At 37.3% G+C, this 144179-nt stretch overlaps 6 protein-coding genes, 1 long non-coding RNA gene and 2 pseudogenes across 33 annotated transcripts in view; 6 read left to right on the top strand and 3 right to left on the bottom strand.

Annotated features, from left to right (window-relative positions):
* Positions 1 to 4467, bottom strand: part of LOC104591960 (peroxidase 41-like) — a 4536-nt gene extending 69 nt beyond the window's left edge. Inside the window, exons 1-3 of the mRNA XM_010251119.3 lie at positions 4145 to 4467; positions 3807 to 4001; positions 1 to 546 (exon numbers count right to left, since the gene is read on the bottom strand). The exon at positions 1 to 546 is cut by the window's left edge and continues 69 nt beyond it. Coding sequence (XP_010249421.1) covers positions 1 to 546; positions 3807 to 4001; positions 4145 to 4390 — 987 coding nt within the window. The 5' untranslated portion in view covers positions 4391 to 4467. The remainder of the gene's footprint in view (positions 547 to 3806; positions 4002 to 4144) is intronic.
* A 9028-nt stretch (positions 4468 to 13495) lies between these two features.
* On the top strand, positions 13496 to 20066 carry LOC104591943 (5'-3' exonuclease family protein). 3 transcript variants are annotated; one of them, XM_010251111.3, is made up of 12 exons: positions 13496 to 13712; positions 13824 to 13860; positions 13966 to 14140; positions 14300 to 14378; positions 15681 to 15725; positions 15805 to 15954; positions 16089 to 16203; positions 17203 to 17303; positions 18671 to 18768; positions 18859 to 18951; positions 19154 to 19365; positions 19547 to 20066. In XM_010251111.3, the coding sequence occupies exons 1-12, from the start codon at positions 13635 to 13637 to the stop codon at positions 19954 to 19956; spliced, it is 1593 nt and encodes a 530-aa protein (XP_010249413.1). In that variant the 5' UTR covers positions 13496 to 13634; the 3' UTR covers positions 19957 to 20066. The 3 variants fall into 3 exon arrangements, with proteins under 3 accessions (XP_010249413.1, XP_010249407.1, XP_088755784.1); XM_010251105.3 differs by having other exon boundaries at positions 19544 to 20066; XM_088899658.1 differs by having other exon boundaries at positions 13966 to 14144; positions 14304 to 14378; positions 19544 to 20066.
* A 19956-nt stretch (positions 20067 to 40022) lies between these two features.
* Positions 40023 to 77875, top strand: LOC104591935 (myosin-1-like). The gene is made up of 23 exons (XM_010251094.3): positions 40023 to 41674; positions 50154 to 50258; positions 50336 to 50479; positions 50583 to 50733; positions 50936 to 50963; positions 59792 to 59957; positions 60100 to 60163; positions 60282 to 60295; positions 60384 to 60468; positions 60741 to 60844; positions 60950 to 61088; positions 61985 to 62103; positions 62547 to 62699; positions 62781 to 62870; positions 63108 to 63185; positions 68596 to 68754; positions 70797 to 71003; positions 72856 to 73061; positions 73179 to 73314; positions 73942 to 74071; positions 74196 to 74342; positions 75834 to 75913; positions 76925 to 77875. The coding sequence occupies exons 1-23, from the start codon at positions 41024 to 41026 to the stop codon at positions 77609 to 77611; spliced, it is 3843 nt and encodes a 1280-aa protein (XP_010249396.1). The 5' UTR covers positions 40023 to 41023; the 3' UTR covers positions 77612 to 77875.
* Positions 77876 to 83645: 5770 nt separating this feature from the next.
* Positions 83646 to 93597, top strand: ABCI14 (trigalactosyldiacylglycerol 1). Of its 10 annotated transcripts, none has more exons than XM_088901143.1 (3): positions 83646 to 84010; positions 92056 to 92160; positions 92251 to 93597. In XM_088901143.1, exons 2-3 carry the CDS (start codon positions 92120 to 92122, stop codon positions 93257 to 93259), a joined length of 1050 nt encoding a protein of 349 aa, XP_088757269.1. In that variant the 5' UTR covers positions 83646 to 84010; positions 92056 to 92119; the 3' UTR covers positions 93260 to 93597. The 10 variants fall into 10 exon arrangements, with proteins under 10 accessions (XP_088757269.1, XP_088757270.1, XP_088757274.1 ...); XM_088901144.1 differs by having other exon boundaries at positions 92053 to 92160; XM_088901148.1 differs by having other exon boundaries at positions 83687 to 84010; positions 92056 to 92103.
* A 1627-nt stretch (positions 93598 to 95224) lies between these two features.
* On the top strand, positions 95225 to 96391 carry LOC104591888 (PRA1 family protein B3 pseudogene; annotated as a pseudogene).
* Positions 96392 to 108355: 11964 nt separating this feature from the next.
* Positions 108356 to 120058, top strand: LOC104591854 (putative pentatricopeptide repeat-containing protein At3g01580). 15 transcript variants are annotated; one of them, XR_016084259.1, is made up of 4 exons: positions 108357 to 109306; positions 112047 to 114264; positions 116578 to 116704; positions 117207 to 120058. XR_016084259.1 is itself a non-coding variant. In XM_088901634.1 (3 exons), exon 2 carries the CDS (start codon positions 112127 to 112129, stop codon positions 114257 to 114259), a length of 2133 nt encoding a protein of 710 aa, XP_088757760.1. In that variant the 5' UTR covers positions 108357 to 109306; positions 112047 to 112126; the 3' UTR covers positions 114260 to 114264; positions 116595 to 120058. The 15 variants fall into 15 exon arrangements, 3 of the variants coding, with proteins under 3 accessions (XP_088757760.1, XP_088757759.1, XP_088757758.1); XR_016084258.1 differs by having other exon boundaries at positions 108357 to 109375; XR_016084262.1 differs by lacking the exon at positions 112047 to 114264 and having other exon boundaries at positions 108356 to 109306.
* A 2063-nt stretch (positions 120059 to 122121) lies between these two features.
* LOC104591846 (acetylornithine aminotransferase, mitochondrial-like) lies at positions 122122 to 132064 on the bottom strand. The gene is made up of 3 exons (XM_010250911.3): positions 131247 to 132064; positions 124262 to 124696; positions 122122 to 122789 (listed from the first exon to the last, which is right to left on the bottom strand). The coding sequence occupies exons 1-3, from the start codon at positions 131679 to 131681 to the stop codon at positions 122259 to 122261; spliced, it is 1401 nt and encodes a 466-aa protein (XP_010249213.1). The 5' UTR covers positions 131682 to 132064; the 3' UTR covers positions 122122 to 122258.
* A 120-nt stretch (positions 132065 to 132184) lies between these two features.
* LOC104591839 (pentatricopeptide repeat-containing protein At2g29760, chloroplastic pseudogene) lies at positions 132185 to 136246 on the bottom strand (annotated as a pseudogene). The gene is made up of 2 exons (XR_016083890.1): positions 134055 to 136246; positions 132185 to 133947 (listed from the first exon to the last, which is right to left on the bottom strand). The product of XR_016083890.1 is annotated as a pentatricopeptide repeat-containing protein At2g29760, chloroplastic pseudogene (transcript).
* A 1538-nt stretch (positions 136247 to 137784) lies between these two features.
* On the top strand, positions 137785 to 138669 carry LOC148801101 (uncharacterized). The gene is made up of 2 exons (XR_016083790.1): positions 137785 to 137904; positions 138164 to 138669. It is a non-coding gene; the product is annotated as an uncharacterized LOC148801101 (long non-coding RNA).
* The last annotated feature ends 5510 nt before the right edge of the window (positions 138670 to 144179 follow it).

The following is a 144179-nucleotide window of genomic DNA, read 5'->3' as shown; positions in this document are numbered from 1 at the left end:
CTCCCCATCATTACCAGTCTTCACCCCAATATTCCCCAACTTGATCATGGCTGATACAAAATGATCAAAGAAGCCCTGTTGATCCTTCGCCATTAAGCTCACATAAGATCGAGTCTGCGGGTCTGCGTAGAGCTTCTGATCAGTTGCCAACAAGCCTAAGCCCTTCTGAAGATTCTGGTAGTAAGCATTGTCAAATGTGTAAGGAGTGGTTACATCATTGAAGGCCACAACTGTTGGATCGAAGTTCTTCTCAGGGCATGGGCTTCTCAGGCTCTCGGCATAGCTCTGATCCATGGTTGGGTCTATATCAAATGTCTTGTTGTAGGCATAGATTCTGGGCATGAACTCCTTGCAGTGAGCAAAACCTATTGTGTGGCCTCCAGACAAGGCTACCATGTCCAGGGCAGTCAGGCCTTTAGACTTGAAGAGAGAGATTAGTTGGGGGACGGTTTGGTTCACTTCAGGAATGTTTCCAGCCACTCTAGAGGCCTCAGAAATAAGCCCATCTCTTCTCCCCTTCTGCACTTCCCATCTCGGCCCACCTACCTGAGACAGTTGCATCAAAAGTTTGATTTCAGCCTGAAAAAAGTAATGCTTACAAGAAAAGAAATTATAAATCAGAACTGAGCTTTTAGGGTGGCGTTTGGTATCGTGGTGTTATATAGCCGTTTCGTGGAGATGAAAGCACTACAAACATTTATTTTATCAAAATAAAGTCCTATTTGGTTGGGTTGATTCAAGTACAATCATTTATACTGTTCTTTACCTTATTATAGAACACCATTTAGACGTTCCTTCTTATAAGGGTATTATGTCCTATGTGGTGCCTAGTGGAACTTATCTGTATTAAAAATTAAGCCCCGTTTGTTTTATAGAAATAGGGGTTTGGAATCAGAATCAGAATGGGCTATTCCGATTCCAGCTGTTTGGTTGGATGGAATCGGAATCCCATTCCCATTCCTACTGGAATGGCCATTCCCTGCCCCTCTCTTAGAAATTAAATCCCATTCCTACTTATTTCAATTCACACTCCTATTCCTATCTGAATCAGACAGATTATAGGAATAGACCATTCCGATTCCATTTCCGATTTCAAAAGATTTCAATTGCAATTCTGACTGCAGATCAAATGGACCCTTAATAAACAATTTTAACATTATACTTCATGTCCAAATCAAGCATAAATGTAACACCTCCCGAATGCAGGCAAACCCATTTCAGGCCCATTCAATTAGGCATGTAAAACAGTCACGGCCGGTCCATTGACTATATCTAGACCTACTTTCCGTGTTTGCACCGACCCTAAAATTTGTTCAATGGCAGAGAAGGACGCTACAGTGGCTTGGCCTACTAGCAGTATATCATGTATGGAATTATAAGGATTACTGACTTTTGAATTGGTTCGACTCTGGAATCTGGAGTCTAGACTGACTGCTGCTGTACTGCCCATGGCTCACTGGAAAATTTTTTCATATGAAAATGTAAATTCTGATTTGGCCCAAAAATGATCACTTTAATCCAGTCCAGATTTCCTACTCATTTTTTTTATCCATTCTCTATCTGCCGTGAATTGCAGTTACACATCTTTCAATATGAATTGTAGCCACACATCTCTCAATGTGAATTGCAGTTACACATCTCTCCACATAATAGAGATGTGGATCTGGGCAACGTTTTTGAACCACCATTGACCCGGATGGTCGGACTGTTCAGCCCGAGAATCGTATAAACAACTGGTTCCGTTTTACCCAAAACCTGAAATTTGGTAAAAAATCATTGAAAAAGTCAACAAACCGTTGATCTGGGCGATTAAACCATCGACATGTTCAATGGTTTTTTACCGTTTTTTATTTTTTAATTTTACTATCAGAATGGACCATCCATTCGAACCGAACAATTGAACCATTGACCGAAAACCAATTCCCAGAACGGTTATGTTTCTGAGTAGTTTTTTAAAACGTTGGATCTGGATATTTCTGTCAGGGCCAGGCTTTATCGGAACGACTGTGACTGTCCAACACTAAGATTAAACAAATCAACCCATCAAGCCCGTTTAACAGGTAACCGGATCATCTGGGCTTAGCACATTTTAGTGGCCCAATTCAGATTTGAATGAAAGAGCCTAATTTCCATCCAATACAATTAGAATCTGCCAGACTGCAACTTCATGACGAAGCCCTCCCCGAGTCCCTGACAGAAGAACTTCAAAGGTCGATTTGGGTCAAAAACCAACTGATGAAATGACAGGCAAATGGCCAAATTTCGGTGTTGGGGAATCTTTGGGCCCAATTCCATGAACTTGTTAAAAGATTGATTGGGCCTTTCGGAATCCGGAGGGGACCCAGTATGAGAACTATCACAACTTTCAAGGAGTAATCATGGGCCAGGCCGGGTCGGGCTTTGGACCTGATAAGGGCTATAGCCTAGGCCCTGGCCCCCTGGGCTAGTTTTTTTGTATAAAGTCTTTTATATGAAATATTTTATATTATTTATCATATAATGTGTGTAAATTTATTTTATACATTATATATTATATAATATGCATTATAAGTATCATAATATAATATTTATATATAAATTTAAAATATAGCATATAATATGTATAAATTTATATATAAATAACATATATGTGTGGGCCGGGCCTGAACACAAAATCTAGGCCCACGGTTTCTAATTCTATGGTTGGTTAGTTTGCTTTTTTTTTTTTTTTATAAATCTCATTATGTCACAATACTGCATTCCTGATCGTAAGAGAAGAGGAGGTTAAATAAAATAATGAAGGACAAATTCTGGAAGAAAAGAAATGAAGGCTAAATGATGCTCCTTCAGAACTTTCAGTACCTGATGTGAATAGCATCAAATCATGTGGAAAGAAAAGAGGGGCCTGTTTTGTTTAAATCTTTAGGCTGTGTTTGGTTTTGATTGAAATGAGAGAGAAAAAGATTTGAAGGAAAGTTCATTGAGTTTTGTGAACCTCTACATTCTTTTCTCTCTCTCTCAAAAAAAAAAAAAAATCTCTCCTATGTTTTACCAACCCAAACATAACCTTAAAGTCAACTCATGTTTCTAATACCAAAATGAAACTGGTGGGACTAGCAGTTTAAGAGTCCAAATTGGTGGTCTGGGTCTGTAAGTTGGACTATGATGCCAAAAAGATGTGATACTAGAAAACGTACAACTGTAATTTGATTAAAAAAACGGCAGGAAATAGTGGATTATCGACCAAATTTTCTATTGGTTATTTGGTTTGATGAATAATAGAATGTGTAGGGGGCGTTTTCATTCTCGTTATCCATCAAATTGCAGAATCAGCACTGCTTTCCAAATTCTCCCCATCAATCAAAACACACTAAAAGGCTATGTTTGGGTTGAAGGAAGATAAAAGAGAAACAGAAATTTAGAGGCAACTTCTTCAGAAATTTTGTGAACATCCTTATCAAACACAGCCTAAGAGAATTGGGAGGTTGGCTATTTACTTAATTTTATTTTGGGTTCAAACACATCCAACGATCCAACACTGTGACTGAATTACAAAGGATGTTGTGCTGTACTGCTGGATCCACCCTCCATTAGTGACCTTACCAACAACAAATTAAGGTGGAGGGTGATCAAGCTGCAATTAATGGTACCCCACTTCACATTTCAACCGTTCGATTGGTATCAGTAGGGATTAAATATTAATGCCAACCACATAGTGCTATCAGGAATATTAATTATATATACCATATATATATGTGTTCAAGCATGCAGATGCAGATGCAGTAGTGGGATATAATAATATAGGTAAAAAAAGTTTTCTTGGTTACCAAGTAAACCAGGTCTCGCGTAGCAATGGCCATGACATCTGCGCAGGAGACCACGCCAGGACACTGCAACTCCAGAGCTCTCTTTGCTCTGAAGAACACGTCGAAGCCATCTCCGGGCAATGACAGGTTTATCTCTGCATCTCTCTCTGCCTTGTGCGTCTCGTTTGATGCTACCAACACTGATGCATCGCATCCCTACGTTACAAACATATGAGAATCAATGAATCATCATCATGCATGAATGTAGTCATGTAGATTGAGAAAGAGAGAGAGAGAGAGAGAGAGAAAGAGATTGGAGGATGTGGAGGAGATCTGTATCTCTCTGATCAAGTCTCAACCTCGACGAAGCAGTCATGGAAGAAGAGGCGGAGAGCGCCGGCCGCAGTGGTGGAGGCTTCAAGAAGCTTCTGAGAGACCACATTGTGAATGATTTGCTCCACCTTTGGGCAACTAGAGTTGTAGTAGTCATAGCTCAGACTCTGAGTTGATGCTCCTGATGATGTGATTAAAAGAGCCAAAAAGACCAAGGTGGTGATGGAGCAGAGATGAAGAGCAGATGATGAGCTGCTATGCTGCTTGGCCATTGAGAAGAAATGAATGAGAAAAGTTAGATAGCTAGAGGCCTTTCTTTAAGTCTCCTCTTATTGCTTCTCTTGACATCTTCCAAGCTTTTCTTTCTCTCCCTGACAATGCGTACCTATCTACTTTAACTATTTTGAGGTCAGAGACATGAAGCAAAGGGAGGTAGACAGAAAGACTAGATGCATGGGACAAAAGGAAAAGCCAAGAAGTTTGATTGTCATGAAGAAAAGAGGTATAAAAGAGCCAATCGAGTGAGGTTTTTTTACCCAAGTTACCAACCCTTCAGGCTTAAAAAACAAACACCATTGATAGGAGGTCTCCTGATATAATTTTTCTTGTAAATTTTTTATATTTTATATCTTAAAGGGTAAATTATTTCATAGATAGATAGTATATAAGATCATTTTGGTTAACAAAATAAAAAAGAAAACTTGTTTTATAGTATATAAGATCAAATTCAGGCAATTGATGCTAACAAGGGTTTCTTTTACTTGACTCACCAGGCCTTATTTGTCAGTTTGAGCTCAAAAAGGGTTTGTGATCAAGTGGGTCGTCAAAGGAAAGCTCAAAAAGAGAGGTGGTGGTGGGCATTGTGGTATAGCTGGCCATATGTTATTATAAGTATATCCGTGGCCATCTAGGAAACCCCACAAAAGAAACCTGGGTGGCTGGGTCCCATAAGACTATATATGTATGTTCTTAATGGAAAGATGGTATAAGGAACATGTTTCAGACTTAGAAAGTAGGGTTCATTGTTCTTGACTACTTGAAGCTAGGCTTTTTGGGGTGACTTGGATTCTGAAGATGGGTGTGGACAAGTCACAAGTGTGTTGTTCACATGTGAGATGGTAAAAAGCTAAAGGGGAGAGCGGGGCTTGTCTTCTAGTGAAACCTTCTCTCTCTCTCTGGGTTCAAGAGAAATTTCTTGCCAGTGCTCTTTTACTGTATTGAAATGTGATCCATAACACAAATGACAATCAATCATGAATCACATATCTCTCTCTCTCAGGCTGTGTTTGATTTGAAATAAAAAAAAAAGGTAGGGAAAGGTAGGACATTTCCAAGGTTTCTCTACACCTTTCAAACCAAACACACCCTAAATGTTTACTAAGTTAAAATTCAATATAGGATTATGACATGTGGCAAAAGGAAGGAGGTAAAAAATGTCCCATGAAACCATGCATGTATGATGATCTTTCAAACAGATTGATATATAGATGAACAAATGTGGCTGGCCTTGCACTTAGAAAAAGAAGGAATATTACGTTAAAATCAAAATAGTATGTATGTATATAGATATGTATGTGGAGTGGTATAGGTCCCCTATTCTGAACTCTTAAGTAATCATGTTGTTTCCTGATCCAAGTTAGAAAGTTAATTCAAATCCTTTAACTGATTAAATCTGATTCTAGTTTCTTGACTGAAATGAAAATCTCATTATAAAGGCTTTCAAGATGTTACATACATTGGTAATGAGCTATTGTTCTTCTAGATGAAGTGGGTTTGTTGATTACAAATCAAACTTAATAATTTAGGTGATCTTTAGTACAGTGATTATTTATACTTGAAATGCTGGTACATCAAAGTGCATTTTGAGTTTAAATGTGATTTTTTTTTTATTTGGTTGAGACTATTTTGAATTAAAATAGCAACACCTTTCCTCAATAACATAAATCGGGGCTGTTTGTTTGAAGAAATAGCCCAATGACCTGGCTCTTAAGTGCTGTTCGACATGGAAGTGTGGAACAAAATGGATATACCACATCAAATACCCATAAGCTCTACCTCTAAAACAAAAGATCTTCTTTCAGGGGTTTTTACCGTTCAGTCCACCTCTGAAACCCTAGTTCCACCGTACGGTTGGGGGTAGGTGACAGCTCGGAATTGATATTAATTCACGAGCGGGCATGGGTGTTATAGGTGAAGCTGTTTATAAATTTGAATTGTTGTAGATCTACAATTCAAATTTAAATTCTGGAGTAGAGTGCAGGCTAAAAACCCCTTTTTTTAATGTTTCTAGAACCATTTGATCTCCATCTAGATGTTAATCTACGTATAATAATGAGCCAATCATCAAAAAAAAGTTATTCTATTATTATTTCTTCAGGAGACCATTGGATGAGAGATTAGTATTGTATGGTGGTACCACATTAAATATAAACATTTTGATTGTGTTTGGTACCATTGCTATTGGTTCACTAAATATTTAGGTCTAGAAAATGGAGTGAAATATGAATTGTCATGACACACAATGGGAAACATTTGGGTTGATATCAATACAAATTGTTGTTTTTCCTAAAATGCATGTCAAGCATTTCAACTCTAAACAACAATGATCCATCATCCACACACATTTTATTTTATTTTTTCAGTTGAAATGACTTCTTTATGTGATGTACGTTTTGAACCAGTTTCTATTGATCAACCCCAAAGTTTCATGAAGTAATGCAATCGTATCAAGCACAACCTTCATTTAAAAGTCTCAGGTAACAATTAATGCCAATACCAAATATATACTGTTCAAAACACTTGTTCAACACTTAATTGGCTTAAGTACCAATTAAACAAGTTACATGTCAAAACATTTATCTTCACGTTTGACATGAAATGTTATTGCCTCTCTAAATATTTGAGCCAAAAGTGGCAGCAATGATACTAAATACAACCTTAGGCCATGTTTTTTTTTTTTTTTGGTATTAATCACTGTTTGACACTCCCATAAGGATAGTTACTCTTTTTTAAGTGAAGAGAACATCACATCAACAGTTCTTTTCTTAGAGAGATTATAATAGTGGGATTTGAAACTGCACCACTACTGGAACAATTCATCCAGATCTAGCACACCGACTGGGCTACCCCTCTATTGGTACTTAAGGCCATGTTTGGTCACTTCTTTGGGCCTCATTCTTTTAATTCTTTCAATTCTTGTTAATTCTGGGCAAGAATGAGCAAGAATAGCATAAGAGTGTTTGGTCGCCACATTCTTTATATAATAAAAAATCAGCCCCATAGCACAAAATATGAGGTAGCATGCAGCATGAAAAATAATCATGCCCCATCTTCCTCATTTTCATTTTTTGAAGAGACTCTGCCTACAAAACTGTTACTGCCATAAATGTTTAATAACGGACTACCATGGAAGCTCACATTGAACGCTGGCCATCCACCAGTAAACATCTATGTCAACAGTTTAGGAGACACCGGCTGGCGGTTTATGAATATTGGCACCTTATTTTTTTAAAAGAATGAAAATGAGCAACATATGGCACTTATCAATCTGAAAATAAATCATTTTTAGGGAGAAAAAGTGTTTGGTTCATAGCAGTATTTTCCCATTCTACCTATTTTTACCCATTCTTATTCATTTTACAATTTCATCTTATGTAAGAATAAGAAAGAATGAGAATTGAATCAAACATGACCTAATGTCCATAAAATACTCCACAAAAGACTTGAAGACTATTACTTGGATAGTTGATCCCGAACAACCAATTGATGAAATAGACCTCAACCAACTAGCAACCAATTGATGAAATAGACCTCAACCAACAACCGAACAAAGTCAGAGATGATGAGAATGGAAGATGTTCAATGGGTAGGGAGCAGTTGAATAATTGATGCCACATTGAATTATTGTCATGTGTTTTAATTTGCTTTGCAGCATAAGATCATATGATGGTGTAGTAGAAACATTGACTTACATTAGAACACTATGACATAGTAGTTAAGTTCTTGTGATCAGATCAGACAATGGCGGGGTGTCACGGTCTGGCACAGGCTTAGCCTTGCATATGCTTGGCGGGCTTACGTTAAGGGACACCATTGTCATTTTTGTCTGTAAGATTTTTGGAAGAATTGATGTCATCTTCAAACAGACCTCCAAAAGCTTAATGTACTCTTTGAGGAGGAGTGGTCGACCTCCTTGGTTGCCTAACCTTGGCACTCCTAGACCAATATCCCTTGCGAGACGGCCCTAGTTAACGGCTAGCATGGCTACCAGGGTTCCTCATGGGCATACACATGCTCATGGGGACAGTGCATGGATTGGCACTGCGCCACCGACACTCAAGGGAGGCTTGGCATGCGGGCCTGGCCTAAGCATGACCCTTCACCATGCCAGCCCCTTACCTAAGCTAAATGAGCTATCCCGTTGCCCATAGCGCACGGGTGTGTTCCGGCCCAGTGGTTGCCTATCATCATTGGCACACAGGTGCCCACATCATCGACATACAGGAGACCCTTCACATTGGCGCCAAGTCGCCTCACATCAAGGTCGTCTCCCTTTAGCACGTAAGTGGTGCCTCCCTTGGACCAAAAGGAGCCAACACAGTGCCCCGACCATGCGAACTGAGGTCATGATCCAGTACTACTAAACTTGGTGGAGCCATCACACCGGGCAACTCCTAGCCCTAAGCACACAAAAGGCTTATCCTGACTTGCCTTGGCCTAGACGCCACACGGGTTTCTTCCGCTGCAAATCTACCCCCGTGATAGTTGGTATCAGAGCGAGCTAGCTAAGTGTTGTCGCAGTTGGTATCAGAGCAAATCAGCATAGAGCTAGTTGAAGCGGTAATCCCGACAAGCAGCACATCGTGGGGTGCGGTCCCTGGGCACTTCCACTCGGGTGCAAAGCAAGCATACACATCAGGCCTAGCAAGAGGCCATTCATCTTGTCCCAATTCTAATGACACCAAAACAGCGCCATTGCGGGGGCAGACGCATGAGCCATTACATGGAAGGAATATTGTGGCAATTTGAGTGGGGGAGTGCCATGCTTCCTCACGGACATCAGTTGTTGTTCATTTTGGTGAGGTGTGGGTGGTGTGCCTACATCTTGGTTTCATGACGGATGGGCCATTGTTCCGTAGCTTGTCTAAGGCACTAATAAGGCGGGGACAACAGTCCAAAATTGGTTTGTATCGACGGTTGGTCAAGGAATATCACTAAGGTGGCAGTTTTGCATCATGGGTCATCGGTGGAAGCCACAATATTGGAATGATAGGAATGTGGGTACACTGGCCGTTGGAGCATGGCGGCCCTACACCAGCAATGCATCGGAGGACATGCTTAGTTCAACACACACAGGTGGAACACTTACAACAACAATCACAAATCACAAGGCGAGTGCATGTTCGGAAACATTGTGGGTAAAAGTTGCCACACTCGTGTTCAATGCAGTCAGATCTCTTTGAGGCATCAACACATTGGGGCCCCCTCGGAGCGAAGATATAGCCCGAACCGGCGAGGTGAAGTGTAGTTTCAAGGGCCAAAAGAGCATAAGCCATGGCTAGGTTTGAGTAACCCGCACACGGCGAGGTGAAGTTCGCGGGCCAGCATGGTGAAAGGGTACCCAGCACACACCGCCAACAGTAGGAGTAGACCTATTACATCATGTTCGGTAGCACCACCAAAAAGCTACCACGAAGACGGTCTAGCGTTGAGGTAAAGATGATACATGGGGCAGACCTTTGCAAAGCGCACACATCCAAATTTCTTCGATGGCCCTTCTCGCACTTTTTAACAGCATAACCATCGCATGGTTTGAGTAACCTCAACACAGGGGGTGAAGTCTAGGCAAGTTGGCATAGTGAAATGGTTCCGTCCCCATAAATGGACACCAACATAGGCGAGACCCGGGTTGGCTAGGCGAGCCCAGGAACTGGCACACAAGTGGATGGCGCGGAACATAGACCCCCATTCACAGAAGGACCATTGTTGAGGACGACAATGGGTTGAGTGGGGGAGGCTGTCACGGTTTGACACAGGCTTAGCCTTGCATACAATTGGCAAGCTTACGTTAAGGGACACCATTGTCATTTTTGCCTATAAGATTTTTGGGAGAATTGATGTCATCTTCAGGCAGACCTCCAAAAGCTTAATGTACTCTTTGAGGAGGGGTGGTTGACCTCCTTGGGTGCCTAACCTTGGCACTCCTAGACCAACATCCCTTGCGGAAAGGCCCTGGTTAACGACCAGCTTGGCTACCAGGGTTCCTCATGGGCGCATACATGCTCATGGGGACAGTGCATGGACTGGCACTGCGCCACCGACACTCAGGGGAGACTTGGCATGCGGGCCTGGCCTAAGCATGACCCTTCACCACGCCAGCCCATTGCCTAAGCTGAATGAGCTATCCTGTTGCCCATAGCGCACGAGTGTGTTCCGGCCGAGTGGTTGCCTATCATCATTGGCACATAGGTGCCCACATCATCGGCATACAGGAGACCCTTCACATCAGTGCCAAGTCGCCTCACATCATGGTCGTCCCCCTTTACCACATAAGCGGCGCCTCCCGTGGATCGAAAGGAGCCAACATAGTGCCCTGGCCATGCGAACCGAGGTCATGATCCAATGCTACTGAACTTGGTGGAGCCATCACACTGGGCAACTCGCAGCCCTAATTACATATAAGGCTTGTCCTGGCCTGCCTTGGCCTGGATGCTACACGGGTTCTACCCCCGTGACAGGGGGCAGGTAGCTAGCCAAGCAAGGAGGCAACCATTTTGCTTAGACACACTAGTAAGCACATAGGTAGGGTCGTTCTAGATGTTATTCAAAATCATTTTCCCCTTGTTTGCAGCACAAATTTTGCACTTAATTCAGTTTTACATCCGGTTTGGTTACTACTTTTTTGTTTCATTTGCAATTACTTGGAGGGCAAAATTTACACCACAATCATCTGACCTCAATTCTCTCTCATATTAAGTGAGAATCACGTCATCTTTTTTACCTCACTCCCAAACAAATAATATAAATTGAAGCAAATAAGTTTATACCGAGTTACATTCGGTCTATTTATACTCTCGTGCATTTGTACGAGTTTGGATTTCCTTCACTTGGTTACGTATGTGCTAGGGTGCACCGTGCACTCCCAAATAAATTGAGACACGTTAGACTTTGTATCACATGTGTGAATCATTTAAACGGACCATTTGCATTACATGTGCCAAATTTGGTGTTTTATGCATCGATGAACCATTTCCCCCAATGGTTACTGATGTGTATCTTATGTGGTGTTTATCTGTCATCACATACATGAAAAACGGTGATGAAAATCACCTTACCAAACAACATAGTATTACTCACTGCCTACGTGGCAGAAGTGGGTTTTTTTTTTCGTGAAAAACGGGTCTTGGAAGCATGGGCGTTTTTTCTTGAAAATTGGTCCCAAAAAACGCCCACGCTTCCAAACACCATGTAAGTCAAGGTTCAATGTTTCTTATTCCACAAATGAGAACAGAAGCAACAAACCAGCAAATCTTGTTATTTTGATGACTTTAGTGCATGGTTTTCAAAACCAGACTGGACCGGATGGTCGGACTGGAAAAATCGGGAACCTACCACCTGATCGGTTCCATTTTCCCCCAAAAACCATTGATTTTGGTCAACAAACCACTGAACCGGATGGTTAACCGATCAAACCGTTTGAACTGTTCGAACGGTTTTGACCATTTTTCAAATTTTTAATTTTTTTTTGTCAGAATGGGCCGGCTGTTTAGGTTGAATGGTCGGATAGTTCAAACCGGTAATCGAACCCCTGACCGGTTCGGTTTTAAAAACCGCTCTAGTGTATGCTATATCCAATTGATTGAGGTAAAGATTCAAAAGTCTTGAAGTTGAGATAAGTTCAAGAACAGAGATAATAAACACAAATTACTCCATAAAAAGGAAGAAATTTCTGAATCCAGTTCAAAATGAGTTGCAAAGCAGAGTACTCAAGTGAAGAAATGATGGGCACCTCAAAGTGACTTCCACTCTTATTTGGTCTGTAATCATTTGTTAATGCATCCACACCAGGCTAGAGGCGGTTTGGTTTGCAACAGTTTTCTTTGTATTCATCAGTCAAGCCTTATATGTAGAGTACATATGTGTTTACGCCGTACATATTTACATTTGTACTGTTTCCTTTCCCGTCAAACCAAACATAGCACAATTCTCTACTAGAACAAATCAGCAACCGTTAGGCTCAGTTTGAAAGGATATATACAAATATGAACGAGTGCAAAACCTCGTATTTTGTATAATTTTATATGTATTTTGCATTGTACACATTTATATTTATACTCATTTCAAATCAAATTGAGCTTTAATTTGAACATCATTTTCATGCTTTCATTGACATGATTTAAGATTTTGTTATAATTTGAAGTTTTGGTCAATGTTTTTGAACCTCTGTTGACTCAGATGATTGAACCGTTTGGCTTGAAAATCATTCAAGCAACCAGTTTTGTTTTGCCCCAAACCCGGTTTTTGGTAAATGAGACGTTCATTTGAACCAAACGGTTGAACCATCGACCCAGGGAATTGGTGTCCATAATGGTTCCAATTCTGGGTCAGTTTTTAAAACATTGGTTTTGGTTTAAATTCATTTTCATGCCTTGATTGGCTTTATTTAAGATTTTGTTATAATTCGAAGTTTTGGTTTAGATTTGGACCAACTCGAGTTGGGCCTAGGCCAGAAATATGAGTTTAGGCTGGAACCTAGATACCTTGGATTAAGCTTAGGGTTGTCAATGGGTTGAGCCTGAACCGATTGGGCCGGTTCTGGTTCCAGGAATATGAACTGATGGGTCGGTTCTGAGTCCTAATATAGGGTTCCAATTACTATTGATTTGGAACTGGTTCCACCTAGTCCTGAACTGATTAAGACCCGACCCAATATATATAATATTTAATATAAGCATTTATTTTTATTTATTATAATTGGGTTAGTTGGATCAAACCCCTATTGCCTATTGGGTCCAGATCTGGATCTGATTCCTCAACATTTCATATTGGGTAGGTCCGGTTCCAGCTCTTTCGACCTAAACCCGACCCGTTTCAGTCCGAATTAAGCTCAGTCACAGACCCGGACCGAACCCAAAACTTGAGTTCAGACCTCGAGACCCGAATTCGTTCAGTCTCTCCAAGGGGGATGCGCCCCTCGTATCAATCAACTGTTTTCCAGTTGGACCCACCATTGTTAGCTGTTAGCTCCCCATAAAATCACACAATACTGAAAATGGCGGGAACTCCTTCCATTGGTTGAATCTCAAATAATTTTAGCGGGAAAGCCTGTAAAAAAAATTGAAAGAACGTTAAACATGAATTTGATTTGTTTTGTTCCTGCCCTCCTGGGTTTGACTACCCAGTTATTTCCTCGTTTCGCCATTTTCTCCGCTTAACCTTCTCCATTCCCCAACCCAGAAAAATAAAGTTAAAGAAAAAATAGGGAAAAAAAATAATATCTACAGAAGTGGGAAAGAAATGGGAATCCAAAATCTCCTCAGGTTCATGAAACCATACATCAAGCCTGTTCACATAAAAAAATATGCCGGCAAGCGTGTAAAATTTCTTAATCATGGAGCAGTTTATTTATTTTTTATTCTTCGTCTTTTGGTTTCAGTTTTTTTCTCCAAACATTTGCTTCTGCTCACCGTTTCCCTCTTGATACAGGTTGGAATTGATGCATATTCATGGCTTCACAAGGGCGGTGAGATCCTTATACCTTCGAATCACTACATTTTATATTTTTTTTTCTGATTTTTTTCAATGTTTTTTTTTAATGAATTTTAAAGAACCCAGAAAATATTTGCAGCTTATTCGTGCAGTATGGAGCTCTGTCTCGATTCCAAGAGCAACAGGAAATCTCTTTACCTGCACTACTTCATGCATCGAATCAATCTACTACGCCACTATAAGATCACACCCGTTGTTGTCTTTGACGGTGGAAACGTCCCGTGTAAAGCGGCCACCGAGGATGAACGTCACAGGCAAGTCCCTTCAACTTTTTTCCTTAATTTTTGAATCGGTTCCTCATTATTTTTTAGCTTAAAGAAATCGAGCACTTTTCTGACTATGACTTGATTTTTGAACTCCGTCTATCTATGCATTGAATACATTGATTTATCGAGTTGATATTATTGCTCTAGGAAGAGAGAAGCTAATCTTGCCTTGGCAAGGCAAAAACTTGATGAAGGTGATTACAAGGCTGCCACTGAATTTTTCCAGGTATTAAATTTCTTCGATTCTCTCTCTCTCTCTCTCTTTTGGGGGGGGGGGGTAGGGTGAGGAAAGAGATTAAGAGTGATAACCTGGGAAAGGATTATCAAGTAAATTTTTTATGATGGGTCCAAGTATGTAAGTTGCCTCTATTTATTCTCAGAGTTTCTCTGGCATTTGGTCAGCTAATGGATTGACTTTGAGAGGTATTTGAAGAGGAATTGAAAAAAAAAAAGGCCTCGGAAGGGATCTTATTTTGTAATTATTCCCAAGACGTGTTTGTGAAAACTAAAGATGCTTGAAGCAAAGAATAATGATATTTGTGCTCATCGAATGATCAACTTATTTAAACAATGGCATTGCTATTTTAGTGACAATCATTGCAGGAAACCTGTTAAATGTGTTTGTTCCTAATGTTATTAGACACTGGCAAATGGTTGAATTATTACATTTCCCAATTAGATTTTCTTTATTGTAGTGACCAAAATATGCACATTAGCCAGCAATTAAAGTGCTATTTATATTTTGCTTGGAGCTGCTTTGGCAATGTAAACCATTCTCTCTCTTCAGTAAAGTAACGATATGGTCTTAAGTGGTTTTGTAGATTTAATGAATCTATCATCAACACCATTAATTTCCCGTGTGGCAACCTTTTCTGTAGAATCTGCACCACTTCTATCATAACATTCTTTTTTCTTTTCAGTAACTGTTCTTCATATGAATATGATCTCAACATTCAGATTGATTGGTAAAATTCTGTTATCTGGTATAACTTAGCTTTAGTTTCTGTTTCTTCCTCCTTAAGTCTGCCTATTGCATTGGTTGCTTGGTACAAATTGACAAGTTTCAAAGCTCTTAGTCATGATATTTAGGTCATTGTTATCACATCATAATTTCTTTTGAGTCCTTCTGAATCCGGTGGTATTTCCTTTTGATGTAATGTTCTACACTACCATAAGTTGCTTTTGAAGAGGAAAAGCAAAATGCGGTCAAGGAAAACTCCAACTGGAATAAAATAAATCACAATATGAAATTTGTGCAACCCATGACATCCTCCAGAATAATGCAATTGAGCTTTGGGAAAGAAACGAGGGCAGAATACAAAATTCACTTAAGAAGCCATATATGGGCACTACTTTTCTGCCCGTTAATCTCTCCACATACTAACAATATTGCTGGACTGAGTTTTCAATGGAGCTATTACATTCGTTGTTGGAAGTTTTTGTGTCTGCTGTTTATTGATGTCTTCAAGATATTGTATGACTTGATAATCAATTTTTATGTTTTTTTTTTTTAATTTTTCCACTGTAGAGAGCAGTGAGCATCACCCCGCTGATGGCATATCAATTGATTCAAGTATGTTCCTTCACTAAATCATTAATCCACCAGATGCTGATTCTGGCACTTAGAATTTTATCAAGTAGCAAATTTTCAGGTTCTGAGGTCGGAAAACATTGAGTTCGTAGTTGCTCCTTATGAGGCTGATGCACAACTGGCATATCTCTCAAGCCTTGGAGAAGAACAAGGGGGTATTGCAGCTGTGATTACTGAGGATAGTGATCTGATGGCCTATGGTTGTAAAGCTGTAAGATGTTCTACAAAACCTTGAAATTGACAGGAGGAGGTCTACTACTGTCTCCTGGTGATTCCATTGTCTCTACTTCCTACTTGATATTGAAGACAATGCTGTCTTGATTTGTTTGTATCTATGGTGGACAGGTTATCTTTAAGATGGACCGATATGGAAATGGTGAAGAAATCGTGCTAGACAGCATTTTCAATTCTGTGGCTGGTGCATATTCCTTCACGAATTTTGATAAGGATTTGTTCACAGGTGACTTCAGAGTTGGCATTTTAGCCATTTATGCTTGTACTACACTTTTCTTGTTCATTGGTGTTGTGATCTATGCCACAATGAAAAATAGGACCTCCAGGGGTTTAGTGCTTGCTTACCTGTCCACACGAGTGGAAGGGAAGATAAATTTTCAAAATTAGTGTTTTGTCATTGATGTTAGTAGGGAGGCTGCAGCTACTCTCAGTTGGATTACAAAGGAACATAATGTTATTGCTGATCCTCCCTATGCTGCAAAGCTTCTTTTACCTATTAATGAAATATGCTTTTATTTTTGTGGAAAATTTCCAGCCTCTGTTGACACTTCAACTGATCTAGAAAAATTTTTATCATTGTAAAATGTCTTCACTTCTTAGATGGAAACCAAAGAAAACATCCTACCAGAGGATTCCATCATGCCCCTTATTGCATTCTAATAACTCAATCAAAAAGAGGGATCTTGAAAGTTGTTCAATCCCAGCCTATGAATTAGAGTGCAAGATACTTACTAAAGGAACTTCCAAAACCATCTTTTGTATGACCCTTGGGATTACATGGAATATAGTCTTTTTATTTTTTGGATTTCCCCTGAAATTATTCAAGAATCAGTGAGATAAGGAGCGAAATTGCCATTCCCTTGAGAAACCTGAGGGGTATGTAAGACCTCTTTGGGCTTTTGAGCTTGGAGCCTTGGACATTAGACATGGTGATCCAATTTCCATCAGGAAGAAATAGTAATTTATGAATTTTCTTGAGATGAGTTAGCTTTTTCTAGACATTGCTATTAACTAATAGAACATTCATGTTATTGGTTTAGTGTAGGTTTCCGTTTCATGTATATCTACCTATTATCCTACTTTGTTTTCAAGTTCATCTATATATACACAAATATATTGGAAAATAACTTTTATCCATTTTTATTTGTTTAAATTATCTCACAGATTCAAGTTTTGTTATTATTTCCCATTGACCTAACTTTTTGCATACTTAGCATTGTAACAGGAATGTGTGTCTTATCCGGCTGTGATTTCCTCCCATCTTTACCTGGAATTGGGATCAAGCGAGCTTATTCCTTGGTTTCCAAGTATAAGAGTTTAGACAGGGTAAGCCTAACCTCTTTGATTTTAAGCATGCTGGTGGAATATATTTCTAATTTCTGAAGGACCCTTTAAAAAAAAGTGGATGGATAGGACTGAGATAATGTTAATTCCTTCTAAATATTCTTCAAGTGCTACATCTGGAGGTTTTACTGCATTTAACTACATAATGGGATGCAAGATGGACATGAAAAATTTCATGCACAATAAAGATAATGGCATTTCCTAGGATGATGGAACTACACTCTTGTCAATTAACTCATGAGAGAAGCCATTTTGTGCAAAAGTAAACTGAAGGTTAGGTCCATATCCAGTACACCCCTCCCAAGATCCCAGGTAACTGGGACCAACATTAGGTAATGGCATTTTAGTTTGTGAAACAGGGATGCTTGTGATCTCTTTGTTTCTCTTATTTATCCATGGTCTAATCATTAACATCTTAGTCTCAAGTTTCTTAAAGTACTGCAAACATATTGAGGGCTTCATTGCTGATAAAAAACATATTTAGGACTACATCCATTTCAAACTGGTTTTTAACTTGTGGTTTTACTTGATCATTAGGTCTAAAATTCTCATGAAAAACATTTGAGGTAAGGTTTTTACTTTTTGCTTATTTCAGATGAGGTCTTGAACATACATTTTTGTGTGTAACCGAAGTTTATATTCTAATAATGTGTATGACCCTAGTGGCATAAACCTTCTAAAATATTTAACTAGTTAGAGCAGTGGTAAAACTGCAATCGAGAAAGAAATGTATATTGCTTTTTTCTTTGAAAATGCCCTACAGTTTTAACTTTTAACAACTGATGAATGACAATAGAGAAATAATTGTATATTGCAATTTCACTAAGTGCATATTTTATATTCTTTTCTTTCATAAATCAGTATATTATTACCAAAAAAATCTGTACCATATACAACTGAACTGGTGTTAATTTGTAGTGTATGTCATGTTATATCAGTAAGATTTTTAGAGGGTATCCATGTGAGATAAATACCATAAAGAAGCATCAGTTCTGCTACTTGACCACTCTTATTCCTTGACTGCTCTTTATCTAGAACCAGGAAATCCCTGGACCTTTTTCGGTTTCTCCTTGTTCTGGATGTAGTCTCATCAAAGAAGTGTTCAAGGGATATAGCAGCCCTTTGAGCTGTTCTTATATAAAAAGTACAGAATATCATTATTTGGCTATCAAAGCAGATTCCTTGATTAATATGGTTAGCTTCTTTTTCTGTGCCTATTATGTAAATGCTTTGGTGTGGCCTCTTTGATCCATAAATGTATCCCAGTTACAGAAGATGGATATTTATCATTTTGTTTTTGATAGGTAGATATTTATCATATTTTCCTGTATATGATGCCCTATAAACAGGTCCTCTCCGTGCTTAAGTTTGAGAAGGGCAACCAAATGCCTGAAGATTACTTTAAGTCTTTTAAAGAAGCAGTTGCAGTCTTTCGGCATGCTAGAATGTATGTTAAAGTTCAATTTAGCAGTTGATCTATTAGTTCTTATTGCTTCCCCTAATGAATGCAATTGACTTGTCACTCTTTTTTATATAGATATGATGCTGGCTCAAAGATGATCAAACCAATGAAACCTCTGCCCATAAAACTATTGGAATATCTGGATGGGGAGATGGATTTTCTGGGACAGTATCCTTTTTTTTTTAGTTTATTTTAGGACAGTTTATCTTTATCTTTTTTTGGTTTCTCAATGTATAGGACTACTTTATTTAGGGAGAAGAAAGATTATTTCATTTTAACTAGAAAGAAGTGAAGATGTTGATTATGTTTTGGTGATAATAGAATTCCTACTGGTGTAGAAAAAATCTTTCCTTCATCAATTATTAAAAAGAGAAATCCCTCCATCAATTGCAACTGCTATTGCAGAAGGCCACCTGAATCCAATTACCATGCAAGCCTTCGACCACTGTCCAAATGCTGAAAGTCTTCTGGATCCAATCATCATTCAAACTTCTGATCGATGCTTGGGAGATGAGGACCAGGTTTTATCCAAACAAGAGAGCTGCTTCACTGTATTTTCTTGTAAAACCCCCAAGATCACAGGCAAGACTTTAAATCATATAGCCCATGAGAAAAGGATTTTGCTAATTCTTACCAGGAAACACAAGCACAACATGTTATTAACACAAGTTTTTGTCTAGTTGCTTGTGCATGGTTTCTGTATGCTTTTATCAGTCAACTGACTTGTCCAATGTCATTGTCCTTTTGGTGTTGTGAGCAGCAGAAGATTGTAAGCCAACTTTGGATGAAAGTAAGTACCAAAATGAAGCTGTTGCACTTCAGAAGTTAATTGCACCTCCAAAATTTGATAAAAAACATGATGAAATAGAAGAGAAAAGTGAGTTTCCTGACAACAATCCATTCAAGAGAAGAAAACTTGATAATGTTGATGATGATCAGTTGTCTCAAAGTCAGAGTGCTTCTGCTGAAGTATCAGAAGTGACATCTGTTGAGGAACCAGATGAAATCTTGTGCACAACGCCAGAATCTCAGGAGAGTGTACATTCCATGCCTATTAAGGTCATCCTTAAAAAGGAGACGGGGAGAACTAAGAAGATATTCAAAAGTAAGACTAGTTGCAAGAGTTCAGAAAACAGTCAAAGCAGCATTCTTAATTTCTTTATGCGTATTTGATATTTTCCTTTTCATAAATTGCTCCCTTTAATTCATGAGGGCATGCAACTTGCCTTGTTAAATTATCAATTCGTTTTAAAGTTCAAAATTTTCACTTTTCTTTTGTTATAGCATCCAATTGAAAATTTCATTGAAGCCCATAAATGGAAAGTGAATGCATTTCAATGATTAGATACTTTTCTCTATAGAATGTGGCTCATGAAAGCTTCCAAATGGAGCCAAGGTCTCTGTTTGGCTAAATTTAGAAAACCTATCAATGTTTTTCAATGTAAATTGTTTTTCTTATGAGTTCTAAAAATAAAACAAACCAGCTGGTTTGAAAACAAATTGGTTCATAAAACAAAAACATGGAAAATATGTTATTGATTATGTGTTTGTTTTGTTTCCAAAACTGAAAGCCGAAACCATGTTCTTGAATATCTAATTTGAAAAACATGTTTTCATCTAATCATCTCCCATCATCTTTTAATAAATCGTATAATATTTGTAATCCAAAATTTGCTTTTTTGTTTTAAAAACCATCATTTTGATGATTTACAATAGATCTGTTCACAGGCCTGGCCCAGCCCGATCTGGAGAGATATATTATAATATATTAATTATATACTATTACTGTTATGTTATTTATTATATGTATTATATTTTTATTATATATAAGATTATTGGGCTGGGTTTATTTGGGAAAGCGTGAGCCAGTAGGCTTAAAGCTTTATCCAAGCCCAATAAAGAATGGGCCTGGCTGGGCCAGCCCGTTGGGCTACCCCACCCATGAACAGTCTAGTTTCAACAACATAATTCGATTTTGAAACAAACCCACTTCTTTTTGCTTTTCAAAACAAAAACTTTGTATAATATTGAATTAATTTAAATTTATTTATTTATAATATTTTCTCAAAAAATACTTATAAAATGGAATTGCTTTACCATTTAGTGTCGGGTCAGTGGTATAACTGTTTGGGTCAAGCAGGTCCACTTGTGACTTCATTAATTGAACAATAAAAATATAGAAAAATATGTATAAATACAAAAAATGTAGAAAATGCAAAAAATCGGGCACTTTTCTAATGTTATATTTAGGGCTGAGCAAAAAAAATAAAAAACCAAACCAAAAATCAGTTAACCAAACTGGTCGGTTCAGTTTCGGTTTGGTGTTTTTAAAAATCCAAAGGTACTGGTTTGGTTTTGGTTAACCAATTTAAAAATTGGTGGCTAACCAGATCGACTGGTATACAAGTTTTTCTATATATTTATGTATATTTTATATATTATAAATTAATAAATACACATTATATATATTTATAATATATTATTTATTATTTAAAATATAATATTTTATATATATTTATAATTTTTTTACATGTTTATATATTTTGTAATAAATATTATAAGGTAACAAACCGAAAAACCGACAAACTGAACTGGTCAACTGGTAAACCGACTGGTTTTGGTTCGGTTCCAATTACCGGTTTTCCAAAAACTGGTACTACCGGTTTGGTTAAAAAAAGGCCCACGGTTTGGGTAATACCCCTAGTTATATTCATCGTATTAAATAAAAAAAAGTTTGATAAATAAAAAAAAAACTGTTAATGATGAAAATGGCCAAAACACATGAAAAAAAATGACTAACTTATTGTGCCCTGTTGGCTCGGTCAAACAGTTTGATTCGACCAATTAAATCACAAGGTCGTCGACCCAAACCGGGTTTTTTTTTCCAGGTAAAAAGTTCAGGGGTGGAATGGACCCAGAAATATGGCCGAGTGATGATGGGTTGACAAATTGAAAAATACTGTTTGCTATTGTACTCATCTGTATCGGACTGATACAAAGGGTGATGGGGGATTGGACCCGATACATCAAGATTGAATGTGTACCGTGTCCAGCCCAAAAGGCAGATGTGGTGTTGGCCTGTATCGTTTGTATTTTACCAATCTTTTGAACCTTCATTGTCAAAAACTTTTGTTGGGTACTTGGGTTGAGCCTGCCCAACTGGATTATTGACAATTTGACAGTGACCTTCTAATGTGGGCTTGGGCTGGAATTGTATATGCCCAGATGCTTAACCTTAGACTTTGTGGCTGATCATGGCCTCAAATTAATGAGTTCAAATTAAACCCATCCAAGTCCAGTATTGAGTTTCAGCTCTTTCATAGCATCTGAAATAGGATGCATGACCTAAAGAGAAGCCCAAATCTGGGTTTAGGGCTGCAAGTGGATCGCATCGAATCAGATATAGGTAGATCCAAATTTGATTCATTTATTTGAATTTGAACCAGATCGTCGGATTCCAATATGATCCAAAATTGAATTCAGATTACAATAAGATATTGAATGATGTTGTTAATACATTATTAAACTAAAAAAAGGTCAAAATATCATATGTTATTAATAAAATGAACTATAAATGACTTTGATATTATATTTCATGAACAAAATGAATAAAAAATAACATTTATGAAACTTGGATCTATGACAATTAATCACCCTTAATGGGATTGAATTCAAACAAACAGATACCATTTGCAGCCCAATCCGTTCTTAGATTCATCCCAATTCCACATATTTCATCTTTGAGGAATTTTGAAATGCTTTAGAACATGGAAGCAGAATAGGAGGCTTCAAATCTCCTATTTTCCAGATGGTGGAAATGATGTGGTTTGAATAGTTCTGGAATGGGTATATTTTCATTCTGGTTTTTGTTCCCTCACATCACTGATCCAAAGCTTCCAAAGCTAATAATTGATCTCATTAGAAACCTTTTCTTTTTTTCCTTTTCCAAAGAACATACTAGAAATCTCTTTTTCTCATTCTTGTTGAACAAAATGGCAACCTAGAAACCATAAGGCCTTGCACATGGTTGAGGCAAAAAAGGGTGGATAGTATGGAATAACAAAGTAGCAATAGATGTCAAGTCGGAGCAATCAAACCCATTCTGTTTACATACTTTAAGAACTGAGATGTGTGTGAGTCAGAAGCAGTGGGTCCTAATGGTTTGCCATTTTCTAAATCTTCCACATGAAAAGCTGCTGGACCATACAAGCTCAGTGTGCCTTTACAAAAAGCTTGGGAAATGGGAGAGTGGGATTGTTCAGATCCTCAGACAGGTTTCACACAGAAGCATTAATCACTTTCTCATATGAAAGTTAAAGGCTTAAAGATTGGAAGTCACTTTCAAGAATTTGGAAGAGGAAGGCTACACTCTTACAGCCCTCTTATTATTTTACCTTGTGAAATTGGGTTCTTTTCAGGAGAAGGCATTGAAAGAGCTGGGTGGTCCACTTCTCCTCTTTTTTCCTCCCTTTTTCCGACTTCCTCATTTTCTCAATTGGATAACACACATGGGCAGTTAGTTACAGCTCCTCTTGTACCTATCCATGCCACACATCAAATGAACTTTTTGGGTCACATGTAATGTCATAAATAAGTCTCAACTTGGTTACAGAGAGAGAGAGAAAGATGTCAGTATGGTAATGGGCCTCCAGACCCATTTATGGGTCCTAAATCCCACTTTGTGGAAGTCTAGAAGCAACTTTTTCGGGTCATTTCAGCCTGAGCCCAACCCTAACTTGATTGGGGTCAGACCAAACCAGACAGGATTAGCCTACTAACAGGACCCATTGCAGTCCATAATTGGATAGTGAAGAAGCAAGCAGCCCATGCACATGCAAGGCTGTACTAGTCTTCAGAGTTGGGTGTTGTGGACCCAATTCCTATAATATTTTAAAGTATGATCCAAGTGTACTAGCGTGATGAGATTAGGAAAAAGTATTAATTAATGGTCTTTGGAAATGATCAAGAGTATAGAAGAACATTAATAATAAATAAATATCCATAGCTGAGTTATCTTGATCATTAGATTAACTGGTCAAACCAACATCAATCTGACCTCAAAACCCATTAAAAGAAAATATTATATTGTCATGTTCAAAAAAAGAAATCTCAAAACCCAGGCAATGTTTGTTTTCATTGTCTGTCTCTGTGTCTGTTTGAATGTTTCTCTCATTTATTTTTGTTGCAGGAGATTTACAGGGGAACTTGTGTTTAATATTCAAATAAAATATTGCACTATATGATTAACCCAACAACTGTATGGGCTTTGTTGCATAACACTAACCAAGGAAATATTCCACCGTTTCATCTTGTCTCTGTAACTCATGCCAACCTATTTACCTGTACTACCATCTTAAGGAAAGCAGATTTTCTGGGATGGTTCCTTAGTTCCTCTGACCTTCTGTGACCAAATACTCTTTTATGTTTCATAATGCCTATTGGCTAATATTTATTTAGAGAACAGATCTGCAGAGGAAGTGTTGATTAGACTTTTGAATCCATGCCACATGATAAATAAACCCTTTTTTTTTCCTATTTAAATTGACTCTAAGGCTTTTCAATGGCTAAAACTTCTTGGGTAAAGCTGGAATAAATGGTGTCATTCATATAGGATTGACATTGACTGAGGGAAGTGGGAACCAAAAGTGAATTTGTTTTTCTTTTTTTTTTTTCCTAAGATGGCAGTACAGGTGTGAGGGGTATGAAAAATATATTGTTTGTCATTCATATAGAATAAATATTTGTTTTTCTTTTCTGTTTTTTTTTTTTTCCTTGGGCTTGTTTTCATGCAATGATGCAGGCGTGGAAAATTAAGTTTTGGCCGTAAAGGGGATGATATATTACTGAAATTTTGTAAACTTTGAGAACTTTTCCTTACAGCTGAAGTGGCTGAACTGAAAAGCTTATTTAATGGCTGAACCTGGAATATTTTTTTTATTTAATTGTTTTATCCAGTAGAACACAAAGCAATCAGCAATTTCATTTGTAATCAAATGGCCCCTAAACAGACCACCCCCTTCTGCTAGTGTTGTATCCTCATCATTCTTAATTAATACAAGACATCTTTCATCACTTCATGCTACAAGGCAGATCGGATGTCCTTATCTTATGTAGTAAATTAAATAATTTGTGGTCCAACTCATATTCCATTCAGTTCACACTGTAGATATCCAATCCTCTTAATTATCCTCTAAAGAATGAAAATCAAAAGAAAAGAAATAAGGGTTTGAGCACATGAGACCAACATCTTCAACTGCCTCATCAATTATTTTTATCACTATTATTGCTTTCATCATATTGCAATTTTATAATTCTATAGAGAGAGATAAAGATGGCCAAAGGCTAGAGTGGCGATCAACATCACACATTATCTTTTAGTAATAGAAATAATTTGAGATTTCAGTCGAATTGAGGTGGGAGAAGGGGAGCAAATAGGAAAAATAATGAACTTTAGGTTGTGTTTGGTTTGATAGAAAAATAAAGTTGAGGAAAAGTTCTCAGCTATTCAAGTCAAGTCGAGTATTGGGCTACTCGAGTTCGATTTGACTTAAAAGCAAGATTTTAAAAATTGACCCGGAATTGAAACTGTTCTGTCCATTAGTTTATGGGTTGATGGTTCAACCATTCAGTTCGAACAGGAGGCCTATTCTAACGAAAAAAATAAAAAAATAATAATAATTAAAATATAAAACGACCAAAACCATTGAATGGGTTGACATTTCGACTGCTTAGGTTAGCGGGTTGTTGACCAATTCAATGGTTTTTAGCCATGGACCGGGTTTTGAGTAAAATGGAACCGGTTGCCTAAATGGTTCCCAGGCCGAACATTCTTACCGTTTTGGTCAACGACGGTTCAAAAACATTGTTCAAAAGTTTGATGCTTGAAGTTCAATTTGAGCTCAATCGAGTTTCAAGTTTCTTACTCAAACTCAGCTTGATTGTAAATAAATTAATATAAAATTTTAATAACTATTTATATTAATAAAAATATATTAAAATTAATATTTTATTATATACTTGATTAGGCTTGTGAGTCGCTCAAGCCATGTATTATGAAGCTTGAGCTCAATTCAACTACTTTCTTAACTCAAACTCAATTAATTTATTAATTGATTAATAACCAATTAATAATATAGCTTAAAATTTTATTAAGCCATATTTATTAATAACCAAGTGGTGGTCCCACAAAAGGGGAAATGGATCTTTACCTCCAATCCTTCATGCCTTCATTTATTTAAAACGCAATTTCATTTGTGCTGAGTGTAAAAGTATGGGAGTGCAATTTCTACTTTACATTTGATTTAGGTTTTATTTTATTAGTGAAATAAAATCTGAAGCAAGTAAACTGGTAAAGTAAAGCCATAAGATAAAAGTGAACCAAAATCTGCACTGTTCTCATCCGCACTCTCATGCATTCGTACCAAGTGCAAATGATATTGCACTGCAAACAGCTAAAACCTTTTCTAGTCCATTTTTGGGTGTTCTAACGTCCAATCAACCATGTTCTGATGTGAAATAATTTAAAATATATATATTAAATCGTCTTTTTTTTTTCTTATTTGTTATTTATTTAAGCGATTTCAACAATTGAGCTAGATGGCTGAACTGTTCAACTTCAACCCGTGACCCAGTAATCAAAACGGTTCTACGTCCCATCCTTGTCTAGCAGCATGATTGGTGAAAACCACCATAGCACCATTTACCCAAATCTGCATTGTGTGCAACAATTGGATTTGAGATGAATAACATTAGATACGTTAATGGGTCGGGAAAAATGGTAAACTCCGTCTTGACCGGACCTATGGATCGGTGGCTTAGATCGGGTTTGGGTGTAATGAACCCGGCCCGTTCAACAAATCAGACGGCTCTGGATTCCAACTTTCTATAATTCTATTAACCTTAGCCGCCGTGGGACCCACCCCACTGGATGGGGGAAATTGTACGTGTGGTGGGGCATTGCCACATGCACTTAGCTACACCCTTTACATCTGTCTAACGTTCAATCACTGGGTCATAGATAGCCATGCCTCGGATGATGCATCCCCACCTATAGACCAATCTGAGAAGCTGCGATCAATGGGGCCGAGTTATGGTACCATGTCGTTTTGACTTTGGGTTTAATATTCCCTTCTCTTGGATTTATCCCACAAGATGCCTGTCCTTCATTGACAAAATAACACTCCAAAAATTTCCTCCCTTTGTTTGCATTCCCATATTTCAATACACCACTAAATAATAATAATAATATTGTTCATGATTCTTATATTAAAGATAAATAATTGAGGCATCATAGATTTATTATCTTTTCAACAACCTAAAGACTTAGCTTCAAATCTTTTTACTTATAGTTAATATTAATTTTTTCAAGTTGTGGGTGAATTAGACAATTAAATTAATGTTAACACAAATTTTTAAGTATGTTTCAGCTCAAATCACTTCTAGTAAAAAAAAAAAAAATCATTGGCTTGATCAATAATCAGATAATTACAAGTTGAACCACTGACCCATTGGATCAAGTCAATCAATCATGGACAAAATATTACTTTTCTCTTATTATTGTTATTGTTGTTGTGTTTTAGCTATTTCCATCATTAATAGTAGTAATAATTCTCATTTTTATAGATAAATTTTGTCTAATATGACAATTACATAATACATGCTCATTTTTTTATAAACTTTATAATATTCTCTATTTTTTTTTATTATTATTTAATGTAGGCTTTTAAGAGAACGTTAACTTGTTCAAGGCTATCCTTATAGAATAGGATAAATTCTATGCTTTTCAACTCTGAACTAACCTTGCTAATAATAAGACCAAATAGTTAAGGTCCTGTTTGGTTTATCAGAATAGGGGTCTAGAATTGGAATCGTAATCGAAATGGTCCAACTGTTTGGTTGGGTAGATTTGGAATCCCATTCCCATTCCTAGCGGAATGGCACTCCCTCATTCCATTGGGAATAAAATCCCATTCTAACTAACTTCAATTCCCATTCCGATTCTTGTTTGAACCAGATTATGGGAATAAATTATTCTGATTCTGATTCCGATTTTAATTTCAATTCCAATTCCCATTCCGATTCAGATTAGGAAACCTAAGATCAAACCCGCATAGCTATAGGCTCTCTATGATAAGGTTAGTGAACTTCACATGCACCCTGCACTGTCCCCACCCCTTGACCCCCCTACAATGTAATGCATAATACCAAAAAAAAAAAAAACATCTTAATTAAGCTTCGCTTGTACTTTCTCCGATCACACAAGTATGACCGGTGTTCTATTACACATGTGTTGTCTCATATACATGAGTCTTTACACTAGTAAACATATTGGGTGTACAGATATATATACAAAAATTTTGACTTGGGTAATCAAATGCATAATACCATAAAACTCAGTTTGGAAGGAGTGCAAATGCAAATATGTAGGATACAAATACATACAAAATAATAGAAAATATAAGATTTTACACTATCTATTTGTATTTTTACTTCTTCCAAATTGAGCCTAAAGAACATAAGTTAATATCTCATGATTAGAGTTGGGAAATACAAAAGCTGCTCCCACAACTCATGGAATATACTACCAAGTACCAATACCACTTTGTTAAACTAAAACATTGCTTTGATAATGATCCCTAAGGGTGCTACAATAATGAATTTCAATTGGTAATGGTGAAGTTTGTGCATAAATTAAAGTTAGAAAAGTGAAATCTCATTGCTCATACGTTTTTTTAGCATTACATAGTACAAGTTAGAAGGGATTCAGGGGCGAGACAAAGCAAGGTGCATGTGAGATCCATTGGTTCAGCTCAAAAAGCAAAAACTCTTCGTACATAGCATTCATCCACAAATTGGGAATAGGGGTGCCAATGGTATTTGAAAAATCGATTTTGAATTCGAGATTTGATATAATCAAATCGAATTCAGATAATTCGAATATCTAATCAGTTGAATTCGGATATGACCTTATTCGATTTGATAAATATTTGAATCCGATCCATTATTTAATTCTTATATATAATATATAAAATATTAAAATATTTTATATATAATAATTAAATTATAGAAATATTTTATATATTTATATAAATAAAATATTTATTTTATATATTTATTAATTACCTAAACTAATTAATTGGTCAAATTTTAATAAAATATAATATTCAAGTATTTAATCGAATTCAAATTCAAATATTAATTTTCAATATCCGTCGATATTGAATCGAATTCAGATATTGCCTGATTCGATTCAAAATCAATTCATTTACACCCCTAATTGGGAATATCTCTCTACATGTATGTTATATTTATGGGGAGACGTTCCCAATGTCTGGATAGTTGTGCTTTTAGGGTATGTTTGATTTGCTTGAAATTGAAATCGAAATCAAAATCAAAATCTTTCAGAGTTTGAATCAGAATCGGAATGATCTATTTCCATAATCTATTTGGTTCATATAGGATTCAGAATGGAAATAGAAATAAGCTGGAATGAGATTTCATTCCCAAGGGAGAGGGGATGAATGACTGTTCCCTCAAATGGGGGAATGCAATTTCACCAGGAATAAGAATGAGATTTCAATTCCACCCAATCAAATAGTTGAAATTGAAATGCAGAATATCACTCCAGATCCCTATTCCCATGAATGAAACAGGCCCTTAGAATTGCAGAATTTTTGCTTGTAGGGGATCCCATCGCCCATTGGCTATGCAATTTTACATGTTTGACCTGGCACTTCCATTTTTGGAGTGACACCCAGTGACCATATCAACTATATTTTGTCAGTGACAAGATAATCATACATTCATACTGTCATACATAGCTCCTTTTTTAATCTTTAAAATTTATAAATGATATGAATTGATGTCCCACAAGGGAGATGTTCCCCATGTGAGGCTGTAGTGCCATAGTGGCATGTGGCATGTGGCATGTGGGTATGGAATGTGTGAAGGTTTGTGGGTAGGAAATCCAAGATCTAGATTGAGTTAATTTTACATGTAAATTATATTATAGCTCTGTTCAATATTCATAAAAGAAATGTAGTTGGTAAATGTAATCAGGTTTTATTGGTTTAGTTCAGATTATCCATGCAAATTAATTAATCATCGGTTTGGTACCGGTTCTGAAATGAAAGGTCCTATAGGGTCTGGTTTGATGCTGAGTGTTTACATTTTTGTAGTTGGTTGGGGTCCTTGGGGACGAGTCTACCATGTTCAGAACCAAACCCAACCCCTTGACACAGCTCTATGAATAAGTCACCTGGTTTAATCATCCTAATTCATTAGTTATTGACCAAATCAATGATTTTTTGTAATATGATGTGTTAAAGGTTGACCGGAGCCAAACTTGTGACAGGATCATTGGGGCACTAGTTTGATAGGATGGATCAATAAAGAATCGAAAACAATGAAAAAGAAAAAACCCTGCTTGTAATGAACTGGGTTCATTTGAAAATCATTGAATATGAACCACAACTCTAAACTCCAAGCATGGTTCTACCAATACACGTGAAACCCAAAAATACAAGAAAAACGGCCTAAGCAAGAATCTATAAAAGAGCTATTAGCTATGAAATAAAATTTGCAATTTTCTGGATTCATGGGATTTATTTATTTATTTAAGTTAAGATATTTCGTTGATATTGTAAAACATGGATTCAGACCTGTAATAAAGAAAAGAAAAGAAGTGGAGAAGAGAAAGGAGAGGAGATGGTGAGAGAATCCAAAAAATTGTGGGGTTGGGGTCAAGAATGGGGATTGCTTTGACAGAACAGGGACGAGGATGAGGATTAATGCTTAATAGGGATCCCCCCAACCGGGGTCGGGGTCAGGGATGGGGAATGAATTTTCCATCGGGGATTGGGGATTAGTTTTAAAATCGGGGTTTGGGATGACTGGATGGGGAATATGATCCTTGCCCCAAACCAAGGATTAACTTTATGAGCTAAGCTCAAGTTTGGATTTTGCCAAAACTTGAATGGGTTTGACCTGAAGCCCAACCAGTGAACAGGTCTACCCCCCCTCAAGTTGGGTTACAAATGTCAATCAATCCTGCCAACTTGTTACATAACTCATTATGAAATAAGGCATTCACGCCCTTGGTATAAATAATGTAAACTCCCCTATAAAATGCTTGTCCATTTCAATGGGCTTTATCCCATCATGTAAGATAAAATTTGCATGTAGCTATAAATGTAGCTGATTCGTCACAATAGAAAGATATGGGACCATCCGCACTAAATCCCAGATACCCCAATAAACTCTTAATCGAGAACACCTTAACAATATGAGTCATGGCATGATAGACCTACCACTACAAATTATTTATTGTTTTTCCATGTCACCAAAAAGTTATTACCCCCAATAGAAGTGCAATAATTTAAGTTCTATGCTCATTTGATGAACTAGCCCAATCAGCACCACTATAAATTTCAACTCTCATGTGGTCATGTTTGAAGAGAAAAATACTTTTCATGAATGTTTCTTCAATTATCTAAGAACCATTTCTGCAAATAGGAGATGGGTCTTTTCAAAAAGAATGCACATATTGATTTAAAACACACCTATAGCATAGGCAATATGCTTCAAGCCTCCAACATATTGATCATATTCATTATGCAATGTTTTCAAAATCAGACTAGATTGGACCGTAAGATCGGAAAAACTGGGAACCCGTTATCTGATTGGTTCTGTTTAACCCCAAAACTGTTTTTTGGCCAAAAACCATTGATTTAGTCATTCAGACGGTTAGACTGTCAAACCGTTTGACCCAAAAACAGTTTTTGGTTGTTTATTGGGTTTTTTTATTTTTCAATTTTTATCAGAGTTGGTTGTCCGTTCGGACCGTTTGACCTGGGAGCCAAACCCCAGAAGAGTTCCCTGTCTGGTTTGGTTTTAAAAACCTTGTCATTATGTGCCAAGCACTTGGTTTTTAAAACTGGCCCGGAGATTAAACCGGTTGGGGATCCAGTTACCAGGTCAAACGGTCCAAATCAACGATTTGAAGAGAAAATCCGGTTTTGGGAGAAAACGGAACCGGTCACTTGACCAATTTCCGGTTTTTCTGGTCTGACCGTCCGGTCCGATTTTGAAAACGATGGTAAAAAAAAAAAAAAGAAAAAAAGCAATGGAATTAAACACATCCATTGATTGTTCTAGGTTCAAATCGGTGGATTCCAGCGAGAGGCAAGAATTAATAGGCAAAACATAAAAGTTAGAAAATAAATTCCAACGATAATAATCCTCATTCATTAGCTCTATTTAGACTAAAAAATCTCGAAGCGGAAAGGTTTGAAATCCATCAAATTGGAGAATACATCTGGCCGTATAACAAACTGGGAACAAGATATGAAAGAAAAACAATTACTAGAGTTAACAAGAATTCAAAAAGACTTCTGTAGTCTGTAGCCAATTTTTCTAGAACACAAGAATTTTGTAGAGACGATCTTTGTTTTTGTAGGTAGAGAGAGAGAGAAAGTAGAGTAGGACGATTATTGCTTTGCCTTCACAGGTTCCGACAACCTTGGCATTGCAGGGACTGATATTGGACCAAGGTGAACAAGATTAGGTGGTTGTCAGTGGCGAGGCTAGCGTCCGCATAATTCGGATCTGCTCCCCACGAAGCTCCCCTCACGTCGATCTCATTATACGTTTTGGTCGTATGCATCTCTGTGTTTGTAAATTTTTATTCATAGGGAAATGTTTCTGAGTCTCTGACGCAAGGCCAAAACGTGGTGTTAGGTCGGTATGAGGTGCGTTCTGTGAGAAATAAATCTGAACTGGCGTCCGTGACACAAAGCCACCAATGGCACCAATAATGTGCACTCGAGCTATCAAGCTGGAAACCATGAGTCAATGTTGGACATTGGCCATTTTTTTTCTATAATCCATTGTGGTAAAGCCTTACAACCATTTCTGTTGGGGATTCGTGGCCATTTGTAGTACATGGATTTTTATATGATTAAAATATTGCCATTGGGTAATTTGGCCATTAGTGGTCCCACCTATCTTGGTATTATGGAGAGAATAAAAGGCTTGTTAGTTGAAACCTTTAGGCTCAGTTGGGAAGGAGTATAAAGATAAATATGTAGAGTGCAAAATCTTGTATTTTGTATATATTTGCATGGTATTAGGGGTGTAAATGGATCGGATTCGAATCTGATTAAAAAATTCGATAACTGAATTTGATTAATTAATTATTTTAGGTAATTAATAAATATATAAATTTTTTATATAATTTAATTATTATATATAAATTATATAAAATATTTTAAAAAATTATATATTATATATAAGAATTAAATAATCAATTGAATTCGGATATTTATCGAATTGAATCAAGTCATATCCAAATTCAAATCCGATTAGCTATTCGGTATGAATAGGATATCCGAATTCGATCAATTAGATATTCGAATTATCTGAATTCAATTCGATTATGTTGAATCTCGAATTTAAAATCGGATTTTCAAATACCGTTGACACCCCTACATGATGCATATTTGTATTTGTATTCTTTCCAAACTAAGCTTTAGGCACAAATATTTACTTGAATTAGTTATAAGAGCAAATATTTAGGAGTTGGTTATTGTTCAAGAGTCTATTTAAATTATAATTCTCGTCTTAAATAAATTATCATGAAACTTATCCCTTAGCATTGAGATTTTTATGTACACATGCCATTTTCCGTAATGAAAATGTAGTAAATTGACATACCCAGCTTGGTGTGTGTGTGTGGTGGGTGGGGGGTGTTGAAGTCTTCTCTACTAAAAAGAAGATAAAAAAAAAATGCTTCACCTCTTAGGCCTTGTTCTTTTTTTTCTTCTTTTGGTCATTTATTGTATTCTTTTATTTCTTATGTAAGTCGGACAATAACCATTTTATCCTTAAAAAAAGAGAGAATTTGAATGACAATATTATCCTATCATGTGCTAGTAACATTAACTCTAGGTGGGATATTTATTTATCCACCCGGGAGATAGATAGGTGATACCTAAGGAAAGTGACTTTTCTATGAGTCCTGCAAAAATTTACGAAAAGAAGATGGAAAAATTGGTCGATGGGAACCACAATCCCATTCATCGACTTTTCCCTCCATAAAATATTTAGGAAGTGAAAATATTAAATTAATTTTTCTCAAATTTCAATGTATTTTTTCCAATTAAATTATTTTTCTCAATTTTCTTTGATTTCTTACAATAAAAAGATTCTTTATTAAATTTTACATTTCTATCCTCACTTTATTATTGGTAGTATCCATATACACTTCCTACAAACACATTATCATGAGTGTGGGTAAAATAATAGTTGCAACCAATACTCTTTTAGTTAAAATGACAAATAAAGACATGATTAGCTTTTAGATTAAAAATTAAAAACTTTTATTAAGTGAAGAAACATTCAATGCTGTGTTGCAAATTTATAATAAGGATACCTGATTACAAGATTCACCAACTTTATCTAACTCGAGTTAAGGATTTAACTTAATATGTCTTGTCCATTGTTGGATAGGCCATAGTCGGTAGGGCAGCAAACAATATTCAATTGTCTATATTTGAATTCAAACTCAAGGGTGACAAAAAATTTGAGCCATTTTATAATTCGATTGAACATAGATGCACCCCTATCAAATTTGATATAATCCAATTCAATTCAATTTAAATATATATTGTCATGGGCATTTAAACTTATGTTGTATCTATTAATTAAGTTAGTTTGAATATTATTTTTTTAACTAAATTGTCTTAGGTTCAAGTTTCATACAAAGTAATTTTCAATTTATATTGTTCATGATTCATTTGTTTGTGTCATGACCCCTATAACTTGGTAGTGTATCTTATCGTCCATAATTCACCTTTCGTCAACATTTTCATTAGATCACGGTTAGTGACCATTAATAGAAGTTGTTCATATAAATATTTAAGTATTTTACCTGATCAAATTATTTTAAATGATCAGCCAAAATTATTAAATATTTTTATGATAAAATTACCCTGATTGCTCATATATAAGAATTATGTATATATATTTTAAATATATGTGGATTGGGTCAAGCCTAGGCCCAACTCTAAAATTTGCAAGCCTAGTATGGGCCTAGGTCTGGGCCCAAATCAAGGGTAAGTCTATAATAACAAATATTTAATAAGCTTGATTATCCATTTAAGGGTAGTCTTTTTTGGTAATCATTTAAGGGTAGTTTGGTAATGTAAAATATTTAAATGCGTCTATAGACAAATTTTATTAATGGTCACTAAGGGTGAGAAGATGAGTTTGGACAATAAAACTCTATTACTCTAGAGATTTTGAAAAGTCATGATAAATTTAAGAGAAAAGTGAAAAAGTTCCAATGAATTTTAAATAAGATCCTTTTAGATATTTTTAATTTTATTTATTTATAAAAAAATATAATACAAAAAATGCTTTGACCAATCACAAGTTCTATAAATTGTGATGAAAACCCACATGATTAGTTACTATTTCTATAAGTTTTTTTTTAGTATCAATCGTGGAGTTCGACTTCAATCCAGACACGATTTGTCTAGGCAACGTTCGCGCATTCGGAGGACGCAACCATGTGTCCTTCGAATTGTGTGAGGTGCTGAAGCGTGTGAAAAGGCTTCAACCCCGTTAGTGGTGTCTGTCGTTAGTCTGGGTTAACCTGGACGCAAGTTCGGCTCCTCTCCTCTCCTCTCCTCTCCTATTGCAGATTCACGCTTTCTCCCCTCCGCTAGGCGGCAACTGCAAAACCATCACCGTCGGTAACAAACAATCATCAAGCGGCGGATCAACCTCTGGTAGAAATTAATCTATCAGTTTGTAAAATTACCAATAAATGATCATATCAGATTGGATACAACAATACATTACCAAGAAGAGAACCCCCAACATGCGACCTGCTTTGAGGACTTTGCCAATCTCTTACCTTTTGTGTCTTTATAAAACTCCATCAAGGGCTTTGATATATCCTTGGTGTGACCTGTAACAAATTTCTAAAGGAATTGGGCCTCGAGCATTCCCATTGCTCTCAACATAGCCCTTTAATCTGCTGAGGCAAACCCATTGGACCTTGTCAATGGAGAGGTTGAGCACCAAAGGAGAGTGACATATTAGACTCATTGTTTCATCTCTTGGGGGGGCGTTTTTTTTTCGGATTCTGAGAGGGGGGAAAGTTGGTCAATGGGATTTTGATTCCCATTGACCAAGAATCCCATGTTCTTTTTTCAGATTTATGTGGGGACCAAGAAAAGTTTATTTTCCTGAGTATCACTTACTCTCCTAGGTGGGTAAATAACTTTCCCACCTAAGGGAAAAGTTGACAAACTTGAAAGAAACAAAAATGCCCTTTTTAATAATGGATTTTTATGGCTAAAATGGTCATTGCCTTATTCACATGAGAAATAAAAGAACATGGGTAAATGCGCTTACTCGGGTAGGTAACACTTACCCGGATAAGTGCATTTACCCAAGTAAGTAACTTGTCGAAAAGAGAACGAGGCCTTGATGAAAAACCATAGTTCTCAAGGTTACCCATCTTTTCTCAGGTGGTCTCCACGCGTGATACAACAATGAGGGTGAGCACCTACTTGTACATCTTGGATTCCTTGGAGAGCCCAGTTTTGCAAATGTTTTCCAACTTCTCATCATCGAGCAAGGTCCCATAAATTAAGGTAGGACGAGACATGAGCAAATAAATCCAAGTCCTACTTGGTAATACCCATGGATTCATACAGGGAAATGCAACTTATCAACTTATCGTGCAAATTGTCGTTGAGAAGGGATGCAAAGAAGACAATACCCGAGGTTCTTCTTTCATCGCCGGTGATGGTTGTGCAATCGCCACCACTGGGTGGATGGCTGCCATCCAAAACCATTAGGGTTAGTTTTCATGGAAGAAAAAGAGATGCAAGGAAGATGAAATGGAAAAAACACAATACTTGAGGTTGATCCAGTACCAGTGATGATTGTTTGTTGCCGGCGGTGATGATTTTGTAGTCGCTGCCGGGCGGAGAGGAGAGAGCGTAAGTCTGTGAAGGAGAGGAGAGGAGAGGAGCTGAACTCATGTCTAGGTTAACCTAGACTAACGGTAGACACCACTAACGGAGTTGAAGCCTTTTCGCACGTTTCAGCACCTCACACGATTTAGAGGACATGTGGCGCGTCCTCCGAATGCGCGAATGTTGCCTGCACAAATTGTGCCTGGACTTTAAATTAATTATTGATTATCATAGTAATTTAATAAATATATAATTAGTGATTATAATTAATAATTATTGTTACTATAAGTATTGTTAGTAACTAGATATTTACTTTAATTTTACTTTAAATTTACTTTAAATTAAAATTATAAATATTGTTATTAAAAAATACTGTTAATAAATTTAGTAACCCAATTTTAATAATTACTGATTATTACAGTAATTTAATAAATATATAATTAGTTATCATAATTAATAATTAATGTTATTATAAATATTGTTAATAAATAGATATTTACTTTAAATTAAAATTATAAATACTGTTATTAATAAGTACTATTAATAAATGTAGTAATTATTGTTATATTCAAAATAGTTAAAAATGTTATTAAAAGTATTGTTATTGATTATTTAATAAATATTATAATTACTGACTATTACCAATAAATACTGTTAATTTAATTTAATTTTGGCAATTATTAATTTAATGAATATTGTTAATAAATCCTATTCATAAATTTAATAATTAAAACTATCATTAATGATTATTTAATTAAATAGTATAATTATTTACTATTATTGATAAATGTTGTTAATAATGTTCAACCGACTCGACCGTTTAGTTCGAATGGATGGCTCATTTTGACAACAAAAATTACAAGCAAAAAATTATAAAACCATTATGGCCACCAGTTTTCGGGTCGACAGTTCGATCATCCAGTTCGAATGGATGGTCCATTCCAACAACAAAAATTATAGGCAAAAAATTGAGCTTTTGAGGTCTATTAAGTAGTATCATATGTGTTATATCATTTGAGTGTGTGACTCATACGACCCGAAAACGGAACCGTTTTGGCCACCGATTTTTGGATCGACGGTTCTGCCATTCGGTTTGAACGGACGACCCGTTATGATAACAAAAAATTATAAGCAAAAATTGATGGAACTGTTTTGGCCACCAGTTTTCAGGTCAGCGGTTCGAATGGACAGTTCGTTTTGACAACAAAAATTACAAGCAAAAAATTGAGTGTGTGAGGTCCATTGAGTAGTATCATACATGTTACGCCATTCGAGCGTGTGACTCGTACGACCAAAAAATGGAACCGTTCTGGCCACTGGTTTTCGGGTCGACGATTCGATCGTCCGATTCGAACGGGTGACCCATTTTGACAACAAAAATAAAAAAAAAAAATCCAAAAACCATTGAGCAGGTCAATGGGTTAACGATTCGACCACTCAGGTCAATGGGTCGTTGACTAATTCAATGGTTTTTTGCCAGTGACTATGATTGGGGTAAAACAAAACTGGTTTCCTGGACAGCTTCCAATTAAAAAAAAACGGACAACCCATTATGATAACAAAAATTACATGCAAAAAATTGAGTGTGTGAGGTCCATTAAGCATTACCATACATGTTATGTCATTCGAGTGTGTGACTTATACAACCTGAAAATATAATCATTTTGTCTACCGATTTTTGGGTCAACGGTTCAACTGTTCAATTCGAATGCATGGCCTGTTCTGATAATAAAAATTAAAAAATAAAAAAATAACCAAAAACCATTAAACGGGTCAACGGTTCAACTGCCCGGGTCAATGGGTCGTTGACTGATTCAACGATTTTTGGCTACGGACCAAGATTAGGATAAAACGGAACCAATTGCCTAAATGGCTAATTAAAAAAATAAAAAACAGTAAAAAACCCTTGAACAAGTCAACGAATCAATAATTTGATTGCTTAGATCAATAAATTATTAACCCATTCAACGATTTTTGGCCAAAAACCAAGTCAATGTGTCGACAGATCGAGAGTTCCATTCTAACCCCTGGGAAGCAGGACCCATCCGCTAGTAACATACGATTTGAATACCCTTTTGCAATCCGAATTCAATTCCTGTCGCATATAAATCCAATCCAATGGATAACATACGATTTGAATTCGAATGTAAAACGAATCAAATTTGAATGTACCCGTATCCAATTCATTTCTATGGATTTTGACATTGCCGCCGATTCGAATTGGGATCTGCTACGGAACATTTCTCGTGAATAATAACGTATAAATACGGGAGATGTTCCTAATGGATAGTTGGATGTGCCGGTGTAAGGAGCAGATCCAGTCTCCGCCGATTCCGCCTCTAACGGCTCCAAAGAGCAAAGGAGGGAAAGCCGGAAAAGTGTGAATGTGATTGGCTGAGCCGAGCTAAGTCTGGTGACAGCCGATTCGAAACGGCTAGGAAACGACAATTCAAAAAGCGAAGACAGACAAGTCTCAGACCCTTTATGCCGACTTTCCACAAAGCGTATAGCGTGGCGTAATGGCGTCAGAACAGTTACTCGTGTCCGTCATCAACAGTCCATCCCGTCCTGATCCAACGCTCCAAGTTTAAAACGGGTCCCGCGATTAACTCCCTCCTGTTTCTCTCTCTCTCTCTCCTTCTCATCATGTCAAACCCAATATAATCATCATTATATTCTTAAATGACAAACATACCCCCGTCATCATTTTTTTCCGAAATAACTTCCGTAATTTCCAAATCCCATAATTACTCACTATCGTCACTAAATAAAAAAAATAAATAAAATACTCCTAGTAACCTTTTACCTATTTTATTATCTTCTATTTTTTTTTTACCATATTTTTCTTTTCAGGAAATGAAGATTTCCGATGAAAACTTGAAGAAAATTTAATTTTTAGAAAATAATTATTACCAAAAATCTAGAAAAATTTATTGACAAAATATTCATGACAATGGCTTACCAGACTCAAAATATTTATTAGTTAAAATTGTCTTATTTACTAAAATTCTGCAAGTGATTCAGTTGAATCATCAGTTCAGCTATTTCAGCGGTTACTAGAGCCTCTCAACCTCAAGGGGGACTAGAATGCCTTTGCCATTTTAGAAGAAAGAAGAGGGCTTTATCGTCATTTTGTTTAATTTTGAAATTCCATTTGGATGTTTTAAAAGAAATAAAAACCTGGAACTCGGATGACGGAATTCTTTTACCGGTGCGTGAATAAAAGAATAAAAAAGAAAAGCAAAAGCTGCTTCGCTCCACACGCTTTGGATTTTTCCATACGAAGAGGAGCGAAGATCGAGTCGCAGAATAAATAAATTAATTCTGTCTGAATGAATCACTGGAAAAATTCCGGGTTTACTAACCGATATCGACTATTTCAATCCTCGGAATCTCTCAACGATTTTCGTGAATTTGAGTTGTGGGTGTAGAGATTCCTCTGGTTATTCTCGAGTTCCTGGTGCAGAAGCTAGTCGCCCGGAGTTCCGAGTTGCTTTGCTCAGAATTTGCATTCATTTTTAGTTGAGCTTCGAGGTTCTTGAGTTCTTTCTTTGCTGAAGGTTCTGGTTCATTTTCTTAGTTCGTTTTTGAATTTGCTGAAGGTTCTGTACGATTCTAGATCGAGTTATAGAAGTAGATCTGTAGAGGGTTACTAGATTTTCAAGTGTTCTTTTGTGGTTGAAATCGGTTTGGGGGAGAACATTACCAAAAGGTGTTGAAGCATACTCTGGAGTTGACGATCAGTTGGGGTTTCAAAGAAGTTGTTGAACCTTCAGAGGACTTGTTGGAGATTTCACTTTATCTGTCGTGTGAAGCAGTTTCAGATGAAAGAGCTGAAGTTCTGGTCCAATCTCCAGTAAAGCTGTCGAGGTGGTTTTCCAGGTAGAGAAGGTGCAAGTACGAAGTTTGGTGTTCTGAGTTTGGATTGATTTAGTATATTTTGTTCATTTTTTCCCCAGAGAGAAGGTAAAACTGGAGTGGAAGCAGTCTGGGCGAGATTTTTGGTACTTTCATTCATTTGGGTTACTATCGTCGATTGTTTTGAATTGGTACGGTGTATGTGTCTGTCTGTTTGGAACTTGTTGTTGGTGATTCTGGAGTTGAAGAGTACTACGCTCTGTTTCTAACACTAGGGTCCCCGCCATTTTGTCGAACAGATAGGTTACGGTGGGACATTGAAGGTTCCTTTTGAGGAAAAAGAAGGGGACCCTTTTCTCCTTTTCCTCCCTCATTGATCTTTATCTGATCTGATGGAGCGTAATTCACCAAGACTGCGGAGCTCTTCTGAGAGGCATTCACCTAGGTTGCGAAGCTCTTATGAGAGGCATTCGCCTGGGTTGCGAAACTCTGCTGAGAAATCTGTACCCCGGAGCTCCTTGGAGAAATTGGGATCAAAAAGTTCTTCTGAGAAGTCGGGATCGCGGAGCTCTTCTGAGAAGATGCCGAGAAAGCCGGTGCCGAGAGCTCGGGTTTCACCGCCTACACTAAAGTCAATTAGATCATTGCCTATTGACTATAGGTTCACGGGTTCACCTGTATCTCCTTCCACTGAAGATCTTGATGATGATAGTGAGGGCATTGATAATGGAGTTCCTTCTTGTATTCCTGAAAATGATGGTCCTGATGCGGCTAGCGGAGCCACTGAAAATGGGATTTCTCCTGGTGCTCTTGAGAATGAAGTTTCAGTTGGTGAAGTTGTTGAAGATCTTCAGGATACTGTTGATAATATGGTGGAGCAAACTGTTGATGACTCTCCTTATGGCAGGAAGACCATTTTGTTGGAAGAAAGGCCACCAGAAGGTGACGAGTGCATGGATTCTATGACTTCTCCTTTGCCTACGAAATCTCCATCTGGTATTGAATCCAGATGGAGTGACACTAGCTTTTACGCTGCAAAGAAGGTATATCATATATGTGGTTCCTTATGCCACTTTTATTTTTCTGGAGTATGGATCAATATATAGGTGTACTCTTAGTTCATTTCCTTTTCCAAGTGAATTCAAGTAATATCCCTGACCAATGTTGAATGTGAACTTTTAATTATTTACTGGAGGCAATTGTTTCTACCGTTATTCTATTCCCTTTTACCTCGCGAATTTGCAGCAAAAGCTCAAAACTTCTTTTCTTAAATTTGATTGATTATCACACACACACACACACACACACACATACACACACACACACACACACACACACACACACATATATATATATATATTCTGGTTTTGTTGCACACTGTTTGCTGAGTAGACATCTGAAATTTAATATCTCCAGGAACTCCTAAAGTGCAAGATATGCAAGAAAATAACATGTTCCTCTTATAGCTACTACTTACTAATGAACTCTAAAGACAAAATGTTTTCCTTGTTGCTGGAACTCGCATAATCATAAAAGCCACATGTACAAAGGATGCAATAATTTCTTCATATGCATTGTTTCTCTTACTTTTTCAAGAAATACAAGAAGATATTACCAGAACATAGTAGACCTATATTTCAAATTTCACCAATGAATCTACTTTAATAGAGGAAGCTAGTAAACTGCCACTACTGTACTGCAAATATGAAGCCATCAATGCATGTCTAAACCGATTAGATTAAGTCAATTTGGAATTTATGACTTATGTTACAAAGTGACAGTTTTACTGACTGGGTTGCTTAACAGTTGGCCATCTGGATACTATCCTAGAGGATGGCAATCTATGGCTAGTTTTTTCCCATAGACAATGTGCAACCTAACTATGGGAGAGTGGTTTGATTAAGCTCAACTTTGATGGATGCTCTTTGAGTAATCCAGGCCCATCGGATGTCGGGGGTACTCAAAGAGGACCTGATTGTGAGCTGATTCTAAGATTTTCAGTACTGATTGATGAATACAACACAATACAGGCAGAATTATATGTTCTTCAAGGTTTAAAGCTCGGTTTTGCTTTAGGCTTGGAAAGGGTGAAAGTAGAAGGAGATTTTTTTGATCAATAACAATAATATTTATATTAAAGATTTAAAAGAAAGATACGGAAGTAGAAGGATATTTCCAAGCTATTATTGGATGGATGCTCTCAATTGAAGATGGTCCTTGGATTCTAAGGACCTGATTTGAGAAGCTTGATCTTTGCCATCCTCTTTGAACAGTTTGCTCAAACAGGTTCCAAGATCAGTAAGCTCCCTTGCCGATGGGTTATCTGGGGAAGGCGTGGTGGGGAGGGCAAATTTATTTTTCAAAGGTTTCAGGTGGTATTATATTTGTAATAGTTGTATGTTTTAGAATGAGTACGACCCCTGCTAACACCATTTTTGGTTCTCTGTGTCTGTTTTATTTATTTATTTACTTTTTTTTTTGGGGGGGGGGGTAGTTCCTCCTCATTATTATTTTCCCCAAATGTCATCTTCTTGATCTGATGTCAATGAAAAAGTCAGGCATATGCTACATGGTTTTCCAAGAATATGGGGAAATGTGGAGAGATGATTAGCATGTATTACTTCTTGTGCTGGAAACTAGTCAAGCACTTTCAGGATAGATCTGGACAGGGAGTAAATAAAAGAGACTAGTAATGCCTTTGGATGAGAGCTTGGTGCAGTTAACAAAGAAATGTTGTATTATAATAGTTTTGCAATATACATTTACCTCTATCAATTTCTTTAGGCATGAAGAAAAGCAAAAATTGGGGGGGGGGAGGGAAGATAGATTGCCTATTGCTCTCAATAAAGATTGAGCCAACATTAGTATCCTTTGAGGATATTTATCCGTACTTGAATTGCCATCAAATGTCTCAAATCTGTTTCTGCATCTTTGACTGAGTATGTAGTGTTAAAAAACTTCTTTGTGTGGCCCACAAAAAAAGGTAGAACAATTTGGAGATGTATAAGAGCAGCTGCTTTGTGGACAATTTGGGAAGAAAGAAATGTGAGGCTATTCCAAGAGAGGAAAGAAGCATTCAGGCTGTACTGGGCAAGCCACTGGTTGAGAACTCTGGACTCCTTTCACACCTTTTCTTTTGACAATATTTGGAGGAACTGGATAGTTGTGGCTAACAGTCATACCAAGAAGGACAGGATATCAGCAGTGTTGGTGCCTCCTTCTGAAGGTTGGGTAAAGCTGAATTTTGGTAGTAGTCAAGGCAACCCAGGTCCTTTTGGGATAGGAAGTGTGTTGAGAGATAAGGACAACAACATTTTAGCCTTGTTCTCAGGCGCCCTGGGTATAGGAGACTCTAATAGAGCTGACTTGTTAGTGGCTGTACAAGGTATTCAGATTGCAGACCAACTAGGAGTTCAGAATCTGGTAAATGAAGGAAACTCCAAAGTTGTTGTGAGATGGTTGAAAAACCCAGGTTCAGTTATATGGTGCTACAGGGACCTTTTGAGAAAAGTTAATTGGTTTTCAAGGATTAGAAATCTGCTGAATTAAAAAATATGAACAGAAAAAGTAGTTTCTTGAAGAGAGAAGGAGAAGAAGAGAAGAGATCTTGAGAAGAAAAGAGAGCAATAATCTGGCTGCCCCCTTCACTTATTATTTATACTAAAAATATAAGAGCAGTACAAAGACAACTGTGCCCTTATAGGGTGGCATAACATAAAACAACATATATAAGACTCAAAAACATAATAAAATTTGGACTCACATAACTATTGTGGCCCCCACCTCCTATCTAACAACTAACATAAAACATCTACTCATAAAACAACACAAAACTGATTAATCTTCAACACTCCCCCTCAAGTTGGGAGTAAATGCCACACATTTCCAACTTGTGTAGATCATGTTCAAGCTTGTTCTTTGCCACCTCTTTAGTGAGAACATCAGCCAATTGCAACTCTTATGAAGTGTCTATCAATTTCAATGTGTTTTGTCCCGTCATGCTGAATTGGATTGTGAGCAATATTGATTGCAGCCTGGTTGTCACAATACAACATCATAGGTTCCTCTGCTTTTACTCCAATCTCACTCAAAAGAGATCTAACCCAAAGAAGTTCTAAGACATCATGAGCCACGGATCTATACTCAGCCTCTGCACTTGACCTTGCCACAACCGCTTGCTTCTTACTTTTCCATGAGATCAAGTTTCCACCTAGAAAGGTACACACTCCTGATGTAGACCTCCTGTCATCTAAGCACCTTGCCCAGTTTGCATCTGTATAGGATTCTTTTTTTTTTTTTTGGAAAATGGTAAATTATTTTATTCATCTTAAAGAGGAAAGATACAACAAGACCCAGACCACTATATCTGCCTAGGCACAATACAGATTACAAGTACATCCAAGACTTGGAACATAATAGAAAGGTTACATTCTGGTTTTTAAATTCCTCATTCACTGACACCCAAGAACATAGCTTCCCCATGGTTCTCTGCACAATTTCATTTGGGTTTTTAAACTTATGCAAAAGATTTTGTTATTCCTTTCAGTCCAAATGGACCAATGCACAGTTGTCGGGATGGAACTCCAAACAATCTTTCCTTTCACTGATTTTGGCATGGTCCAGCTAATCTCCAAAGCCTTTAGGAAATGCCCCCAGATCAAAGAGGATACCGGGCAATGGATGCACAAGTGATCTGTAGTTTCCTCACTCTTTCCACACAAACCACAAGAGAGGTCCAGGATCTGAATACCTCGTCTCTCCACATTAATCTTAGTTAGACATTTATCAAGGGACATAGTCCAAACCAGAAAACTAATCTTGGAGGGAACAGTTGGATTCCATATCTGTCTATCAGGGTAATTCTCATGATTTGAGAAAAGAAGGCCTCTGATAGGGTGCTTTTTCAGATATGCAAGTATTCTCTCAATAGCTTCCTAGTGCTAAACTTGAGGTGCATGCATGTGTTGACTAACAACACTGACAACATAGGAAATATTTGGTCGTGTCATACACAAATATAGTAGTCGGCCCACCATTCTTTGATATCTCCCCACATCTTTTACCAGCTCACCATCCACAACATTAATTCTATAATTTGGATCAATAGGAGTGTCTTCTAGTTTGGTCCCCAGCTTCCCAGTTTCCCGCAGTAGGTCAAGTACATACTTTCTCCGAGAGATGAAGATCCCATGCTTGGATCTTACAACTTCAATCCCTAGGAAGTGTTTGAGCTCATCAAGATCTTTGATCTCAAATTCTTGTTGCAACAATTTTTTGAGATCATCAATCTCCTCTACATCATTTTCTGTTACCACAATATCATCCACATACACAATCAGAATTGACACCAAAGCATCTCTCCTCTTTACAAAGAGGATGTGATCAGACTGGGTTTGAGTGTACCCAAAACGTGTAAGTGCCCCTCTGAACTTGTCAAACCAAGCCCTAGGTGACTGTTTCAGGCCATACAATGATTTTTTGAGTTTGCACACCTTTCCTTTACCAACATTTTCATAAAAACATGCCGGAATGTTCATATATACCTCATCCTGTAAATCACCATTGAGGAAAGCATTTTTAACATCAAGCTGAACAAGGGCCATGAATAGGTGGCTGCCAGAGATAAAAGAATATGAACTGAACTCATCTTAGCTACCGGTGCAAAGGTTTCCAGATAATCAACACCATAGGTCTGAGTATACCCTTTTGCTACCAACCTTGCCTTGTACCTCTTTACTTTGCCATCGGCCCTGTACTTTACAGTGAATACCCATCTACATCCGACTGTCTCCTTGTCTGGAGGGAGATAAACTATTTCCCAAGTTTGGTTTTTAACCAAGGCTTCTATCTCTTCTTGCATGGTGCTTTGATGGCATCTAGTTCCTGATCAGCGGTTTGTTTTTACTGAGTAGTCTTGTTTTTGGCTGTTTAGTGCAAATTCAATGTCTGTATATGGTGGTTCCTCTTAGAACTCTATTATTGGTTCAATCTCTTACAAAATCACAATAAAGAGGTTATATGCTAGACAAAATTTTATGAATGAACAAAGCAATACATACAACTCAAATTTAGATGACACTAGTTTGTAAAATGTTGGTTATTGAAAAGATACTCTCGTCACTTCTCATCCCATTTGATTATAGCCTTTTTTCCCCATTTTAATCTTTTCTTGGAAAGTCATGATCATCACCATCCAAGCCTTATCCCAATGATTTAAATTATTGGCACTTAAATCATTTGTTACTACTTCTACTTATGTCCTTTTAGTTTTGCCCCTTGCACTTCTAGCCCCTTCAACTGTAACAAACCACTTCTTCTTACTGGTGTTGTTGACGGTCTTCTTTCTCTCATTTTATCACTTATTGGAGCCAAGGATCAAAGTATCGGTATCGGGTATCGTATCGGACAACTTGGATACGGATACAGATACAAATACACTTAGGAAATGCATGGATACAAATGAAAAATATAGAAACGTTTGGATACGCTAGGAAAATGCACAGAAATTCCATAAATATATTAATAATATTAAGTTTAATGCCAAAATAATTAATAGGAGCTTTGTATTTTAATGGTATATATGAAGAAATATATTACAACTAATATAGCGAGATGCATAGATATTATGCAATTTTATTTATAGTGCATCAATCAAGATTCTAAGACATATCATATAGATTCATAGAAATTAATACATGCATAAAGCCATTATTATTTTATTTTCTATTAAAGTCCAATGCACAAAACATATACAACTATTCTATTTGAATTACTATATCAATATTTCTATTTTACTATTTTTATTTTTTAACATTAACAAAAAATCAATTCTCAAATAAATTTGTTATTATAAAAAATAAATGTTATTTTCATTTTTAAAAAATAAATATATTATTATAAAATGTAAAGTAAAGTATTATTAATAATTTATAAAAGTATATAATATTAACTTAAAATATATCAAATCTATTGAAATTTTAAAGATATATATCATATGAAAATTCATAAATTTTAATTACTAAAATAGTTATTCCATTATTAATATTTTATTTTATAAAATCTCTAAAATGCAAAATTATTTTATTTTTATATAAACGTAGATTAGTGGAATTGACCAATTCAATTTATGTTATATTCTCAAATATTTTGTAAATAATATTTTTATTTATTTTTAAATAGTAGACATTATTATTTAATGCAAATTAAAATATTAATTAATAATTTATAAAAAATTGAATATACATATAATGTGCAAATTTATAAATTTTAAGTATTAAAATAATTATTCTATTAATAATAATTTTATTTGTATAAATTTCTTGAAATTAAAAATCAATTTTTGGTATATGTAGATTTGATAAATTATTTATTCCATTGTTCATAAAATTCTAATTTTAAAAATTATTCTTTTTAATTTATAGTTGGAGTTGTTGAATATTAATATATATTATTTATTTGGGTTGTATGTAGACTACTAGACTTTAATGTAATAAAAGTTAATGTATTTCTTGTTATTATCAAAAAGTGGTAAGTGGCTTGGTGGTTGAAGAGACATGCTCTTGGTCGTTGTGTAACTTTGGTTCAGTGGTCGAATCATGCCAGCCTCAAATTTTTAAGTGAGACGCGAAGGCATGGACGCGGACGCACGATACGTTGTCGTATCGGTGCGTATTGGGTTGTATCGCTCGATACTATACGATATGCGTCGATACACTAGCATATCACACCGATAGGCATGACTGGCAGGATAAGTATCCAGTCGTGACGTATCGTGTGCCGGGCAGGTCTGATACCGATACGATACGCCCCCTATCGGGCGTATCGAATCGATATTTTAACCCTTGATTGGAGCTACTCCTAAGTTTCTACAAATGACTTTATTTCTGATCCTATTCTTTCTAGTTTTTCTGCTCATCCATCTGAGCATATGCATTTTTGCCACAATCATTTTTTGGACATGTTGTTTCTTACTGCCCAACACTCTTCTCCAGACAACATAGCCGATCCTATCCTTTCTACTTCTACCCATATTTTCTTGGAAAGTACTTACCATAATTCAGTGTATTTAAGGTTTCCAGGTGACACCTAGGTGTCTTGGCTTGGCAAAGTGAGTTTCAGATCTCACAAATGACAAAAGTAAATATTATAAATAAACACATATTTTACAATGTATATACATGACTCTCGACAATTATTATGTTACATGTTAATTATAAACTACTAAACCATAAAATAAATCGGTAGTAAAATTCAATGATAGCTTACAGCATAAAATTTTCAAGTAATCTCCTTGGTTCTGCATGAAGTACATGTGTCATGGGAGGGGTAGACTCACATAGGGGTTAAGAGTCCTAATTTTTTTTCTTCACATGCAGTTATAAAAAGGCCATTACCTAATGTTGGTCCCAGCTATCTGGGGTCTTGGGAGGGGTAGACTCGATACAGTCCTAACCTTTGACATTTTTACACAAAGTGGTTGCGCTCAGACTCGAACCTGCGTTCTCACATTTTATTTTTTTTAACCAAACTGTTTTTTTTTTATCAGTAAAAGTGAGAACCTGCGTTCTCACATTTGTCAATTTGAGATTGTTATAATGACCCAAAGTTGTTACACACACTCACATCAATAATAACTTGCCACACTAAGTTATTTGTATCTATACCACCCACTTGGTCTTTTAGTGCCTAGGCAGTTGCTTAGTCAATGCCTAGTTGATGCTTTGACTACACCACTAAAATTAAATAAAACTTAGCAAAATTTTCAAATGCACACCTCATTCAGGTGTCTATTTAATGTTTAAATACGAGTTACAATTTTGAAAACATAAATGAAATAGATGTAAGGGAAGGGACAGACAGCTCTAAATATTTTATGGTGTTCTGCAGAAACATTTTGTAATGTATTGTTATTTTTCATAATTAATAAAAATGGGAAGTTACCGATCAAAAAAAAGATGGTTTAGATGGATCTTCATATCCTGGTTGGCTGTAGATGTTTTGGGTTACTTGCGTTGTTTGCCTTACCTGATCCTGATGTCCTTATATTCACTCATGGTTCTTAATATACAGTTATACACTTGTACTAGGTTCTGGGCATGACATCTTATATATTGCTTAATCTACCAAAAACTATAATCTTGCTTTCATACTTGCCACCTGCAGATCCAGAATTCATTAAAAGAATAATTTACCACATACTTAATGCAAAATCTGCCATTCTTATTCATGGCTTCCATTTCTAGGTTAGCTTATAGCCTTATACTGATTTGAATAAAGTGAGCATTTCTATGTTAAAAAAATTGAAACAAAAAAAATTATGTAGGTTCACACAATCCTCATATCACATCCATCTGTTGATGCCTTTTGCAATTACTATCATGAAGAGTTAGGGCATAATTTCTTTTTTAAGAATTCTAACATATATTGTAGGATGGTCTTTCCAAAAATGATGACATTAATTGTCTTAATCGGCATACTCTCTATTGATTAGTGATACCTACATGTTGAAGTTTATTGTTTCAGAAGAAGCTGCGATCTTGGTGTCAGCTTCCAAATGGTGACTGGGCATTGGGGAAGATAGTGTCAACTTCAGGAGCTGAGACTGTTATTGTGCTTCCTGAAGCAAAAGTAAGCAACAACACTACTGTTCTATTCAAGTGTATCTATCACTGTATTCATCAATCTTGTTTTCCCCTTCTCTGCAGGTTGTGAAGGTGAATGCAGAAAATCTATTACCTGCAAATCCTGATATCCTTGATGGTGTAGATGACCTGATGCAGCTTAGCTATTTAAATGAGCCATCAGTATTGTACAATCTTCAATATAGATACACTCAAGATATGATATATGTGAGTGTTTAATTTATTGTTGGATTTTCACTTAATTGCTGCTAAATGCCTCACCTATCTAAACTCTAAAGTCCATGTGGTATCATATCTATGTATTTTGTAGACAAAAGCAGGACCGGTATTGGTTGCCATCAATCCCTTTAAGGAAGTCCCCTTGTATGGAAATGATTATATTGAAGCATATAAGCATAAATCCATGGAGAACCCACATGTGTATGCCATTGCAGATACAGCCATCAAGGAAATGATACGAGGTTGTTTATCTTCTATACAACTTCTTTACGTTGATTTTTCAGTACCTACACTGCTAAGAGTAATTTTCTCCCTTCTAAATGACGCATGGAAGGGCAGGGATGTCTGGTAAAATGCTATAGATTTGCTTACTTTATTACTTTTGGAGATTGTTTCTGCTCTCATGGGTTCCTATTTTTTTTATTCTTTTTATTTCTATTGCAGATGAAGTAAATCAATCTATAATTATAAGGTTAGTAGTGATTTCTTTCCTCATGTTCATTTTCATATTTCTTTTCATTATGGAGGTGATTGGTAAAGCCACCGGTGATTATAATGTTAATTCTAACTTGTTAGTCTCATGAGACTTATATAAGTAAATACAAACTTTTTAAACATTAATTCTAAGCATCTACTATGTTAAAAGCCTTTGTCTGATGTGTTCATGCTTTGGGCATCATGTGGTTTGTTTACTGAACATGTTTTTTATTTCTTTAGAGGCTAAGATCATGTTTTTTCTTTCCTCTTTCCTCTTATTCTCTATCTTATTTTGTGTATAAAATTTACTTGTTTGAGATGACCGAAAATGATGAGATCTTAATACTTCAGTTGGTGAAACTACCTAGTGGTCAAGCTTCTCTAATAGATAGAGCACCTTTTTGATGCGGTTGTGAAAAGGGAAACACACAAAAGAAGTCAAGTTTCTCCATATTTCTATACCAGTGGAACTATTGTAATTTTTTAGTGATTCTACTTTTGGTCAAGTTGAGTTTTTTGAAAGCTATACTCTGGTTTGTTGGTGTTGTAAGTGTTAATAGAGGGAGGGAAAGAGTGAGGTGTCCCTTGTCCCTGCTTAACAGGGTCAAGGCGTGTGATATAAAATGGGATAGACAATAGTGTCCCTTGTTAAATAAGTACAAAGACCAAAATTCCCCAAACATGTTGTAAATCAGTTTTTCCTTTCTCCTCCTCTCTTCCTTCTTCACAAGATGGTAAACATGTTGTAAATCAGGGTGCTCATCTTTCCCTAGGATTTAAGAATGTATGCCCCCATAGATAGGATCTAGGCAAGCTGGAAATTTAAAAGCTCTACCTTCTTCAACTTGCTTTTCATGCTTCTTGATGAAGGGTAATTTGGCCCGACCTAGTAATAGGGGGACACGTGGACACGACCTAAACTAGCAGGCCGACAGCTCACTCTGACACGCCAAGTCCGCGACGGATCGAGCTCGGATAACCGGACCACCTCGGGACAAGTCTACCTCGGGACAAGGTTACATCAGGACCACCTCGGTTCCAAGGCACTTCGGCATTCATATCAGGTCGGATCTAATGAGCACGAGCTCAGGCAATGCTGACCAACCACTGCATGGCAACCCCGGAGATCTCATCACCATACTTCGCATCTTACGGTATCATGCCTTGTAACGGCTATATTAGCTCACCCACTCCCCGATTTAGGCGGAAATGGGCAACCTTACCGGTTGGTGGCGTTATCCCCACCTAACACGGAAACGAATCCCATATAAAGACTGCACCTACTCCACCAAACCCGCGAGGACTCCAATATATAAAGACCTCACCCCCCAGGGGCGAAGGTATGCGTAATCTCTGCTCTCTAGCTCTCTCATAATCTGATATCATCTTCAAGCTCACTACTAAGTGCTAACTTAACCATCGGAGTGACCTCGCCGGGTAAGCCACCCCGAGTTCTCTGATTCATCTCTTGCAGGTTCCTCAGTTCCCGTTGTTGCTGGTAGCCAGATCACCTCCAGCTGGGAGCAGCCGGATTGTGCTACATCATTTGGCGTCGTCTGTGGGAATTCGCTACTAAAAGCCTTTGCCTCCATTTCAAAAATCTCAAGCTCAGAATCAAATCCATGGCTTCCTCCAGCAACGCCGGACAAAACAACGAAGCGAACGTCTCCGGGGGGCAACCTCAGTTCCTGTCTGTCTGCATAGGTCAGTTCACCATACCGCTCTCCGCGGGTGGGATCCCAACACTGACTGTGCCTCAAGCAACTGTGCCCGTGAACGCCCCACTTCCCCCTGTAGTGGGTGCGACTCTTGCTGAACCAGCTGTGGTTCCCCTTGGAGTCGGACAGAGCCACTGGAGAGGTTTGGTGGCTAAGGCCCTACCTAGGATAACTTCTGATCACTACCCTATAGAAGTAGGACAAGAACCTCTTGGTAATGGACCTAGACCATTCAGGTTTGAAAATATGTGGTTGACACACCCAGACTTCTTGCCTAAGGTTAAGGAATGGTGGAGTGAAGAGATGAGAGAAGTGAAATGGGATGGGGTTAGATTCCACAAAAAATTAAAAATGTTGAGAGGAAAAATAAAAGAATGGAATAAGGATCAATTTGGAAGAGTGGAGGAGGTAAAAGCTAGATTATTGGTTCAGATTGAGGAGTTAGGTGCAAAAGAATCCCAAGGGATGATGGATGAGCAAGACAGAGAAATGAGGAGGAAACTGAAAAAGGAGTTAGAGGAGACTTTGTTGAGGGAGGAGATCTCTTGGAGACAAAAATCCAGACATAAGTGGATCAAGGAAGGGGATGAGAATACCAAATTCTTTCATGCTTTGGCTAATGGGAGAAGGAAGAAAAATTTGATACTAAAGCTTGAGGTTGATGGTGTGGAGATAACCTCTCAAGAGAAGATTTCTAGTAGGATTGTGGATCACTTCAAATCCATCTTTCAAAGACCCTTAGAGAATCGGTTAATAGTAGGGGAGGAGAATTGGCCAACTTTGAACCAAACTAATAAGGGATGGCTGGAAAGAATGATTGAGGAAGAGGAAATTAAACAAGCTGTTTTTTCTATGGATAGGGCTAAGGCACCGGGTCCTGACGGATTTACAATGGCATTTTATCAGGATTGTTGGGACATAGTCAAAGAAGACTTGATTGGAGTATTTAAAGAATTTGAGGATAAACATTTTGTGATCCCTGGAATCAATGCCACCTTTATAGCCTTAATTCCCAAAAAGAAAGATGCCAGACACCCCAAAGATTTTCAGCCACCTGTAAGATTCTGGCAAATGTGCTCTCTAGGAGGATCAAAGCAGTTCTCCCCTCTCTCATTAGCCAAGCACAAGGAGCCTTTATACAGGATAGACAAAATTACAAATCAGATCCTTATTGCAAACAAGAGTGTGGAAGAGATAAGGAGATCGGGCAGGAAAGGATTTGTTTGCAAACTGGACTTGGAGAAAGCCTATGACTTAGTGGATTGGAGTTTCTTGCTGGAGATGTCAAATGGACGTGGATTTGGGGATAAATGGTGTAATTGGATAAGAGGATGCTTAAACTCTTGTCGTTATTCAGTGTTGGTGAATGGGGTGGTTAAGGACTTTTTTCTAGCCAATATAGGCTAAGACAAGGGGATCCACTCTCCCCTTTCCTCTTTACACTTGTTGCTGATGTCTTTAGTAGGATGATCTCCAAAGCAGATGAGGAGGGCCAAATAAAGGGATGGAGAATAGGGAGCAGAGGCATTCCAGTAACTCACCTTTAGTTTGCTGATGATATTGTTATTTTCTGTGAAGGGAATGAGTTGAGCAAAGTGGAGAACCTTAAGATTTTAATAAGTACTTTTGAGAGGGTCTCCAACTTGAAGGTAAATTTTGATAAAAGTTGTGGCTGGAGTAAACTTGGAGAATAGGGAGATTGAATCCATTGCAGAATGCTTAGGTTGCAATATTTCTTCTTGGCCTTTGACATACTTAGGGCTACCCTTAGGAGCCAACCCTAAAGAAAGTAGTTTCTGGGCCCCTATTGTGGAGAAATTTGATAAGTGCTTGGCGGCTTGGAAAAAGAATTACATTTCAATAGGGGGTAGGCTGACTTTAATTAAGGCTACACTTGCCAACCTTCCAACCTACTTTCTTTCAGTGTTCAGGATTCCTCCAAGGGAGGCTAAGAAACTGGAGAAGAGAATGAGGGACTTTCTATGGGAACCAGGAGAGGTGAAATAGGATCACTTGATCAGATGGGAGATAGTTAACAAACCAAAGGAAGAAGGGGATTTAGGGATAGGGAACATAGTGTTGAAGAATGTAGCCCTTCTAGGGAAGTGGCTATGGAGATGGCCGAGAGAGAGAGAGAGAGAGAGAGAGAGAGAGAGAGAGAGAGAGAGAGAGATTATGGCATGAGGTGGTGGCAAGCATTCATGGTTGTGTAGGAAATGGTTGGGATTCCGGGATATCTCGCCGAACTACCCTTACTACACCTTGGAAGGCTATACATGGTATTCTCCCTCGCTTCCTCAGATTCATCAAGTATGATTATTGTTCTGGTAATGCTATTCTGTTTTGGGAGGATATTTGGGTGGGTACTCAACCCCTCAAAGATCGTTTCCCCTCGCTCTATTCCCTTTTCCTTCACAAACATGAGCCAATTGCAACTTTTCTCCCGAGCCCGTTAAACCCCTTATCTTTAAACTGGGACTTTGGGTTTCGTAGAGGGTTAAGGGATGGTGAGTCGAGTTGTGTTATTGAGCTAATTCATTTACTAGAATCCGTTTGCTTGGACCCCACTTCTTCTGATCAAAGAGTTTGGACTCCTCTTCCAAAAGGTACTTTTACTTGCTCTTCTTTTCTAAAATCCCTCAGTTCTAACCCCATTTCCCAAGGATTCCCTGTCAAAGAAATTTGGGCGCGACCTATTCCCCCAAAAATTGTTGTATTCTTCTGGGAAGTCTTCTATGGGAAAATCAATACTTTGGAAAACTTACAGAAAAAGAGACCCCCTCTTTGTCTTTCCCCAAATTGGTGTTCCTTGTGTAAGGCCGAGAATGAGGACTGTTTCCATTTGTTGATCTCCTGTTCCTTTGCTACAGCTATATGGAGGTGGAGCCTTTGTTTATTTGGAGGTAGGTGGTCTATGCCTTCTGATTTAAGCTTGTTATTCAACCCATCTGTCTTTGTTTGGCACAATAGAAGAGGTAAGGTCATGTGAAAATGTGTCAGGGCAGCCACTCTGTGGACTCTTTGGGAGGAAAGGAATGCAAGAATTTTCTTAGAGAAGGAAAGAGGGTTAGATGAAATGAAGGATTGTATCCTAACAAGAGCAATCCATTGGCTGAAAACTGTGGATATCTTTGATGACTTGTGGAGGAATTGGCTAGTAATAGCTAACACTTCAAGAAAGAAGGATAGAATTCTGTTAGAATGGGTTCCGCCTTTGGAAGGTGTCATCAAGCTGAACTTTGATGGAAGTAGCCAAGGCAACCCCGGGCCTTCAGGTATAGGGGGTATCCTGAGAAATAAGGACAGCAACATAATTTCCCTATTCTCAGGACCGGTGGGAGTGGGGGATTCCACAAGGGCAGAAATCCTTGTTGCAGTACAAGGAATTCAGATCGCCAACCAGATTGGGGTGGAGAATCTCCTAGTTGAAGGGGACTCTCAGGTGGTAACAAGGTGGCTCCTAAACTTGGATACCACCATTTGGGGCTACAAAGATCTCATAAAAAAAGTAAAGTGGTTAACCAACAATATGAGAGTTGAGGTAAAATGGGTTAGTAGGTCTGCTAATTCTTTGGCTGATGCTTTAGCCAAATGGGGGGTTTCTAGGGAAGATCTTTTTTGTGCTTCTTTGTAAGTTGTTATTAATTTGAAAATCTGTACTTAACTAGCCCGGAGAGGTTGCAACTCGTGCCTTTCCTTGTGGACTTTGTACTATTGTCTATTGCTGATTAATAAAATTATTTCAATTATAAAAAAAAAATGTTAAAAGAATAGGAGATAGGATAATTTTAAGGGTAAATTACAAAAACCCCCATACTATGGGATCTGTGACAATTGCCCCCTGAACTTTCATTTGCAACAAAGACCCCCCTGAACTTTCACTTTGCAACAAATACCCCCTCCGTTAGAGTTCGATCAGTTAACTTCCAAAAAGATTCTCATTCTGCTGTTTAATTTTTTTTAAGTCCCAAATTACCCTTTTCTTATTTATTTGAATGGTTTATGATTCAATTATTTTTCTAAATATAATACTGAAGTCTTCTTGGTTGCTTTAATAGATCCTTGCTGTGTTCTGGCTGGATTCAATATTCAAATGAAATGGTAGAAGTTTCTTTATGATAGATATAAATTTAAAGTTTCATTTGGTTTTTCTTAATTTATTAAAGAAAGGAGTGAATAATTTTTATATTTTAAGATGAAGAGAGACATTCATGTCAGTGAAATGAAACAAGAATTTAAAGAACTTTGTTTTTCTAATGAATTCTGCCATTTGACTTAATGGCTAGGGGGTATTTGTTGCAAAGTGAAAGTTCAGGAGGGTCTTTGTTGCAAATGAAAGTTCAGGAGGGTAGTTGTCATTGACCCCATAGTATAGGGTGGTCTTTGTCGCAAATGAAAGTTCAAGGGGGTAATTGCCACTGACCCCATAGTATAGGGTGGTCTTTGTCGCAAATGAAAGTTCGAGGGGGTAATTGCCACTGGCTCCATAGTATAGGGGTCTTTGTAATTTACCCTAATTTTAATTAGACTTGTTCTAGGTGAAGAAATCATTAACATAATTAGTGCTTATGCACCTCAAGTTGATTTAGAAGAAAACTTTGAAAGAAAATTTTGGAAAAACTTAGAAAGATTAATCCAAGAAATTCTAAATGAAAAAGGAGATTTTTATAAGAGGCTTAAATGGGAGTGTGGGAAAAAATGCAGGATATGATATGATGCATGAAAGATTTGGGTTTGGGGAGAGGAATGAAATAGGAGATACAATCTTAGAATTTGCAATAGCTTAGGATATGTCAATTCTAAACACATGTTTCAAAATGAAGGATGAATTTAATATTTAAAAGTGGCTCGAATATAAGTCAAATAGATTTGTTTCCTTACTAGGACAACAAAATGAATGATTTGTAGGATTGTGAAGTCATTCCAGGCGAAAGCTTAACTGTACAACATAGATTAGTGATAGTATAGGAAGCGATTTAAACTATGTTAGGTGCACTAAAAGAGGAAGATCAAAGAGTCTTGGTAAAAGATGAGGGAATCAAGGAAATATGGAAAAACTATTTTGAAAAATTATTAAATTAACAACATGGATATACCATATGAGTGAGGATATCTAGATGTCTATACATTTATACCTTATCTTCAATGTAACATGTATAGGTGTCTCAATTATAGATTGTTGTAATATAACACATCTATTATTTTCTTTACTGTTTACCAAAACGTAGGCCTGTGACATGGATACATTATATGAGTGAGGATGTCCTGGTGAATAATATCATACTTGGGGCTTATTACCAGTTAGAAGCTCAAAGACCCTATTCCATTCAACCAACTTCTAAAGGATTGTTGCATTCCTTGGACTTTCCTACTCGATAGTCTCCAAATGATCAATCTCCTACCGCAATGACTTCTATGTAGAAAAGTAAATTTTCAAAGCCTTCTCCCTCTGTTTTAAATTATTAATTTCACTACAGAGTTGATAGTCTCTAGCAACATCTAAAGCTTGGGACAAGTCTTTAACACACAGGAGGTGGTGGTGAGATGGTTAAGGGAAGAGAACACTGGTATGCAGAACTACAGCAATGAAAGGAAAAAAAATTAAATGGCTGGCTAAGGACATTGAGATAAAATACAGTTGGGTGAAGAGATCTGCTAACTCATTTGCTGATGGGTTAGCCAAGTAAGGGGTGAATAGGGATTTTTTGTTTCCGGCTCATTTCTAATTCTGTTTTCTTTTGTTATTTGCTTGTGGGGGGATATCAACTACGCTTTCACCATATAGTGTTTTGCACCCATTTTGCACGGTGACAATTTGAGGCATTTCGCTCAGTGGCCAACCTTGTCACGTATCCTAATTTATCACAACCAGCAATGGCTATATGTTAGATTGAGCCCATTCCAATTTCCAAATAAATGGCCCCATCTTGCTTTATAGTGGTTATCTGCACATTTAAGGTATCCCCAACACCACTTGTAGTAAACCTTGTCTCAAGACCCATTTTAACATCACTCCTAGAAGTGCCCTGAAATCAATACGATACTTTTAAATATCAAGTCAAGAGTAGAGGTGATTCAGCAAAAAAGGGCACAAACAGGGGTAGAATTCACTCCTGGCACTGTAGGAGAAAAGGGAGAAATAGGGGCTACTAACACCAGGACCATAGAACCTTCCAGCATCAAAATCACTTATAAAGCCCCAATAAGTCTACCAACACTTAACTGCTACCTTCAAACCTACTAAAGAACGCCAACTTAAATTGAAATCTCTGGCTTGCTTGACTTATTGGATGAATATTAAAGACTCCTCTTGGGCAGGAATAGACAGATTTTCAGCATCGAAATCACGTATCTTATAAAGCCCCAATAAATCTTCTGACACTTAAGCATGACCTTCAAACCTGCTAAAGAATGCTAACTTAAATTGAAATCTGTCTTTCTTGACTTTTTGGATGAATATTGAAGACTCTCTTCTTGGGCAGGAATAGACACAAATTTTCACGAAGCGCCCTAAAAAAATCTAGGAAACTCAAGGAATATGATCTACATTATAAAATCTCCATGCAATTTGTTGATCCTACAACTGCATGGTTTTCAACCTTGGAGTTGACTGCTCTGGTACCAACTTGTTATTCTTGGATTAATTCAGTTTATTAATCTGAAAATGTTTGTGTGTGAAACTGTGAATGTGGAGAAGAATAGGGAAACATGAGAGAAGGAAGAAAGAAAATTTGGAGAGAGTAGTGGGCTACAGCCCCTTCTCCACTATATATTCAACATACACATGAGAAAATGACAAATCTGCCCCTGATCGTTCACATCAAACAAATAAGAATAAAAACAGAACTTTTAAAATCAAGTAATATTTTGATATTACTAAAGAATTTGCACATTTATGCTCTTGGAGTCCTTACTCAGTTTTGTTCACTACAAGATGTTTAAGATCCAATTTTTTGAGGTACTGACTCTAAATAAATTTATACACTCAGGTAAAATCCAGAATGTTTGTCCAGTTACCACTGATATAATGGCTTGTTTCTTTGGGCGCTTTCCTTAACATATATCTGAATGCATTGATGAAATTCCTGTTAATCTGTTTCTCCAGTGGTGAAAGTGGAGCTGGGAAAACTGAAACAGCAAAGATAGCAATGCAATATTTAGCTGCACTTGGAGGGGGTAGTGGTATAGAATATGAAATATTGAAGACTAATCCCATATTGGAAGCCTTTGGTAATGCAAAAACATCAAGAAATGACAACTCAAGTCGTTTTGTAAGCTATCTATTCTTTTCCGCGGACTCAAAAGTGTGCCTTGTATTGAGTCTGTTGACTATTTTGCTCAAGATTAAATGTAGTAATTTCTCTTTGAAATTGTAGTCTATAAATGCTACTTTTTTTTGACTCAATGGTGCAGGGTAAGCTGATTGAAATTCACTTCAGTGAAACTGGGAAAATTTCTGGTGCCAAAATTCAAACTTGTAAGAAACCTTCTTTCTACCTTGAGTTGATGTTACTTTTCCTGCGTACCAAAGTTGATACTAACTTTAACGTTCTCTTTGTTTTTCTCCTGCCAACTTGGTTCTTAATGAAATTAAGTTTTACTTGAAAAGGTATTTCCTTTTGAACATTGTTCTAGCACTTCTCTGTCGCCTGGGATTACTGTACCATCATTAATTGAATTTCCTGTCTTATGATCAGTCAAGAGTGGTGCAGTGTGCAGAGGGAGAAAGATCATATCATATATTTTATCAGCTCTGTGCTGGAGCTCCTCCAGCACTTAGAGGTATCATATGCGTTCTATATTGTTCTATGACTTTAACATTGCAATCATTTTCTTTCACTGCCTAAAATTGGGATATATTGATGGTTGCAATGTAGGTCAACTCTCTTTGCCCTCCTAGATAATGGTGTTCCACTATTCTATATGATTTATTGGCTTGTTGGATGTTCTAGAACTAGAACTAAGTTTTGAAACCCTTGTGAGTAAATTTTATGTCTTACTTGCTGATTGCATTGACTATCTTTGCCTATTGCTTTTTTTGCTCTTTGTCATAGAGAAACTACATCTGAAGAATGCAAATGAGTATAAATATTTGAGACAGAGCAATTGCTTTTCTATTGCTGGGATTGATGACGCTGAACGTTTTCGCATTGTTATGGTATTTCAACTTATGCCTGCATTACTAGAGATTAAAATTCCTAAATCAGCAGTTCTAGTTTAGTCCTTGTGTTCCATTATCTTTCTAACTTCAGTGTTTTTGCAGGAAGCTCTTAATGTTGTTCACATTAGCAAAGAGGATCAAGATAGTGTATTTGCAATGCTTGCTGCTGTTTTGTGGTTGGGTAATATCTCTTTTACTGTAATCGACAATGAAAACCACGTTGAAGCTGTTGTAGATGAAGGTAAAAATCTTCTTGAACTATGAGCAAGTTCCAATTCCAGAAGTTATTTTTTATTTTGCTAGGCAAACGTGTTGGGTTTGGGAGGGGGAGGGTGAAGGCGTTCTAGTAAGGGACTGAAATTGCGTATTGAGGGAAAACTGGCTTGGAGAATGTTGTAAGGTGGGGTTGCGGTAGAAAAAAGAAATACATTAAGGTTGTTGCAGACCATCTAAGAAACCTGAGTACGCATTGATAAGAACATTTAGGTCTCTTTTATTACAAGGTGCACTAATGCTAGGAATAATTTCTCCCAGATTTTCTTAATGAATATTTTATGGCACCATCTGCCTTTATAATGTATTGCATTCAAGTGCTTAATTTTACCAAGATAATCGACAGCTTGTTATACCCTTTCCTTCCTCAAAAAGACCATAGAGTATATTGGGTTGCTTTGGAATCTTGTTGGTCCCAGGAAATCTTTGTTTAGATTGTTGCATTTCTGTATAGTCTTGAGATAGCTTCTTCCTTTTCTCCCACTTGGACTTTCTTATTCCTGTCATTGTTGACTTGTAAGAGTTAACAATATCTTAGTTTCTAGACATGCATCATATGGACATCTTTAACTCTTTTGTGCATATCGGCTTATTCCAAATATCACAATTCAACATGTGAGTATGTGACTGACATGTGATATAATAAAGTGTCTGGCATACTCAAAAAATTGAGGGTGCTAATTATGAAGGCATCACATTTTTTTTTTCGATCAGTGGCACACTACATGTTGACTACTTAGTGAATACAGCAACTAAGATCATCTGATCATGTTCATGTTTCCAATATATCATTTCTGACATGTTAGTTCCATGATATTTACTTGCTTATTAACATTTTTTTTTGACGTGGCATTTTATTTTCAGGTCTAAATATTGTTGCCAAATTGATTGGATGCAATGTGGGGGAATTAAAGCTGGCTTTGTCAACTCGCAAAATGAGAGTTGGCAATGATAATATTGTCCAAAAGCTTACATTATCTCAGGTAACAGAAATTCTATGGAGATTTATTTGACCTGTTTTCCACACAATAAACAGTCTAGCTATGGTGGAACTAAATATGAACTGGGCAAGGGATTGGACCTTCTATTCAGTTAATCACTTCATAGGAAACCATTTGTTATAACTCAAGTAGCTTCTTGTGTTCTGTTAATCCATACTAGAGAACTCTTTCTCCTGGATGCTTATCATATTTAATTTGGTAATAAAATAAAGTTTATTAAAATAAAAAGGAAGAAATACAAGGAAGGTGTCCAGAGATCACCCAAGAGAAAACAAAAAACACAAACTTCAATTTTTTGGTTTGAAACTTGGAGTAGACTGTCACCTTTATGCATATGCATCATATCTTCTGATAGACAGACTGTGCTTGTACTTTTTCACTGTATGGCAATCATAATTTTTTTCTAACCAGTTCTTGTGCTTTAGGCAATTGACACCAGAGATGCATTGGCTAAATCACTCTATGCTTGTCTTTTTGACTGGGTGGTTGAACAAATAAACAAATCCCTGGAAGTAGGCAAGCGACGTACAGGAAGATCCATCAGCATTCTTGATATCTATGGCTTTGAATCTTTTGATGTATGTTCATACTTATCTTTCTTTCATTTTGAACATGTACTTGTTCAAATTAACTTTTCCGTTTTCCCCTTTTCTTTGCAGAGAAATAGTTTTGAGCAGTTCTGCATAAATTATGCAAATGAGAGATTGCAGCAGCACTTCAATCGCCATTTATTCAAGTTGGAGCAGGAGGTAGGAAGTATGACTCTTTGTTTTGTGTTAAATGGATATAGAATCTAGTTATCGAAATTTGTTTTTCTGTATATATAGATTTACTTCAAAGGATTTCTAAAAGAAACTAGTTTCTGACTTTTATTGATGTCACAATGCTCTTACACCACAAGATGCTTTCTCATTCAAGAAATTATGACTTCAGTGCTGGAACATATAAAATCAGCATCTGTAAAACCTACATAAATTTGCTTTCAGGAATACATCCAAGATGGAATTGACTGGACAAAAGTTGATTTTGAAGACAATCAAGATTGTTTAAATCTTTTTGAGAAGGTGAGTTGCTCATTACTATTTCCTTGTACTATTAAATGATTATTTTATTTATTGATATGTAACTGTGATGGGAGGAAATTTCTTAAAATATGCTATTAGTTAGACCGACAAATATTATCTCATTTATCATTAATGGCATGAAGGAATGTTATATTCTGTTGTTATCATGGAAGATGGAACACCTTAGCAAGAAAAGCGTGCCATTTTTTGCTTCAAGTGTGCAAGAGAGAAGGCAATATCATTGCATACTATCTACTTTTTGGCTGTTAACACACATATGGCAGCAATGGTGTAGGTAACTGAATTCATTTATTAGGAGTTGTGTTGCTGGAGATGCATAATATTGTCAGATTTTCTATGCTTCCCATGAATATTAGAGAAAATTGATTTAGCACAACAAAATGGTGAGGCCCTATGTGGTATTTTGTTAGTTTATTTAGTTCTCTACCTGTTGAAAGTTTCCAATTTGTCCATGGAGATGGAGTGCTGCCAAAGTGTGTTGGTGCATGAAGATCCAAGCTGATCTTTGAGTCTAACATTTCTGTGCACAAGAGATAAAAGGAAAAAAAAAGGTTAGTTTGAAGCTTGGGAAAGAAGGGTGAACTGTATTGATGGAAGGGCAATTGCCTGGTTGAAATGTTTCTTAGACGGATCATGATATGTGGCTAAAAGGTGTAAAAGGAGGTACAAGTTGAGAACTGACAGGAGGCACTTCATGGTGGAACTGAAAGAAGACAAAGAAGGAAGGTTCATTGAGATTTCAGAATATTTTGAAGCACGGAAAGTACAGAAAATATGCATACCAGATGGAAGATCCTCTGTGGGATGGAAACTAATGACACAACTCCTATAGTAGTTCATTGTGGAAAAAAAAACTTTGGGGAATGGAAGGAAGTTTTGAACTTAAACAGCAAAAGTGATGAGGAAGAGACTAGAAGTTTGGAAGGAAAACTAAGTCACTGACAAGTGGAGTAAATCAGTGGAAACACAGCACCTCCATCAATTTGAACAATACGTTTGTTATGCCTACCAATGTCTGACCTCGCAGCTGGGATGAAGTGCTACCTGTGATAGTCTATAATATGAAATAATTTTCTGGTGCTACTAGCAAATCCTTCCTATCCACCAAAGCACTACTCTCCCTGGTCACAGTGATTGACAAAGTTGCTGAGATTGCAATACCATCTTCATGGGAAGTAGAATATTAACCATATCAAAGCAGAAGCTAATATAACTGGCAGATGGAGGTGGAGGATATAGGGATCTGTGGCCTCCCCTTTAATCCGTGAAAACCAAAGGTATTCGAGGAGATAGGTGACTACTGTGGTGGTTTATGCAGTGCATGACCGAACTTGGTGGGTGCTAAATTTCTAGCATCCAAGTGGCTGGGGGAGCAATAGGTGTGATTCCAAGAGTGTTAGACATTCATTTCAATGGAATGATTGGCAAAGTGTGGATCACTTCCTCAGCTGAAGCAAGGCTGCAACACAAGGAGCTCCAGGGGAGGGACAATAAGCTGGTGGGTAGGACATGTTTCATCATGGAAATGGATAATCAGTAGCTGAGTGGAAGTGAGCTACAAAGGCTACATTGAAGGGCTATGATCTACCTGAAGACATGTTTCATCATGGAAATAGATAATCAGTAGCTGAGTGGAAGTGAGCTACAAAGGCTACATTGAAGGGCTATGATCTACTGAAGCTGATGTCTTGTTTTTTGGATAAGTGGTGAGGGAATCTGGACTGATGAACTGTGAAAATCAAAATCAGGTTTCTTCAGGCAGATTTAGCTCAAACGTTTGTTCCACCTTCTACATTAGGTTATGTCCATGGGGGTGTTGGGGGAACGTATTTTGACGTTTCCCCCAACAGGCTGGCACTTCCACTTTGGTTGTCTTATGTGGTGCCTAGTGGCATTTATGTTTTTAAACTACAATAAACAATTGCACATTGTTCTATGTGCCAAAACACCTCACTTTCCTGATTTACAATGCTACAATTCAGGTACAAGTTACCAAACATCTGCATACTGACACAAAGGGGACGTGAAAATGGTAGTATGGTATGAGCCAGATTTGAGGACTATAATGATATTCGATTCAATGAGGATTTGCTAGTAATGAAGAAATAGGATGGAAGGAGAAATAAAAAATGAATGAGAACAACACAACCAAGACTGGACAAACAATAAACCTGCAACAGAAGTGGATCCTGTCTTGGGATAGAATAGAAATTAAAGTTTTTGCCACAGCTTCTTTAAGATTTTGTCAGCCTGAGATTTGGGCATTATCAAGAACTGTATGGTTCCTCTCTATTTATATTATCCCAAAAGATAGCTGCTGGGATCAAATGCCAAGCTAGCTTTCCCTTCTTTCTGAGTTCATTGATGTGCTCATGTGTCAACTATCAAGTGTCTCCAACATGGATTTAGGAAACACCTAGCATATGGTAAGGGATTGGATGAAGTATGCCCGCATTATAGCACTGAATGGGCAATAAATAAAGAGGTGATTTGTTGTTTCAAGGTTCTCATTGCAGAAAATGAAGCCTGAAGTTAAATGGGAAGTTTTCAGCTCATAAGTTTGCATTACACTGGTTAGTTTAAAGAAGATAATAGAGAAGGTTAGATCTTGAAGGCATGGTAGTAATGGATTGCAGGTGGAATCTGGAAAGCAGACAGGGTTGAGGTGGAAGCCACCATTTGAATGACGGAAGGAAAAGTGATCTTCCCCAAGTGACGATATCTTCTTGGAATTGGAGGAATCAGATGTATAGGTATGAAAGAAGTTTCTTTGTAGATTCCTTTTGGCGAGATTTAGGAGTTTTATAGGAGATTACATGGGACTGGAGGAATGGGCAAATGACGTATGGAGAATCACGAGGGAGTGAGGATTAAAAAACTGATCCAATACTTATTTCTTTTCATTGTTCCATTGAAATTGGAGGCGGGGAAGATCTTGAATTGCAGTCCATGTTTATCATCATCCTTGATTGAGGAAGAGGGATAAAACCTTTGTAATTGGTTCCTAGATAAAGAGTCAATATAGGAGTCTAAAAACTACTGATAAAAATAGAGACGTCTCAAAAATAGTTTTTGTAGTAGCTCAATATCTTGTTAAAAATTATCCCCATCTTTTAAGCCTTGTCCCAACCATGTGTGGTCGGCTACATGAAGCTTGTTTCACCATCCTGTTCTGTTTGGTGCCATATTTATGGGCACTTGTATCTTGTTAAAAATAAGTTCAGGAATTTATTGTTTTGATTGGTAAGTTGAGGAAATTGCTTGAGTAGGGTGTGGGGATGTCAACTTTATTTAGATATTGGTTTGTATAGTTCATTATTTCAAAATGCAGAAGACTATAAGTCTAATAGGGAGCACTTATAAAATTTTGGCTAAGGTTTTGGCAAGAAGACTAAGAGAAGTCCTAGAAGACCTAATCTCGCTAAATCAATTTGCTTTTGTAAAAAGGAGACAATCATTTTTGCCTAGCTAGATCTCTAACACGCCCAGTAGTTTACAAGTGGAGACAGAGTCCAACCTCAAATTCAATGGGAGATCTATAGGCAACCTTTAGGAGGAAGGAATGATGAGAGTGTTTACTGGGTCTTTAGTGGACCCATAGGGGTAGGGCTGCAAATGAATTGGATCGAATTTGGATAGGCCCTGATTCGGTCTTGCATGATCCAATTTTATTCAATTGCATTTATATATGAAAGTATATAATAATTTATGTATTTATTTATTTACCCTTGGTGAAACTTAAATGGCAGAAGCTCTTTGGAAGAATTTTTGTTGTATATGGGGGTATATGCCTTATAGTTAACCTAAAACACAAAGAAACAAGAAAACATTAATGACCCATTGTCTTGTCATTTCAATGACTGTTTGAACGAAGAGGCAAAAACTAAAACCCTATTGACCTAATCTTTTTGCATATCAGCTAAGAGGGTGTAGTCCATTGCCCATTAAAGCAGGCTTTCAATGGCTTGAAGGGGCTTTCATCATTTGCACAAAGTTGATTGTTGAGGACAAAATATTTTTACTATTTGTTAAGGGTCAATCGTCATCATCACTGATTTTAATGAGTGAGAAGGCTTGAGTGGCTGTTAACTTTGATCTTTTGTATCACCTATTCACCTGTGTCTTGTCTTCAATCTCCTCAATTGATCATTCATCGCACAGTCTGGTCATGGAATAGGTATTTCAATGCAGAAGGCACTACTGTGGAAATAAACAAGGACAGGGAATTTCTAAATTTGATGCTATTGGACAACAGTGTTTATGTTTGAGAACAAAACCTTTATAGAATTTACAAATGCATTGGTTTTTGTCAAGACAATGAAACGATGGTATGTAGATCGAGAAATGGTGGAACAACGACAACTTTGGGTTGGGCTATTGGCTTTGGGGTTCTTTGTTTCTTTATTTTTGATGTGTAGACTAAGTGGCCAATGATCTACTTTTACATTTGCAATTACCTTTTGATCTTTGGACAACAATGCAAGTGCTCATGTTCTTTCTAGTTTGTTCTACTGTTCAAGTAACACCATAATTACCCAATCGCCACAACCGAATTGAATCGAATTTGAATCTGATATCTGTTAATATGATCAAATCGAATTTGAATAGGGAATGCTAAATATTTGTTGGATTCAAATTGAATTTGGATTATTGGATGTGGGTTTTTTCTTATCAAATCTAATTGGTTATACCCTTATCTGAATTTGATTTGATCCATTTGCAGCCCTACATAGGGGTGTAGCAGACTCAACAAAGGATAAGGTCTTTGCAGTGCTAATGGGGAATAGAATTGCTAGACAATTAGGTTTGTCCTCCCTCACCATCAAAGGAGTACTAGGCGAATATCATCAACTGGTTAGGGAAGCAGGTGAACAGGTCATGGAGGGTGACCCATTACTTATCGAAAGCCAAGGACATGGAGTCTCTTTTGCATACTATAGTTAGGTGGATCCCCAGGGAGTTGAACCATGTTGGCTGATGGTTTAGCCAAGTCAGGGGTCCAAAGGAGTACTTGTACAGTGACAGTATATTGCCAATATAATTTTTTTGTGGGGTCTTTTTTGTGTCATCCCCTCATGTACATAAGTGACTTTGCATTGTATCTAATTTGTTTTTTCCTTTTTAATTATCTTTTGTTATGGCTTCCAATATGATCTTAATAAAAACATAGTATAAAGTTTTCCTCCAATAAAACCACAAAAAAAAACATTAAACTTATTTATTTTGAAGTGAAATGAAAATAATAAACTTATGCTTTCACTTTGTGGCATGCTAATCCATCTGAAGCTTTTCTATTAAATTCTTAGTTTTTTTCCCTGTTAAATGATTAGTTAATTTCATTATTTATGATTCATTGCATTTAACATTCATTCCCTGAATTTTCATGCAGAAACCATTGGGATTATTGTCTCTGTTGGACGAGGAGTCAACTTTTCCAAATGGAACTGACTTGACATTTGCCAACAAACTTAAGCAGCATCTGAATTCTAATTCTTGTTTCAGAGGAGAACGAGGCAGAGCTTTCAGTGTCCTTCATTATGCAGGGGAGGTTGTCATCTGATCCATAATAGACTCTTTCATTATGGGGAAACCTAAGTTTTACGTTAGGTGGACAATAAGACATATATAGAAGGCATAAGGCAATGTCATATTGCATGGGTTAGGATAAATATTCCACCTAAGGGAATATCAATCGAATGGATTGTGTTGGATTGGATCAATGAACGTCATGCTGGGTATGGTTGTGAAGTAATCAATTGGGCAATGACAGGTCAAACCTAGAACTGGTAAATAAACCAGCCGACAAAAAAATAGGTGAATCAGCCAGATTGTACTGTACCAAGTAAGATCACCATATAGGTTAAATAATGCTTAACAAAGGAATGAACCTTTTATTAATCCTTTGATTGATTTCCAGTATGCCAAACAAGAGGAAAAAATATGCCATGCTTTAGGAACTCAGTATTGCCTCCCTAGTGCCACCATCTGATAGATTCTTCTTGGATTTAGGAACTACCTTCAGTGGATGGCCACCTTATATTAAATTCAATCTGATGAAGGATAAGTTTAGAGAATTCAATAGTATGCTATTACTGGAAAATTTGGGCTTCAAGCAACTGACAATCTAGAATTCTGTAGGTAAAATTTTGGAACCAATGGTGACTATGTCTTAACCATTTAAAGTATCATTAATAATATTACTTGTGCTTTTTGTGCTGTATGTTAAGACTAATCCTTCTATAGTTTGAGAGAGAAAGGGACACTTGAACACTTTTTTTGATGTAAACATATATTTTTCAATACAAAATTATGTGAATTGGATTACTTTCTTGGTTTTATCTTGTTGTGTTTGCTTCTTTAAAGTTTGGCATTTGATATGGGTTTGTCAGGACTATATTCACACAGCCGCATCTTGCTTCCATGCGTGACTGCCAAGCATGCTGAAATCTTGGTGGTAGAACTTGGAAGGTTTAGACTGAAAAAATATGAATAAAAGGGAAGAACACAGAAAAGATAAAAGGCAGAAAAGAAGAAAAAAGTGGGTTGGCTAAAGAACAGAATGGAAGGATAATGGAAATACAGATTTTTCATGAGGGAGGTATGCAATTAGCTTATGGGAAGGTGGCCAGATGTCAGTGGATTCATGGATTTTAGTTGTACTCTGGATTTCTGATTCGTATAAAACAGAGTATGTGATAAAGGGGTGTCAACAGAATACCCTAAAGGGATACTTAATACATTGTACATCTCATTTTTTCACTATATGTTAATAAACTCTTACTGTTATCCATCAAACAAGAAAAAGAAAAGAGACAGTATGTGACTTTCTGATTTGTATAAACAGAGTATGTGAGAAATGGGTGTTGACAGTAGAATACCCTAAAGGGATACTGAATACATTGTACATCTCATTTTTTTTTCACTATATGTTAATAAACTCTTACAGTTTTCCATCAAAGAAAAAGCAAAAAAAGAAAAGAGACAGTTTGCGACTTTCTTATTTGTTTAAACAGAGTATGTGAGAAAGGGGTGTTGACAGTTAGAATACTCTATAGGGATACTAAATACATTGTGAGTTGAGAGGAAAACAGTAAATTGGCTTGTTGAGAGGAGAGTGTACTTTATGTATTTAGGCAGCAGGGTAGAAGAGGGATTTCCGATCGATAAATAAGGATGATCCTTCCAGTTTTTTACATAAACAGGGGTATTTATGTAAGTGATGTTCTTGTGATAACAAAAGGCCAACTGCTTTAGGGGAGATTATGTTCTCTAAGTCTCTCCTAAGCACATCAGACACTCTCTTTGCCAATCTCAGTTCTTTCTCTCCTTTTTTATTTTTTCCTTCTTTCTCTTGCTGTTCTGACCTTGTTGCAGCATACTTACAGGGCTCATGCCCATTCTTCTTAATGGACCTTTAAACTTCCAAATAATGGAAAATACTAACATACCATTTACATTTAAACTTCCAAATTACTACTGTGATCATCTACTTTCTACCTGATGGATATTTTAGAGTTTCTCCTTTTATTTTGTTTGCTTTCCTGGGTGCCTGAATGTTAAAACCTAATAATTTAATTCTTACCTACTCAGGTTACATATGACACTAGCGGGTTTTTGGAGAAAAACAGGGATCTGTTACATTTAGATTCTATTCAGCTTCTGTCTTCTTGCACATGCCGACTCCCCCAGATATTTGCTTCCAATATGCTTATTCAATCTGAGAAGCCAGTGGTGGGTCCTTTGTACAAATCAGGGGGAGCAGATTCCCAAAAGCTGAGCGTTGCGACAAAGTTCAAGGTAATATAATTGAAGTTGTTATCTCAAATTCACCCATATTATCACTATAAATATAATTTCAAATATTATAAATATGGTTCTGTTTCTTTCTTTTTTTTTTCTTCCATTTTTTATTGTGTAGTTCAGCAAATATGACAAGATATTAAAGGCGACAAAGGATTAGCCAAATACTATGGCTGTTCAGCAGGCTGTGGAACCAATAATTATTTTCCATGCCAGTAATAAAATACATGGGACCCACACCTCTCACAGTGGGGCCCATGAATTTATTACTGGCATGGAATATTATCATTGGTTCCGCATCCCACTGAACAGCCATCACATTTAGCTAATTCAAATTAATTAAGGGCTGGAAGGCTTTTGACAGAATTCTCCTTATCAGGACAAAGCAGGCAATCTAGAAATGTTGATACCTTTCAGCTGGGACAATGAAAACCTTGCTGGAAAGCACCCTTTCCCATTAACCTATCTATTATTTAATCCCTATTCCCTGTACCAGCAGCTGTTGCAGACAAACTGAAAAAAATCCAAAGGGACTTCCTGTGGAGAGGGTAGAGAGGAAGAGATAAGATACATCTAGTTCAATGGGACCAAGTGTGCAGACTTGAACAAGCAGGGGGTTTTGGTGTAAAGAAGTTGAAGGAGATGAATATTACCCTGATTGCTGAATGGTTTTAGCGGTTAGCATACAGCCACACCTCCTTTGGAGGCAAATTATCCTAGAAAATTTTGGTGCAAGGAAACATCATAATAAATTTCTTTCAGGTAATTATCTGAAGGTGGGAAATGGTCAAAGAGTCAGTTTTTGGAAGGACATGTGGTGTGTGGAAAGGGTTTTGATGAAGAGTTTTCCTTATTTCTGTTGGCTGAAAATAGGAATGCTAGAGTGACTGAAATGAATGTTTCTCAGGATGGAGTGGTGTCATGGCACCTTGCTTTACGAAGAAACCTTGATGACTGGGGAACCGATGAGTTGGTTGCCTACTTAATTTGCTGAATGGGAATATCCCCAGACCAGACCAGGCAGATGCTAGATGCTGGAGCTGGGAAAATTCAGAGAGCTTCACTATAAAATCCTTTTGCAAACAGCTTTGTCCCAGAATTCAAACTTCCCCCCCACAAAGAGGTCTGGTCCTCAGATACCTTCAAAATTAGCTTTTTAATGTGGTCTGTGGTATTTGGACAGATGTCTTACAAGGAAATAACCTCCTTAGAAAAGGATTAAACATTCAATCTGATTCCTGTGTGCTGTGTGAAGCTAGAAGAGAAACCACTTCTCACCTATTCCTGCATTGTCCCTTGGTAAGAGACATTTATATCATTTTTGTAGGCTGTTCGACCTATCCTAGATCCTGCATTTCCCCTCTTTAGTAATAAGAGATAGACCAACTAATTTACCCTTAGATTTGACAATGAAGAGGCATAGCTCCCCCTGTCTACTAAAATAAAAGGAATCAAACTAATAAGAAAATGTAAGCTGGAACATCTGACTACTCTTAGCTAAGCTAATAAACTTTGCAGCTTCAGATTGCCACTATCAATTATGTCACATGGTTAATGAACCTCACATGCACCCTGTTCTGTCTCCACCATTTTGTAAGACTCAGATTGGTTGGATTGTGAAAACTGGGAAACAGTGGTCTTTCCAGGTCCCAGTTAAATGACGGTTTTCATGAGTTGAATGGGCTAGGCACCCAGTTAACCGGAAAAACCATGACCTGTGGAGCATTCTTGTTTTTAGTCCAGTCCAAGTCTTACAACATTGGTCCACACCCCATCCCTATAATGTGTAATATGTAATACCAAAAAAATGTTGTCACATGGTCATGATTGATCTTTCATTTTCATCTAGGGTCAACTTTTTCAACTGATGAAACGGTTGGAGAATACAACACCACACTTCATACGCTGTATCAAGCCCAACAACTTGCAACGCCCTGGAATATATGATCAAGGACTTGTGTTGCAGCAGTTAAGATGTTGTGGAGTCCTAGAGGTGGTTCGAATATCAAGATCTGGTTATCCTACCAGGATGTCTCACCAAAAGTTTGCAAGAAGGTACAGTTACATACATACAATATATACATACACAGACATATAGCTTTAAGATGGAGGTATTCCATAGTTTTGCATCTGTTTTTCAATCGCTTTCCCCTCTCTTGTTATCTGTATTAGGTATGGTTTTCTTCTTTTGGAGAGTGTTGCTTCACAAGATCCACTCAGTGTTTCAGTTGCAATTCTTCACCAGTTCAATATTCTTCCTGAGATGTATCAAGTTGGCTATACAAAGTTGTTTTTCCGAACTGGCCAGGTAGCTTATTGTTCTTTACTAGGGTTTTCTGTATAAATAAATTTTTAATTTGAAGATTCACAGCTTTAGCTTCTCTATCTTGGAGTTTCCTTCCCTGACAGGACCCATGAAAAACTTCACCTTCTTGTGATGAGTTGTTTCTTTCTTCCTTTTCTTTTGTCCCATTTTCTGCAGCTTTTTGTCAGCTTATTTTTAGACTTCCCTGATCTGGAATGAGAATAACCCTAAATTTTCATGTCTCTATAGCAGCTAACTCATGCATAACATCTTTTTTAAGATGGTCTTATAAATTTTGATCGGTGGTTCTATTTTCATACTTTGGAATTCATGTGTTTGGATCACAGAATATCATATTCCTTTTTCTTGTTCACTCTCTAATCCTAACATTGTTTAGTTAAGGACAACTCAATCCATTGTGATCCAGAGCCTATTATACTAGTGATTATTCAACTTTCTTTTGAACTAAAACTCATACTTTCATTAGTTTGATTGGCTTCCCCAAGATTCACATTCCTTCTCCCTATAGAAGCCCTTGTGGCCAGAACTGCAGAAGATGTAAAGACGTAGTGAAGTTTTTCTAATCAGAAAAATTCTGACCAAACATTTTGCAAATATTGCAATCAATAGATTGGTGTGCTCGAGGATACAAGAAATCGTACTCTCCATGGCATTTTACGAGTTCAGAGCTGCTTCAGAGGTCACAAAGCTCGCTGTTATCTCAAGGAGCTTAGGAGAGGAATTGTCATGCTGCAGTCATGTATTGTCTTTTTCAACTTTTATTATTTTGATTAGGTCAATTGAACGGTATAGTAATGGCAAAATGGTGCTTAGGGTTCTCTATTATCATTTGGGCAATTAATATCATCACTATATCCTTGCAGTTGTCCGTGGAGAGAAAACCAGAAAGGAATATGCAGTCTTTGTACAAAATCATAGAGCTGCTGTAGTCATACAAAAACAGATAAAAGGCAGGATTGCTAGGAAAAAATTTATCAATGTTCGTTGTGCATCAATATTGATACAGTCAGGTAAGACTTTAATTTACCTTTTGCCCGAAGATCTCTGACTGGACTTGCCAATTATTCTCAAGTGCATTATGATGGCCAACCATGGCGTTGTATTCTACTGGAACATAAACCATTACTTTATACACATAATGGTCTCAAACCATTATTTCAACCATTATTACTAATTAATAACATTTTAACTTGGTTTTCTTTTTTCAGATCAAATATGTCTCATTTTAATTATAGTTTTGAAATGCATATAGGTTTGTTAAACTCCAAGGGGTGGGATTCAGATTGATCATGTAACGAGATGATGTCTGTTTCAGGATTGAATTAGATAAAGATCACGCCAGCCCAACTCCTGTTAACAACCTAAAGCTGACATGCTTAGTTCAATGTATCAAATTTACTGCCTACCAAGCCACCTGGATATTTTTTTATCAACTTATGAATTAAAAATTGATAAACCATGAATCTTCAATTTAGAATATGGCAATTGCATCGAATGTGGTCAGACTTGGATCAGGCTGGACAGTTGGACCACAAGAACCGGGAACTGGTCAGAATACTCCATTTACTTGTGTTGATGTGTCACCCTCTAATATTTATTGTTTTACTCTTATTTTGATGTAAAAGAGCTTTAAAAGTTAATCAAGAACCATTTCCACTTTTTTTTTTTAAATTTCATGACTTCATTTGAATGGTCAAACTGGACAGTTGAACTGTTTGATCCATGGCCCAGCCACCCAAAATGTTCTCTATCAAGTATGGCAACATTGATTGCATCACTGAATGAGCTGCCTCATATTCATGGTAAACAAGACATAACTAATATTACAAAAAATTGAATATGTCAATCAAGCCTAAAATAGCAGAATAAATTTCTCCACTAAAATCTAAATTAAAAACAAAGCAAGGCTCTTGATATTCAAATCAAATTGCAAACATTGATAGCTTACTTTATCCTCATCCAAGTCATCTTTACCATAGTTGCAACCGGTGGTGCATCTTCTTCATTTTCTGAGATTGATGCAAAAGTATTTCCGTCTTCCGCTTTTTTCTTGAAGGATTTTTTCATTCATCATCTTTAACTAGGTGATGTTTCTCAAATGAGACACTATTACATATGACTTACCCACAATTTTGTATCCACATTGATTCTATTTTCGGGATGAAGTTCCAATGTTCCAGACAATGTTCCAACATTGCATCTTATCCATCAATCATTTTTCAACAAAAATAAGAAAAATTTGACAGAAAGCACCACCACTGTAACATGGGTTGCAATAATTTTTCTGGTGAATAAAAAAAGACAGCACCATTGGCCTCTTTATCATTATTACTTCTAAATGTTGAGTGTTTTCCTTTGATGCCATACAGTGCTGCAAGAATTATGTATCAGGTCCAGCTCCAGAAAAGCAAGACATTTTCTGTTTATTACATGTTTGTGATAGTGTGTTTCAGGGATCATGTCAAGTTCTATTCATGATTCATATTAAACATGTTTTGCAGTTATTCGTGGCTGGCTAGTTAGAAGGTGTTCGGGAGATGTGGGTTTGCTGAACACAACCCAGAAGTTTGAAGGCACAAAGGTATTTCTTGATGCTCATATTTTAATCATCTGCAATATACTGCACTAAATTTTACTTTACTAAATTTTGATTGTTCCATGAATTTCTGAGTCATATCCATGTTTTCTATTTCTAATTCCACTTCAGAAGTGCCATTATATTATCAGTTCATCATCATTATGTGTGTTTGTGCTGTTTTTTAAATGTTCAAGTTGTTTGTTTCAGCATATACATCATGCATGGTACTACTTTTCTGCAAATTGGTTTTTATATAACGCGTAGATGATGCACTATATGTTACTTTGTACATGTCAACCCTTTGACTTTGCCTGAACAATTAAGAGAACTCTGTGCAAGCTCTGAATGGCTTTTAGCTGTATGACCAAGTAATTGGTCAGAAGGAAAATTATTCATTCTCCCTTGGGTAAAAAAGTATGCACTCAAGGTTTTAGAATCAATCTTCCATGTGTTAATAAGCTAGAAATCTCATTTATCAAAAGAAAAAAAAAAGGTAGAAATCTTTATCGACATCTCATCTGGTTTTTGGATCATTTGCTCTCTAATTTTACATTCCTGAGGAACCGTATGGCAAGGTTCTAAATATCGATATGCCCGATACGACGGTAGGGGCATATCGGTACTTTTTTTAATTTTTTTTTCCAAAACCGGTTTAGGGGGGCTGGTTTAAGGCTCCTCCACCCCATGAACTGGTCAGAACCCTGATACACCCCTACACCCTCTGTAGGGGCGTATCGGGATACGTAACAATTTTTTGAACCTTGCCCTATGGGTTAGGTGTAAGAGCCATCCAATTGAGTTGAATGTTGGCCTAAGGCCAGGGTCAGCATGAGACTGCATAAAACCCTGAGCTGATCCTTGAGGTTGGGTATAGGATTTTTTGGGTCCAAGCCAAATTTATCTTGCACTTCATAGGATATTTTGTTGTCATCTAGTCTTTGCTCTATGCCTTCTTTTGCACGTTTTAGTGTTTTTCACATTCATGATTCTAAGCTAGCTCAAATTCCTTAGCAGGGCTCTGAACCAGAGCAGATACTTGTCAAGGCATCAGTCCTTGCAGAGTTACAACGCAGAGTTCTGAAGGCAGAGGCTGCTTTTCGTGAAAAAGAAGAGGAAAATGACATTCTCCATCAGCGGCTCCAGCAGTATGAGAGCAGGTGGTCTGAGTATGAGCTCAAAATGAAATCCATGGAAGAGGTGTGGCAAAAGCAGATGAGATCCCTACAATCCAGCCTGTCCGTTGCAAGGAAGAGCCTTGCAGTTGATGATACTGAGAGAAGTTCTGGTTCGTCAGTCACTGTGGCTCATGACAGAGCATACAGCTGGGATCTCGGAAGCAACAGTAACAAGGGCAGGGAGAACAGTGGGTTGAGACTTGGGTCCCGATTCTTGGAAAGAGAGATGAGTGCAGGTCTGAGTGTAATAAGCCGATTGGCAGAAGAATTTGAACAACGAAGCCAGGTATTTGGTGATGATGCTAAGTTTTTGGTGGAGGTGAAATCAGGGCAGGCTGAGGCAAGTTTAAATCCAGACCAGGAACTGAGAAGGCTGAAGCAGATATTTGAAGCTTGGAAGAAGGATTATGGGGCAAGATTGCGGGAGACAAAGGTGATCCTGCACAAACTTGGAAGTGAGGAAGGAAACAACGAGAAGGCTAAGAAGAAATGGTGGGGAAGGAGGAACAGCTCGAGGATAATGTAGTTCATAACCTTGCTTTATTGCTATCTTTATTTAATTGTTCGTTCAGCTTTTGTTTTTTTGTTGTTGCAATCTAGCCAATTTGTTTATGTTTAGAGTTGGCTGGAAAAAAAAAAGTATTTTTAGTATTGCTGCTTCAACTGAAATTAGAAGAAGGTTTCAGTGCTTCTCATTTTTCAGTTTTCGGTAGATCTAAATATGTACATGTCCCATCAAAGTGCTACATTTTGGAAGAAATATGGAATAGAAAATTTTGAGTTGATAGAATTGTGTTCTTTCCTTTTTTTTTTCATTTAATCCTTTCATAATCATCTGAAATGGAAAATAATCTGCAAACCTTTAACTATCATCCATACCAATCATAATATAATCATGCAACTGCTAGTGACAAGGATCAGAATTATTGCAATGTATCGGAGTGTATAAGCGGATTCGTATCGTATCGGTGATCCTTATATGCCCCTACCATACTTTAGTGCAAGGTTCAAATATTGATACGTATCAGCCGTATTGTGCTGATGGCTTTACCGATACACCCCACCAGGGGTTGTATCCAAGGTTTAAAGTATCAAAAACGTCAAGTGTATCGGAAAGGCAATTTTAAGAGATGTATCGATATACGTCTTGGATATGCATGTGTATCGGAGAAAAACTAAAATACGCATAGATACGTTTTGAAACATTATAAATACTTTAATAAATCATAAAAATACATAACAACACTAAATATAAGACCTAAATAAGGTGTATATACATTAAATTAATATATTTTAATGGTTTTATGAAGAAATATATTGTAGTTAATTATAATTTCATTAAAAATCCTATATTTAACTATAATTTATAAATTATTATTCTTAAGTTTTAATGTTTAATGGGATGGAAAAAAACCAACTCTCTTATCCAACCATAAAATATGTATTAACACAACTTCTAAGCGAAAATATACTTAATAATTATTTATTATTTAAATAATTATTAGTTATTATTTATTTTCAAAAAATATAAAAAATAAATAAACATTACATAATATATTCAAAAAATATTTATTAAAGAAGAAATTTCAATTGCTTTGTGGAATATATAATAGATGATCCATAGAATTATAATATATTCAATCATTGTGATCAAATGATAAAATATAATTGGTTAATTATTTATTTTTTAATTCTATAAATATAAAAATAAAAAATATTAAAGAAGAAATTTCAATTGGTGTGATCAAACGATAAAATATAATTAATTATTATTTATTTTTATTCTAAAAATATAAAAAATCAAAAAAGAATATTAAAGAAGAAATTTCAATTGCTCTATGGATATGAAAGATAAATCTATAGATCTAAAACATATTTAGTCTTTTATAAGCAGAGAAAAAATTATATTTTCAAATTTTTTGTTAATTTATATTTTCCCCAAATATCTCATGAAATTTCCATAAATCTATAGATAACACAAAAAAAATGTGATTTTGGATGTAAGAAATGTAGATTAACATAAATTTATACATTCAAGAAAAAAGAAATCATGAGATATTATAAAAAAATTGAAAAACAATACCTACTTTTTACCATATTTTTTCAAAATTTGAAAAATCTTCAAAAAAAATAATGATTAATACTTGTTTCTTACAAAATTTTGCAAATCTAGCACTCTAGGAATAAGGAGGTTTGGAGTTTTAGAGTCATTTCGGGGGTGAAAGAATCTTACTTTTCCCCTTTATTTTTTTTTCAGTTTTTGGTCGTATCTTTTTCGTCAATACGCTATCGATACACCTGATACACCTCCGATATGCCCCAATGCGCCCCTGATGCGGGTCCAATATGCATGAAAAAAGATGATACACACGATTTCCATGCGTATCATGTATCTGTTTTTAAAAGATACAATACGATATGCCCCATATTGGGCGTATCATATCGAAATTTTAAACATTGGTTGTATCATGTCAGACACTGGTTCAGAGGGTAGCTGGGCCTTAAACTGACCTTTTTGAACCTATATCAAATAAATAAAACCTAAAAAAAGTACTAATACCTGGTCGATACTTTGAACTTTGGTTTAGTGTTTTGGGATTCCACCCATTTGACATTCTTATTGTATCACTCTATTTCAATTTTTATTATTTTTTTTGAAAAAATTATTAATTTATTACTTTTACAATAACTCTTTTTAAAATAATAAATATGTGTTTTATTTTTAACATCTAACCATGTTTCAAAGTACTAATATATATATAACCATGGTTAAAAGTGGGTTCCTAAAATCACCTATAACCAATTATAACAAGGATCAAAAGATATGATATGATAAGCTTAACATGGGGTGTATTGTATTGAAATTTGAAGGAAAGGGAGATCCATCAAATGGATGGCCGAACCATCCAGGGTAGCTGGGCAAAATTTCAAAAATTCCTTTCTCTCTTTTGGGAATCCTATTCCCAGTTTTAGAAAACTTCATTTTTCAAGGATCTTTCTTAAAACAAACAAGACCAAATTTGAAACCAAGATTAGGGAGAGGAATATCTGATACCGAATCCACACAAGAAGCTCCTCCCGACGTAGGTATTCACGCCCAAAAGGGTACCAAATCCCGTCTCCACTGAAAATGACACAGCTTAGGATGAAGCAGGATCATCAAAGAGGTTCTTCAATAAGAACCACAATCTTTCAACAAGGATCACGCAAGAATGTGAGCATGAATTCATATCTAACTCTTCTAGCAAGAATCAGAATCACGAACAATTCTTGATCAGTCCAAGATAGTGGAAATCGAATTGGGTAAGGCAGTAATAGCAGATAGAAAACTACAGAAAGAATTATTTCATAAAGAAGAATTCGCCCTCCTATTTATAACCATCTTTGGATTAGTTTCCTAATCCAATTAAGAAAGAGTTCATTGATCCAAATCTTTATTTGGATCTAGACTCTTAAATGGATAAAACTTATCTTATCCTTTAGCTAATTCTAATATGATTATAAAGTAGAATTCACTCCATTTTTAATTAACTAACTTAAGCCCAATTCGAAATGGGCTTTAGGCCCGTTTAGTCACATAACTCACATTCCCTTTAAATGTTGGATAGTTTGGTTTTCTTTATATAGCGTGAGACCCTAGCATTGATCTCCACAAAAGCCATATATGGGTTCAGCCTAGCCTCTGTTACAAGGCCTGGCCGAATTCACTGCCAAAGATAGTGAACCCCTGAATCCATCAACATGGGCTCTTAACAGGCCCAACGTTTACACTAAATGGTCCATGGGTCCAGCCACCTTATGAAGGCCCAAGGACTATAGACTTATGTGAGATTAGCCCATCACGTTCATCATCCCTAAATGGTCTTACACTTAACTTCTCAGCCCTTAATGATCAAACACTATTTGACAAGAGAGGACCTCTCCCTCGACTGCAAGGTACAGTGTTGTACTCTCTACTCACATGAATCTCGGGAATTAAAACATTTTGCAAACACTTTGTGAAACTATAATATATATGTATATCTATATAAATATATTTTGCAAAACAAATTTCAACAAGTTTGAAATTAACTACCGGCAGTTTAGGTTTCCATCAGAGAGTGCACTCCCCGATCATTCACTTTGTCTGACAAAGGGGCTGATTCTATCACTATAATCACCCACTCAGATGAATTCTCAGACTACCCCAACATACCTAGGTTTTGACCCCTTCTAAGGATCTCACTGATTGGCATATCAAAGGCAGCCTAATTCGACACCTAATGCAGTACCATAATCGAGTCTAGGGGTCAGGTGTAACTTTTCAGTTTTGCCAATTTGTCTCCAAGGTCAAGGGCATCATTGGAATTTGGTTTGGTTCTAGAGTTCCAAATAAATCCACACTGCATGTGCTTAATGTCTCACCTTGGCAGTTGAGACAAGCCACACCCCAACCCACTTGGCAGCACATCAGTGTCAACCTTGGTAGAATAAATCTCCCCAGATCTATCTAACGGCTATAAAGATTCTAAACTAACACAAGTCTCATAAGTGTCCAGTTTAAGGGGTATTACACAGAAATACACCAATATAACATGAATCAAATATGTACTTTATTCATTTATAATAAATGTCAAAAGGTTCATCAATCTGGTTGGAGCTAAGGGCATATACCGTATAACAAAATTTTGATCATTGTGTATAATTATGTGTAAAATAAAATATGTAAATCATTTATTTAAGGTAGATAAAATGTATTAACTTTTAAAATGTTTAGTTTTTATTAAAGCTTTTTCAAAAATTAAATTCTGAATTATTTATTCCAGTTTTATAATTATAATTATAATTTTTATTTTTTATTAAAGATGGAAAACAGTATAAAACTAGGCATAGAAACGCTTCTATATCGGTGTGTACCCAATTGTGACATCCCATATCCATCACTATCACTAGGAATATGATACACTCCGTATCGGAAAATATTGTATTATTACTTTAAACCTTATTTCCAATTGTAGAGGTTTAGGCGATATGAGGGATAGTGTAAGGAGTTGGGAGTTAGTCCTCACACCGTATTCACGACATTTGCAACCGTGCAATGGAAACATCTCTGTACTCGACTTCATATATGGGAGGAATTCTCAATTCACACATGCGACCAACCGATGCTCTCAATACAATACAAGGTTGGAAGGATTGCGAGGAGGGTGTGGAGGAAATTTATGAGTACTATATTTAGATTCTAATGCTAGTCGGAAATTGGGAATCCGTTGAGCCTTGCTAGCCACTGGGAAAGGAAAACCATTCTAAATTTTGAAATACTCCTCTCTCAGCACATTGGACTCCAAAATGAACGAATCTCCACACCACGTAAGCTCCACTCTTCCTTTCTTCTTCTCTCCCATTATTTTGAATCTGCATAAATCACTCAATCCTCTCTCTTAAAATACTTTTATGGTTTAGGAAATTGACTAATTTTATCCTTCGTCTCTTATTATTTACATATATTTTTAAAATTTTTGACAACTGCTTAAAACCTCCCTTATCGTCGCATCTCTGATATGTTTTTTAAATTACTAAAACATCAACTTTTTGTTAAATTCCTAAAACCCATTTGTAAGTCTACCCTATCTCCCTCTCATCAATGCACATTTCAATCTACTGGTTCAGATGTCATGCCAACACTCTTTGGTCAATTATTCTCATCCTATAGAGCTCACTTCAATCCCATAAGTGCCGAGGATTTCATGGCATATCAAGAAATACTCCTGATAATATATAATATATTATATATTTTTAAAATTTGGTTTTAATTGAAATAATCATTTTTTTTTTTTTATAAATCGGTTTTAATTTTTAATTTGGTTTTTAAAATTTTGATTAATTTAATTCGATTTTTATCGAATAAACCGAACACTCACCCTTAACTGGCATTGTGCTCAAAGTTCAAATTTTTATGGTATTTTTTTAGTTCTTCTTTAAAACTAATTCAGAGAGATTAGTTTAAGGCCGATTTACCCTTTGACCAAACCCCGAAACACTCTAGGACGTATCGCTAATGTTCGAGTGGCGAATGAGACACCAATTTTGTCAGTAGCTGAATTACAACAGAGATGTCATCAATCGGGTTCGGGTTTATGTTGAAAATTTAAGAAATCGTAAAGGGCAAATTTAACATTTCATTTTTTCCGTTGATACTCACTGATCATGTTAATTATCAATAAAATTTGAGGGTAAGGTAGAGTTTAGTCAGTTTCGAGATACTTTTAAGAAATTTTTTCTTTCTTATTATGGTTTTTTTTTTTTTCTTGTGTATTTAAATCCTTTCTAATTTCTACCGAAAAAAATGAAGCCCAACCGCTGGCTGTGGCTGTGGCTGTGGCTGCTTCTCTCTCCTTAACACGTGCAACTCGAGAGTAATGCTAAATAACACATGTTTTAAAATTTAAAGGTGCAGTGCACGCTAGACGGTCAGATCAGAACTTGGGAAAAAAGAGAATGACATCCGGATCTGCTCCTCCTGCCTGGCGCCTCGCAGAATCCTCACAAAATAATGTGAATTCGTGTACACGACTCACACGAGTGGCGGGGAGCCTAACAGTCGTTAGTCTCCATTCCGTTAGACCACGCTCCCACCCCCCAGCCCCAGTATTGTCCCCCTGCCTCTCCTGTTTTCTCCGGCAATGAAAGTATAAAACCCTAGTCCCAAGCGCCATCCACCGGTTGCCGGTTGCAGTGCTTTTCTCGGCGGCCGGCGATTTTACCGACGACAATATAAAGGTTCCCTGCGATCATCGGCGAAACGGGACTCCGGCAACTCTTCACCAAGGACCCAAACCCTCTTTTCTCTTCTTGTTAGGATCCAAACCTTTTCATCTCTCTAGCGGGGATTAATCTCATCGGCGAGAATAGACAGGGCAACTCGATTCCGGCGATTTAAACGCAGGTAAATCTTTGCTGAAGAATCTCATGTCGTCGAATGAATATGGTATTTTCTAGTTCGAACTGGAGCATACAGAGACCTCTTTATTTTTCTACAGAGACCAGCAACTTTTTAGAATTTGTTGTATAGTTTTTCCCTTTGTTTGTTTGCTGAATAAGTCGTTCTTAATTTGTCATATCCCACTAGTTGAGCAAAAAGATTACCATTCGAATGCAACTGAACTGATAATGGTCACGGTGCTAGCAGATTAATTTGGGTTCTTCGTGAAAAGGAACAGGGATGAGAGTTTAGGCAGGAAAAGAAAAATTAGCAGAATTATCAGTCTCATTTCGTTGGTGATCGCAGGGAGACTTCGTATAATTGCCGTGAAATCACTGTCCGCCGGAGAAAGCATTACAACCGGTGGAGGGCACTAGGTTTAGCAGGGGCTTAGCGGAAAGAACAGAAAATTAGAAATAAAAATTGCGCGGGGGGGGATACTCGGTGAGGAGGTGGGGGGCGGGCTAACGAAATGGAAACTAACGGCTGAAAATGGATTGAAATCACTAGGGCTTACTCATAAAATAAAAAATAAAAAAAAAAACGCTTTTGGGTCTTTGATCGCGGGTGAAAGTGGAGGGGAGGAAGAAGCTTCAATGGTGGTTATAGGCGAGCAAAAAAAAAAATCGACAATCAGAGGAGACTGGCTTCAGGTATCTCTCCTCCCCTTTTTTCTTCTTTTCTTCAATGCTCAGTCCATGCCCCCACACCATTTGAGACTCCTTTTAGCAAAACAGTATTATCATGTTGGTTATCTTTGCAGTTGCTTTCAGTGGGATGAGTCCTCTTCACGTTTGCTTAAACCAGGGGCCTGGGTTTCCAAATTCCAATAGCTATATCTGAAAAAAATCTGGGAGTAAAAAAATGTTTATTAAAGAATCGTGCTTGTTGGTTGGACTGTCAGAACTATTGACAGACAGGTGTTTTCTAATGCCACTATAGCTCTGCAAGTTGGCAATGGCATGGATTAACCCTAGTAAATCCCTTATATCAACATCTGGCTTAAGAGATTTATCTAGTAAATGGTGGATTACTGCCCTTTCAAAATTGTCTGATTCATGGACTCTTTGACCAGCCTTGTCCAAGATTTCTCCTTTTCAGCCGTTTGAATCTAACAAAATTTGGGACTAGCTTCTTCTTTTTTACTGTTTTCTAGTTTTTCGTTATATGGAGTTATGGACATAGAACTCCCACACTCTAAGTTAATGTGGTGATTGTGTTTTCCAACTAGGACCTTCAGACTTTTCAAACAAGGTCTTCTCAACCCAAGTAGAAACTTTAAGACCTTATATTTTGCTCTACAATGCTGGCGACCTACTTTATCCATTGTCTCAATATTCCCCCTGATCTCCGAATTTAGGTTCACAAATCACAAGAAGTAAAACTCCAAAGATTTCTTTGTTGAAGATGGAGTGCTGGTGCGTCTCTTAGGCCTTCCCTTTAACTTGTGGAAGCAGGAAGTTGCTGAAGCCATTGCTTTGATGTGTGGAGGATCTTTAGGAGGTGCCTTTTGGGGAGACCTTTGTTCAGCTTCTATTTTATTGAATGGTGTAAAACCTGAGGAGATTCCTCGAAAGATTGAGGTGCTAGTTGAAAGGCTTTGCTATTCAGTGTGGTTGGCTTCATCCTTTGAATCGGTGCTCTGGAAGGAGGCTCGTAGGGAGGGAGATGAGAAGGTTGAAGAAGTATTGCGTGGCAAGAAGGGATTGGTTGATTCAAACAAGAAAAGAACTTTCACAAAAATGGAAAAACCAAGACTGGAGAAACAAAAGAGTAGCATTCAGGGGGTGGGTTTTATGCGTGTGGGAGCAGTGAACAGTCTGGAGGGTGGCAGGTCCTTTGCATAGGTTGTAACCGGCGCCAACCTGACCTGTTTGAACAAGGAAAAGGAGCCGGTCCAAGGAAGAACTGGATCTAGACCGGATAAAACCAATCCGAGCCTGGGGTCGGATGCGTGTGACTCTTTTTAAAAGTCACATGAGGTCGCAGTGGCTTAAAAATGAGCCAAAGCCAAAGCCCATTCGAAACGTCTTGGGTGCGATTAAAGGCCCATTTGGGTCAGCGGGCCCGATCCAATGTTTTAAGAAGGCGCGTGAACCTTTAGTAACTCACGTGACTGGGGACACGACTAAGATAGACGATGCTAATGGTCTATCATCGTTCCCAGTCGCGAGACAGGGGGGAACGCGCGCAACGCTGGAAAACAGAGAAGAAGCTCAACTTGCAGTGGGTTTCCCGGCGAAGGCTGAAGGAGTTTAGCCCCCTGCGGCACTCCTTGGAGAAGCCGAAGCCAAGTTACGTTAAGGGAAGACCTGAAGAGAAGGAAGATAAGGATGAAGGTTGGGCGCAGTGCAGTGAAGGTGGAGACTCAGAGGACTGCTCGGTTGATGGTACTAGCGTGGGCAGTGCAAACGACGAAGGCAGCTGCGTTGGAGGTGACATGGATGGGTGGAATATTGTAAGTTTATTTCAGGGTGACGACGATGGTAAGCGGTACAACCCGTTCCCAAGACCATAGAGTGTGCAAGGAGGATCAGAAGGGGCAGACCGGGAGAATTGTAATTAGAGCAGGAACACATCATCAAGGGGTGAGCCAGGGGTAGAGTGGAAAGATCACCAGAGTGACTAAAGGACAGAAGTACTTCCCGACCAACTCAGGGAGATAAATATTTACCAACCTCTAGAACAAGAGAGGGAGGCAAGGAGCAGTCCTTTTCCAGCTTGTCCATCAGTCCCAGGTAACCAAGTGATTTTGGTTTGTGCTACTAATGTGTCTCCAGTGTCTTTGGTTCCAGATTCCATTCCTGCTCCATGTCCTGTAGCCCATGAATATGTAGCCGAGCCAGCAGACGGGCTCTCCGAGGAGGGAGAGACCGGAAGGAAGGAAGGTGGGAGGGTGCCGGAAGGAAGGTTTAGGAGTGAAAAAGTATGGGAAATTATTGAAAGAGTGCTTAAGGAAGTGGAAGGAGAGCTGATCTGGAGAGGGGAAGGGGAGGTAGGAAGAGGGGAGGGGTTAGTGGAGAGGAGGGAAAGGAATGAGGGTAGAGTTGGAGAGGGCTACGGGGAGAGAGCAGGGTTAGAGGGAGGTATTAGGAAAGGGAGGGTGGATGGAGAAGAAATAATAGAGGTGGGACTAGAGGAGAGGAAGAAGGGGCAGGTGGATAGAGATGGAGGGGATTCTGTAGGAAGGGTAGGGCTGGTGGACTCGGTGAGAGAAGACATGATAGCAGAATTTGTAGGGAAGCTAGGTTGCAGGTTGAAAGATCTGAATGTGCTGAAAGAAAACTTACAGAAGAGGAAGGAGAAGATCAAAATAAAGAAGAGGAGATTGAGTGAAGTAGAGAGATTGAAGAGAGATATAGAAGGTGATAAGAGGCTCGGGATAAAGGGAGACAGGAGGAAAGGGGAAAGTAGTGGTAAGTGGCAAGGGGTTTACCAAGAAGCGGAATGAAGATTCTTAGTTGGAATGTGAGGGGAATTAGGAGTTGAAGGAAGAGGGCACCAATAAAAGAGGTAATAAGACGGTGTGACCCAGACATTGTGCTGCTACAAGAGTCTAAGAGAATGCAGTTTAATGATAAATGGGCAAGGAGTGTATGGAAAGCCTGGGGAATTAGCTGGGTGGTTGCTCCCTTGTGGGGTGCTTCCGGGGGGATTGTAACAATGTGGAAGAAGGATGTGGTGGAAGGTCTGGAGGAGTTGATCGGAAAGTACTCGGTGTCTTTGAAGTTTAAGCAGCAAGAGGATGACTATACATGGGTGCTCACAAATGTTTACGGACCGAATGACTATATATAGAGAAAGGAGTTGTGGGAGGAATTGGCTGATGTTAGAGGGTTGTGGGATGGGCCTTGGTGCATGGGTGGGGATTTCAATGTGATCAGATTCTCGGAGGAGTCCAATAAGGTTAACCAGAGGGTGACAAAAAGCATGAGGAAGTTTAATAGTTTTGTGGATGCCTTTGAGCTTAAAGAGATTCCCCTAGCCCATAAGACATTTACATGGTCAAACCTCCAATCTAGACCCATTTGCTCTAAACTGGATAGATTCCTGTTCTCTTTGGATTGGGAAGAATATTGGGGAACCTTGGCTTCTAGAGATCTCCCAAGGGTGACCTCAGATCACTGGCCCATAGTATTATGTAAGGAGGAAAGAAGGTGTGGAGGTCCTACCCCCCCTTTAGATTTGAATTTATGTGGTTACTTCATCCAGGGTTTACTTACAAAGTGAGGGAATGGTGGCATGACTGTAACCCACTGGTGGAATGGGAGGGGATGAGATTTCATAAGAAACTACAATTCTTGAAAGCAAGAATCAGGGAGTGGAACTTGATGGAGTTTGGGAGGATAGAAGAAAGAAAGGGAGATTTGATGGATAAGATTGAAAGCCTTGACTCTAAAGAAGAAAGGGGTGAATTTGGAGAGGAAGCCAATGATCTCAGGAGAGATTTGAGAAGACAAATAGAGGATTGTCTGCACAAGGAGGAAATTAGTTGGAGGCAAAAATCTCGATGTAAGTGGTTGCAAGAGGGAGACAGAAACACTAGGTATTTCCATTCTCTAGCAGATGGTAGGAGAAGGAAGAACTTTATCTCCAAATTGGTAGTAGATGGAGTTGAGTTAGTACAACAAGAGGAGATTGCCAGGGCCTGTGTGGAGCACTTCAAATCTATTCTAAGAAGGCCTGTAAGTAGAAGGGTGTGGGTAGAAGGTCTGGATTGGCCAGATGTAGGGGTGGAGAACAAGAGAAGGCTGGAAAGAAGCTTTACTCTAGAAGAGATCAAGGAGGCTGTGTTTTCTATGGATAGAACAAAAGCTCCAGGGCCGGATGGGTTCACAATGGCTTTTTATCAGGATTGTTGGGATATCGTGAAAGATGATCTCTTGCGGGTGTTTGAGGAGTTTTTCAGGAGAGGAATTGTCAATCTGGGTGTGAACTCTACATTTATAGCTTTAATTCCAAAAAAGAAAGATGCATCCCACCCGAAGGATTTTAGGCCAATTAGCCTGGTTAATAGCTTGTATAAGATCATTGCAAAAGTGTTGTCTATGAGGTTGAAGAAGGTATTGCCCGATATCATTGCACACTATCAAGGAGCATTTGTGAGTGGGAGACAAATTACTGATCTGATTTTAATTGCTAATGAGAGTGTGGAGAACTTTAAGAGGGATAGGAAGAAGGGAGTGGTTTGTAAGTTGAACTTGGAAAAGGCTTATGACTTGGTGGACTAGGATTTCTTGAGGAGAGTTTTGACTAAATTTGGATTTGGGGCTAGATGGTGCAAGTGGATCATGGGTTGTGTCAGGAGTTGTCATTATTCAGTACTAGTGAATGGGACAGTGGTAGATTTCTTTCCAGCCAGTAGGGGTATAAGACAAGGAGACCCCCTGTCTCCTTTCTTGTTCATTCTAATTGCGGAGGTTCTGGGGAAACTGATCCACCGAGCAGATGATAGGGGGTTCATTAGAGGCTGGAGAGTTGGGAGGGTGGAAACCCCCCTCACTCACCTACAGTTTGCTGATGACACGATTCTATTTTGTGAAGGCGGTAATGTGAGCTTGATCAGGAACTTGAAGTTGGTGATACAACTGTTTGAGCAAATGTCTAACTTGAAGGTTAACCTCGGGAAAAGTTGTATAGTGGGGGTGAACTTGGAGGAGGGAGAGCTCAGGGAGAGTGCTGAACTGTTGCGCTGTGAAGTTGTGGGGTGGCCGTTGAACTACTTAGGGTTGCCATTAGGTGATAATCCCATGCGAGAAAGCTTTTGGAACCCGGTGGTGGAAAGGTTTGAAAAAAGACTGGTATCCTGGAAAAAGAATTACCTCTCTCTCGGTGGAAGAATTACACTAATTAAGGCCACACTTGCTAACTTACCCATCTTTTTCCTATCGGTGTTTAAAATCTCAGTGAAGGTCGCTAACAGATTAGAGAAGTTTATGAGAGATTTCCTGTGGGAGCCAGGAGAGGAGATGAGGGATCACAGAGTTAGCTGGGAGATGGTGTGTAGGAGTAAGTCTTGTGGTGGTGTGGGGCTTGGGAGTATCAGGAGAAGGAATATGACTCTGTTGGGGAAGTGGTTGTGGAGGTTCCCTATGGAGAAGGAGAAGCTATAGGCTAAAATAGTGGCAAGTATACATGGGCCGGAGGACAATGGATGGGACACTGGAATCAGAGGTAGGACCACAAGCAACTCTCCTTGGAAATCCATTCATGACCTGCTACCAGTTTTCTCCCCTAATATCAGGTATGACTTGAATTCCGGTAATTCCATAAAATTTTGGGAACAAACCTGGGTGGGGAGCGCCCCTTTAAAGGATCAATTTCTTTCTTTGTATGCTCTATCTGATTTGAAAAATGAGCCAATCTCGTCTTTCATCACCCCGTCCTCTTCCACTTCTGGGATTGGGTGGAACTTGGGTTTAAGAAGGGATTTGAGGGACTCAGACCTTGACAATATTTCGAGCTATTGCACTTCTTGATAATGTTGTCTTAGACCCCACTAGGGAGGACTCTAGAATTTGGACACCTACCCCCAATGGCATCTTCTCTTGTGCCTCGTTCTTCAAAGTCTTAAGTCAGTCCACCAGTCCTACCTTCCCCCCTTTCCTCTGTTGGTGAGGTTTGGTGCAGAGCAATACCTCCTAGGGTTGGTAGTTTTTGTTGGGAGGCCTATCTGGAAAGAATTAACACTGGTGATCTACTCCAAAAGAAGAGACCCAATACTTGTTTGTCACCTCAGTTGTGTGTTCTATGTAAAGCGGATGGGGAGACTGGTTTTCACCTACTGATGTCTTGCCACTTTGCGAGGTCAATTTGGGATTGGGCTTCCTCCTTATTTGGACGCAGTTGGAATCCCCCATCAGACTTGCAGGGCCTTTTCTCCCCTAACTTTTTCAGGTGGCGGATAAAAATGGGAAGGATAATGTGGAGAGGACTAAGGGCTGCAGTATGTTGGACATTGTGGGAGGAAAGAAACTCCAGGATATTCTCAAAAACCCAATGAGGAGCAGCAGATCTGAGGGCTATCATACATATTAGGGCGGTATAGTGGCTGAAATATTTGGAACTATTCACAGATTACACTGTGGATGACATGTTGAGGAAGTGGGGTGAAATTGCAAATTGCACACAGACCAAGTCAGTAATGAAAGTGGCTTGGACTCCCCCACTTAGTGGATTCTTGAAATTAAACTTTGATGGATGCAGTAGGGGAAATCCGGGGCAATCGGGGATTGGAGGTGTTTTTAGGGACGAAAGTGGGGTCATCTCTGCCATGTTCTCAGGCCCAATTGGAGTGGGTGACTCCCTTAGAACTGAGATCTTTGCAGTTATGGAAGGAGTCCGGAAAGCTAAGGAGTTGAACATCAAGAAACTCATAATTGAAGGGGATTCAGAGGTGGTGATAGGATGGCTGAGTAAAGATCAAAATGGTTTATGGAAGTATAATAATGAGAGGAGGAAATTCATGTGGCTGGTGCAGGAGATGGAAGTTAAGACATGTTGGGTTAAAAGATCGGCTAATTCCCTAGCTAACGGTTTAGCTAAACAAGGGGCAGAAAGGGATTCACTATTTTGGGCTAAGCTGTAACTTTAGTGTATTCTTTTCTCTTTTCTCTTTTCTCTTTTTCTTCTTTTTTCTTCCTTTTATGAGGCTCTTAGTGGCTCTTGGAAGATAAGTGTGTTTGTCTTCCTCCTGTAAATTTTCTACTGATGATTTAATGAAAGTGTTATTGATCAATGTGGGTGCACAGGTCTAAGCTATGCTTTTACGTAAAGCCTAATGATGGCCTGCACCAGGCAAAGATTACTTATACCCACCCATTGCTCAGCTTGACCCTATACTCCTAGTTTTGTATCTTTTTTTTTTTAAGATTTTGCTTGGTCTTCTCTCCCATTTTCTATGCCTCATTGTACTTAATTGCTTTTAATTTAATAAATTTCCACAGTTATTGATAAAAAAATCTTCTTTGAACTTGTTTGAAAGTTCCTTTCTTTTCTGTACTTAGCAGAAGCAAGGAACCATTTGATTGGACGTGGATGCAATTGTTGAGTAGCAGGTGACCAGCAAAAACCATGCAGACTCTTTATCTTCACTCTTTTAATTGTTCTGACAGGTTTTCTCTTGGTCTTGCTCTCTCTCATTTAATATCATTCATGTACATATTAATTTGAAATTTTGAACTTGAACCCCTGAACACTTGCAGGAGAAGTCCCCTTGAACTGATAGATTGGACAAAAAGGAAAGCCCTGAACCTGAAAGGACCTGCTCAGGGACTAGGATTCCATGGAAGAGATTTGAAATATGGTTTTAACAAGTCCACTCGACATGGAAAACTTGTTTGTTCAACTCCAAATTCAGATGACAATCAGCCGCCTCTCTTTGTCTCCCAAGAAAAGCCAAACACAAACCATGCACCTGAACCCTTGTTGAGCAAATGGTCTCCTCCTAGGTACCTGTGGAGGGGATTATCTGTTCTCATCCTGGCAGGACAGGTGATTATTAGAACTCTGAAAGGTAAAGTCCATCGGAACAACACCCTTCAGCAACTGGAGAGGGTAGGACCTAGATCAGTTGGGGTTTGCCTCTTGACCTCAGCTTTTATTGGTATGGCTTTCACAATTCAATTCGTTAGAGAGTTCACCAGATTAGGGCTACACAAATCCGTTGGTGGTGTATTGGCCCTAGCCTTCTCTAGAGAGCTAAGTCCTGTGGTTACATCAGTTGTTGTAGCTGGCCGCATAGGAAGTGCATTTGCAGCAGAATTAGGGACAATGCAGGTCTCCGAACAGACTGATACACTGAGGGTGCTTGGTGCTAATCCAGTGGATTACCTGGTCATACCCAGGGTGATTGCTTGCTGCATGGCTGTGCCAATTTTGACTCTCATGTGTTTTACAGTAGGAATGGCATCTAGTGCTCTTTTGGCTGATGGTGTTTATGGGATTAGCATTAACATTATCTTGGATTCAGCTCAGAGAGCTCTTAGGCCTTGGGATATTATCAGTGCGATGATCAAGTCGCAGGTTTTTGGGGGCATCATTGCTATAGTGAGCTGTGCATGGGGAGTTACCACCATGGGAGGTGCCAAAGGCGTTGGCGAATCAACCACTTCAGCAGTGGTGATCTCTCTCGTTAGCATCTTTATCGCTGATTTTGCCCTCTCATATTGCTTCTTTCAGGGTGCTGGAGATTCACTGAAGCACTGTATGTAACGTTTATAGTTTCAGGTACACTTGTGATCAATCATCTTTTGATGTCCAGGCGGGAGCTTGTTCAATTGCTGTGTTCTTTCTGAATGCAACAAGAGATACCAGACCAAGCATTCCATGCTCTGAAAGGAGCAAAGTTTCTGTAAAAATCTGTTTTACTTGATGTTCGCCATCATTTTTATTTTACTATTCTGTCTTGGATTCTCTCGAGTGTATAGTCCATTAAACAAATACGCAGTGTAATGCATTTTCTTGTGGTATCATCTAGAGTCTAGACTGCAAGCAAAGAAAATTTCACTTGTGAGAAAATTGTTGTGAACTAATTTCTTTGGTTACTTCCATTTTCCCGTTTCCTCTACTCTTTCTAACACCAACTGATGGGAAATTTGGATTTTGGAATGGACCAAGCAGAGTTTATCTCAACCTTGCTACTACGTATCGGTATCGGCTGATACATATCAGTTTTGAGACCTGCCGGCACATGGCCCGTATGTTGTTAAATTCAGTGACTTGTATAAATGATTTTTGACCCCCTATAACTTGTTAAATTCAAATGATTTTAAAAGTTTAGAAAGTATAGAATGTAAATTACAGTCAATCATGGCCTGTATGTTGATTGCAATATAATGTATTATTTAACAAGTTGTTAAAGTATGTATTTGTATTTCTTAGGATTTGTTTGGATTCCCTATCTTGTCTAGGAGCACAAGTCGGGCCAAGTTAGACCCGTGGAGGTCAAGTTGGGCTTGGGCTGACCTTTCTTCTCTCTACGTTTTTAGTTTTTGTCAAATGTACCCATTTCTTAGATTTTAATTACCATGTTTTTTTTATGCAAATATGAAGATTAAGTCAGGTTCAGGTTGGATTGGGTTGGGTTGGGTTAGTCAAGGAATCAACCCTAACGGCCAAAGTTAAGCTGGATTTATACTTTTCAACTTTAACCCTAACCCTAACTCAAACTTCAACCCAACCCTATTTTTATGGGCTGGGTTCGGCTAGCCCAGCCCAAGTTTTAGCCCTAATCATGTCCTTTAATTCCATATCCTAATTATTCCACCATTTTCTAGTGGTTCTCATGGCACTAGTGAAGGGGTTGAACAGATATTTGGTAAGAGACTTTGGAAAAATGATTTTCCGTGTATGCCAATCAATAAAAAAAAAGTGTTTATGGAAGAAGAAAAGTCATAACATATCATTCTTTTTTTTTACTAACATTAAACAAAAGAAATATTTAGGCTCCGTTTGGAAATGCAAGGTTTTACACCCTATATGTTTGTATTTGTACTCCTTCCAAACTGAGCCTTAATTACTAACTGTTCCAGGAAAAGTGCACAAGACCAGACCACCATTATTTCATTCCTCTTTCCTCTTTTCATATACATCTGTTGATTGATTCAATTGTATATACTAGAAGACAATCAAGCGATCAAATTCTGCTGCCACCAGGGTTGGGGATGAGCTACCCTCCAAAAAAAATGTTGTCCATGTTCTCCCTCTCTCTTCCTAAACTTGTTAGAATTTTGTAGGTTTTTTATTTTAAAACATAAAGGATTGAACTATGGGATTTCTCACAGTCAGATTAATTTACAATCGGGATTGGAACTGGAATCAAAATCAAAATCAGAATAGTCTGTTTGGTTTAGATAAAAACTGGAATGAAATTAAAATCAATTGGAATGGGATTTCATTCTAAGAAAAGGGGAAGTAATGGCCATTACCTCAAATGAGAAAATGCCGTTCCAACTCTCACCGGAATCCATTCTAATTCTGCCCAATCAAACGGTTAAAATCTAAATGGCTAGACCCCTATTCCCGTTAACCAAACGGCCACTCAGTTATAACCATCAATTCAGTTTCCTTTTTATCGGGAGAAAAACCAAACTATAAAAGAAGGGTATGTTTTGTAGCTCCAGCCCACTTTCTTCTCTCCTTCGCTCCTCCTCGCAACCCCCCCCCCCCCCCCCCCCTATAATAATAAATTAAAAAAAAAATTACCTTAGTCCTCCTTACTTTTCCTTCTCTCCGCCAAATCCCCCTCGCAGATCCACATTCCGCCTTCCCCTCTACCAAACACACTTTTAGACAACTCACACACATTTCTGATTCTGATTCACAATTTCACAACATAGATATTCCTCCATTCATCCAACTCCAATTTCCAACCATGTCGTCGTCGTCTGCACCACCACCACCACCCCAGCCCACCACCCTCCCAATCTCCACCCCACAACCCTCTCAGCCACCTATCGCCACACCCGCATTCCGCGCCTTCATTTCCAGAATCAACGATTTGGCCCGCCAAGGCTTCTCCAAGCGCCGCCCATGGGCGGAGCTCATCGACCGCTCCGCCTTCTCTCGTCCCGATTCCCTCTCCGAAGCCACTTCACGTGCCCGCAACAACTTCTCCTACTTTCGCGTCAACTACGCTATCCTCCTTGCCGGCGTTCTTGCCCTCTCTCTCCTCTCTCACCCCTTCTCTCTCCTAGTCCTTCTCTGCCTCCTCGCCGCCTGGCTCTTCCTCTACCTCTTCCGCCCTTCCGATCCTCCTCTTGTCCTCTTTGGTCGTACCTTCAGCGATCGAGAGACCCTCGGCGGTTTAATTTTGCTGACCTTCATTGTCGTCTTCCTTACCAGCGTCGGCTCGCTCATCATCTCCACTCTCATGATCGGTTTAGCCATCGTCTGCGCTCACGGCTCATTTAGGGTTCCAGAGGATCTCTTTCTCGACGAACCTGAACCTACGGCTACCGGATTCCTCTCCTTCATCGGAGGCGCAGCTTCTTCTGCCGCAGCTGCCGCTGCACCTTCTGTTACCGTACGCGTATAACCATGCATGATGCACTATTATGAGTTGGTTCAACTTTTCAAGGTTGGTTAGGGCATGCATGATGCAAGTGCAACCGGGTTGTTGTTCACTGATCAGAATTCCTCTCATAAATGATGCATTGCATCCTTTTTTTTTTTTTTCTATACTCACTTTAAGTTAGCATTTCTTTTTTTTTTTCTCTCTCTCACACACACACTCTCTCTCTTCTGTATGTAGATCAGGTCTGCAACCAACAAAGTGTAGAGATCTTTCTTGTTATTTCCAATGTGGGTCTTTACACAATTATACTTGAATATTAATTATATTTACGATTGATCTGTTATACAAATAATCATTGATTAACTTTTAAAAATCATGTTCATGTTCATGGACACCTTTTGTCTGGTTGGGTTTATTAGATTTTGTGGATATATCCCCTTTCCGTTTATCTGTTAAGAAATTCTTTTTGGGGTTTTATTGATTCTCCTGTTAATATAATAATTTTTTATAGGTTTGTATTCTCCGATTCTTAAATTTTTATAGGTTTGTACAGAAATGATGATAAATTGATAGTAAAATGTAGGATAATCTATAAAAAAAGGTATTATAGAATGGGTGGGGGGTTTGGAAAAATAAAATCAGAAATCAATAAAATTTATTAGGGTTTAAACCATAAATTTCCCATGCATCATCATTCTAACCCAAACATTATTTTTTGGGTTGTGAGTTTTTCGTTTTTTTGTAATTCTTTTTGGAAAAATCTATGTTGTCAAAAATACATGATACCAAAAGGCTTTGACCAATCACCCCCTCCCCGTGTGAATTTAGATGAAAACTCACCTATTAGTTATCACTTTAATGATTTTCCAGTACCACATCTGTCTAGCAATATTTTAAAAATCAGACGGGACACGGAACTGTTTTTGTTATAGATTTTGGGTCAAACGGTTCTGACCGTATCGTTTGAACAGACGGTCTGTTTTGATTTAAAAAATAGAAAATTAAAATAAAAAAAAATGTCCAAAAACTGTTATTTGGATTGATAGTTTTGACTGTTTGGGTCAGCAGGCTGCTTACCAAATGGTTTTAGGGTGAAACAAGACCGGTTGCCTGACCGGTTCCCGGGTCAACCAATTTGATTGCCCTGCTTGATCCAGTTTTCAAAACCATGCTTTCCAGCACCATAGTTGAACCGATTCTATTTATTTATTTTTATGAGAAAATAGCTCTCACAATATTGGTATAGAGGCAAATTCAGTGTGTTCCGTTAATTTCTTTTTTATTGTTATTTTTATTTATTATTTAGAGAAAATAGAATCTACTATATATTTGATTTGTAAAAAAAGGGGGGGATATGTGCATCTGAGCTCAAGCATCCATTCTTTACTAAGAGATCAGAATCACAGTCTTCACAACAATTGCAGCCTTTATTATCTGTAGTTGTATGTTTTGCATTGGGACTCTATTTGTATGTTCATTCATGGGAAGATGCTTCCGAGTCCGACACGCACCTTTTTCATTAGATAATGACAGGATACAAAGAAAATCAACATTTTCAAAGCAGTATGGAGAAGTTACAGCTACGAGGAATTCACATGGCACCCCACATTCACATCTCAGCGTGCATTGGGAATATATGCCATAATTGTCATTGGGAGATGTTCTTATGGAAAAAAAATGGTGCACGTAACACATATACACAAAATCAATGATCAAGTCAAAACCAGGATACCAATTAATTGGTAAGGTTTCCAGCTGGTGGTAGCAGAGATTTGGGATCTAATCCTGTTCCCACCTGGGTTGGGAGAGAGGAGGGGGTTATTGGCTATCCTTTGTGTAGCCCTTCAAAAGATATAAAAGAAAAAATCAAAACCAGGATACCAATTGATTGGTAAGGTTTTCCTGTTGATCCGTTGTGTAGCCTTTCAAAAGATATAAAAGAAAAAATCAAAACCAGGATAACAATTGGCTGGTAAGGTTTTTGCTGGTGGTAGCAGAGATTTGGGATCGAATCCTGCTTGCACCTGAGTTGGGAGAGAAGGGAGGGGGGGTAACATGGAAGGCGGCTGGAATTACTGCATCATCACCAAGCCTTACGTTTTTTTCTTACTGCGCAATGATCCACGCCTTGGATGTAGGGGTGTCAATTGGACTGAATTTAGTCCAATGAGTCCATTCCAGATGGACCAGGTCTAATCTAATTTGGCACTTTTGGATCAGTCTAATTCAATGTCTGGACCACTCAATCTGTTCAAATTGGTTCTAACCTAAACTTGGTCCATTGACACTTGTATTCTTATATTCTATCAATGCATCATTCAATTCCACCCAATCTATTATAAATTCATTATGGATGGACTAGATCCAATCCAATCCAATAAATACTTTGAACTGGAATGGTCCAATTCAGTATGTCTTATTCGTTCATCCAGTCTGTTCAAATTAATTTTGATTTGGATGGGGTCCAACCCAAAACCGGTCCATTGACTTCCCTACACCCCTAACACCATTTAAAGAGAAAAAGAAAGGAAACCAAATCAAGGGAAATAATATGATGCATGAAGTAGAGTGAGAGTAAGTGGAGAAACCAAGGCAATGCACAAGAAAGAAGAATAAGAGAAGAAAATAATTTAGGGCCCATTTGGTGCATCTTTTTGCGCGGTCTTTCGGCTGTTTACAAGTCGGGAAGACAGAAAATTGGTCTATTCCCGTTTGGCACGTGAAAAATCTAACCACCAAAAGATGGGGCGCCGAAAAGACGCAAGAAGCTCATTTTGGGCTGACGGAAAACTCCAAATGAAGCTTCTCACATCTTTCATGTTTTAATCTTGCAAGGAAAGACCCGAAACAACGCATAGAAAGACGTACGTCTGCCAAACGGTCTTCAAGCTACCCAGATCTTATGTCAAACGCTCAATGTATCTTTTGATTGTCTGAACTACAAGAAGATCTTCTCAAAAAGACTTGTCAAATGGGCCCTTATTGTTTCTCGCCTTCTAGGTAGAAAAAAATAATTCATACAAAACAGGTATCATGGGTATATGAATATAAAAGGGCATTATTGGAATAAGAAAATTGATCATCAACCAAAAGAGAGCGTGAAACTTTAGCTTTTTGTCTTGTTTAATGGATAACTCTTGAAAATGCCCAAAACACTTTTTACCTTGAATTTACTCCCCATTCCCACAACCCAAAGCTCAACAAGCTCAACAAGCAAAGGCCTACCTAAACCAGTGTTTTCAACCCACCATTGGTCAAGATTTCAGGTCTGCTTTTAGTAAAACCAGAAAGATGGTAAAAAATCATTGAATTGGTAAAAAATCACCCGACTCAAACGGTTGGACCATTGACCTATTCGACTCAGTGGTTAGATAGGTTGCACGCTAAATGTGTATGCAAACTTTGGAAGGCCATACCTTTGCACTTCGATGTCTAATTTTGGTGTTTTTTAATTTTGGGTAACTTTTTGAGATTTTTGTGTCCCAAGTTGTCATCGGCGCCTTGCTCCCTTTTTTTAACCTCAATTACAATTTTTAATATTTTTTTATAAATAAAATTTTAAAATAAAATTAAAAACATAAATAAAATATAAAATAATGCATATATTACATGTAGAACATAATTATACATTATTTATTGATAAAATACATTTTATATAATAAATTATCTCTAATCTCTATTTATCCTCTCCCCGACTTTTTATCTATATCTATCTAAAGAAAGTTTGTATTAAAAAATTTAAGAACTATTTAAATATTCTAACAAAATTATATAATAACTTTGAAATATTTATTAAAAATACAAAAAATAATTATAACCGATTTAATAATATTTAAAAAAATACAAAAAATATTTATCCTCTCCCCCACTTTTTAAGAATATTTATAAAATTTATCACAAAATTATGTACTAAAATATAAATTATGATTTTTCGGATTATTCAATTTAAATGTTATTCAAATAATAAAAAATTAACATTAAGTATTATTTAAATATTTCAATAACTAAATATCTTAAATAACAAAATAATAAAATAGCTAAATAATTATATAAAAAAATATTTAATGTTCTATAATAACTTTAAAATAAATAAAATTAAAATAACGCAAATTTTTAAATATTTTATATATTATTTAAATATTTAAATAACTAAACATTTTAAATAATGAAATATTTAACATAAATAGATATTAAATAGTTAAAATAACGAAATTATGTAATAAATTAAAAAAAAATTAAAAGAAAAATAAGTATAACATAATATTTAATAACTTACAAAATTAATTACGAAATTATGTATAATAGTATAAATTATAATTTCACATATTATTAAATTCAATAAATAGTTAATATTTTAAAATTTAAATAAAATCTTAATCTAAATTTATTATATATTTATATATACTAAAATGAATATTTATTGTATTTTTAGTAATTACTTATAGTTTTTTTGTGATAAATATTTTTAATAATTATGTATAAATCTATTTTTGTTTTGTTTTTTAACAGAAAATTTTCAAAATTTATTAGAGATTAAACTATTATTATTTAATTTATTATACTTATTGTATTTTTTATAATTTTTTGATTAATGTTTTTTTGAGATTAAATTGTTATTTGAGATTAAACTATTTATTGGCTAATTTAATATATTTTTAGTATTTATTGTATTTTTATTAGTTATTTATTGTATTTTCATTATCAATATATTTTCAATAATTGTGTATTTTTGTTACAAATTTTCAATAATTATTGGAGATTAACTATTGTTATTTATTAGAAATTAGACTATTATTTTAGTTGAAATTAAGAGTGTTCACGGGTTGGTTTGGTTCGATTTAGTTATAGGTTGTTTGGCCAACCAAAACGACCTAGTCAGGTAGGGAGTTGGTCACCCGAAATCGACTAACCATTAGTGAAAACCAGCCAATTTGGGTTGTATCGGTTTGGTCGGTTGGTTCAAAAGATTTAAATGTAAATTTAAAAAAAAAATTACAACGGCATTATCAAAAAATAAATTTATGATATAAAATATTTTAGACTTAGAAATATGGGTATTTCTCACTTTTTTGTATTATAAAATGATATTTAAAATATAAAATATTAATACATATATGTATAGTTGAGTCGTTTGATTTTGGCTAGATTACAAATGGCCAAAGCGAAATTGATCTAAAACTGATTGGAAAATACTAGAACTGGCCAACTTGGGTCGAGTTGGTCAAATTGGTTAGTTTCATCAGTTTGATTAAAAGCCCTAGCAGAAATATATTGTTATTTTTGTGTTGTAAAAATATTATTAAAAGTAGTATATAAAATATAAATAATTATTAATTACTTAAAAAAATATAAAACAATGTATATTCTTATGTGTTTTTATTGTTTAGTTTTTGCTTAACAAATCCCATGTATCACATGAGTCCCCACTAATATATACATATATACGTATGAATTTATGTATTACTGACATGGCATGGTTTGACACATTCGACCCTGGCGGTTGACCAGTGACCTGTGACCCGAACGCAGCGGTTTTTAAAACATTTATCTAAACATGGCCTTAGGAGCATGTATACCTAGGTGAGAGTAGGAAAAGAATGTTGGGTTCTCTTATGATAATTATCTCACTCTTGGAAACGTGGTTCCCCCAATAAGCATTCATCTCTTCTACTCTTCCAAAGTTTTTGGATTGAAATAGATATTGAGGACTTTCATTGGGAGAGGTGGGTGCATAATTCCTACCACCTCTGTAACCCTAGAGTCACTATAAGTAGTTTTTTCCGTAAAATAAAAGATTCCTTATGTGTTCCTAAATTCTCACTAAATTAGGTAACAACTCATATTTTATCTTCCCTTGTACTGAGTTTATTTTAAAGTAATAGTGACATATTTGATCTTGTTTTGTACTCTTTCTACAGGTAAATTCCTGGGTTTGGTTCTTTTCTTTCCCAATACATGTGATGCCTTTTCTCCAGATCAATCTAAATCTCAATATAAGTTCTAATTAAGTAGATTAGTAGAAACAATTTCTTTGCTTTCAATCTAAGCTCGGTATACTTTATTGTCGTGCACGAGGAGCAAAAAATTAGCACGACATAAGTGGAATCCATGTACTAGTAATTTGACATTTCATGCAGGCTGAATGATCTGACTGCTAAACTGATAAAACCATGATCCATTAAGCTTTTTGATTTTTCATCTAGTCCAAATTTAACAACATCAACCACTCCTAAATCATATGTAATTAAGTCTACATGATAAGTTGGGTTGGGTTGGGATCAATTGAGGTTTGTCTAATTTCTTTCTTTCTTTCACTAGGGTCCCATCAGATGACAGCCTAGTCCAGCCTCTAAAGGTGCAATTTCCTCCATTTCAGCAATACAATTATACTTCGACTTTTCTCACAAAAATTATGTGAATGAAAGTCAGTATCAATTTTTATGATTGGGATGTGCAAAATGGCCAAATGCAGATTTGTGAAGAATGAATTGTTCAAATATATATAATCATCAAAGTGGTTAATTAAAATTTTCAGGATAGTCACATTCATTTGCAGTATCATCACGGTATTGTAGGATTTATTCAAAATCTACCTACGAGACTGGACGCAAACCCACTCGATAGGTGATGAATCAATTTTTGGGTGATGACTAATCTTTTGTGTTAAGTACCTCATCATTTGGTCTGCTTCTAAGTGGTCGATGACTCAGGCCGAAGTAGAGAACTTTGGCTGTTGAGCTGCTTATAAGGTGCCGGGCTGACTAGGTGCCGAGCTGCCTGTGAGGTGTCGGGCTGACCAGGTGCCGACCTGGATTGATGAGCTCCGTTGCTCTTTAGAGACCTGCAAGGAACCAAATGTCAGAGGACCTGGGGTGGCTAACCCGGCGAAGTCGCCCCGATGCTTAAGTCAGTACTCTCATAGTAGACTGCAAGCTAAAAATCACAAAGTATGAGAGCTACAATTTGCTTACTTGCTTGCTTGCCCCCCATGTCATTAGGGTTGGTGCCCTTATATAGGCATTGTTTGGCGTGGGCTTCACGCACCATATTTGAGATTTCTGAGAAGTCGTCTAAGTGGTCTGAGATTCCCTTAAGTAACCACCATGCACGCTGACCACCCTCTGGATAGTTCGGCATATGGGCCAACTTCCAAGGATTATGGGAGTGTTTGGATATGCATGTCGAATTCGTCGGCAAGCACGTCTTGCAAGTCGCTAGGTCAGTGCCTATACCAGGCTGCCAGGTCGTGCCTGGACCAGGCCGCCAGGTTGCGCCTGTGCCAGGCTACCAGCTCATGCCAGGGCCAAGTCACACCAGGGCTAGGCTTCCAAGTCGTGCCAGTGCCAGGCTGCCAACTTGCGCTTGTGCCAAGCTGCCAGCTCGCGCCAGGGCTAGGTCGTGCCAGACTGCCAAGTTGCACCTATGCCAGTACGCCAAATCTGTGCCAAGTCGCGCCTATGATGGGACACCATCAACTTGGCTAAGGCAAGTTGTTGCCAAAGTGATTCCGTCACAATATCATTAGAGGGATTTATACTTTATAATTTAAATTGTTAATGGAGAGCAAATTGCCAAAAGGCAAGCGCAAGTGTTTGAAGACAAGTACATGCATACAACCCATTGCTATGAAGTGGTGGTCTCCAATTTTACCATCCAACCTTATATACCAGAAGCCAAACAAGTGACTTGATAAATCCTGTTTGTAGACCACCACTTGCCTACGGATTACAGGTACCCCACATACAACCCATTGCTCAAGATCAAAAACAAATGGTGGCTAACTAAGGCCATTGGTTCAACTCTCATTCTTAGCAAGATGAAGTTTTAAGATAGAAAAAATAAATAAAAATGAAAAAATAAGAAAATATTGCTATAAATTAAATGCTTTTTTTCTAAAAAATTTTTTTTTTTTCCGGCAAGAATGAGAGTAATATTTATAAATGCAGGAAATCGTACACACGTCAAAAAACTTTACATGCATAACAGTTGCAATCCACAAAGAGTTGGTTTAAAAGGGAAAAAAGGGTTTCAAACAGAGTAAGAAATACCTTAATCAATGTTGCTTGTTCTTAATGGTTATAGGCCGAGATTGGTGGTCGACTTAGAAAAGGGGGAAAAACAGAGTAAGAAATAGAAAAAGGGGAAAAAAACAGAAGAAAATGAAGAAATCGTGCTCTGTATGTCGCTTGAGAAGAAGACGAAAAAAAAAAGAGATCATGAGAGAGAGGTTACGTTTTTCGAAAAAGTACGGACAGATTCGATGCAGATTTCTGATTTCCACGGAAGAACTATAAACATTGAAGATGATAATAACCCACATTTTATGCACCAACGCCCGTCCTGAATTGACATCAATTCTAAACTGACACACCTACCCGACAGTAATTTGGGCCTACAAATTGGTCGTTTCCGCGAGAGCAAAGTTTCATGAGTCCAATAAATGGTTACTCAAACACTCACATCTCATTCATTTTTGCCTATTCTTTTTCAAAATTGGTGATGAAGCCAGTGCAAGCGAACCAAACATGGCCTAAGGTACCCGCATTTTATTCCTATTTTCTCCTCACAGGAGATCTCCCCTTTCAAAGAAACCGTGGATGAAGTTGAAATCGGGGGATTAAAATCAGAGAGAGAGACTGCAGAGTTCGAAGAGATTGATAGAGGACTTACTGACTGATAGAAGTGAAAGATTGCAGAGTTCAAAGAGATTGATAGAGGACTTACTGATAGAGGTGAAAGATTGCAGAGTTCGAAGTTCAGGGGTCTCGGCCCTCGGGTTTGTCCTGCGACCACCGTCGTAGGAAATGTGATCGAATAAATCTAGAAGCCTTCTGCTCTGCAACGAACTCAGAAATAACGAGCTGAGTCTGAGAACTTCGTTGTTCGTTGTTCGTTCGAACTCAGAGTGAGAACCTTTGGTGTTCGAACGGCCTAACCTTCGAAGTTCGAACGAAGAGAGTGAACTTTTTGAGAAATAAGAGTGAAAAGTGAAAACCGAGTCCACCTGAGAACCTTCGAACCCAATTCACCGTGACCCGACCCCTTGTCCGTGAGCCAAATGGGTCACTCGACCCATATTGACCCGCCACATGGGTGGGTATGGCCCGTATGGCCATGGATGGGTTGGAAGGGTCAAAATTACCAACCCTATTCATAAAATCCGTCCGGTGAGCCCTTCCAACTGTATATTGGGAATATTTTGGTACTAATAAAATCATAAAATGATTAATAAATAAATTATTAATAAAATAACAAAACAATTAATACAAATAATTAAATAACTAAAAATAATATACTAATTAATAAAAATAGTAAAATGATTAATAAAATGTAATTAACAAATTACAAGAATAACTTAAGTAATAAAATAAGCAGATAAATAAATAAAAAGTAAAAAAATAATAACATAACGCATAAGGTGATTGAATAAATATTAAATCCAAACAAATATTTAATAGATAATGGAGTAAACAAGAAAGCAGTTAAAATAATAATAATAATAATAAATTATGTCATAATATTATTAATTATTTAATTACTTTGTTATCCAGTTTATTAGGTGTTAATTATTCAATTATAACTTTAACTAATGATCATCAATTATAACTTCTGTGTTTTCATGCCTTTTTTTTCTAAAATTCTTGCAAATTTTCTGCTTTTTTTGTATTTTCATGCATATTTCTGCAATTTGTAATTTTCCACATTTTTCTATAAATGTTCTACAAAATTTATGCATTTTCTGTAAAATTTCTGCATTTCATGCATTTTTCTTCAAGATTTCTGCATCTTCATTCATTCTCTGCAATTTTTTCTGCGTTTTCATACTTTGTTTTTTGCATTTTCTACAAAAAAAAAAAAAAAAAACTGCAGGGTACACTCCGTGGGGAGCCCAGCAAATTCCGTTAGAGCTTGGATTTGTTCCCCACAAGTTGACCCTACACATGCACCGCAGCACATCCCAACTGTGCATTGGGAACAATGCTGTGGGGCATGCTCTATCGGCCGATGAACTCTGTTTGGGCTGGGTTGTCTTTGGTTGCAGTGGTTAATCGATGGATTGATAACCCACACCCAACTCAACCCATCCAGTTCTTGCAACCCCATGGCTACTTGTTTGGCTTGATATGTTGACCACAGACCCTACATAGTGTGCACTAATTTTTTTCATTCAATTTTGGTTTAGCTTTGGCCTTTTTAATTTTATTTTCTGTTCAATCACGTAAACTAAGTTGATTTCCAACCTGATTCTAATCTGACTACAGAATTCTCTTATTGCAGCATGGGCGAGACAGATTCTTCCTATATTTCATATGTCAGCATCTAATTTTTGCTTGGTTCATTCTCTAGCCCATTCTTTACATTCTAAATGTCCAATCAAACTTTATAATTCTCTCTAAAACATGTTGAAACCCTGGAAGACCAAATTTCGACTCAAGCACCCTCAAATCCACTGTTAAAACTACAATATTCCCTTATGACGATCACAATTGCGCCCCATCACTACACCTATAAACATCTAATCATAACAAATTTCTGCTATAAATTCCTTGATTTCACCATCCACCTATCAAAATTCCATTTTGATGAACCAGACGCTATGACTAAAACCCACGATTCAAATCTCAACTTTAAATTTATTGATTTTCACCATCCATTCATTGAAGATTCCATTTTGACGAACGAGACGCTATGACTAAAACCCATGATCCAAATTTCAACCTTAAATTCCTTTATTTCGCCATCCACTCATCGAATATTCCATTTTGAAGAACCAAATATTACGACTAAAACCTACAATCTAAATACCCTGACATCATCAAAACTTTCATCAACCTCTCGATCGACCATCCATCAAATTTTAAATCTCAAAATGAACATTTCGCCCTTTACTTAAAAGGATTCCAAATAAATCATTTTTATTTGTTGTCACTCTCCAAATCAAAGATATCCATCATTACACATCATCCAGCACCTTCAAACCCCATCAAACCTCCCGATCGATGATTCATCACATTTTATGCCCTAAAATGACCATTTTGCCCTTCACTTAAAAATATTCTAAATGGACAATCCTCGTTTCCCTATACACCCCAAATTTAAGACATCCATTGTCATACATCGTTCAACACCTCTAAACTCGTCAAAGCCTCCATCAATCCCCCGATCATCCATTCACTTAATTTTAGGCATAAAATCCCCATTTTACCCCTCTCATGAAAAAAATTCTGATTCGAGCCCTCTCATCACTTGTTACTCCCAAAATCAAAGATCTACATCATGACACTTTTTCCAAGGCCCCTAAACCTTACCAAAATCTTCCTTAACCTTCCTTCCGATCACCCATTCACCAAATTTCAGACCTAAAACTTCCATTCTACCCCTTATACGAAAAAGATTCCGATTTAAGCAATTTCATTGGTCAAACCACCCACACTTCAAATTCCCTCGATCCGAATACATTTGAACCGATCAAATCTTATCAATTCATCAAAGACATTTAGAAATCCAATCCTACAAAACTTTAACTCAAAATTCCTCCATCTACCCATCCATCGAATAAAAATTCCATCATGGGCTTTTCTCGCATGCTAAATTGCACGAACCACAAATTGCCTCGATATGAACACATTTGAACCAATCAAACCCCACGAATTCAGCCAGGCCCCTTAAAAACCTCATCTTGTTAAACTTCAACTCAAAATTCTTCCATTTGCCCCTCTAGAAAACGAAGGTTCCATTTTGAGTTTTTTCGTTAATCAAAATTTTTATACCTTAAGTTTTCTTGATCCAAGCACCGTTAAGCCAATATGACCCCACCAACTGATCTGGAATATCCAAAAATCCTTTCCTGAGAAATTGCATCCAAAGCAGACCTTGTTTGCCCTTCAATTACACAAAGATTTTGTTTTGAGATTCTAGATTGATTGAATCAAACCCTATCCAAATTTGACCAATCCAAACCAATTAAGCCAATCTAACTCCACCAATCAACTCAGAATGTCCAAAAACCCCATCGTGTGAAATTTCAGCCAAAAATACCTTTTTCACCATTCCATTTAAAAAGATTCTATTTCAGCTGATCTCATTGGCCCACACATGCACGACCCCACTCCGCGGTCAAATCCATCCTAACCCTCTAATCATCAACCCAAAAACCCCATCGTTGAACCAAAAACCCGGTTTGACCCATGGACAGATTTTGACCCGAATTCACAAAATTACCGAATTACCCTCGGATCTCCAAAATTACCAAAATGCCATTTTAAGTTCTTATTTAAACTTTCTTTCGTTCGAAAGGAAAAGGTGGGATCGGCCAGAGGGCTACTGTTCACCGGGGATCTCCTTCAATCTGTTCAACCTAGCGGCGGCAACTCTATCCGTCTTTCTTCCTCTCTTCTTCTCCTCCCCTAATCTTCTTTTCTTTCTTCTTCTTCATTTTTGGTTCCACCCTCTTCTGCTCCACCACCTCTGTAGGTCACAACAGCGGTAGTTTCTTTTTTCTCTCTGGCTTCTCCTCTCCTCTTTCTTCCTCCCCAACTCTCTCTCCGTATCTTTTGTTCCACGATCACCGCCGCTGCAACTTCTGGCAACGGCGGCATTCCCTTGATCGCCACCTCTCTAATTAGCCCTTCTCTCATTTTCTCCCCTTTGTCTCTATTCCTCTCATTCTCCCTCCTCCTCTCTTTCTCACCAGCCAGCACCCACGTACTGTTCGTCTTCAAGTTCTCGACACTAAGAGAGTGGCGGCAAGCTTCTTCCCAAGTTCTTCTTCTTCCAGTACAGGTCATCCCTCCACTGCAACTCATCTCCCCACCTGAAATCCCCCTCTCTCTATTCTTTTTATTCTTTGTAATTTTTTTTACTGTTTTCTTTTTCCTTCTATTCCCCTGTGAAACCGCCGCTACCACAGCAACGATTGGATTGTCAGAACTGAATCAGTCCGTCACCTCTTCCCCAATCTCTCTCATCTTCTCCTCTGTCTCTCATTCATCTGGACCTTCTCTCCCTCACTCCATTCTCTTCCTTTTTTTTTTCTTTCATTCCCCCTCTCTATTCACCGCTGCAACAACCTAGACAGAGCACACCCCTCCAAGGCTCCTTTATCTCTGGCCAATCTCTGTATCCAATGAGAATCCAAGGTGTCAACCGGGAAGAGTAACATCTCAGCTCTAGTTCGCAACCCGTTTCAGGCTTCGTGGCGATTGGAAAGGGCCCACCATCGATGAACCAACCATGATCCCCTGGTATTCCATTCATACACATGCAGTTATCTATCCAATATCAACTGCGTGGCTCTGAATTCTGATTCGAAGGCAACATTCAAAGCGAACTTCTCCGGTTTTTGGTTTTAACTCCATTAGCTTCGGTTTATTTCTTTATTTTCTCATTTATCCTATAACTTTGTATTGTTTCCTATTAATCTGTTAACTTAACTAACATTTCCGTGCACTGGTTGGCTTATTAACGATTTGTTCATTTGTATTTTATTTTATTTTATTTTTCTCTATCTGATGCCCTTCCTAATTCATTTATGAGCAAGCAGTAGTTCTCTGGGCCGAATCAAGGACATCTGAATTGGCATTTTTATTTTCTTTTTGTATTGTTTGGTTCTATGTCTATAACTAAAGACAACTTGACATTAAATCTTGATCTATTCGCTGTGCCAGAAATCTGCTAGTCTCTTTCGTTTAAATGCATGTTCGGTGGATTAATGGGATTTGTTTGTTGTATACCGAGTTTGGTTATGAAGCTGAATCACTTCCATCATGCATTGGTAGTGATTTTTTTTTTTTTTTTTATGTGATGAGTTTCCTTGTATTGTTTTGAAACCTTTTGAAAAGGTGTGGATTTAACGATTGTCATTAGCCTTAATGTTTATTTAATGGGCAGAAACACAATAGAGATTAGTTAGGTAGCTATTGGATAGTTACGGCTATGTTGATCTCATTTTAATTGTAGGAATGATTCCCATCTTGTGGGTAGTGAATATTTTCTTCTTAGATGGCTGATTAACTCATTCCGTCCTATTAATTAATAAATAATTTCTTTAGTTTTTTTATATCTATCTTTTTTTATGTGTAATTCTATAGGATGATGGAAAATAATTTGTCAATTGATCCCAACCTTTAGAGGCCGGACTAGGCTGTCATCGGATGGGACCCTAGTGAAAGAAAGAAAGAAATTAGACAAACCTCAATTGATCCCAATCCAACCCAACTTATCCTGTAGACTTAATTACATATAGTTAAAGGTTGATTTAGGAGTGGCTAATGTTGTTAAATTTGGACTAGATGAAAAATCAAAAAGCTTAATGGATCATGGTTTTATCAGTTTAGCAGTCAGATCATTCAGCCTATATGAAATGTCAAATTACTAGTACATGAATTCCACTTATGTTGTGCTAATTTTTTGTTCCTCATGCACGGCAATAAAGTATACCGAGCTTAGAAACTGTAATTCTGTAAGTTAAAGACCAAGATGTCCTGCATAAGTCTATTCTACAAGCTCCAGTCCATCTCACCTCCCATTACACAGCCTGCCCTGTGAAGTAAAAGCAGAAAACTCTCCATCTTTAAGATTGAAAGCAAAGACATTGTTTCCACTAATCTACTTAATTAGAACTTATTATTGAGATTTAGATTGATCTGGAGAAAAGGCATCACATGTATTGGGAAAGAAAAGAACCAAACCCAGGAATTTACCTATAGAAAGAGTACAAAACAAGATCAATGCACTCCCATCTCTGATGGTGTAGAAATTAAGCCATGTTGATGGATAGCAAATTTTTTTTTAACAATGGTTCTTTCCACACAACACATTCAGTTCGTTAATACATGAATCACTATCATTGTTCACAGCGAAACATCATCACAAACCACTCAAAATGGTTTTTCCTTGTCATACTAGTGAATATAAACCTAACAAACAAATGCATCTCTAATGGGGAATTCCCTTGCATACCTGATCACCACAAACAAAGATATCCAACCTATTTGGGAAATATTTTTCTTTTCAGTATGATGTATTATGAAGTTAATAATTTTCTTTTTTAGTTTAACAGGGTGAGACTAGAGTGTGCTGTATGTTTTCTTTTATTGGAGCTGTTTTGCAAGTAGGAAACCTTACAGTGCAGGTTGTTTTATGTTCTTTGATAACAAGTGCCAGTAGGAGAATCTTTAGTTAAATACTGTAATGATTGGATGTATTAGTAGTTTGTATAATAGAATACTAGCTTCAGAGTAATCAAATCATATTAAATATGTGATGATTCCTGCAATGATATGCAATTCTTTGTAACTTTTCACATTTTTATGCTTTTTTTTTATAATTTCTGCATTTTTTGCAATTTTTTGGCAAAACTTTTGTGTTTTCATGCCTTTTTTTCTAAAATTCCTGCAAATTTTCTGCATTTTTTGAATTTTCATGCATGTTTCTGCAATTTCTGTAGTTTTCCACATTTTCTGCAAAATCTCTGCATTTTCTACAAATGTTCTGCAAAATTTATGCATTTTCTGTAAAATTTCTGCATTTCATGCATTTTTCTTCAAGACTTTTGTATTTTCATGCATTTTCTGCAAAAAACTGCAGGGTACACTCCGTGGGGAGCCCATGCAAATTCCATTAGAGTTTGGATTTGTTCCCCACAAATTGACCCTACACGCACCACAACACATCCCAACCGTGCATTGGGAACAATGCTGTGGGGCATGCTCTATCAGCCAATTAACTCTGTTTGGGCTGGGTTGTTTTTGGTTGCAGTGGTTAATGATAACCCACACCCAACTCAACCCATCCAGTTCTTGCAACCCCATAGCTACTTGTTTGGCTTGATAGGTTGACCACAGACCCTACATGGTGTGCACTAATTTTTTCATTCAATTTTGGTTTAGCTTTGGCCTTTTTATTTTATTTTCTGTTCAATCACTTAAACTAAGTTGATTTCCAACCTGATTCTAATCTGACTACAGAATTCTCTTATTGCAGCATGGGTGAGATGGATTCTTTCTATATTCCATAGTCAGAATGTTTTCTGAAGATCTCTTGCTTTTGTCAACCTTGGTTGAATGAAACACAGGGAGTTCATCTCCCATCTCTTTGAGTCATGCAAGGATGTTAGATCTATTGTGCAACTCCACTCTCATATCCTCAAAAGTGGGCTCCTCCATGACAGCTTCTTCGCCACTAAACTAAGCACCTATTATGCCAAGTACACCTCCGTTGCTGCTGCACGGAAATTATTTGACGAAACCCCTCAACAAACCATCTATTTGTGGAACTCTGTACTCAGGGCCTACTCCAGGGAAAAGCAATGGCAAGAAACATTACATCTCTTCCTTTGCATGATGTCAACAGCTATTACCATAGACCAAAAGCCCGACAATTTCACGGTACCCATTGCTTTAAAGGCCTGTGCAGGATTATTGGCTCTCAAGACTGGCCAGACGATCCATGGGTTGGTTAAGAAGATCGATTGTGTTGATTCAGATATGTTTGTAGGTGTTGCTCTGATTGAGTTGTATGCGAAATGTGGAAAAATGGATGATGCTCTACGAGTGTTTCAGGACTATCCTCAACCTGATGTTGTTTTATGGACTTCTATGGTTACTGGGTATCAGCAGAACGGTCATGCAGAGGGGGCTCTGTCATTCTTCACCCGGATGGTAGTGTCGGAAGGTGCGACTCCTGATCCAGTGACACTTGTTAGTGTCACTTCTGCTTGTGCAGAGTTGATGAATCTCAAGTTGGGAAGATGTATTCATGGATTTTCAATTAAAAGAGGGTGGGGTATTGATTTATCTCTAGTTAATTCCTTGTTGAATTTATATGCAAAGACTGCTTCTGTAAATAGTGCTAGGAATCTGTTCAACATGATGCCTGAGAAGGATCTTATTTCTTGGAGCTCTATGGTTGCTTGTTATGCTCAGAATGCAAAGGCCATTGAAGCTTTGAATCTCTTCAATGAAATGATTGAGAAGAAGCTAGAACCCAATTCAGTCACTATGGTTAGTGCTCTACAAGCATGTGCAACATCTTTCCATTTAAAAGAAGGAAGGAGGATCCATGAGCTTGCTATTCAGAAGGGTTGTGAGTTAGATATTATGGTATCTACGGCTTTGCTGGATATGTACATGAAGTGTTCATGTCTTGGTGATGCAATTAAACTGTTCAAAAGAATGCCCAACAAGGATGTGGTTTCTTGGGCCACTTTGATAAGTGGGTATGCTTGGAATGGACTGGCAAATGAGTCTGTAAGAGTTTTCCGTAGTATGTTGTGCAATAATACTTGGCCAGATGCTGTTGCTATGGTGAAGCTTCTGAGTGCTTGTTCAGACATGGGAATTCTCCTGCAGGCTCTGTGCCTTCATGGTTACCTGATTAGGAGTGGATTTGATAAAAAAGCTTTTGTGGGGGCTGCACTCATAGAATTATATTGCAAATGTGGCAGCTTGGACAGTGCCATCAAGGTTTTCAAGGGCATGGGTGAAAGAGATGTTGTTGTCTGGAGTTCAATGATTGCAGGTTATGGAATTCATGGCAAAGGAAGAGAAGCCCTTCAAACACTTGATCAGATGATTGAGGCCTCGTTACTTCAGCCTAACCATGTTACATTCCTTTCAATCTTATCTGCTTGTAGTCATGCCAATTTGGTGGAAGAGGGGATTGAGATTTTCAATAAAATGGTACAAGAATACAAGATCCAGCCAAATTCAGAACATTACAGTGTTATGGTTGATCTTCTAGGACGTTCTGGGGAATTGGATAAAGCCATGAATCTTATTAATCAGATGCCAGTTCCAGCAAGTCCCCATGTTTGGGGGGCCTTGCTTGGTGCTTGTAGGATTCACCATAATGTTGAGCTAGGGGAGACTGCTGCTAAAAATCTCTTCCAATTAGATCCAAATCATGCTGGCTATTATGTGTTATTGTCTAACATATATGCAGACGATGGAAATTGGGATAATGTTGAAGTGATTAGAACTCTAATTAAGGGAAGAAGGTTGAAGGGGTTGCCAGGTTATAGTTCCATTGTGGTTGGAAGCAAGGTCCATACTTTCTTAGCTGCTGATAGATCCCATCCAGAATCTGAGTGCATATATCTGTTGTTGAGGAAGTTGGAGGTGGAAATGAGAGGTGAAGGTTTTGTACAATTATCCCAAAAGAAAGATTGCAAGGAAGGAATGTCAATGGAGTGGTAAATCGGGTAACCATCCCCACTCTCCAATCACCCCTACTGGGATGAGTTTGCAATGGTCCTAAATGAATTAGTATTAGGTTTGGGTCTTCTAATGTCAATTCACGATGGGTTCAGATCATTTTGTATCACATTCTTAGATTGCCATGCTCCATTGCTACATAGATATCAAGGCTTATATATACTACTCAAATCAACTCAACTAAGCCTTGTCCCAACTATATGGGCTCTGCTATTTGAAGTGTGTTAAAGCAACATAGTGCATATAACAAAATAAAATCATATACTATTATTTTAAATAATTAGTGGTAAAGAATAACATATGAAGCTTTAAAATAATTTTGTCTTACTAGTTGTTAAATACCTAGTTGATTCTTAGTTTTCTCAGGCTACCACACTATGAGCATTGACTGGCTTGTTAATGATGTAGTTGGTCCGTTCTCAGCTGATTAGTTATTTTTTTGATAAATGCTCTCAGCTGATTAGTTGGTTAACTAGTTGATGACTAGTTGGCCTTTTAGTAACACAGGTTGAATTACAACTCAAGTTTTTCTTTCCTTATACCCCACTGTATTATTCCACTCCTATTTTTCATTGGCACCTCCCCACCTCTCTCTCTCTCTCTTGATCAACAACTCAAAAAAATTTATTAAAACTTAAAGAAAAAGAGATTACAAGTTGTTAGGAACAAAACCCTTCACAACCAAAAAGACCCACCACCCTTTCAACATTGAGCCCAAAACAAGTGATGTCTATATACTCCTTGCTTAGCTAATCCATTCGCCAACCCATTAGCGGACCTCCTAACCCATCTTACATGAATTTGCAATTGTCTTGATAGCAACTTGAACTGCCTGAATTCATTTCTGAATTGCCATAATACGCCTTCTCCTTTTTTCAACCAATCAATGACTATTTTTGAATTTTGAGTCCCCTTGTACAATCAGCCTTGTGATTCCCATTTCCTTAGCCTTTTGCACCCCAACAATAACAGCCATGAATTCAGCCCTCACTGAATCACTCTGATCCATAGTCCCCAAAAACAATCCACAAATGTTCCCACTCCCATTTTGAATCACCCCTCCAATTCCGTAGGGTCCCGGATTGCCAAAACCACTTCTATCAAAATTAAATTTCATCCCACCAATTGGGGGAGGCCATACCTCCAGGAACTTTTATTTCCTAGAGGAAGAAAGAGCAAATGGCTCCTAGTTTTGAAAAATGTCTTCCACTGGAAAATCTGACAATAGATTTTAAGTCTTTACCCAGTGAGCTACTCTTACTGTAATAGTCTCTGAGATTGCCTCCTTACTTCTCTCTCTCTCTCTCTCTCTCTCTCTTTCTCTCTCTCTCTTTCACACATACACACGCACATCACCCCCAACCTCCACATTGTGATGGTACAAGGTACAATGATAGCATGCACCTACATTCAGACTTTCACAAATCCATGTGAGACTGGTATGGGAAGTTGGTTGCCAACTTATATGGACCCCATGCAATATACAAAAGATTCAATCTCAATTACTTCTTCAAAAAATATTTCTTCTAGTTTAATTGTTCAATAAAATAAATATATTATAGATCTCAAATGAGATATTTTTATCCTCTATATAATATCATGTAGACACTCTTTTGAGCATTAATTGAAAGAATGAATGAGATTGTGCTTACTCTTGTCATCTTGTGTTTGATGCTGACTCCAAGCTTATAAAGGTGCTCACTCCTAGAGAAACCTAGTGGTGTGAAATACATTATGCTCTATCTTTGTTCTAATAGCTGATATTATATAATTTGTATTTTTGTATGTAGATATTGCTATTATAGAATCTCTATATATGAATATATACATATATTTTTTATTCATTGTTGACCTTTTGTTCTCACCTTGTCTTTATGATGCATGTTTCTCCTTATTTTTCAATTTTATTCTTGCACCATCTCTCTTTTTTTCTTTGTCGTTTCAGTTATTAAAGCTTCTGCAATCCTTTCATGACCAATACTTTTGATACTCTTAATTTTTCCAACTCTTATGAGACTTTGCAACCTATAGGCATGATTCTAATAATCTTTTGCCACCTATCAGTTAGTCCTCTCTTTTATTTAATTTTGGAAACTACTCTAAGTTTTGTCCATATGCTCTTGCTGGGAGCATTTAAAGCTAAATCTCAAAGCAAACAAGCTGAGGGGCCTTCTGGCCTGTTCCCAGCTTGATATAGATCATTCCAGCCAGTCAGCCACTGTTTTTACTTATTGCTTGGAGGTCTGACATCATACTACCTCTTCTTTCTATGTTGGGAAATGAAAACTTATTGCTTGCAGGTTGCTCGAAGTTGCAGGTTGTGAGTACGGAAGAAGAAGAAGAAGAAGAAGAAGAAGAAGAAGAAGAAGAAGAAGAAGAAGAAGAAGAAACAGAGTAGAGCTTCTTCGCAGTTTGCACTTAGCAGAGGTTTCACAGTTCAGACTTCATAGTTCTTTTGAGCCCTAGAGTTTGGGTTCGAAAGAGGGTTATTTCCCCCTCTTTTAGACATAAAAAATAGTTGTATACAATGGGGCCATGATATAATCGTGGCCCCACCAATTAGAACATAAAAAAATTAAAACAAATAATTTGTTAAATGTTTAAATACATCACACATGGGAGGCGTAAGTATCTTTCCAAAGGTGTGCCAGAAGTGTATGCCTCCCTGGACGCTTCTGTCATGCGCCTCCAGGCGTTTTGGGGGCGCCTCGCCTGGAGGCTATGCCTCCCACGCCTTTTAAAACACTGGTCAGGTCTAGATTTTTGTTCAAATTATCTATAAATTTTAAGGCAGCCTCTTCCTCCCCACCACCTAAGAAATTTTGAGCTATAATTTTTTTTTTTTTAATTTAATCTTGTTCTGACTTTCATTTGTGCTAAATTAATAAATAAACATTGACCTACTATTTTTTTTTTTTTGAACTGGCAGTCTCAATAGTAGCAATGAACAGCATCAGCATGGCATCTCCTATCTATTTAAGAAGAGAAGAACAAGAATATCAGATAGCATAGACAGGAAGAAAGAAAACTATCTCCCAAAGATCTATAAATCATTTCTCATTCCAGGCACTATGCCACCAACAATGGAAGTTCAACTCCTTGCCACACTCATCAACTTGTTTTCTCTCCTGCTACTTGCACCTACTATAGCCTGGGTTCTAGTAGAGTCAAAAGGGTTACAAGGAAGCTCCTTGTCTGTTTGTTTTCTCTCCTGCTACTTGCACCTACTATAGCCTGGGTTCTAGTAGAGTCAAAAGGGTTACAAGGAAGCTCCTTGTCTGTTGAGAAAGAAAGCGATTTCTTGACTTCACCAGAGGGTACTTTCTCAAGTGGATTTCACAGGGTGGGTAACAATGCCTATTGTTACTCAATCTAGTTCACAAACTAAAACAATTGTATGGATGGCAAACAGAGACCAGCCAGTGAATGGGAAGCGTTCCAAGTTAATCCTTCGCAAAAATGGCATCTTGGTATTAACCGATGCAGACAATTCAGTGATTTGGTCGTCTAGCACATTTTCGGAGGAAGATGTGGAAGTGCAACTTCTTGAAACAGGAAATCTGGTCATCATCAACCAAGTTCATGGGATGATCATTTGGGAGAGCTTCAATTTTCCCAGACACTCTTCTTCCTTCCCAGTCGCTCACCAAGAATAAAACCTTGATCTCTATGAGAAGTCAAGGTATATACTCATCTGGCTGTTACAACTTATACTGATGACAACAACATACTAAATCTTATCTACAACGGGCCTCAATTTTCTAGTGTGTATTGGCCCAGTATAGCTTCAACAGTCTTCTCAAATGGCAGAAGTTCTTACAATAGCTCCAGGGTAGCATTCTTAAACGAGAAGGGTCGGTTTAGATCAAGTGATAACTTGAAATTCAATGCATCTGACTATGGTTTGGGCCCCAAACGAAGACTAACATTAGATTATGATGGAATCTTGAGAATGTATACCCTAGATGAGTGGACTGGACATTGGAAAATTTCATGGTTACCCAGTAGTGTGAAAGCATACCAAGTTCATGAACTGTGTGGTTAAATGGTATCTGTAGTTATTCCCCATTTCCTACTTGCAAATGCCCAGAAGGTTTCAACATTGGCTGACCCTTCTGACTGGTCCAAAGGTTGCTCTCCTCTGTTTAACCTGACCTCTAATCCAGCTGAGTTGGATTTCATGGAGCTTCATCACACTGATTACTATGGGTATGACTTAAGCAACTATGGTATCAATATTACCTTTGAAACATGCATGAATGCCTGCCTGAGTAAATGCAAGGGTTTTGGATATGCATTGGATGACAAGGGCAATGCTTTCCCAAAAGCATTTTATTAAATGGGTATCATATGCCCAACACTGCCACTACCATGTATATCAAGATCCCAAGAGGAATGAAGATCACTCAGTCAGACCCTGAAATGTTCAAAACATATCTTATGAACTGTTCAGCTAAGGAGATCATAATCAGAAATTATGCTAGAGAAGGAGGTACAGACAAAAACTCGTACATGAAATACTTAATCGGGTGCATTGCTGCTCTTGCAATTGTAGAAATTGTCTGTATGGGTCTAGGGTGGTGGTATGCTTATCATAGAAACGATATAAATACAGAAACTAAAATGGGTTACATTGCACTTGCTATGGGTTTCAAGCATTTCATTTTTTTCTGAGCTAAAGACAGCAACTAAGAACTTCCAAGAAGAGATAGGTAAGGGAGGCTCTGGCACAGTATATAAAGGAGTTCTGAACAATGGAAGAGCTATTGCTGTGAAGCGACTGGAAGGAGTACAACAAGGGGATGCAGAATTTTGGGCAGAGGTAAATATCATTGGGAGAATTAACCACATGAACTTAGTGAAGATGTTAGGCTTCTGCGCCGAGGCTAAGAATAAGCTTTTAGTTTATGAATACTTGGAGTGTGGATCCTTGGATAAAATCTTTTTCTCAGATTCATCTAGGATGTTAGGGTGGGATCATAGGTATAATATTTGCTCTAGGGACAGCCAGAGGTTTCTTACCTACACGAGGAGTGTCTGGAGTGGATTCTGAGCTGTGATATAAAGCCTCAGAACATACTGTTGGATAAGGATCTCCAACCTAAGGTGACAGACTTTGGAATGTCAAAGCTTGTAATGAAGAACCAAAATTCAGGTTTTTCAAGGGTTCGTGGAACCAGAGGTTATCTGGCCCCTGAGTGGATGATGAACCTAGAAATTGATGCAAAGGCAGATGTCTACAGCTATGGTATTGTCTTGTTGGAATTGCTCAGTGGGAAGGGTGCATTAGGATTTAGATTGGAAGAACCCCAAGAGAACGACTGCAACCACTTGGTTCAGTGGGCAAGGCAAAAGGCAAAGCAAAGACAAGGGATCAGTGAAATTGTTGATCCTACACTTGATGGCGAGTATGATATTGAAAAGCTCAAGAAGTTTGAAAGTGTTGCATTGCTATGTGTGGGAGAAGACCGCAATACAAGGCCTCCCATGAGTAGGGTTGTTGAGCTTCTTGTTGGAGAAGACAAGTCACAGTCAGATGAAGACCGAGGAGATTGGTGATTAGAAATAAAGGGGTTGATCTTATAGCTTTTGATGCTTTGCACAACTAGCCAAATTGTTTTTAAGTAAAATGTTTCTAAAATTGTTGAAGAACTTGAGTGCAACATGTTCTTGTTTTAACAATTAACATTATATTTGTAGTTGACAACTACAACTGTAAGATACTATAGCTTTGTAATTATCAGTTGAAGAACTTGTTTGGTGTACTTGTATACACACATACACAAGATACATGCATGTGCATATATGATTAACTGATTGGATCAAGTAGGGAGCTATCTTACATTATAATTACCATGTGTATTGATGATGTGGCTAATTCAAAGTTCAAACTGCCTCCCTAGACCAATCACATGCTCACTCCAAGAATCCAATGAATCATAAACCCTACTTTCTTCCAAGTTTCTTCCTGAAAGATGAGAGCCATTGTAATTTCTAATTAGGATATCCAAGAAGGGCTTGTTTTTGGCTACCTACGATATCAAGGGAGATGTGTCTTGCCAAATACCTTTCACTTTTTAGTGTAAACTAGTCATAACCCGTGTGATGCTTAAATGAAATTGACAAAGAAGCTATATGACATTCCAAAGCTTTTCATGTAGCCCCTTATTGATAATTTATTGCCTTCTCAAAATTTAAAACTAATCAGGTTAGACATCAGACACGAATAACCATGTCTTAGCATGGATAGAGGCATTCACCCCTAAAATTTAACACAATAAAGTGGAGCCAGATAGATGTGTGACTGGATACAATCCGACTCTGACCCGATTACGGCCTTAAAGACATGACCAATTTTTTGTAAACTTTGGTATTTTTTTCTAGATATTTTTATATTTTTATTATATGATTTATAATCTCATGGAACCAAGACAATTGAATTGCTAGCATGAACCCAGTCCTCTTCTATATGCAATTTAGAGTAACGATATGCTAATCATTTCTTTGATTTAATCACGTGTATGTAATATTAAAATTCGAAAAATATGGACTACTTCAATGATTTATACTTTTTTTATAGACATATCTGCAAAACCTTTCATAGAGTATTAGACTAATATAAAATTAAATTTAGAGAGGATTAATAGTAATATAAAATATAGGAATGAGCCAACCAAATTAATTGATTTGTTTATTTTTTTATATTATTAGACATTTAATCTTACATAAGTATTTATATTTAGCCTTTTATATTAAACAATATTTCTAATATAATAAATAGAAAATTGAATTAATTATCATCATCATTCATGCCTTATCCATCATCATTCATGCCTTATCCCAACTATATTTCACAAAGCTCTTGTCAATGCAGGATCTGGAGAGAGACAGATATACGCAGCCTTACCTGGTTTCACCAATAAAGCATTAAATTAATACTAAATTAAATGAAGAGATAATTAATAGACATTTCAATTAAATAACAATTGAATTCCTAAAGTCTTTTGCAGATAATGGCAATTAAAATGAGAACACAAATTGGTGTTCTTAACTTATTAAAATTCTGCATTCTAACAATGGTAGTGAATATTTCTTGATTTGATTTTAGCAATATATTTAACATCATGACATTATCCATCAGGTTTCTCATTCATATTATCAATATATTGAAATTCCTAAAACGTTTTAGAATAATGTAGTCATTATAGTACGATATTTCATATTGATTACCACTAAGAATCCACATTGGGCACAGGTGCTTTGATGAAGCTTTTGGAAGAGGCTTGTTTGAGGAGGCATGTAAATGGGTGTAGGATGACCAAAATTTTGATCTTCAAATTTTAATAAATGCTGCTTGGAAGGAGTACAAATACAAATACAAAGATGTAGAGTGCAAAACATTGTATTTTGTATATATGTATACTGTACAAATTTGTATTTGTACTCTTTCCAAACGGAGCCTCATGGACTTTGAATTGTATGAATCTGTTATTGGAAAAAAAAAACAGTACTTTTCTTAAACTTGACAAATTTGAAGTTAAGCCCTCCCATTTTTTTTTCCATTCAAATCACCCTTAACTCTCTTCTTCTCTGCGTAGATAGCATCCCTTCACATATTCTGATTTCAGAACATATGTAAATATCTGATCAGATTCAATTTGGATATACAGGAGTCAATCCAAATTTGATCTCCTTAAAGCTCCAACTTCAAAGATCATTTGAAGCTGAAAAGGGCATTGTGTTAAAACACAAGATAGAATAGCATTCACAAAACCAATCTAATAACTTTGGTGACTCTCGTTTGTCTACTTCTCAGCACGGATCTAATGGCACAACTTCCAATATTTTCAAGCTAAACAACCACCATTTATAATAAATCATAAATGGTTAAATGTAATTAAGTGCTTCACTAAACATAAATCCATTTTGGTGTAAATACGAGAAGTTACAACATTTACATGCTACTACTGATCTCTCATTGCTAGTTTGAATCAAGAACAGGCAAGCACTTCAACAGAATCTCAGCTGCATGTTCTAATTCTTGCTCAGATATAACTAGTGGTGGCACAAGCCTTGCTACGTTTCCTTTTCCAGCAGTCAAGATAAGAAGGCCTGAATCTCGGCATGCATCTACGAGTGGCGAAGCTGGAATATCTAGTTCAATCCCAATAATGAGTCCAAGCCCACGTACTTCTTTCACATGGGGGTTTTTCCCTAGCTTCTCAGATAACAACTTCTTAAAGGACTGGCCCTTTTTAGAGACAGTAGCCAAGAACTCAGGATTCCTAATTTTTTCCAATACTGTGAGGGCAGCTTTGCAGACAAGGGGGCCACCAGCAAAAGTGCTTCCATGGTCACCGGATTTTATGGCAGCAGCTACTCTATCTGTCACCAAGACAGCACCAATTGGTAGACCTCCAGCAAGAGGCTTTGCAAGCGTCATTATGTCTGGGGTTACTCCATATGCCTCATAGGCCCAGAGGTACCCAGTTCGGCCTAATCCACATTGAACCTGACACAAGATGTCATTAAGATAAAATTTGTAGGAGGCACGAACATCAGAAAAACACATGAACATATGACATGATATACACATCTTGAATAAAGGCCCATTTAAAGTAATTACAAGTCAAATTTCTTCTCAGTTCCCCCAAAATTGAAGGAGAATTACCTTCAGCCATGCCATGCCAGGTCTTCATAAAGGCATAGCAGTCATTTACACAATCATATTGTGTGTTAATGTTGTAAAAATGTCACTTAGTTGTAAGGACATAATGTATATTAATGAGTAGAACACTTGCAAAACCATTGAAATGATAAAATCTTGGCTGTAATCCTATAAACAAAAGGAATACGGATTCCAACCATGCAACATCAGAAAGCAAAATGGAGAAGACCAACACCACATTTCCACATTCGCAGTCCAGACTCCAGAGACCATGCATTTCTTTGCATGAATGCATGCATGCATGTCTGTGCATGAGTCTTGCGGGAGGGCTAGAGATTTATATATCTCAAGTGTGACAGCTTTAATGGAAGCCCAAAAATGAACAGAAAGAGTGATTTACATAGCGCAATATCACCAAAATATGTGAAACAGAAAAATAACAGCACCTACAACAATATGGAAAACAAAGAGAAACTACAACATGGTGATGGAAACAGGTCAGGTTTGTCTCAACTCAAACTCATCATTGCTCAGGTTCATTTGATCTGAGACCTACCTGACACCCAATTAAATCCGATCTCACCCAATCAAATAGGGTCAGGTGAAGGAGGGTTTACCATCAAAGTTAACCAATTTGCGTCCCTGATTTTACTGCACAAGCCATTTCTGCACGGGAAATAACAGATGCTGACTCCAGCATCCATGTCCATGAAACAATGTATCAGTATTTACATGCTACACCTAATGGAGAGTTCACAGTTCATGTTCAAGCAGTTTAACTGGCATTAGCACTATTATACGTGTAACAGACATCTAATCACGGGCCATTTCTTGGTGCAATGGTAAAATCCTGGGCTGCCAAGAATAAAAATGCATGTTCAAGCCTCAGAGCAACCATTTTGTGACCAAAAAAATGCCAAAGGATGTCAAATGGCAGAAAAATAAAAGGATGTCGAATGGATAGTCATGACCAGCATTTGGTAATGGCCTTTTTCTAAAATAAAAGGATGTCAAATGGCACAAAAATAAAAGATGATTGAGAAATAAGCTTTACACCCACCATTCACCGGACCTTTTTCACAAGTAAAGCTAGATATAGAAAATTTAAGATTTTTAATTTCAAAAGTTCCCAAGCTGCAACATAGAAGATTTCATGGTCACATATCTCTTCATAGGACCCATTAAAGATATCTTCCGGGTAAGAGATTGACAAAGTCAATGTGACTAACCCCCACTCCCTGGGGGCAAGGTATGCAAAGCAGATGACATTGTTCTATAAAGCCATGAATATAATTCAAAATTAAATAGCTGCATACCTCATCAAAGACCAGGAGAGCTCCAGCATCATCACAAGCACTACGCAGTGACTGCAGGAATTCCTTTGTAGCACTGTATATACCCCCTTCACCCTGGATAGGTTCCACAAAAACAGCAGCTGTTTTTCCACGCTGGATCACTTCTTTTGTGGCTTGTATGTTCCCATATTCTAGGAAAGTGACACCAGGCATGACAGGTTCAAAAGGCAATCTGTAATGCTCTTTACTTGTCAAAGCAAGAGCACCCATTGTTCTCCCGTGGAAACTATTGGAGAAAGAAATAAACTCCACAGCTGGCTGTTTCTCATCAGGGTTCAAAAACCTTTGAAACTTCCTAGCAAATTTAATAGCTGCTTCATTTGCCTCTGTTCCTGAATTTGAGAAAAAGACACGATCGGCAAAAGAACATTCCACCAGTCGTTGTGCTAGCTCCACCTGCAGAAACACAGTATTTCTTAGTTAGCCATCATGAAAGAAAGCAATCAAGTAACAAGAAACCAAACATATAGCAAATTGAGAATATCAAGATGGAGCTGAAGATGTCTCAGAAGCAGGAGTTGGATCTGGAGAGGGAGGATCGGTGGTATTGAACCATTGAAGCTCCAAGATTAGTACGCTTCAAAAGCTTGGAGTGCCTCTGGAATATATCTATGAAACATTTTTTACTTTTTTGATTGGTAATATATCTATGAAACATTACAATGTCGAAAATAGTAAGTTGTATTGTTTTTTTAACTATTATGTGCATGTACCTATGTGAATTTAGAACTCTGTAGATGAATCAAAATAATTGTTGTATTTAATTATTTTGTGCATATTGGCATTGCACTAACACTAATGCAATACGGTTATTTCCAATCTATTTCTAAAATTGCTTTTTAAAAAAATGCTACTTTGTCAAGTGTTAGGTCTGTAATCCAGCCCATCCCTCCCCAGATAGATGGGACCAACATTGGGCAATGGCCTTTACAAATAGATACTTACAGTAAGTTTTCATTTCCCAACATAGAAAAAAGAGGTAGTAAGATGTCAGACCTCCAAGCAATAAGTAATAACAGTGGCTGATTGGCTGGAATGATCTATATCAAGCTGGGAACAGGCCAGAATGCTCCTCAGCTTGTTGCTTTGAGATTTAGCTTTAAATGCTCCCAGCAAGAGCATATGGACAAAACTTAGAGTAGTTTCTAAAAATTAAATAAAAGAGAGGACTAACTGATAGGTGGGAAAAGATTATTAGAATCATGCCTATAGGTTGTAAAGTCTCATAAGAGTTAGAAAAATTAAGATTATCGAAAGTATTGGTTATGAAAGGATTGCAGAAGCTTTAATAACTGAAACGACAAAGAAAAAAGGAGAGACAGTGCAAAAATAAAATTGAAAAATAAGGAGAAACATGCATCATAAAGCAAGGTGAGAACAAAAGGTCAACACTGAATAAAAAACATATGTATATATTCATATATAGAGATTCTATAATAGCAATATCTACTTACAAAAATACAAATTATATAATATCAGCTATTAGGACAAAGATAGAGCATAATGTATTTCACACCACTAGGTTTCTCTAGGAGTGAGCACCTTTATAAGCTTGGAGTCAGCATCAAACACAAGAGTAAGCAAAATGTCATTCATTCTTTCAATTAATGCTCAAAAGAGTGTCTAAATGAATTTATATAGAGGACAAAAATATCTCATATGAGATCTATAATATATTTATTTTATTTTTTTGATAAATTATAATATATTTATTTTATTGAACAATTAAACTAGAAGAATATTTTTTGAAGAAGTAATTGAGATTGAATCTTTAGTATATTGCATGGGGTCCATATAAGTTGGCAACCAACTTCCAATACCAGTCTCACATGGATCTGTGAAAGTCTGAATGTAGGTGCATGCTATCATTATACCTTGTACCATCACAATGTGGAGGTTGGGGGTGATGTGCGCGTGTGTGTGCATGAAAGAGAGAGAGAGAGAGAAGTAAGGAGGCAATCTCAGAGACTATTACAGTAAGAGTAGCTCACTGGGTAAAAACTTAAAATCTATTTTCAGATTTTCCAGTGGAAGACATTTTTCGAAACTAGGGATCATTTGCTCTTTCTTCCTCTAGGAAACAAAAGTTCCTGGAGGTATGGTCTCCCCCAATTGGTGGATGGATGAAATTTAACTTTGATGGAAGTGGTTTTGGCAATCTGGGACCCTACGGAATTGGAGGGTAAGATGGGAGTGGGAACATTTGTGGTTTGTTTTTGGGGACTATGGATCAGGGTGATTCGGTGAGGGCTGAATTCATGGCTGTTATTGTTGGGGTGCAAAAGGCTAAGGAAATGGGAATCACAAGGCTGATTGTAGAAGGGGACTCAAAAATAAAAAATAGTCATTGATTGGTTGGAAAACAGAGAAGGGGTATTATGGCAATTCAGAAATGAGTTCAGGCAGTTCAAGTTGCTATCAAGACAATTGCAAATTCATGTAAGATGGGTTAGGAGGTCCGCTAATGGGTTAGCGGATGGATTAGCTAAGCAAGGAGTATATAGACATCACTTGTTTTGGGCTCAATGTTGAAAGGGTAGTGGGTCTTTTTGGTTGTAAAGGTTTTGTTCCTAACAACTTGTTGTAATCTCTTTTTCTTTAAGTTTTAATAAAATTTTTTGAGTTGCTGATCAAGAGAGAGAGAGAGAGAGAGAGAGAGAGAGGTGGGGGATACCAATGAAAAATAGGAGTGGAATAATACATTGGGGTATAGGGAAAGAAAAACTTGAGTTGTAATTCAACCTGTGTTACTAAAAGGCCAACTAGTCACCAACTAGTTAACCAACTAATCAGCTGAGAGACAGACCAACTACATCATTAACTAGCCAGTCAATGCTCATGGTGTGGTAGCCTGAGAAAACTAAGAATCAACTAGGTATTTAACAACTAGAGAATGAGATGGGATCAATGCTCAGTTGCAAATTTTATACTCATAATTTAAGTATCCAAAATGAAACAACATAGAGAATGAGATGGGATCAATCTCAGAGAAGAAAAAAACATAGAGAATGAGATCTCTACGAAGTCCGCTTCACAACGATCTATGATGGAATCAAAGAAAACCATTTCTGACCTACCAAGTCAGAAGACAAACTAAACTATTGATGGAAGCTTCCAAACCAAGCATAAGGAACCAGACAACCACTCCATAACTGCAAGAAACTTATATCCTTCTATGTGGAAAATAATAGAATCAATTCCCTACAACTTCGCCGCCAACTAGAATGGCCATAGTGTCTGTTCATATACTGGTGCCTGCTGTTCTCCTTCCATTTTCTTTGTTTGTTTCCAAGTTTGGGAAACCCTTGCAAAACAGAGAAGATAAGGACCTCTAAAATAACTCAATTTTTTAGTTTTCCCAGCTATGATCTAAGAAATTATTAGCTAACAACAAGAGCTAACTAAAAGCAAGAGAAAAAAATGTCCTTAGCTCTAGGACCAGAAAACATTAAAAATCCAGAAGTCATTGCTTCATGGATCCATAATAGCATCTAAAACAACCATTGCTGGAGCTAAAACCCTAGAATTTGAAAACAAAAAAGAGCAAACAATAGAAGAACAAGACTAGAACTAGAGATGATTGTACACAGAGAATTTTTGAAAGAACGAGCCTTAAAAGGTTTCATGAGTGCCTTAAAATGCACCTCGCCCGTGTGCCTAGGTGCACCTTTTAAATAATTGCTTCAGGCAAGCCCAAATAGAGAACCCCTTTTTACTAATGTTGTTCCTTTCATTCTTTTTAATACAATACCTTTAAAAAAAAGATACGGAACTAAAACTAAATTATAAAACCAATTAGGGATTAAGAACTTAAGACCTTAGCATGGATTTATATGGGCTTGCCAAGGGGCTTGGTTGGGGGTCCAGGAATGAAGCCCCTGGCCCAGCTACCATGCTTAAAAAAGTACAAAAAACGCAAAATTTAACAAAGGTACATGCCTAGGCTGAGGCACCAGGTGCATGCCTTTCTAAAGGGGCTACGCCTAGGCCTAGGCAAGGCACAGTCCTTGAAATGTGCCTCACCTATGTGCCTAGGCATGCCTTTTCAATCGCTGCCTCAAATCAAGCTGACAAAATCCCTTATCACACTCCCACTCCCAAATTACTTGACCCCCTTGGAATTCAGCTTACAATGCCAAAGCACCCAACCTCTACCAAGCAACTTCTCCTGTAACTTGGATAAGAATCTCAATGCTTCTCTTGGAAATTCTCCTTGACTTTTTCACCTTCTTGCTAGGTCCAATCCAAAAAAAAGCCCTCCTTTTATCCTTGCAAAAACTTTTGAAACCTTAACAATTCAGCAAATTTTCTGGTTTCTAAAGTATCTTACTACATTGGGAGCCTATTAGATTCTTTCAGATTCAGAGGGCAGTCATTAATACTCTCTAGCTCCAACACCGCATTCTTCTCAAAAGTCAAGGAAACATCCACCACTCCCCCCTCTTTGTCAACAACCCTTATTTCTTCCCCTAGCCTCTTATTATCTAGAGCATCTTCAGTCCCTAAGGTTCAGCTACTTCAAATCCAGAATTACTTTTCATAGGATACTTCTCCTCCAATTCTTTAAATGTCTTCCTTTCAAACTCTTCACCTCCCACATATCTCAAACCCAATGATTTACCGATCCCCTCCTTTAGATGCACCACCTTTTCCAGATCAACTGTTTTGTTAATCTGACGTATTTCATTTAATACCACCTCCTCCACTTGCTCATTTTCTTCATCTAACTCACCCCCATCTTCATCCCTATCTTCCAGAGTCTTCATTCTATAGATCTTTTTTCTTTAAAAGTTTGAGTGCATGTACTTTCCTAAATTCCTTCATTCCCACTAGTTACCATCAATTCATCTTCCCTCAACCTAACATGTTTACTGACTCTAATCCATCTGGCCAATTCCTGTTTCCTGCACCTCATCATGCCCTTGCTCTTCTTCAGCATCACCCTCCCTCTCTCCTTTGAAATTTCTTGTGATTGCAGATTCTTGATCTTCTACTGTAAGCTTCTGCATTTCTTGTGATTGCAGATTCTTGATCTTCTACTGGGTATTTTTTTGATCAACCTTCTACTGGGTATCCTTTACTGAAAATGTTACAGCTCACTCGGAAGAGGATATTAGAGATCATTTTCAGAGCAAAAAAGATCTGAGACTGAAACCCTGAGATTCCAGATTCTTTAACGTAAAATAAAGGTGAGTTGCAAAGACAATAGATTCTGACAAAAAAAAAAGAATAAAGGCCAATATTTCTAGAAAATGCTCAGAAGAAGATAGAGAGAAGAATCTGTTATTGAAAAATCAGAAACCCTGAGCTCCAAAATCACTCATGATTATGAGAGGCTTTGCAATTTCTGGTGAACTCAGAACGATCACATTGCAGGGAACCTCTCGCTCAAATGTGAACAGATGGTCAACACCAAAGGGCAAAATTGGGCTTCAAAAATAAAATAGGCATGTGATGTCACATACAAATGGATCGGAGGGGTAGTATTTGTCCTGTTGTGTTACCTGACAAGGTAGGTCAGAGTCCTTTGTATTTAACCCTTTTCTTTTATAATCTTTAGTATGGTTTTCAATTTCAAGTTTCAACTATCCAACAATTGGTATCTTAGCTTTGTATGGCTTGATACCCCATCATAGTTGTCAAGGCAATGCCTAGGCAACAAGATGCCCTTGGAGGCTCACCTCGCCCAATTGTCAAGTAGTTTTGTGCACAATGTTATAAAATACTTTTATATTTTTAATTTTTTTGACATTATAATTATAAAATAGGCATTATTAAACTAGAATACTCATTTTATGTGTTTATGTACTAATTTCTTTTTATTATTTTCTTATTTGTTAGGGTTTAATCAATACAAACATTGCTAACTGCTGTATTGAACCCATGGTTCAAAGTATCGATACACCTCTGTGTATCGGCAGAGGTGTATGTGTATCAGTACATATAACGATACTTCCCTATTTTTTTATTTCTTTGGTTTTCAAATTCATTTTTAAATACACACATTTAAAAATGGGCTCCCAAAAACACCTGTAAACATGTGTATTGGGGCACCAAAGATACAATACAATACACCCGATATGGGGTGTATCGTATTGAAGTTTTGATCCTTGATTGAATCCTCAAAGATTTCAGAACCTGAACTAATAAGCAAGGGAAGAACCTAAAATTTTGTCTAATCAACACATTTTATTCTTACAGATCTTTTTCTTCTTCCACCTTTTCTTTTCTTCTCTTCCTATAACAAAAGTAGGGGTTCAGCCCCTATATTTTTTGAATTTTCTTTCCTTTGTTCCTTTTCTTCTCATAAAATGTTGATTTTCTAAACTTAAAACATGAAATTTATACTTCTCTTATGAAAATTATGGATAATTATTAAGGAAAAATGGTTATAGAACCTAGGGAACTACCCTAAGATATATGGTTTTACTTAAAAAAAATTCATCACCTAGGTGTCGCCTAGCCTCGCCTTGGCGCCTTAAAAACTATGTACCCCATTTGGGAATCTTACAAGTATTGCTTCAGAAGATATAACTGGTCCATCCGTACAACAATCAAAATATATGTGTGAGTAAAAAAATCCTCATTACCAAAAGAAAACAAAAAATTATGGTTTCATGCAGCTTAATCGTTAATGATATTGTGTAACCTAAGGTAACACTTTTCATTTATGCATTAATTCCAATTACGTTAAAGCATAGAAAACATTGTTGGTCTTCGATCCCATTCCCCTCCTCCACCACCACACGCAAATTCAGACACCAGAAATAATTGAGAACCATGCCCAGGTAAAAACAGCTTTGTAAAATTAAAAGGCATATTATGTAGACATTCAATTACAGAAGCGCCATTAAGAATTTAGGTGTAGGACATTTTAACACTCAAAGATGCACGGAGTAAGAGAGCTATACAGAACAGAACTAATCCAACAAGCCGAAATCCTCACCTGAGGGATGGAATAGTAGACATTACTGACGTGAGTGAGAATGTTTGCCTGCTCAGTAATTGTCTTTACCCAATCCGGGTCTCCATGGCCAAGAGCGTTAACCGCTATCCCAGAAGTCATATCCAAATACTCCCGCCCTTCAACATCATGCAATTTACATCCCTTGCCACTCGCTAGAACAATCGGAACTCTAGCATAAGTTCCAACAAAAAGACTCCCTTCCATTTCCATAACCTCCTTACTCTCCCTAAACCCTAATTTCCCAGAAGAACTCTTCGAGCTCGCAGAAGACGATATCTGCACGTCCAGATTAAGACAAGCCGAGATTCGAAGACACCGAGTAGAAGAAGATCGTCCTTTGTCTAGCTTGAACAAGCGTGGAAGATCGACTGATGGAGTAACCGAGCTGTTCAGGAATACATGCAGAGAGCTCATCTTTGCCGAACTTTTTCACAGACGCGGACCAAGTATTCTCAGGCTGAGGCCAAACTTACCGAATCAACTTGATTTTTTTTTTCTTGCTGAGAGTTTCACTATTTATATAGATGAAATACGGAGAACGATTCGAGTGCAAGGGCAAATGCTGTGCATTGCAAAGGCGAGATCATACGAAAAAGAAGAGGAGATTCAATGCCCTAGAATAGGTTCAAGAGATCAACGGGGGAAAATTGGCTCAGAAAAGAGTGACTGAGAATGTGTCAGCCTGTTTAGGGTAAGAGAGATGAAAGAAGAAAGAAATGGGTGGAAATGTGTCGGGTTAGTTACGGGTTGGAATCTCGGGTCCAACCGGGGCTAGGTTCAGGATGAGAGAAATTTTCAGCCCAGTCAAATCTGGCAACTCATTATTAGAAGTGATTTTGTCATGGTTGCCCATTTGATAACAGCTGAAGTTGCTGAACTGAAAGACTTTTTTTTTTTTCATATTAAAATAATAAAATAACAATTTCCAAGGATGTAGTGATGTACCCAACTTCAGTTTCAGCCATTAAGTAGCACACAACCTCCTTAAAAACCTTATTCACTAACATCTTCAACTGTTATCAAATTATCGATGATGATGATGTATAACAATTGATATGAAAATAGGGTCACCAATTTTAAGTTTGAACCTTGAGTGCTTGGTGCATAAAGGACCATGGTGGTCAAGAACCTATACTCCCTAGAGTACTCATCATACAAAATCAACTTCAACCATCATCAATCTATCATCTTCTTGGATTAAATGCAGTGAAGCCAATATAACTACAAGCATGTCCACATTAATTTCACTATGGATATAGGCTATATGGCATTAAACAAAGCAGAATGGAAGAATAGGATCGGTGTAGAAACCCTGTATGATTGGGATAGGACTTGGATGATGGTTATGTGCACATTAATGGAGCAAGCATAGAACTTCAACCCATAATCACAAGGATGGGTGATTTGGACAAGAGTAGAGAATTAGTTGAGGCAAAGGATAAAGTGGGTACCTTCGATCTTAAGAAAGAAGACAATGTGAGGGGAAAAAACAATGGAATGTAGAAAAATGTGTTTAGACATCAAAGAATGGTTAGGAAAAAAAGGAACTCCATCAACGGTAAGAAAACTTAAGTCCATTAATTAATTGACAGAAAAATCAAGTTCAAAATGAAGTGCTCCATCCATTGAGTCACAATCATGTGTGCGGTTCGCATGGACGATCCTGGATCTCCTGAAAGCAAAAGTCATGTGAATTCGAACCCTGAGAGCATGGCATCCAACAGTACATTAAGAATATCTTTCATACTTGTATGTTAAATTCATTGGGAGATGTTCCCAGTGTGCAGATGGATGTCATGTTCTCAGGGAATTCACATGATTTTTGCTTTCTATAAATCCAGTCTCCACCAAGGCATTTCCATATGTTGTAGACAAAATCAAAACATGTGGTTCCTTTGTAGATAAATAATTAAATATCAATTTCTGTCTAACTTTTTCTTTCTTTTTTTTTGAGAGAGAGAAATCAACAAGCTTTTTTTCTTCTCCTCCCTAAGAGTGTAATTATATATATATATATATATACATATATATAATTGAGTATGCAATGGACCTATACAGGATAATATCTAGATATGCTGTACTAGAAGCCTGGTTCCAAATACTGATGCCAGCAGCCCACATCTATTCCTCCCATACAGAAGGGAAATCAGAGGCCAATCTGAACAAGTGCTACTCAGATTCATATCCAGATTTCTACCAAATAATAATAAAGCTTCATATCCAGATAGTAGTACATAAAGGTTATGCCAATCTCCATTGTTTTAAAAGCCATTGGACAAGGAAAGGAACTCTGTTTCAATTATCTCTTTCTTCTCTCACCTCAACTCTTTCAATCATAAATATTCTCCTTTTTAAGTTATATAAGTACATCAATCTGTTTCAATTATCTCTTTCTTCTCTCACCCCAACTCTTTCAATCATAAATATTCTCCTTTTTCAGTTATATAAGTACATCAATAATTTCAATGGAAGAATACTACATAAAGAGGCTTACCCATACATAGATGTGGTAGAAACATTGTTGGAAATTCATGATTGGAGGATTTTTTTAGGGTGTGCTCCTATAGTCAGCTTCAATCTGAAGAAGTATAACTCAGCTTCATATCCAGATTGTAGCACACAAAGGTTGTACCAATCTCTATTGTTTTAACTATTCTTCAGATCAGCATTTCAACAAAGCCTTTGGACAAGAAAAGAAACTGTAATTCAATCATAAGTATTCTCCTTTTTCAGTTATATAAGTACATCAATAATTTCAATGGAAGAATGTAACAGGAAGAGGCTTACTCAACACATAAATGAGGAAGAAACATTGTTGGAAAAAAATGATTGGAGGATTTTTTAGGTTGTGCTCCTACCAACAAAATAAAAATGCTACTTGCCATTGATAGGTTCAAGGTGTGTCAGATCAAAGGCAATGGCAGGACTTCCTTATAAAAGGGAAAGCACTTCGAAACCACTAATGATTGCTGGGAGTTTGAGGATGGTAAACTTCAAATTATGGGAATCCAGTGGTTAAAGAAGAGATACGGGCATCACCTCTTGATCCAATCACCCTTATAATAGGACAAGGAGCCTTGGATTACTAACACTGAATGGAAATTGAAGCTTGAACATGTGTGGTTTCTCACCCTTGTCTCATTCAAGGAAATTATAACTAATAGGAATCCAACCGACAAAAAAGAGGGATAGGCATTGGCTTTAATCCTACCCGTTTTCCCTTGGACAAGGATCACCTTCCTCTTCCAAAGCTATTGGTGAACCTTTCTCAAGGCTAAAATTCATCTCACTGATATAAGTCCATCTTCAACTGCTCCGTGATCACTTCTAAAACTATATAAATTTCTGAGTGGAGGGAATGAATCCTATCTTCAGCAATGAACTCATGAACAACGCCATTCACCTCAATCCAGCTACACCCTGGTCTCTTTTTAACTTGAAGATCTTTCATCATCTTCCGTATTTTCACGGCTTCGTCCCACCTTTTCACCGAACAATATATATTCCAAAGAAGTAAATATACCCCATCATCATCTGGTTCTAACTCAATTACCTTCTTTCCAGCCATTTCAGCTAATCTTAGATTCCCTTGAACCAAACAAGCACTCAGTAATGATCTCCAGATGACAGCATCTGCTTCAATACTCATCTGTTCTATAAACTTCTTTGCTTCTTCTACCAAACCTGCACGACCATAGAGATCCACCATACACCCATAATGCTCAATCCTGGGTTCAAATCCATAGACTTGGCTCATTTTATCAAACCATCTTCGACCCTCAGTAACCATTCCTGCATGACTACAAGCCGTTAGAATTGCAACAAATGTAACCTCATTGGGGCTGACTGCTGATCTTAACATCTCTTCAAAGACTTCGATAGCACGGACACTGTTCCCATGACATGCTAATCCTGAGATCATCGTTGTCCATGAAAATATATCCTTACCAGGCATCTCCCTGAATATCTCCTCTGCCCCGTCAAGCCTTCCACTCTTTGAGTACATATCCATTAGAGCATTGTGCAAGGTAATACTATTAGAATCCAGGCCAGTTTTGTTAATATAGGCATGAATTGATTGGCCAAGATCTAGAGCCCCAATATCAGCACAGCCAGAGAGGACGGCTACAATTGTGATCAATGTTGGAGGACTGTTTCCTTCTAATTTCATTTTCTGAAAGAGCTCTAGTGCTTGAATTGGGGACCTTCCCCGAATATAACCAGTGATCATTGCAGTCCAAGAGATGGAATTTCTCTGCGGCATTCTATCAAAGACCCAGCGAGCAGATTCCAAGTCATTGCATTTGACAAACCCATGAAGCAAGCTAGTCCACGAAGCAATATCTTTGACTTCCATCTCCTTAAAAATCAATTCAGCTACTTTAATCTCTCCATTTCTGCTATACATATCGATCAAAGCATTACCAACTATTGGCTCAAAACTCAACTCATGTCTGTATATCATCCCATGAACCATCTTTCCGTGACTCAGATCCCCAATCCGCCCGCAAGCGGACAGAGCTCCCACTATGGAAAAGTTATCAGGTCTTAAACCCGATATGACCAAGTCTGAGAAAGCTGATAGCGCTTCGTGGGGTTGATCAATGGTTAGGTTCAGATTAATGAGAGAGGTCCAAGAGATGACATCTGGGTTTTGGATCTGATTAAAAACCTTTAGGGAATCCAATGCCTCATTGAAACTGGCGTATTTGTTGAGAATTTTACAGGCAAGGTATTGGAGACGGTAGAGTCCCTGTATAATTGATTGGGCATGGACTTGCTTAAGCTGTTTCAAGTTTCCACACCTGTTCAGTAGATAATGGCAGTTTACTCTGTTGACTTGGTTCATCTAATCAGGAAGTGGCTGCATAGCTCTCTGAAGTGCAAAGAGAAGAAAAAACAGAGTAAAAAGCTTGTACAGGAACGGGGTCTGACAAGGATGCGGGGAAGCGGGAACCGGAGAGACCAAAAAAACAAAGGATTTGGGGTCTTTCAACGGCTCAAGGTATATTAATTAAGAGATTAAATTACTTATACCTCCCAGTTATTTTGGTCGAATGCTATTTATATACCTTGGTCTGTCTATATAAACAGCAGTTAACGGCTTAACGCTGAAACCGGGGCCGGGTTAGCCCGCATAATGTAGGTTGGGCCTAGGCCAACTAAGTCCGTACGTAATGCAGCTATTTTATAAACTCACGGGTAAATTATTTACCCTTGTAATGTTAAAAGGGTAAATTATAAACAGCCACCCTAGTGTAGATTCGATCCGATCAGATCTCACATATGTGGATCCGGATTTGAATATGTTAATTAGTGATGTGAATGGGTTGAGTTAAGGGGGTGTATTTTTTTGGGATTTTGAGAGGAGGGAAAGTTGATTAATAGGATTTTGATTTGTTCTTTTTCTAGATTTATGTGGGGATGAGGAAAAGTTTATTTTTCTAGGTATTACTCGGCCGGGGGAAAGTTGCCAACACTTGAATGGGATAAAATATCTCTTTTAATAATTGAATTTTATGGATAAAATGTTCATTGCTATATTTACATGGGAAATAAAATAACACGGGTAAATACACTTACCCGGGTAAACCTTTATTGGAAAACACTTACTTGGGCAAGTGTATTTACCCAGATAAATAACTTACTAAAAATTGAATGGGGTCTAAATGGTAAATTCGGTTTGATCCAATCCTATAGGGTCAGGTTAGGGTTAGCATATTTGACTTTAGGGTCAAGTTAGGGTTTGCATATTTGACTTTAGGGTCAAGTTAGGGTTTTGATTCTTCAACCCGAAATGGGTTTGGATTTTGGCTTACCCTAAAGTATATACTTTAGAGTTAGTATATATATATATATATACTTTTGACTTAAAACTCTATAGCCTTAAAGTTTAAGCTTTATTTACATGTTACTTTTTAGGGTTTCTTGCAGATAAGGGCAACTTTTTGCCCTGAATATCAATAAAAGATAGGGCTATTCATAAGAAGACCTAACCCGATCAAACCGACCCAACCCGAGTCGGTCGACCGGTCGGTTTCGGTTTTCATGTGTGAAAACTGAAATCGACCTGAACCGAACTGATTTAGTAGTTAGTTCCTAGTTGCAACCCAAACTTGCACCAGACAGGCACATGGGGGGTGCTCCTACTTCACAAAGTTATTGGCCTATTTTCTCTTAATTTATGTGTTGTCCTTACTGGATGATGTTGCTAGCTACTTCTCGGACGCCTAATTTACCAATTTATTACAATGGTTGGACTTAGAGCTGAAATCGATCCAAATCGACCCAACCCGACTCAAACCGACTAGGTCGGTTTTGCTTAACACGGGGTCGGTTTCAGTTTTAATTTCAGGTAACCCGACCAAGTCGAGTCGATTGGAAAAATCTCAATAAACTGATCCAACCCGACCCATAAACAGCCCTAATAAAAGATAATATTTTTATAAAATAACAAAAACAAGTAGCTTTTTTTGAAAAATATCAACAAAGGGAAATGACATTGTTAATCGCCCTCCTATGCCCTTCTCTCGTGATGGAGGCCGGAATTCCCTCTGCAGCTCTGGTGATGAGATTCTCGTTGAGTATATTAAGAAGAACGGCCACGGAAGCTGGAGATCACTTCCTAATCACGCAGGTTTGATTTTTCCATCTTTCTTTCATTTTCTTTGCTATTAACGAGCATTTCATCTGGTCTGTCTGTTCAAGATCCTAGCAGTTTTTAAGACTTGAAAAATCCTGTTAAATGTTTCATCACTACATATGAGGGTTTCTTTATTCGTTTTCCTCCTTTTTTTCTAAAATACATTTGGATATGATTGATCAAAGGCAATGAAAGAACTTAGTATCTCTCTGTCTATTACGATTTTGAAGAGTTTTGCCCCATTCTTTTTCAGGATTAAGTGGGTGAGTTGTGGTGGATCGTATCGGGGCGACTAATGAACGAGTAAAACGAGTTGTCCGAGTCGGTTTAATCTCGGTGCTGATTGCTGAGCATCGTTATCCAGATGTCATACACCATTATTTTGACACGTTTAAGACGTTTCGAAATGCTTTGAACACTTGTTTTTTCGGTTAATCCGGTATGCATGAACCATGAGGATTCCGGATCTGAAACCCATTACGAGTAAACACGTTAGTTGGTGTAATCTGAAAGCCGTACGAATCGATGACGTGCTTACTTCCGATTGAATTTTTTTAGCCCGTTCTCTACTTGTTTGCAGTCACTAAAGCTGAAGATGAGTCACCAAAGTTGCAGAGGGAATTCCGGCCTCATCACGAAAGGAAGGGCAGAGGAAGACGATGAACAGTGTTATTATCCTTGATATTTTTTTTAAAAAAAGCTATCTTATTTTTGTTATTTTATAAAAATATTATATTTTATTGATATTCAGTGCAAAAAGTTGCTTTTATTTGCAAGAAACCCTACTTCTTATTTTATTTTTTTAATGGGAAAAATGATACCTTAGAATCTATAAAACAATTTTATAATTTAAATTAATGGATTCTAAGTCTTCAAAACATGTTAAAAATATACAATTGAAATGTTAGAAGTCAGGTCAGGTCAGTATTGGGCTAATCCTATAGGATTGGGTCATGGCCGGAAATTATGTATTTTTAAGGTGGGTTGGTTTCGAGTTCAGGTTGAGGCACTGCAACGCCGGGTTAGAGTTGAGATAAACCCATGCCGAACCCAACCCATTGACATCCCTATCGTTAAGGATGTCAAATAATATCCAACTCTAATTAATTATATGAGAATGTGGGATAGGGAGACCTGAATTTGGATCTAACCCAAAATCCAACAGGGGACATTCGAATATAACAAAATATGATCGGATTTCGAGATCAAATCATGATCCGATCCATTTGCACCACCCTATTAAAAGGATGGTAATACTAAGGGGGTGTTTGATTCATGGGAGTAGAGGTTTGGAATCAGAACCAGAATGGGTCGGTCCAATCCCACCTGATTGGGTGGAATCAAAATCCCATTTCAGCTGATTCCAATTCGATGGAGAGAACCACCAGTACCTATCGCTACCAAAAAACTTTTCCCTTTGAGCTATTTGGGCAACTAACGTAGCAAATCAGCACTTTTGCTTCTTTACCCCACCAATAGATATAGTGGCAAAAGTAAAATAATTAAATTGCTTTGGATCGACAATACAAATTGCATATTTGTATCCTATACTTTAGGTTAATCTCACTTCAGTACTCAAAATTCAAAATCTGAATCACGTAACCATGTGTGCAATTTAAATTTTTCTAAAATGCCATTTTTGTTTCCAGATTGAACAAGCAAAAATGAAGGAGATTTTGAACAATTGAACGAGTGATAAATTGAAGATTGAACAAGCAATAAATTCAAGATTGATCAAGTGATTCTAGAGCCTGATGAGAAAAATCAGTACTAAAAATCCTTCACAATTTTATAATGAGGTTTCAAATACTTGAAGTACAATCCTAAAGAACGCAAATGTAGGAAGAGACGTGTGATTCAGGTTTTTAAAACATGTTACTATCCAAGTAGGATATATTTTACATCTCCCCCTAAGCATTTGTGCTAACTTTCATTGAATTTGCTTATACACAGGGGAGCATACCTCCACCATACAAATTTGTTTAATGGCTGAATCCCTCAAATTAATCTGATGAAGACAGTTCATCAATGAACTATGTTGAAAAGTTAGTAGCTGATCTAGATTGTCGTTTGAAGTCATTGGAGTCTTCCTAATAAATACTTATCAAAGGGATGAAGAGTTGAAGACCATGCCAGTCTTAAGCATTGTATCTATTGTTGGGTTCTTTTGTTTGTATATATATGAGAACTAAAGCTAAGCTAAAGGTCAGATGTATGTATTTAGATATTTGTGTTGGTTATGCAATTTTAAATCAATAGAATTAGATGGTTCAGTTGTAGGATGATTACGAACTTGAATTATAAGATGATGTATTGTTGAATACTACACTTAATTCAGGGTTGTACATACCAAAAGAGAGAGAGAGAGATGGTGAGCTATGAGCTATGTTACCTTTACCTAGATATATTATGAGCTATGTTACCTTTACCTAGATATATTATGAGCTATGCTACTTAGATATGCTATGGACTAAAAAGCACCAAGCATCTCTATCTCCATGGGTTATGAGATATGTTAATTGGATATGCCATGGACATGGCTGGACAATGTGTATAGAGGGAGACTCATAGATTGTCATTGAATAAATGGAGAGAGAGAGAATTCACTTAGTCCATTGATTAGGAAATGGATTACCTGATTTGTATTGCCTAGGCATTTGATCTAGGTATCCAGTTCAATTATGAGATAACTCAATTAATCAATTGATTAGGAATCAGATGACCTGCTTTGTATTGCCTACGCATTTGACCCAGGTATCTGATTCAACTCTTTAAAATGATACAAAATCTTAAATGATATAATAATTAAAGTGATACACAAAACCAATTGTTAACAAACTGTTAATATAGCAGTTACTAAAAACTCAATTGTTTAATTGTTAACCACACAAAAAAAAAAACAAACAGAAACCAAGGATTTTGAATCCAAAATATAATAGATAAGCAACTTTTGAAAGTTCCATTATCATGATCCAAGTAACTTGTACACAAATGTTCAAAGTAGCCAATATTTCTACATTATCAACCTTTTTCATAGCAACTTGTATTCCTATACCCAATTGTTAAAAAAAGTCACTTGTAACCAACTTCATCAAAGTATCTCGTACCCTCTACTATGGTTTTAAAAAATGATTTGGAAACGAAATCATTCTGGCCACTGGTTTTTGTGTTGATGGTTCGACTGTCCGGTTCGAATGGGAGCTCATTGTGACAAAAAAATAAATATAAATAATTATAAATAAAAAATAGTCAAAAACCGCTAAACAGGTTGATGGTTTGACCGCCCAAATCAATGGATCATTGACTGATTCAACGATTTTTGGCTAAGAAATGGATTTGGGGTAAAACGAAACTGGTTTCCTGAGCAGTTCCCAGGAAGAATGATCCGACCGTCCAAATCAACAGCGGTTTGAAAACCATGCCCTGTACCCTATACTCAACTGTTAAAAAGTCTCCAGTACCCAACTTCATCAAAGTGTCATGCACCTTGTACCCTATACCTAACTGTTAAAAAGTCCCTTGTGCCCAACTTCATCAAAGTAATATGTATCCTTATAACCAACTAACTGTTAAAAGTCACTTATCCTCAACCTCATCAAATTAACTTGTAACAAAATGTTAAAAGTAACTAGTACCCAGTTGTTCAAACTTCAAATTTTAATGGATTTACATGACAAAAAAAAAAAAATCAAGTTCTAACAATTAAAGCACAAAAATATATGAAGTCCAAATGTTGAATTCCCCCATGGCGAGTGATTCCATTAACATGCTTCGAACTCCTGCATCAACCAATAAATATCAAACATTAGAACCCCATCAACAAGTTTTAATGCTAACAATATCATAATTTAATGCTAATAATTCAGAATTTAATGTTTTAACAGCCCCATATCACAATTAACAGCATTCTAAGTCAATTACTTGTAAAAAATCAATGTTATTACTCATTTAAATGAATTAACTATGGTACTAGTTCCATGCTGACTTGACCCCATTAACTCAAGGGAATAACACTATTTTTATCAATCAATTTACATTTACTAGTTTAGACAATGCTTGGACAACAGGATATATGGTTAATCACGGTAAGGAGATCTTTGGTTCATTCATTTCAATAGGATACCTATCACAAGCTATCCCTAACATGTTGTTTTAATAGCCTTTCTTTCCAAGCTATCCAAAAAATTGATAGCAGGGCATAACCTTGAACTCTTTATAAATAAAGAAAGAGCCATGAACATATTGTTTCAATAGCCTTTCCTTCCAAGCTATCCAAAAAAATTGCAAAATAGCATATATGACTTTATTCCTTTTTCTCCCAACTCTACCCTTGCACATAGGTTGTCCAATTGTATCATGAATAGTTACTTTAGGGTGTATTCTTTTTTTGGATTTTGAGAAGAGGAAAAGTTGATCAATGGGATTTTGGTTTACATTGACCAAGAATTTTATGTTCATTTTTCAGATTTATGTGGGGATTAGGGAAAGTTTATTTTTCCAAGTATCACTTACATGGGTAAGTGGGTAAGTGATACCCATCTCCTAGGTGGGTAAATAACTTTTCCACATAGGGGGAAAGTTGTTAACACTTGAATGAGACAAAAATACCCTTTTTAATAATAAATTTTTATGGCTGAAATGGTCATTACCTTATTTACCTAAGAAATAAAAGAATATGGGTAAATATAATTACCTGGATAAGTTAACTTACCGAAAAGTGAACGAGGCTTCAAAGGTACTTGTAGGCTGCAACCCACTTAGAAGAGAGAGGCAATTGAGAGGAGAAGAGATGTGTATAGGGAGGAGAATAACATAGGTAGGACCCAATTAGATTGGGATGGGTTAGTACAGATTTTCACCCATCTTTAAAGCTTTGTATCTTTTTATCAATAAGACATCCATAGTGATATAAGAAATCACTTGGTACACATATTACTAGAGTAGCAATTAAGGGTGTCAATGGACCAGTTTTGGATTGGACCCCGTCCAGTCCAAAATCAATTTGGATGGATTGGACGGACCAACAAGACATATTGGATTGGACCAATCTGGTCTAAAATATTTATTAGATTTGATTGGACGTGGTCCGTCCGTAACAAATTTATATTGGATTGGATTGGATTAAGCCAATATCTGGTCCATTGATATAAGATAAGAATATATGTGTCAAAAGATTGGGTTTGGGTGGAAACCAATCTAAACCAAAATGAATTTGAACAGATTGGATGGTCTAGACATTGAATTTGACCAGTCCAAATTGGTCCAAAACATTCATTGGATTGAATTGGACCAAATCCAGTCCAATTAACACCCTTAGACTAGTAACTTATGGACAAGATATCCACTGATATCTTGTTACTAGAACCACTGATATCCATATTTATCAATACCATTTGTCAAAGAAAAATGACTTATGGACAAGATATCCATATTGACATAAGTTTCTAACCTTGCCAATTGATTGTCCATAGCTAGAGTAGTCATACGCAAATACACAAGTCATCAGATAGTCAAACACAAAACCAACATATTTGACACAATAACATTGACTTAAACCTTGCTAGTCGATTGTTAATGCCCATACTAAAACAATAGCAATCTATAATTATAAATAGAGGATAAAACAGGATCCAAACAATGTTAGTTGGTACCAATAGAAATCTACAATTATAAATAGAGGCTAAATCATGTGAAAATGTCTGTATTCTTCTGATTCCATTTATTTCTCATTGTTTTTTTGACTAGTTATGGTTAGTTTGGGGTAAGACTTGTTTTTCCATGTAGTTTTATACTTGGATAAAATGAACCCTACTTCTTTTAATTTGGATAAAATGAAGGGATTGCACTCTTATCTACATGACCAATCAAATAATGTATGTTTTGTCATATCACAAATAATGCATGAATTATAAATTTAAGTTACAAACCAAATGTTGTAGTGTTACAACATATATGTGTAAATTATTGTACCTTGTAGATTCTTGAAATTGCTATATATGTAGATGGTCCACCTTCCATGGTATAGCTCTCTTGCATAGAATAGTCAGTAATTCAATTAATAAAGTGAGACTTGGGATGCAACAAATGATCAAATTTTTAACAATGCCAACCCATACCCCCTTCAAATACTGGGAAAGACTGAAAGCTACTGAAGCTACAAAGAACTGGGGCTTAAACTCCTCAATCTATCAGATTCTCAATTAGAATGGGATTTACAACAAGTCTTCTTCTCAAACATTCCAATCATCCTAGTTGATGGCTCATGGAAT

Source organism: Nelumbo nucifera, chromosome 3 (assembly GCF_055504915.1).
Source record: "Nelumbo nucifera cultivar China Antique chromosome 3, China Antique-T2T, whole genome shotgun sequence".
In the NCBI taxonomy this organism is placed as follows: Eukaryota; Viridiplantae; Streptophyta; class Magnoliopsida; order Proteales; family Nelumbonaceae; genus Nelumbo; species Nelumbo nucifera.
The sequence above is the reverse complement of the archived record's forward strand: the minus strand, read 5'-3'. Positions and strand labels throughout refer to the sequence as shown.

Bases quoted from the DNA above. Each gene is read 5' to 3' on its own strand.
- LOC104591943 (XM_010251105.3), top strand. From the start codon at position 13,635: ATGGGAATCCAAAATCTCCTCAGGTTCATGAAACCATACATCAAGCCT. The intron at 17,304-18,670 runs GTAAGCCTAACC...CCCTATAAACAG, and splicing joins AGTATAAGAGTTTAGACAGG to GTCCTCTCCGTGCTTAAGTT. The intron at 18,769-18,858 runs GTATGTTAAAGT...TTTTTTATATAG, and splicing joins GTCTTTCGGCATGCTAGAAT to ATATGATGCTGGCTCAAAGA.
- LOC104591935 (XM_010251094.3), top strand. From the start codon at position 41,024: ATGGAGCGTAATTCACCAAGACTGCGGAGCTCTTCTGAGAGGCATTCA. The intron at 63,186-68,595 runs GTGAGTTGCTCA...ATTTTCATGCAG, and splicing joins GTTTAAATCTTTTTGAGAAG to AAACCATTGGGATTATTGTC. The intron at 75,914-76,924 runs GTATTTCTTGAT...ATTCCTTAGCAG, and splicing joins AGAAGTTTGAAGGCACAAAG to GGCTCTGAACCAGAGCAGAT.
- ABCI14 (XM_088901143.1), top strand. From the start codon at position 92,120: ATGCAGACTCTTTATCTTCACTCTTTTAATTGTTCTGACAG. The intron at 92,161-92,250 runs GTTTTCTCTTGG...GAACACTTGCAG, and splicing joins TCTTTTAATTGTTCTGACAG to GAGAAGTCCCCTTGAACTGA.
- LOC104591854 (XM_088901634.1), top strand. From the start codon at position 112,127: ATGAAACACAGGGAGTTCATCTCCCATCTCTTTGAGTCATGCAAGGAT.
- LOC104591846 (XM_010250911.3), bottom strand. From the start codon at position 131,681: ATGAGCTCTCTGCATGTATTCCTGAACAGCTCGGTTACTCCATCAGTC. The intron at 124,697-131,246 runs GTGAGGATTTCG...GTGTTTCTGCAG, and splicing joins TCTACTATTCCATCCCTCAG to GTGGAGCTAGCACAACGACT. The intron at 122,790-124,261 runs GTATGCAGCTAT...ATCTTGTGTCAG, and splicing joins CTCTCCTGGTCTTTGATGAG to GTTCAATGTGGATTAGGCCG.